The sequence below is a fragment of the Globicephala melas genome, chromosome 6 (assembly GCF_963455315.2).
Source record: "Globicephala melas chromosome 6, mGloMel1.2, whole genome shotgun sequence".
NCBI classification, from domain to species: Eukaryota; Metazoa; Chordata; class Mammalia; order Artiodactyla; family Delphinidae; genus Globicephala; species Globicephala melas.
In genome coordinates this window covers 51,838,287-51,982,465 of record NC_083319.1, presented here as the reverse complement: position 1 = coordinate 51,982,465, position 144,179 = coordinate 51,838,287, and the positions used below count along the sequence as shown (strand labels likewise).

At 45.5% G+C, this 144,179-nt stretch overlaps 2 protein-coding genes across 2 annotated transcripts; both read right to left on the bottom strand.

Moving 5' to 3' along the window:
• Window positions 1-16,141: 16,141 nt before the first annotated feature.
• On the bottom strand, window positions 16,142-29,895 carry DMRT3 (doublesex and mab-3 related transcription factor 3). The gene is made up of 2 exons (XM_030877194.3): window positions 29,448-29,895; window positions 16,142-17,255 (listed from the first exon to the last, which is right to left on the bottom strand). The coding sequence occupies exons 1-2, from the start codon at window positions 29,893-29,895 to the stop codon at window positions 16,291-16,293; spliced, it is 1,413 nt and encodes a 470-aa protein (XP_030733054.1). The 3' UTR covers window positions 16,142-16,290.
• Window positions 29,896-37,477: 7,582 nt separating this feature from the next.
• On the bottom strand, window positions 37,478-143,047 carry DMRT1 (doublesex and mab-3 related transcription factor 1). The gene is made up of 5 exons (XM_060299979.1): window positions 142,700-143,047; window positions 138,795-138,984; window positions 98,733-99,019; window positions 80,075-80,219; window positions 37,478-38,537 (listed from the first exon to the last, which is right to left on the bottom strand). Exons 1-5 carry the CDS (start codon window positions 143,045-143,047, stop codon window positions 38,383-38,385), a joined length of 1,125 nt encoding a protein of 374 aa, XP_060155962.1. The 3' UTR covers window positions 37,478-38,382.
• Window positions 143,048-144,179: the final 1,132 nt, after the last annotated feature.

Here is a 144,179-nt window from a genome sequence, read left to right as displayed (position 1 = left end):
TGCTATGTGGCTGCTTCCCACTAGCTAGCTATTTTACATTTGGTAGTGTATATATGTCCATGCCACTCTCTCACTTCCTCCCAGCTTACCCTTCCCTCTCCCTGTGTCCTCAAGTCCATTCTTTATGTCTGCGTCTTTATTCCTGTCCTGCCCCTAGGCTCATCAGAACCTTTTTTTTTAGACTCCAGATATATGTGTTAGCATACGGTATTTGTTTTTCTCTTTCTGACTTACTTCACTGTGTATGACAGACTCTAGGTCCATCCACCTCACTACAAATAACTTAATTTCATTTCTTTTTATGGCTGAGTAATATTCCATTGTATATATGTGCCACATCTTCTTTATCCATTCATCTGTTGGTGGACACTTAGGTTGCTTCCATGTCCTGGCTGTTGTAAACAGTGCTGCAGTGAACATTTTGGTACATGACTCTTTTTGAATTATGGTTTTCTCAGGGTATATGCCCAGTAGTGGGATTGCTGGGTCGTATGGTAGTTCTATTTTTAGTTTCTTAAGGAACCTCCATACTGTTCTCCATAGTGGCTGTATCAATTTACATTCCCACCAACAGTGCAAGAGGGTTCCCTTTTCTCCACACCCTCTCCAGCATTTATTGTGTGTAGATTTTTTGATGATGGCCATTCTGACTGGGGTGAGGTAATACATCATTGTAGTTTTGATTTGCATTTCTCTACTGATTAGAATGTTGACCATTCTTTCATGTGTTTGCTGCCAATCTGTATATCTGCTTTGAAGAAATGTCTATTTAGGTCTCCTGCCCATTTTTGGATTGGGTTGTTTTTTTGATATTGAGCTGCATGAGCTGCTTGTATATTTTGGAGATTAATCCTTTGTCAGTTGCTTCGCTTGCAAATATTTTCTCCCATTCTGAGGGTTGTCTTTTGGTCTTGTTTATGGTTTCCCCTGCTGTGCAAAAGCTTTTGTTTCATTAGGTCCCATTTGTTTATTTTTGTTTTGATTTCCATTTCTCTAGGAGGTGGGTCAAAAAGGATCTCGCTGTGATTCATGTCATAGAGTGTTCTGCCTACGTTTTCCTCTAAAAGTTTTATAGTGTCTGGCCTTACATTTACGTCTTTAATCCATTTTGAGTTTATTTTTCTGTATGGTGTTACAGAGTGTTCTAATTTCCTTCTTTTACATGTACCTGTCCAGTTTTCCCAGCGTTACTTATAGAAGAGGCAGTCTTTTCTCCATTGTATATTCTTGCCTCCTTTATCAAAGATAAGGTAATCAGGACTTCCCTGGTGGCGCAGTGGTTGAGAGTCTGCCTGCCGATGCAGGGGACACGGGTTCGTGCCCCGGTCCGGGAAGATCCCACATGTCACGGAGCGGCTGGGCCCGTGAGCCATGGCCACTGAGCCTGTGTGTCTGAAGCCTGTGCTCCACAACGGGAAAGGCCACAACAGTGAGAGGCCCACATACCGCAAAAAAAAAAAAGATAATCATATGTGTGTGGGTTTATCTCTGGGCTTTCTAACCTGTTCCATTGATCTATATTTCTGTTTTTGTGCCAGTACCATACTGTCTTGATTACTGTAGCTCTGTAATATAGTCTGAAGTCTGGGAGCCTGATTCCCCCAGCTCCGTCTTTCTTTCTCAAGATTGCTTTGGCTATTCGGGGTCTTTTGTGTTTCCATTCAAACTGTGACATGTTTTGTTCTAGTTCTGTGAAAAATGCCATTGGTAGTTTTGATTGGGATTGCATTGAATCTGTAGATTGCTTTGGGTAGTATAGTTATTTCACAATGTTAATTCTTCCAATCAAAGAACATGGTATATCTCTCCATCTGTTTGTATCATCTTTAATTTCTTTCATCAGTGTCTTATAGTTTTCTGCATACAGGTCTTTTCTCTCCGTACGTAGGTTTATTCCTAGGTATTTTATTCATTTTGTTGCAATGGTAAATGGGAGTGTTTCCTTAATTTCTCTTTCAGATTTTTCATCATTAGTGTATAGGAAAGCAAGAGATTTCTGTGCATTAATTTTGTATCCTGCTACTTTACCCAATTCATTGCTCTAGTAGTTTTCTGATAACATCTTTAGGATTCTCTATGTGTAGTATCATGTCATCTGCAAACAGTGACAGTTTTACTTCTTCTTTTCCAATTTGGATTCCTTTTACTTCTTTTTCTTCTCTGATTGCTGTAGCTAAAACTTCCAAAACTACGTTGAATACTAGTGATGAGAGTGGGCTACCTTGTCTTGTTCTTTATCTTAGGGAAATGGTTTCAGTTTTTCACCATTGAGAACGATGTTGGCTGTGAGTTTGTCATACATGGCCTTTACTATGTTGAGGTAAGTTCCCTCTATGTCTATTTTCTGGAGTGTTTTTATCAAAAATGGATGTTGAATTTTGTCAAAAGCTTTTTCTGCATCTATTGAGATGATCATATGGACTGTATCCTTCAATTTGTTAATATGGTGTATCACATTGGTTGACTTGCATATACTGAAAAATCCTTGCATGCCTGGGATAAATCCCACTTATCATGGTGTATAATCCTTTTAACGTGCTGTTGGATTCTGTTTGCTAGTATTTTGTTGAGGATTTTTGCATCTATGTTCATCAGTGATATTGGCCTGTAGTTTTCTTTTTTGTGACATCTTTGGTTTTCATATCAGGGGGATGGTGGCCTCGTAGAATGAGTTTGGGAATGTTCCTCCCTCTGGTATATTTTGGAAGAATTTGAGAAGAATAGGTGTTAGCTCTTCTCTAAATGTTTGATAGAATTCACCTGTGAAGCCAGCTGGTCCTTGGCTTTTGTTTGTTGGAAGATTTCTAATCACAGTTTCAATTTCAGTGCTTGTGATTGGTCTCTTTATATTTTCTATTTCTTCCTGGTTCAGTCTCAGAATGTTGTGCTTTTCTAAGAATTTGTCCATTTCTTCCAGGTTGTCCATTTTATTAGCATATAGTTGCTTGTAGTAATCTTTCACGATCCTTTGTATTTCTACAGTGTGTGGTGTTACTTCTCCTTTTTCATTTCTAATTCTGTTGATTTGAGTCCTCTTCTTTTTTTCTTGATAAGTTTGACTAATGGTTTATCAATTTTGTTTACCTTCTCAAAGAACCAGCTTTTAGTTTAATTGATCTTTGCTATTGTTTCCTTCATTTATTTCTGGTCTGATCTTTATGATTACTTTCCTTCTGCTAAATTTGGGGATTTTTTGTTCTTCTTTCTCTAATTGCTTTAGATGTAAGGTTAGGTTGTTTATTTGAGATGTTTCTTGTTTCTTGAGGTAGGATTGTATTGATATAAACTTCCCTCTTAGAACTGCTTTTGCTGCATCCCATAGGTTTTGGGTCGTCGTGTTTTCACTGTCATTTGTTTATAGGTATCTTTTGATTTCCTCTTTGATTTCTTCAGTGATCTCTCGCTTATTTAGTAGCGTATAGTTTGGCCTTCATGTGTTTGTATTTTTTACCGTTTTTTTTCCTGTAATTGGTATCTAGTCTCATAGCATTGTGGTCAGAAAAGATACTTGATACGATTTCAGTTTTGTTAAATTTACCAAGGCTTGATTTGTGACCCAAGATATGATCTATACTGGAGAATGTTCCATGAGCACTTGAGTAGAAAGTGTATTCTGTTGTTTTTGGATGGAATGTCCTATAAATATCATTTAACACCATCTTGTTTAATGTGTCATTTAAAGCTTGTGTTTCCTTATGTATTTTCATTTTGGATGATCTGTCCATTGGTGAAAGTGGGTTGTTAAAGTCCCCTACTATGATTGTGTTACTGTCGATTTCCCCTTTTATGGCTGTTAGCATTTGCCTTATGTATTGAGGTGCTCCTATGTTGGGTGCAAAAATATTTACAATTGTTTTATCTTCGTGGATTGATAATTTGATCATTCTGTAGTGTCCTTCTTTGCCTCTGTAATAATCTTTATTTTAAAGTCTATTTTCTCTGATATGAGAATTGCTACTCCAGCTTTCTTTTGATTTCCATTTCCACGGAATATCTTTTTCCGTACCCTCACTTTCAGTCTGTATGTGTCCCTAAGTCTGAAGTGGGTCTCTTGTAGACAGCATATATATGGGTCTTGTTTTTGAATCCATTCAGACAGTCTATGTCTTTTGGTTGGAGCAATTAATCCATCTACATTTAAGGTAATGATCAATATGTATGTTCCTAATACCATTTTCTTAATTGTTTTGGGCTTGTTATTGCAGGGATTTTCCTTCTCTTGTGTTTGCTGCCTAGAGAAGTTCCTTTAGCATTCATTGTAAAGCTGGTTTGGTGGTGCTGAATTCTCTTAGCTTTTGCCTGTCTGTAAAAGTTCTAATTTCTCGGGGCTTCCCTGGTGGTGCAGTGGTTGAGAGTCCGCCTGCCGATGCAAGGGACGCGGGTTTGTGCCCCAGTACGGGAAGATCCCACATGCCACGGAGTGGCTGGGCCCGTGAGCCATGGCCACTGAGCCTGCACGTCTGGAGCCTGTGCTCCACAACAGGAGAGGCCACAACAGTGAGAGGCCCGCATACCGCAAAAAAAAAAAAAAGTTCTAATTTCTCCATCAAATCTGAATGAGATCCTTGCTGGGTAATCTTGGTTGTAGGTTTTTCCCTTTCATCACTTTAAATATGTCCTGCCACTCCCTTCTGGCTTGCAGAGTTTCTGCTGAAAGATCAGCTGTTAACCTTATGGGGATTCCCTTGTATGTTATTTGTTGCTTTCCCTGCTGCTTTCAATATTTTTTCTTTGTATTTAATTTTTGATAGTTTGATTAATATGTGTCTTGGCATGTTTCTCCTTGGAATTATCCTGTATGGGACTCTCTGGACTTCCTGGACTTGATTGACTATTTCCTTTCTTATATTAGGGAAGTTTTCAACTATAATCTCTTCAAATATTTTCTCAGTCCCTTTCTTTTTCTCTTCTTCTTCTGGGACCCCTATAATTCGAATGTTGGTGTGTTTAATGTTGTCCCAGAGGTCTCTGAGACTGTCCTCAATTTTTTTATTCTTTTTTCTTTATTCTGCTCTGTGGGAGTTATTTCCACTATTTTATCTTCCAGGTCACTTATCCGTTCTTCTGCCTCAGTTATTCTGCTATTGATCCCTTCTAGAGAATTTTTAATTTCATTTATTGTGTTGTTCATCATTGTTTGCTCTTTAGTTCCTCTAGGTCTTTGTTAAACATTTCTTGTATTTTCTCCATTCTATTTCCAAGATTTTGGATCATCTTTACTATCATTATTCTGAATTCTTTTTCAGGTAGGCTGCCTATTTCCTCTCCATTTGTTTGGTCTGGTGGGTTTTTACCTCGCTCCATCATCTGCTGCGTGTTTCTGTGTCTTCTCATTTTGCTGAACTTACTGTGTTTGGGGTCTGGTTTTCACAGGCTGCAGATTTGTACTTCCTTTTGTTTTTGGTGTCTGCCCCCAGTGGTAAGGTTGGTTCAATGGGTTGTGTATGCTTCCTGGTGGAGGGGACTGGTGTCTGTGTTCTGGTGGATGAGGCTGGATCTTGTCTTTCTGGTGGGCAGGACTGCGTCCAGTGGTGTGGTTTTGGTTGTCTACAACCTTATGATTTTAGGCAGCCTCTCTGCTAATGGGTGGGGTTGTGTTCCTGTCTTGCTAGTTGTTTGGCATAGGGTGTCCAGCACTGTAGCTTGCTGGTCACTGAGTGGAGCTGGGTCTTAGCACTGAGATGGAGATCTCTGGGAGATTTTCGTCATTTGATCTTACGTGGAGCGGGGAGGTCTCTGGTGGACCAATATCCTGAACTTGGCTCTCCCATCTCAGAGGCACAGGCCTGACACCCAGCCAGAGCACCAAGACCCTGTCACCCACACGGCTCAGAAGAAAAGGGAGAAAAAAAAAGAAATTAAAATAAATATAGTTATTAAAATAAAAAATTTAAAGAATTATTAAATTAAAAAATTTTTTAAGTAATTAAAAAAAGAGAACAACAAAACCAATAAACAAATCCACCAATGATAACAAGTGTTAAAAACTAAGATAAACATAAAAATCAGAAACTGGTCAGTAGCATACAGCAAACCCCAAGTCTACAGTTGCTCCCAAAGTCCACCTCCTTAATTCGGGATGATTCGTTGTCTGTTCAGGTATTCCACAGATGCAGGGTACATCACGTTGATTGTGGAGATTTAATCCACTGCTCCTGAGGCTGCTGGGAGAGATTTCCCTTTCTCTTCTTTGTTCGCACAGCTCCTGGGGTTCAGCTTTGGATTTGGACCCGCCTCTGCGTGTAGGTCGCCTGAGGGCGTCTGTTCTTCGCTCAGACAGGACGGGGTTAAAGGAGCCGCTGATTCGGGAGCTCTGGCTCACTCAGGCCGGGGCGAGGGAGCGGCACGGATGCGGCTCGAGCCTGCGGCGGCAGAGGCTGGCATGTTACACCAGCCTGAGGCGCACCGTGCGTTCTCCCGGGGAAGTTGTCCCTGGAACCCGGCACCCTGGCAGTGGTGGGCTGCACAGGCTCCCGGGAGTGGAGGTGTGGACAGTGACCTGTGCTTGCACACAGGCTTCTTGTTGGCTGCAGCAGCGGCCTTAGCGTCTCATGCCCGTCTCTGGGGTCCGCGCTGATAGCCGCGGCTCGCGCCCGTCTCTGGAGCTCGTTTAGGCGGTCCTCTGAATCCCCTCTCCTCGAGCACCCCGAAACAATGGTCTCTTGCCTCAGGCAGTTCCAGACTTTTTCCCGGACTCCCTCCCGGGTAGCTGTGGCGCACTAGCCCCTTCAGGCAGTGTTCACGCCGCCAAGCCCAGTCCTCTCCCTGGGATCCAACCGAAGCCCGAGCCTCAGCTCCCAGCCCCGCCTGTCCCGGCGGGTGAGCAGACAAGCCTCTCGGGCTGGTGAGTGCCGGTCGGCCCTGATCCTCTGTGCGGGAATCTCCCTGCTTTGCTCTCCGCACCCCTGTTGCTGTGCTCTCCTCCGCGGCCCCGAAGCTTTCCCCCTCCGCCACCCGCAGTCTCCGCCCGTGAAGGGGCTTCCTAGTGTGTGGAAATCTTTCCTCCTTCACAGCTCCCTCCTAGAGGTGCAGGTCCTGTCCCTATTCTTTTGTCTCTGTTTATTCTTTTTTCTTTTGCCCTACCCAGGTACGTGGTGAGTTTCTTGCCTTTTGGGAGGTCTGAGGTCTTCTGCCAGCATTCAGTAGGTGTTCTGTAGGAGTTGTTCCACATCGCTGTATTTTTTTTTGTGTGTGTGTGCGGTACGTGGGCCTCTCACTGTTGTGGCCTCTCCCGTTGCGGAGCACAGGCTCTGGACGCACAGGCTCAGCGGCCATGGCTCACGGGCCCAGCGGCTCCGCGGCATGTGGGATCTTCCTGGACCGGGGCACGAACCCGCGTCCCCTGCATCGGCAGGCGGACTCCCAACCACTGCGCCACCAGGGAAGCCCACGTCGATGTATTTTTGATGTATTTGTAGGGAGGAAGGTGATCACGTCTTACTCCTCTGCCATCTTGAAGGTCCTCTCTCTATATCTTTTTAACAAAGCAAAGGGTTTGAGCTTCAAAAGGTGATAAATTGTGGGGAAGTGACTAGGAAATATATGGGGAGGAGCTAATGGAAGATAGGGCTATTTTAGTAAGGTCTGTTTATGCAAACTCGTCTTAGTGTTGACTCCCCATCTGCAATGATAAGAGTCGCTCTTCTCTCCCTGGTACAGGGCTGGTACCTTCTTCAAAGGGAAATTTATGCCCTGCTTTTAGGCAGATATGAGGAGGGCAGAGAACTCTCCCTGCATCTGCTGAGTCTCAGTTTCCTTCAACTCAAAATAGTCTTTGTGCCAAAGTGGCCTATTTTGGGGTAACATATTCTGATCCGCTTCCCCACGCTGCTTCAGGTGGGGCTGTGGTGGATATTCCTGTTGGCCAGGAAGCCATGCGGAGGCCCAGACACTACCACCACCATCCCCAAACTCATGCACAGCCTGTGGACCTCCCAAAATCGAGAAGGTGCTGAACTACACAACTAGGCCTGGCGGAAGCCCTGCTCTGCCCCCGAGGGAATCTCCATCTTCACTGCCTCTTTCTCCGCTCCTTCAGCCCACTCACAAGGAGCCCCTCCTGTAAGGCACTGGCTCCTTCACCTACATTTCAAAACCCTTACTGACTGCATCGAACCCTAAGTTTAGGGGGAAAAATTCTCCTTGAGTAATTTTTCTTGTAATTAATCAAACCAATCCATAACTGTGAAGGGTAAAGAATTGTCCTCTCACCCCCAGCCCTATGGGGGTGATTTACTTAATGTCACTAGTTACTTCTGAACACTGGTATTAACCACCTCCAACCTGGGAGCCTCCTTACAGTGATTTGGACCCTGAGAGAGTCTTTTATTCACCTGAGTGGGTAACGTAAAGATGAGCAATCTCGGGCTTCCCTGGTGGCTCAGTGGTTGAGAGTCCGCCTGCCGATGCAGGGGACACGGGTTCGTGCCCCGGTCCAGGAATATCCCACATGCCGCAGAGTGGCTGGGCCCGTGAGCCATGGCCGCTGAGCCTGCGCATCCGGAGCCTGTGCTCCGCAACGGGAGAGGCCACAACAGTGAGAGGCCCGCATACGGCAAAAAAAAAAAGATGAGCAATCCCTTCTCAAATATTATGACCAGTAGATTTGTCTTTTCCTCCCTTACTAGAGGGCTGGATTGGGCTCTAGAAGACTGTTCTCCAGACAGGAGTAGATTTTGGTGGTTCTTGTTGCCACTGTAGATTCTTGTGGAAGAGGCGGAATGTCTCCTCCCAGAGGTTTTGATTTAGACGGTTTGAGGGGAATCCAGGATCTAGATTGTTAACTGACATCTCAGGGCCTTCCAAATCCAGTGATTCACAGACAACACTTGGAGAAACTTTGGATTCAATGATCTTCCTAGTTTTCTATTTTTTGTCTAGTAGATTTAATAAAGTTGTGACTTAAAGTTATGTTTCCTTCCTGGTGGTTTTAGACAATTCATATTTGAGTTTAATCTGGGAGCCACAGTATTGTCCATTTACCCAAGACGCCTTCTTCGGGAATCTGTGGTCAACAGCACAGCCATCTGTGACACCGATACTTGCTCAGTGGGAATTCATTCCTCGGTAGGCTGGGGCTTCTCAGGAATCCCCTGCAGGTCCAGTGTCACAGGGCTGTTGGGTGTGAATGTCTTGGTCCATAGCAACAACTGTCCTGGAGGAGAGATCCTAGAACTTGAGTGAAACAGAACGTAGCAAATATGCCTTTGAAAGACTCACACCTTTCTTGTTTAGTCAAGGGATTAACTATGACCAAGGAGCCGAGGGAAAATGCTGAATTCATCCACTTTACCCCTACCGACCTCTAGGGGGCAGCAGAGCCAGGAGAAACATTCATTAACGCCAGTCCGTCTGTAGTGACTGGCTCGCTGATGGAAAGGGAAGACAGGGAGAGCTCTGAATGCTCAGGATTCTACAGCCATGGCCGCATTTCCCACTTCCGATGGAGGCATCTCCGGACCTCGGAGAAAACCAGGGGTCTGGGCAAAGAAAGGCACAGGACTTCTAAAACACCCTGTGAACTCTAAGCCCATACGATGGCCCAAACTGCTGAGATGGAAACCCACATCCACCACCTCCAGGGATTGCCTTTGGGTAGGTTACTTCTTTGCTTCCTTATCTATCAAAGGGGAAGAGTAATACTACCCACCTTAAGTGACTGAGGAGAGATGAAATGAGTTACTAGATGTAAATCGTGTAGAAGAATGGCTAGCACAGAGTAAGTGCTTTCTAAATGACTGCTCCTCGAGTCACAAATAACTCCAAACCATTTTTGGAAAATGCCAGATTCGGGATAGCGCTGATTTTTAATAATTTTCATTTGGGTTGGACCCAGACAGATCTTTTAAAATAATTAATAATATCTAACAGGTGCCTGGAATTGCTGATTTGAATAAGTCAGTGTTGGATTAACAAGATTTTGTCTAGGGTAGGTATAAACAGGAATATATAGAACATGTTTCTGACAGATACATACAGGGCCTTTGGCAAATCAAATACTCCATGTAATAGGGAGCTACGTGTGCATCATACCCAATTGCCAATTTTCAAAAATCTCTATAGAATAAAATATCTCTAACACTAAACCACATTAGATATAATGTTTCTTGAAGGTTCAGGGTCTGCGGTGAACCACAGCTATTACTGTAGTGGAGATGCTTTGGCAGGCTGGTTCCTAGTGCCTCAGTGTTTGCTGGTATTTTCATTCATTCATCAGCTTTGTTTTCCACAGACATTTGGAGTCTTTCATTCAAACCACAGTGCAAGTGTGAGGTCATATCTAAAACCACTAAGCAGTGACTCAAGTCCTCTGGAGGGACTTTTCTGAACAACTGCTGAGTTTACTTTCGGTTAAGTCCAGTAGCTTTGCCGGTGGGATATATGAAACTCTTGACACAGCCAAACAACCCCAGCAAACTCTCAGAATCCAGTTAGTAAATAAACTCCATTGTAATGTAAGAAAAAAACACTGCCCTTGCTATTTACCCTTCACACCTAAAGAGTAAATGATACTGTGGGAACAATGAAGGATATCACTGAAAAGAACATGAGCAAAAGGCAAAATTGCCTCTTCTAAGACTCCTCTTGCCCACTAAGAATGGGATTTGGGCAGGATGCCTTCAGAAATGATTTTTTTCCCCGGGAATGACAACATTCAGTACCACATAAGAAGTGAAATTGAAGCATTGATCTTATTCTTCAAATACAGGATAGCTTCAATATTAAAATTAACATATAAATGTAGCATCCATCTTATTTTGAACTCACTTCTGCTGAGTAAATGCACATATAAAGAATGAATCACTGAAACAGTATGCAATGAAATCAAGTTCATTTTTCAAATACGTCAGTTCAAATGCAGTCAGTACCTGTTTTCTGGGCACCCAACAAATGTTCCCAGGATGCCTCCCCTACCATCGTCTCCCACAGATCCAGCCACAGGGCAACCTGGAGACCCTGGAAGATGAGTCCCTGAAGAGCAAACCCCATAATATATGACTGCTACACTGCACTGAATAGGATCCCCTCCTCTGGTCCTATTCTTTTCATAAATTTTAAATGTTCTTAGGCTCTTAGAAGCTGGCCAATTAACTGTAAGAGCCTAGACCAGAGGTCTACAATCACTGCCCCTTTTCCCTGGTACCTGTCCCCTTTCCAGGTTGCTCTTCTATTAATTTCAACGACAGCCATACACCTGGCTAACAAATGCCTTGCTTCTCAAGACGTTTGTGAAACTACTTCTGGTTTTCCCATCATATCTGTTGAGATAATACAGATATAATAGAAATGCTTCTACTTTTCACTGTGTATTTCCTGCAATCTAGCCCAGATGCTATAGAGCAACTTTAAAACACATTTGGGAGCCAGCAACTGAAATTCACTTACAATTAACTCTTGTTTCTACATATTATTTCTGGAGATTCCACTATGGAATTATGGAAGTATACAGCAAATTACTATGTTAATTTTTTTCTTCTGCAGGACTGGCATGTTTGTAAGTCTATTTTAAACTCACTCTTATTCACTAAAATTCAGTTAAGAGCAACATCTCTTTTGAAAAACTTACTGCTTTATACTCAGATTATATTATCACCAAACAGCTAATGTTAAACATGGACAGCAGAATGAAATCAAGTGATCTAAAAAGGACAAAACAAAACCAAAAATAAAAACAAGAAACAGAAAAAGAAACTGTTGATATTTCACAGTGAGATATCGCCTCACACCTGTTAGAATGGCTATTACCAAAAAGACAAGAGGTAAGTGCTGGAGAGGGTGTGGAGAAAAGGGAACCCTCTTGCACTGTTGTTGGAAATGTAAATTGGGGTGGCCACTATGGAGAACAGTATGGAGGTTCCTCAAAAACCTAAAAATAGAACTACCATATGATCCAACAATTCCAATTCTGGGAATATATCCGAAGAAAATGAAAATACTATCTCAGAGAGATATCTGCACTCCATGCACTTTGCAGCATTATTCACAACATACGGAAACAACCTAAGTGTCCATCGACGCGTAAATAGATAAAGAAAATGTTACATCCTAAGTGAAATAAGCCAGCCACAAAAAGACAAGTACTATATGACCTCACTTATATGTGGAATCTAAAAAAGCCAAACTCACAGAAACAGGGAGTAGACTGGTGGTTGCCAGGGGCTAAAGGGTGGGGAAATGAGGAGATGTTGGTCAAAGTGTACAAACTTCCAATTACAAGATGAATAGGTCCTGGGGATCTAATGTATGGTGATTATGGTTAACAATACTGTATTGTATACTTGAAAGTTGCTGAGAGAACAGATTTAAACCACAAAAAGAAGTAATTATGTGAGGTGATAGATGTGTTAACTAACCTTATTATGGAAATCATTTTGCAACACATACACATATCAAATCATCACATTATACATCTTTAACAATGCTACATGTCAATTATATCTCAATAAAGCTGGAGAAAGGGGAAGGTTTGTTGATATTTCTTAGAACCCAAAGCTCCAGGGCAAAACCTATTTCCAGGTGTCACGAGTAAGCCAGGAATCACAGAACAACTGAAAAACTGGCAGCAGTCCCCTTAGGGGAAAGGATAGCATGCTTATGCTAATATCTGGTCCTTTACCAAACCCAAGTTTCCAGAAACAGGCATTTCTGATCCCAAACGTGTACTCGATCTAATCATTAACACTGACACTACCATTATTTGAACTGGCTCTAGGGCGTGAATTAAGACTGCGTACACAGTGAACTTTACTCTTGCCGTAGGAAAGTAGATGTGAGTGGAATGGGGATCTTGAAATCCCCAGCATCACAGTTTGTATCCCTCAGCTCTTTTACTTGGCATAGATCTAAGAAGGAAACCTAAGGATGTGATGCAGAGTGAGGCAGATCTCAAATCTTAGTGAGTTTAAGAATTACGTGGAGGGACTTCCCCGGTGGCGCAGTGGTTAAGAATCCACCTGCCAATGCAGGGGACACGGGTTCGAGCCCTGGTCCAGGAAGATCCCACATGCCGTGGAGCAACTAAGCCCGTGTGCCACAACTACTGAGCCCGTGTGCCACAACTACTGAAGCCCACGCGCCTAGAGCCCGTGCTCTGCAACAAGAGAAGCCACTGCAATGAGAAGCCCGCGCACCGCAATGAGAGTAGCCCCCGCTCGCCACAACTAGAGAAAGACCGCACGCAGCAACAAAGACCCAACGCAGCCAAAAATAAATAAATAAATAAATGAAAAAGAATTACCTGGAGAGGATGGTAAAAATGTAGGAGCTTAGGCTACAGGGATTCTGCACTCAACAAGTGGGGCCCAGGAATCTAAACTAGAGACTAAGTATCAGGTGCCTGGACCACACTTTGAGACAAACTGCTGCAGGACAACACGAGTAGCCCACCCGCCATCACATCAAAGATGAACAAAGCATCTACTGTAAGACTAGCAGGGGGAAAGGAGCACTGTGGGTTAATAGGAATTAACTCTCTATAAGCCTGGCCTGACTCGACCGCAAGTGTACAGCCGAGGACCCAGATATTCTGTGTGACAGATGGGATTTAACTAGGAACTGGTTGATGTTGTTTTCCTCTTTTCATCCAGGTGTTGAGTTTCCTGTGAAAGAGTGACTGAGTGCCCATGGGCAGAGCAGTGTTCATTTCCCTTGAATTCTTACATGCCAACCGTAGCAGGATGGTCTTTGAGAGCTGAGCTAGAATCTAAGAGGTTTTGCCACTTTAACCAGAGGGGCCTCAGTTGTCACGACTGCAGAGGAAGCAAAACTGAATGCAGGAAGCAGGACATAGGATCTTAACGAACAATTTTTCCCTCCGACCCCGTACCACACTTACCGCACCGAAACAAACACATCTTGCTTCAGAAGTACACTGAGGATCAAACATACCTGTAGTAGCCCAGAAATAAGCTGTCTTATAGGCAGTTCCATTTTGCTGGCCATTGGGAAAAGAGGGCAAGGACTTTGATGATCTGTGGGCAAAATCAAACTGTCAGGATACCATGTCTTAAGCCGTTTTGCTTAATCCAGGTCACTCAACCTCAAGATATGACAGATTTTATAGCACTGTCATCTCATATAGAATCTGTTATCATTGCTGCTTGTTAGATAAATATAGATAAACTTTTGAAGATACCTTTGAAAATACATTTTTGCTAGGTAGGCCCAGACATTAGCCCATCACTACCATATAAAATGTCCTGCACATGTATTTTTAGAATCAGGGGTCACATTCTTCTCCTCTCCAGCCCCTCACTAAAACATAACCTTAACAACAAATCGTATTTACTTTTAAACACTCTGGTATGTAACCATGTCAACTAAATACACATTAGTCCAACTAATATAAGGAATTTTTCCCCTCAATGATTTCTCATTCCAAAGGTGCCCAGTAGAAATAAAAATGAGATTTTGTTTGAAATATGTTTTCCTCCTGGGACCCATGCAAGGATGGTGGGCAGCTGACATCAGCTCCTGTTCCCACTGAGGGAGGAGCATCTCAGGCCGAGAGGATTTGCCCTTCTTCCTCCCAGGATGAAGGTCCCTTCAAGACCTATTCTTGTGCTGGGAGCTCTCTCTGCATCCTTGTCATGTAAAGGGTTTCACTTATTTTCTTTCCCTTCCACATTCATAAGTTTATTGTCTGACCTGGGCAGTCATCTTTCCTCTCCAGCATTCTGAAGAAAGGAGTAAGAAGTGGTTGGTGTGAGCACCACTGCACATGATTGTTCTAAAACTCACTTTTAAAAATACCTGAGCAAGAAGTTTGCCACATACAGTAGCCCCCCCAAAATGCTTTTTAAATGAAGGGGAAAAGCCCTGAAGTTTCGCTGTGGTCATCCCCCAAAGCCAGAATGGCATCTTCTCCAAGCGAAAATGAGGGAATCCACTTCTTCATCCTGAATGCAAATAGGAGGATATACTGAACTTAACAGGAGTAACTGCTCTCACGGATGGAGTACTTTCTCTGTGTCAGGTACCGTGCTATGCACTTTGCTTACTTTCCACACTGTAGATGTTTTCATTTTTACTTTGTTTTTAATGAGATTCTCCATCATATAATCCCTGCTGTCTTGGACTCAACGGGCAGGTAACTCGGACAATAACATACAAAGAGCATCCTCTTACACATAATAGGCACTCAATAATTATCTGTTGAAGAAACAAACGGATGGAGGGACTGAATTATGTCTATTCTTGAAAAATAAATTCTGTCTTTCTGAATGCAGCCCCCAAACTTTGCCATTCATATTTCTCAAGGGACATCGCCTTTAACTGAAGCCTTGATCCATGCACTGGTAAGTAGCTTTTATATCAAGTTTCTATTTTTAGAGATCCTCTTTCCACAAGTAGAAATGACATAAACCAAGATCATCTCCTTAGTTTATTTTTTTCTAGAGTCCTTAGCATGCTACATTAACCTGACAAAGCTTAATCTTGTGTTCATTTCACAATACGTTTCATGCAGTTCACAGCTGTGATTGGCTTTACACTGACATTGACATTACACGTTTCGATTCAGCCATGTGAAAAGGATAATTCTTAATGGAGTTTGTCTCTGAAAACTGTCCAAGCTTAAATAAGCATGTGAGCGGTTCACTCTATTAAGTGCAGTCTCTCTTTAAAATGCAAGGATTTTTAGCATAGGAGTATAAGGTCCCTGTTTATAGTCCGTTTGCAACCGAACCACTGCCTTTAGGTTTCACATATCCTAAGGAATCCTCTTTTACAAAATTTCATTCAAGGGGTTTCCCTGGTGGCGCAGTGGTTGAGAGTCCGCCTGCCGATGCAGGGGACGCGGGTTTGTGACCCGGTCCGGGAAGATCCCACATGCCGCGGAGCGGCTGGGCCCGTGAGCCATGGCCGCTGAGCCTGCGCGTCCACAGCCTGTGCTCCGCAACGGGAGAGGCCCGTGTACCGCAAAAAAAAAAAAAAAATTTCATTCAAGTATACTATTTTATTGAACATTCCAGGCTCAGTTTAGGGGCAAGGCTGACCTTCAGCTCTACATCCCCAAATAAATCTTCCATGGGCCCAAGGCTTTCCCAAGACTATTCTCTTTTACAACGAACATTCAGCACTAAAGCCACAGAGCAGAGCTATTTGGCATTTTCCAGTGAAGTGCAAGAAATTAAATAAGTTATGTTTTTATTGCTAAGGTATAGAATCAAGCACAGTCACTTTGTGAAACAGAAGGAAAAGGTATACACAGGATGTGGCCTCTCCTCAAGGGGGGCCCAGGGTTCAAATGCACAGACAATGTCACCTGGTCACCACCCATCGGGTAGCACTTTAAGATGAAGTGTTGAGTATTCTAGAGTCTGAGGAGTCAGACCTCTCGTCATAGTCGTCCTCGGCGTAAATGGACTGCTTTGACACGATGGGACACCCATCGTCAGGGATGGGTATCCGAGGGTCTTCGGGGACGCGGGCGGGGAGGACAGGTGAGCTTCTGAAGACGCTGGTAGAGTTAGTGGGGAAAGGGCTGACGTACTGGGACCTCAGCTGGTACTGTTGCTGCAACGTCATGGTGTTCCACAGGGTGACATCGTTGGGAAGAAAGGGGCTCGACTGGTTTCTCGCCAAAGTATTCCTCAGCATCAGAGGGTACCGGGGGGGCTGGGGGAACGGGTGCTGCAGGGGCACGGCCAGGGGGTTGGGGACCACGTTACTGGAGTCGGCGGAAAACCGCAACGTGTCTGGGACTCTGAAGGCCGAGCCCACGGACCATTTGGAAGAGGAGATGGGGTAGGAGCTCAAGGTGTGTTCAAAGATGTGCCCGCTGGAGGGCAGCACCAGGCCCTCGGGCTCTGCCGCAGTTCGGTCTGTGGCCAAGCTGGAGGTGCGGCTGGAGAGCAGGACCTCCACGGCGCTCACCAGGTCGCCCCCGCAGCCCTTCAGGATCAGCTCCAGCACCGTGGGCTTCTGATTGGGGAATATTTTTTTTAACACTTCCAGGGGCGGTCTGTTGGCTTTCAAGCTGAAGGGCAGAGACACGGTCCCCGAGGGGCCCTCGATCAGGAGGTGATTCTGCTCCCCGGGATACTTGGGGCTGTCGGGTCGGCTCTCAGAGCTGCCTCCGTTCTTCTGGACCGCATACCCCGCTTCGTCCACCGACACTATCTCGGGGCTCTCTGGCGTGAAGCAGCCCTTACTTTTGGCCACGTCCGGGGAGCTCCTCTGGTCCGTGTCTTTGTCACTGAAGGTCTCAGTGGTGTCCGCTGTGCTGCTGTCCCCGAGTCGTTCTTCAGTCAAATCTGAAAAGCAGAGAACAGCTGGGTTAATCCTTTCCTGGTGTGTGTAAAGGGGAACAGATGTGCTCAGGAGAGGGCCCTACATGGGCTTTCTGCAAGGGGAACTGCTTCCTTGTGGGTTATAACATACTGCAAGCCTTAAAAATATCCAGTGTGTCACTGGCAAATGGGAAAAAAATACCTGGAAATAAAGATCTAGAAATCGGAGTGATTTCTCAGAATGGTGTGTGCAGGGAAGCTTGCCTTCAACACAGAACGGAAACACGATACCTACAACCACAGATGTGGCTGTCTAGTGCTAACAATCTAAATAGGGGCCAGGCTGGGGATAAACACCATCCAGGGAAGAACAGGAAAATGAACCCAGGCTTGTCTTCCGGTCCCTCTTCTGCAAATGAGGTGGCCGGTGTCATTCAAAGACATTAACAGCCAGCGCACGACGCATATACCCATGGGAAATTTTAATATTTTAAATCCATTTTCCCATAGGCAGATTTTGTGTCAAATGTTCTGTGAACTAGTCGTCAGTATGTTTCATCAGGATACCATGTACAATAACTAGTCGATATGATTGCCAAAGTGATACAGGCAGCCTCTATACATTGAAATTTTTCTTAAAAGCCCACTCAAGGTCCTGGCAGACTTGGTTGCCTATAACCCACACTAGAGGGTAAGCAAAACCAGCTGTGAAATCTGGATGTGGGACAGGCTACAGAGAGAAAGAAGGAAATGGCTGGAGAAGGCTTCTGAAACTGCCAGGGAGCAAGATCCACCAGTGAAGCAGTGCGTCCATAACTCCAGGACCTGGGCTGCAAGAAGCAGACAGGTTTTCATGAACTGTTTCATTAGTAAAGTTCATGGAGAGAACTTCAAGATACCTTCCTGAACTATATTAAAAGAAGAGAGAAACAAAACAAAAAGCTTCCCAAATAAAGCAGAGATTTGCCGTGAAGTAAACCAGTTGCAAATTTAACATTTTGACTTAAGACATCACCCCCCCACAAGGGCTAGTATTACGGTGCTAAACAGACAGAAAGGAAGGAAGGAAGGAAGGAAGGAAGGAAGGAAGGAAGGAAGGAAGGAAGGAAGGTAGGAGTAAATAAGTAAGATTGGTCTGCTTGCAGAAGTAGGCTCTAAGAGATCTTAATAATAAAGAAACATATTCTTTATTAACAAGCTATATGCTAGTGGATTTTTATCCACTGCCCTGCCTGAATAGCCTCATTGTCGCCTTCTCAGTGGGCACACCTGATTATGTGTAGATAGCCAGCTGGTGAAATTTCATCAAAGCAGCTTCTAAAATCCATCTCCTCCTATTTGTTGTTGTTTATTTTAAAACGCTTAAACAGGGACTTCCCTGGTGGTGCAGTGGTTAAGAATCCACCTGCCAATACAGGGGACATGAGTTCGATCCCTGGTCCGGGAAGATCCCACGCGCTGTGGAACAACTAAGCCCATGCGCCACAACCATTGAGCCTGCGCTCTGGAGCCCGTGAACCACAACTACCGAAGCCTGCGTGCCTAGAGCCCGTGCTCCGCAACAAGAGAAGCCTCCGCAGTGAGAAGCCTGCGCACCGCAATGAAGAGTAGCCCCCGCTCGCCGCAACCAGAGAAAGCCCGCGTGCAGCAACAAAGACCCAACGCAGCCAGAAATAAAGAAAACTAATTTATTTTTAAAAGTAAATAAAAAGCCTGAAACAAAGGCCCATTTATGAGCATTGTTCTAATATGGGATGTACCTTAATTATAATTGAAAAACAAAACTTTGATTCTTCACAAAGCAATAAATATGTCTTAGGCATAAATAAATACTTTAAGAAACTCTTAAACTATATCCGTGAAACTTTCAATTATAAATCTGATACAAATTTAGTTGTCCCAAATTTGCATTTTATGTACACTGCTTCTTTTTCCAGTACAAAATATCAAGTGTCCATGTGGGGGTCAGTTGCAACCCACACACATGAAGCCATTTCTGCTTTCTGTAACAACTCTGGGATATGCACAAAACACCTATTTTTGCAAGAGAAATTTGACATATCCTCTCCTGCAACTTCCTAGGACTGGAATCCCAGTTTTCACCCCCTGGGTTAATGTGGTATTTGTCCTTGATCCCAACGAGAAAAACAGCAACAAAAAAGCTTCCATATCTTCATATTCTAATCAGCTAGACCTGCCTACATTTTCCTGACTCAGGACCCCACGCCTACCTCTTGGTGTTACGCTATCGTTAAACACTTGACAATAAGCGGACGGTTGCAGTATGCTAACTCAGCACTGAACTCAACACACAATTGGATCTTGGCCCCTGCTCAGCGGAGCTTGGGAAAACAAGTCAAATACTCTCCTGGGGAAAATATGGACATAAAATAATGTTTTCAATACTGTGCTCCTCTAAACAGTTTTCTTATTTCTTTAGCTTTCATTATCTATTATTGTCAGCATCAAGTACTTGTATTGCTGTAACCTGCAAGACACTGAGGAAAACAGAATAAAGGGTGGAAAATACCAGGATGTATAAGACTGGCCCCTAACTTGTGGCATTTATTACCAAGTTGGGGAAATAAGACGCATGTGCAAGGGGGAAAGCAAACACAACCAGGCAGAATTTGCTAAGCAGCAAATCTGCACACATGGAACACAAATGTTCACAGCAGCATTATCCACAAGAGCCAAAGAGTGGAAGCAACCAAGTGTCCATCAAAGATGGATGAAGGGGGCTTCCCTGGTGGCGCAGTGGTTGAGAGTCCGCCTGCCGATGCAGGGGATGCAGATTCGCGCCCCGGTCCAGGAGGATCCCACATGCCGCGGAGCGGCTGGGCCCATGAGCCATGGCCGCTGAGCCTGCGCGTCCGGAGCCTGTGCTCCGCAACGGGAGAGGCCACAACAGTGAGAGGCCCGCGTACCGCCAAAAAAAAAAAGATGGATGAATGGATAAACAACATGTGGTCCATTCATATAATGGAATATTATTCAGCCTCAAAAAGGAATGAAATTCTCACACATGCTACAATGTGGATGAATCACGCTAAGTGAAGTAAGGCAGACACAAAAGGACAAATATTCTATGATTCCACTTATATAACGTACCTAGAATAGGCAAACTCATAGTGACAGAAAGTCAAATGGTATTACCGGGGGCTAGGGCAGGGGGTAAGGGGGACTTACTGTCTAATGGGTACTGAGTTTCAGTTAGGGATGATGAAAAAGTTCTGAAAATGGAAAGTGGTGATGGCCACACAACATTGTGAAAATACTTAAAGCCACTATATTGTGTCCCTAAAAAAAGGTTAAAATAGTAAATTTTATGTTATGTATATTTTACCACAATGAAAAAGTGCAAGAAATATGATACACAGTGTCATAGCAATACAGGGGATGGTGGTTTGTTGGGTTTTTTTTTTTAAAGCAAGGAACAACTGGTTCTTCTAGGAAACAAAAAGGTATGTAAATACAGCTAAAAAGCTCTGATTGTGATATTTTTAAAAGAAATGTGTGAACCTAAAAATACCTTCCCACTTTAAAAGGTAACTTTTCCCCACTCTGGATGAGCTGCAAACACCGAAGACATTTGGGGAAAATGCTTCGAGCTCTATTACCAAGCTTAGTCTTCCACAGAATGCTTTAGACGCCAGAAGAAAGTGATTCAAAGGGCAGAAGTTTAGCCAAAAGGGAACTAAGAAATGATGTTCTGGCTAATCTGTCATATCTACCATTTTGAAAATGTAGTATTTTTTTCAAGATGGTAAAGGACATACTGTCCCAATCAACTGGATATTGGACGGCAGGACTCTAAATCAGACAATACAAAATTTAACTTTTGAAGCTATTTTCCGGATCTGCAGAACGGGCCACGGTAGAATCCTCTATGATTGGCAGCTTGTTTACCAATTGTGAACCCCTAGACTGCACGAGGCCTCTTTCATATTTTCTTGTGCTACCCTTTGCACCTGCCACGGTGACATCCCCAGCGCAGCAAGAGCTTCTGGTGACTTCTCAAAGAGTGTGGCGGGTTGTGCTGATTCAGCCACACTTTCTCTCTGAAGATTTCCGGGCTGATCAGCCTCTCCAAAGGGGTGGGCAGGCTATGGCCAAAAAGTGAGAAAGTCTAATCGGATGTCACAGGAATCAAATCTACAAATTCAGAACATTCCAACCAGCTGAGTTCAGCACTGTTTATACTGTACTCAAAGGGGAGACGGAAGCCATTGAAGGAAGCAGTGAGTGGGACACACCCGTGGTGCCCACACACCTGAGCAACGCATCACGTCCTGCTAAGGGGTGCCAGGTAAGCAGACACCAAGACAACATCCAAGGCTGCTGGGGATTCAGAACCGGGCAAGGGAAGGCCAGCCTCTCACCTTGTACCAAGAATAACTCCTTACCCAGCGATAATTTCTAAAGGTCGGAACATACGAGCCCAGCAAATTTGCGGTGTCAAGTACGGTTGTATTGTTGTGCCTGAACTAGAAGTATTGTAAATTACTGTCATAAATACAGACTTTCACAAGTAATTATAGAGGGTGAGTTTTGGGCCCAGTGATAAAGCGTAATTTAATAACGGGTGTTTCTTTACATCTGTAGATTTTTCCCTAAATGAACTTTACAAATTGTTCCGGTTGGTTTAAAACACAAAGGCCTTTCCAGATATAGAAATGTGAAACTGCCCAGTATCAAAATGAAAAAGGAAATACTCCCCAAATGCTTTAACCTCTTTCTCCTTGAAACGGACACCCTAATTCCTAGAACATTAAAGAGTAAGAATATATTTCAATTGAGAATATTTTTACTCCTAGTATATAGGTGCCAAAAACTACTAGACCAGAAGTAGAAAGAAATCACTCTCATCTGATATTACAAACCAGTTACTGAAAGTGATATAATCTTCTATTTTTAAAGCTAAACTTCTAGATATTTAAAAAAATCTTACCAAATGTTCACTCTTCAATTTCATATTTTTCACGATGTAGAAACACTCACAGCCATCCCTGAAATAAACTCTTCACAAGGGTAAAGGTATTTTTTTGAAAAAGTAGATACTCCGTTGAGAAGGACACTGTTGCTATGGAAACCAATGCTCCAACTTCACAATATATCTATGCCATGAGATAGCTACAAGACTTTAAGGAGAGAGAATGAACACCCACAGAAAAGTGACTTCCGATCTAAAAGTACAGTTTGCAAATTTTAACTTTCTTCAGTGGATTTTTTTCATATGAAAATGCAGTTTTAAAAAAAAAAAAGTGCTAAGTATTTATTTGAAAGATGTTGAGGAAGCCTGCCACATATGCAAAACATTCCGCTCCTGACATGAAGAAGAGCATCTTCCTCACTTAGGTGTGGGGGTCTTATCCATTCTTTCTATCTACGAAAATAAAATATAGCATACATCCAGAATAAAAACACGAAAGCACTGGCATAAAGAGCGCTGCTTCCTAGTGCAAAAGTCACTGGACTTTTTTGTTTCCTTTTGAAATCATGTCACGCATTTTCAAACATGGACTGTCACGCCCTCATCTGTTCACTTGAGCTCTGGGGAACATACCTCTCAATAACTGTTCCCTGATGGGTCGTTTTCAAAGTACACAAATCTTATAGCAATGGCCAGGAAGAGCCCCAGCTGGATGGGGCTTCCAGAAAAGACCCCTGCCCAGTCAGAATTCAAACAGGAGACACGATTTTTACATTTTCTGTTATCCTTATCTCCCACTAGAAATGCTGAATCATAAAAACGTGAATGGGTGAAAACCCAATATACAGCAGGGAATGAACGTCAGTCTAACATCTTTCCTTTTCTTCCGGGGGCTGGGGGGTGGGACCTTGTGAAAACTAAAAATACATAGTCATGTTTGCTTTTTTAAAATCATTAATGACACTGGCTTAATAACATAGGAAGAAATCAAGATGATTCCTGGGGACCAACACTTTGGCGGACATTGATATAGAAAGGGCTAGACTTAAGGAAGTGTGGACTGCAACTCTGGACTTTGTAAGTCCTGCAACAATTTAGTTTTGACCTCTTTCTTGACTCTGAAAGGAACACTTTTCAAGAAGCAGGAGGGCAATTACCTGTAAATCTACAAGTGTGTTTGGCAGTTATAAAAATGCAACTGGCTACTTATTCGTCCACCTATGTAACGAATATCATTAAATCCTTCACTCTGTGCCCAGGCACTGTGCTGGGTAAGATTACACAGAGATGATCAAAGCATTTGCCTCTTGGCCACTGAGAGGCTTACAGTTTACTAAAGAATATTTTGCAAAAATTCCAAGTTATCTGTGCAGTGAGTTGTATTTTATATTGAAACACAGCAAGTAACCCAAAGGCCAGCAGCTGGGCAGACTGCTGTATTCATGGGAGGGAATGTTGCTGTAAACATTCACACATAAAGCCTATGAGTGGAACATCTACTGAACGAAACAAGGGATACTTAGTGGGGGGAAACAAGCAGAACACTGACCCCACCTTTGTAAAATTTAAGTCTGCCCAGTCACTGCGATCAAAAGAGACCAGAGATTCGGTAGAAAACCGATGTTCTGAATGTTAAGTTTTCCATAATATTGTTACTCAGTAGTTGATTGTGCTTATTTTTTATAGCTGTTTAACTGTATAATAAAATGCAAAAAAAAAACCCACCTAGTTATGTTTTAGTTTCCCCTAGTTTCTTCAGAGAACAGTAGTTTGCAGTGACTCACTAAAGCCATTGGGCGACTCTTGGGAGGGATGTGACAGGATCCCAAGGTGATGGGCCCCGCGATGACCAATGTTCCACCACTCAGGCCGCAACCTCTGCCACGAGCGCCCATGTAAACCCCGGTGCAAGGCCCACTGTGCCACCAGAGTCACATCACACTAGACATGGGGGTCCAGGGACCCGATTGACTAATGGCTGAGGGGCCGCAACAGGTTAAAAAGCTGAAGAAAGGAGGGAAGCTGGAGAAACGAAAGAGGCAAAGAAAGGGAAAGGAGAGGCAGGCAGGCACGTAGGTGTTCACTGGGTTCTGCCTGCCTTCCCGTCAGGAAAACGTCCAACATTTCCAGAAAGGGGCTCCAAGTCTTCCGGGGACGTTGATGTATGAAGATTCACTCCCTTTCCCTCTGTAAAGCTGTTAGCTGAGAGTGCTGACTCGCTGCAGCAAAGAATTTCTCATCAATGCTCTTTGATTGTATTTTGCAAACAAAATGCCCGTTGCTCGGTAACATTTCACTTGAGCCTGACCTTCCCCGAAAGTTATTGCTATCAGATTAGCTTTACACTGTCCTCCTGTGATTACTGTAATCTTTTAAACCCGGGAGTTCATCCATCAGGGAAAAGACGAGTTGGTTGTGTAAGTCGAGAGCACGGCTATCCTGCCAGATTTATAACCCAGAGGGGTGTGTTAGGTGGGGGGAGGTTCTGTCCTGGATGGCAGTGGAACTCTGTGGTTCCCAGACGTGGAAAACGCTCCCGTTTTCCTGTCCACCCTGTGCTCAGATCCACAAGATGGACACCAGCGCCTCTCCGAGCCGGCGGGGGCGGGGGGCGGGGAGGGGGGTAGCTCGGGCTCCACAGGGAGAAAGAGGCTGGGAGACCCGCCAGAGCTACGCCCACCCCGAGGGGCGCCCTCGAGGACTTTAGGGCTGGGCCCGCCCCGGAGGCCTAGGGTTGCCAGATAAAATAGCAGGATGCCCAGTTAAACCTGCACTTAGCAAAAATCACAATGTTTCAGTACAAGTGTGCCCCATACAATATTTGATATCCCTTTTTTGTGTTTATTTGCAGGTTTTTTGCTAAATCGGGCAACCAACCGAACAGGCGGGGTCTAACCCAGCCCACGGGGCTGAGCGCGAGTGGAAGGTGCCGCCGCAGCGGCGGTGCCACGGGAATTGGGTGCAAGAGAACAGTGGTCCAGGGCGGCCGCAGGGGAGCCGCGAGCGCGCTGCTGCCACCGCACGGGCCTCTCCCGGCGTCCCATCCATCCCTGACCCGGCCCGGGGTCCCTGAGCCGCCGCCCCGCACTTCCACTCGCTGCGCTCTCGGCTGCGCCGGGGCCCAAGAAGCCGGTCCGTAACTCGGCAACTCGCTGGGCACCGGTGGGAAAGGCCCGGAGCTGTGAGCAGCCCGGCGTCCGCCCTCCAGAGCCAGCCGTGGGTAAGGTTTAGGAGAAGACCAGTGCGGTCTCGCTTCTTCCTTTTCGTTTGGTTGGTTTTTGCTTTTTAAAATGCAACTCTGAGTCAGGCCCCTCGGCCCAAATAAAAGCGTCTGAAATACCCAGACCCTGTTTTAAATTCGTAGCTACCCTTCATGAGTGACTCTGAGGTCTCTCCCACTTTTCCTTTGCTTCAGCCTCTAGCCGTGGAGAATTTCCCATCCTGGCCTGGACCGGTGTTCTGGCAACATTCATCCATGCAGGTGCGTGTCTCTTTTTTTAAAAAATTAAAGTAAAATTTAAAACTAGGAAGCTGACCAGACAGGACCTAATCAAGCTGGAGCTGAAAAGCCCAGAGCAAGCACAAAGATGCTAGGAGGTGCCGGCCAGGAGGTCAAATCAAATAAAGGCAGTTTTCCAAAATCTCCCCACTTCCCTTCCTGTAGGTCTCTTGTTCTCTCCATTTCAGGAGACATAAACAAGAAAGGAGACCCTACTTTCCCAGTTAATCCTGCTCTCTTACTCCTAATCAAATAGGATGTTTTAGATTTCTTTTCCTTTAAGAAATTTTTTAACAACTTCTTTACGTATTTATTTTGATGGCAGATGTAAACCTAGGAAGCATCTGTAGCCACAGCCCTTTCCTCTGGCAGCCTGAGGAGACCCCGGCCACTCTCCTGGAGCAAGGGTAGGGTGTGGGGGAGGAAGCCAAACAGAGGAATGTAACTTCAGCCTCTCACCTTGGTCGTGACCCCTAACTTTCCTCAGCTCTACAGCCCAGGCCCTGAAAGGCTGGCTTGGCTGGTTGAGGCTGCTGACTCAGATACTCTAAGAGCTGAAAGGTGTTCAAGCTTCCCAAGGTATTTTCCTGACGGGAAGGAGGGGGGAGTGAAGAGGAAATGAAAGAGAAACGCATCAATAGGATAGATTTAAAGGAGCTTAGACTAGAATTTGGGGCTCAATCAAAATCTAGTAATTCCAGGCCAGTCGTAGATGATAATCTAGGAGCAGGGGAAATGTACACCCAAAACGGAAAAAAAAAAAAAAAAAAAGCTTTAATCCATTGCTAGAAGTTACAACCTGAGAATATGAAAATTCTCCTTACAACCACCTCCACATTAAAAGGGATGTTAAACATGATACACCGTTAGATAAAACAATCCCTGTTCCTTTAAAGAATCGGAAGCAGAATTGGGGAAGGAAATTTATTCCACCTACAAAACTGAGTCTTGGTATTAATGTGGCTCCCTGAACTGGGTGTTTTTTTCTCCAGCGGTGCCCAGCAAACATTCCCTTCTCTAGGGCGTGTACTTTTCACAAGGATTTCTGGAGAGGGGGAAAGACTCTGTGTGTTTGTGCACTTGCATTTGGAGCCAACAAAAAAAGCAAATGTCTCCACAGCTATGTACTAAAGAGACCAACCATGTTTTTGACACTGAAATCACAAAGAAACAAATCTCCATAAACCACCAGGAGATATTTAGAGATTCCTAATGGTCTGTGAACTTACTGTACATGTAACTTACTACCATTCAAACAGAGCTTCACTTACTTCTCTACATAGTGAGCTACTTGCCAAGGACCGTATCTGACAAGCTTCTCAATACGCCTGGTATGTTACATACAAATGCATCATAAGAACAACTGCCAAAAAAGGAAAAATCCATACAGTCCCATTCAGGCCGTTTTCCCTAACTTAAAACCCAAATGGGCTTTCTCTGTACAAAGCATTGCATAGAACTGATCCACTTGTATACTTGCCTTCCTAATGGAAAACAATTATCTATTCCTTTCCTGCCCTCTCTCGCCATCATCGGATTGGTGACTGGCTTTTTGTTGGTGTTGAATGGAATTATGGGGCCCAAACCAATTGAAAGCAGAAAACAAAAGTTACATAATAAATGTGCAACGTATGCATTAGGACCTGAGCATTTGATCCCTGATAGTTTAGGCCCCCAAAGCCATCACTCTGACCTTTTCTAGTGGTAAATCCTATTCTCCTTTGCAATTACTTGTTTTCATTTTGAAAGGCTCAGGTCATCCCAGAACACTTAGTTCTGAGTAAAAGAGAGGGCACCAGGTCTGGTTTGTCCAGTTGCCGTCTCCGTCTCCTATTCTCCCCAAGCATGTATCCTTCTGCTACTGAGGCTGCTGCTTGGCCTTTCTGCCTGGCCCTCACTCCCCGCCTCCCAGGGTTATTTTTGGTTTTGTGACTCTATAGAAAGCATGAACTCTGGCTATCCCAAAGAATGGTTAGAACAGCACACAATGTGAAGAGAATCCCCTCTTGGACAGGGACCCCAGAACCCAAAGCACTATTACACGGGTGCTGCTTGGGCAGGTGGCCACTGCAAGATGCTACCACTGTCACAAACTCAAAACTCCCGACCTAGTGTTGGGGGAAATGGAGACAGAGAAACTGGAAATGGAAAGGTTAAGAAAAGTTACTGGCATGGAGAACTGAGACAAAACTCTCCTAGTTACCTGCTCTAACTTAAAGGAGAAAAACAAAAAGAATGTCCTTTCCCCGCCCCCCTCCTATTCCTCTGTGACAAACTTGTAAGTATGAAGAGATCACACTGACAAAAGAGAGTCAACTGGGAGTGGGCGGACATTACTCAGGGAAATGCTTATATTCTACCTTGGATTAAACATCCACAAAATCCATGTTCAGTAAACTCACTTCTGTCCTTAAAATACCCAGTTCTGCTCTTCCCATAAGATGTTCTCAGAGCTTCAGGTCTGGACAGCATAACGGAGCAACAGGGCAGCAGGACTGCACCTGCCAGGCTGCCTACCAACTCACCCCAAATGTTTCCCTGGCTCCGCACAGCAGTGCAGTGCTGCTGAAAGCCTCTCTCCAAGAGCCAGAGGTACAGTCTTTTTTGGGGTGGGGGGAGACTGGGGGTAGGCAGAAGCTCTACCATTAGTTCCGCCCACAGAAGAGCTTTGGGCCTTCCAGGGCCTTCCATCTCTGAATTCCAGCATACGCCTCAACCCCCTCCCTGAGAAGATGGGCTTTTTTCCTTTGTACATCTGCCCCAGTGAAAGGGAAAGACCAAACACCTGTCCACAGAATTCTACGAGCTTAAAATCAAAGGAGCCCTTGGGCTGGGCAGGATGGTAAACTAGACATTCTCCAGGAGGAAAGGCTCCACTGGGGTTTGCAAGGCTTTGGAGGCCTGAAGGAGGGAACCGGATGGAGAGGTGAGGGGAGGAATCTGCCCACCTCCAGGGTTCAGAGCAGACCCATGCTCTCTAAAGCACAGCAGAGGAGCAGAGGGGAGAGGAGAGGAGAGGACAGGAGGAGGCCCAGGCCCACCTAGAACTGGGGAAAGGACTCTCCAGGGCTGGCCTTCCTCACTGTAGGTCGTTTTGTTTCTGTTTCTTTAAGACCACGGTGACTGCTGAGGGCTGCCTGCGGAATGGTGTTAAAGGACCTGAGCAATTCTGCAAAAGGAGTTGGTTGACTCTGGGCGCACTAGATTCTGAGTCCCCGCTATCAGTGTGGGGGCCTTTCTGGCCCTTGTTTACTACTGCTTCTAAATAGGGCTTCTTTCAACAGACTGCAAGAGGCTGGAGGCCACAGTAGGCTACTTGAAAGGCTTCGGGTTCGCTCAAATTCCCCGGGGGCCGAGAAAAACACCCAGAGTCATCCAAGCCTTGGGCCTTGGCTCCTGCCTTGCACCTAAATGCGAGGCCCTCTAAAGCCTGCGGCAAGAAAGCCCGGCCGCACTGTGGTGTGTGCTCACGCGGATTTTAATGTGGTCCTGCCTCGACCTCTTTTATTTACCCGTCCCCCTTTAACCTGGGGAAGGCACTTGGCGAGCCCGAGGCGCCTTTCCCGTGGGCGCCTGGGTTCACCTCCTACCTCGCCGGGTCCAGACCGAAGATCGCTTCTGCCGAGAGAGTAAGGACCGGCTCGGCTGGAGTTGGGGCGGAAGGCCGGGCCGGGCCATCTTCCCAAAAATTCGCCTCCGAGCCTCCCAGCCAAAGCAGCAATAGCCACTTGGAAGTGTTTTCGCCCACGCGCGGGGCCCAGTGCGGCCCCGCAGCTGCTCTTACCTGGCTTGGCGAGCTGCGCCTGCAGCGCCCCAGGCTGGGGCTCCGCGGCCCAGCGCAGCGCGGCGGCAGCAGCCAACTCCACAGCGGGGCGCGGCGGCGGCGGCGGCTGAGACGGCTGCGAGGGCGGCGGGGCAGAGGTGGCGTCTCCCGGCGGCGGGGGTCCCGGCAGGGAGCGCAGCGAGTCGGGGATGAGGCTCTCGAGGCTCTCGTTGGCCTGCTGCCTGCGCAGCGCCACCTGCGCCGCCATGACCCGCTGCCGCTCGATGATAAGGATGCACTTCTCACAGGTGCAGTCTTTGAAGCGGCAGTAGCGTTTGTGGCCCTTGAGCCAGGACAGCACGCCGTGGTTGCGGCAGCGCGCGCACTTGGGCGTGCGCTGCAAGGGCGCCCGCGGCGGCTGCGACACGGGGCCGCCCATGTACAGGTAGGGAGAGCCGTAGCCGTTCATGCCCCGGGCTCCCGGAAGAGCTGGCGGGCTGGCGGCGGGAGCGAGTCAGGGCGCGCTGGACGACGGGTTGGGAGGCCCGCTCAGGGGCGGCCTCCGGGCGGCGCAGTCTTTGGTCCAGCAGTCCCCGCGGCCGCGTGTGCTCCGGGATGGCCGGAGGGGCTGCAGCCGTGTTTACGGCTCCCGCGGCGCTCACAGCCTCAGCCTCCCGACTGGCGCTCCACCAATCTCACGCCGGTTGCGTCTCCGCCTGCCGCTGCTTTGGCCGGCACGTCCTCCCTCGCCGAGGCGCTGCGGCGGCTGCCAGGAGCCGGCGAGAACTCTGATTATGGTCTGAGCCAGCTCGTCTGCAGCTCCCGCGCGCGCAGGCCGGGCCCGGCACTTCCTCCGCCGCCCTCCCCCTACTCCTCCTCCCTCCCACCGCCACCCCCACCCCCACCCTCGAGGTCCAGGTCTCCTTGCATTCCCCACCCCACTCCACGCCTGCCTCCTTCCTTTCCGCTCGGGCCCCTCGATTCCCTGCACTTCACCTTCCTTGCCATCCGCCGTCGGGCCACTCTCACGGGGGCGCTCAAGGCCCCCTCCTCCAAGCTCTCTGTGCTTCCCCTGCCCGCGGCGGGCGGGACTGCGGCGCTCCGGGACGCGGCGGTGCACGCGGGGCGGGGAAGGGAGGACCAGCGCGGGTGAGGGTGGAGGTGCCCTTCGCTCTCTTCCCTTCCCTCCAGGCCTGATTTGGCGGTACCGAGCCCAAGGCCGCTTTCATTTCCATCCTTGGCCACAGAAACACAGCTCCGCGAGAACCGGAGCCTACCAGAGCCCTGCGGGTGCACTTGGTTCCCGGAGTGAGCCGAGAGGGTTTTAAGTTGGGGGGAGCCAGGCCCCGCGGCCACTGGCGGGAGGAGTTGGGGGCAGGGCATTGGAATTGGTTCGAGAAATGTTGGCTTTATTTCCTTGTGCAACATTTTTTTCTTTTGCTGCTGTAGAAGAAAATGATTGATTTTGAAAACCTGCTGGCCCAAGGATGACGACCCATTTTGCAGGCTATTTCAAAGGAAAAAACTGTCCTCTCTCTCTGGTGCAGAGTTTCTCTACCCTCCTCCCCACGTTTTAATTTTAAAAAGTCTCTGTCCTGAAAAGCCGGGAAGCGCTCTTATGGGGGATTTGCTTAAGTATTGGGTCTATAAACTTACAGAGAGCGGACGCAGGAACCACGCTAGCGCCCCCAAAGTTACCGCATATGATCTCCTCCCTGCCCAATGGCATTTGATCGATAAACGGAGGTCTCGCGTGCCCCAATTCAAATGCCCACGGACTCAGCAATCTAGTTATGGAAAGGGATGGGGCCACACACACCCCCAGTGTCTTTGGGTAGGGGTGGGGGAGAGCCCTTGCACAAGATGACAGCATAAAACTTTGTTGAAATAGTTATTTGCGTGTTTCTAGTCCCCTAAGAGTGCCGATTTGGCCTAAGGCAGACTACCACCACAAATGCACGGAGTCTCTCCCGCAGTGCAAGAAAACAAAAATAAAAAGCAGGTGGTTACAGCGACGCAGGGTAGCACAATGGCTCAGTGCGAAGCGGGGTAGAATGCAGTCCCGGAGCCGTCTGCCGGCAAGCTCCGGACAGCGCACTCTGAACTCAGCTCTTGGCGGTCTGGGCGAATCGAATGCGAAACCGGGGCGTATACGAGTTTGCTGCAATGGCCAACCGTTTGGCGGCACAGCTGCCCTTGTCCTCTCAGCTTTTCTCTGCACTGCCCTGGAAGCAAACAAGCAACCCGAAAACGTCCCACTGTGTTTGCTGTGAATTCAAGTAGCACCAGGCGTTCTAGCAGCCAACCCTCCGTTTAGAAGGGTGATTCCAGGAGGGGAGCAGGTTAAAAAGGGAACCTGCTTGTGTGTGTTTCCCTTGAAGCACTTGACTGCCCCCACCTCCCCCGTTTCAGACCTGCGGACCTGGTAGGGCGCGATAAGGAAACCCTAGCCCGAGAGGGAGCTAACCCTGGGAGGCCTGCCTCCAAAGCTGCTTCGGGAACAGACCCCTTAGTCTTGCCCCTAACCCACCGCCTCATGGATCTCTCCTCCCAAGCTTCAAGAAGAAAACAAGCCTTAAAAACACTACAACTGTGAGGAACTTTATAAACTCTCCAAACTGGAGGCCTAGGTGACCTGCAGCCCCGAGGGCCAGAGGCCCTGAAGTGGGGAGTTGACAGCGACTCACTTCACTTAAGGAGAGACTTACAGGGCCTAGAAAGACACTGAATCTGGGAACTTTCGCGCTGAAATCTCCAGGTCTCTTGGGAATGCGGGGACCACAGACTGTTTCCAAAGCCAAATTTCTCCCGATTTTCTCCAAATGGTCAGGGAAACCAGGGAGTATAAGGAACTTGGGAGTAAAGAATTTTTTTAAAGGAAAGTAGCAGAGCTCTGCACCAGGTTTGGGGGATATTTCCACTACCAAGGCGACCCACTCTCCTCCCTCAGTCACCTAGCCACCCTATCCCTTTGCCACTCAAGCAGGACATCTTGCATTATTTGGTCCCAGGGCCCCGTTTCACTCCAGTGAACATTGGGGGCTGAGATCTAAATACTCATTTGATATAGCGCAATAATCCTTTTCTCATATTTGATGGGAATGTTTTCCATAACCCAGTATTTGACAACATCTCCCTATAGGGACAGGTTTGTATTTATGTTGGTAAAATGTCCCCTGCCTCAAAGTCTATTGTAACCCAACACCTGACAACCCAGAGTCCCATTTCTGTTTGCAGAAAGGGTTTATTCAAGCACATAATGGGATCCCAGCAGAAAGCCTTTCAGAACAAGGGGCTATGGTAAACTTCACCACATGAACTCCGTTTCCAGGGCTATTAAGCTTTTAATTGGAAAATAGCAGAGGAAATTTCAAGGTGACTATAACGTGTTAGCAGTTAGTGCGGAGAAGAAAAGCCGGAGCGGGGATGAATGTAGAAAGCATATGGTCCGAATCACATTTAGGAGGAACAGCCTGCTTCTACGAAGTCCCAGCGGCTTGTACACTTATGGGAAAAATCATCAAAGAAATTGGAAAGGGAGGGGGGAGGATTACAAGTAAGTGTAACCTCACTAGACCGGATCCACTCTCTCGTTCTGCGCTGGGTGGGGTGTGTGTGTCTGTATGTGCACGTGTGTGTTCAAACCACAATTAACTGGATAGAATTGTGATAGGTATTAACAGCGAAAGGGTGAAAGATAGTGTGCATGTGTGGTTCTCCTTCTCTTGACGCACACACAATCTATATATGTACGTACGTATAAGTCGGAGTGCAGGTGCCGGTGCTGAGAAACCGAAGATGTCCTGACTGGACGCTCATGACCGCAATCAACACTTAATCAAAAGGACAGTTTCATATTGTCCCGGATGTATAATACATCAGGAAATTTTCTGCTTTGCTGGATTCTCATGGAGGGGAGGTCAAGGTTCCTATTCTGCTGTTTAAAACGCGACCACGGTGACACTGGAGGCCGGGGCATGCAGAAAGCCCTTTTATTTTACTTATTTTTTAGAAAGCCCTTTTAAAGCAGGAAAACGAGCTCCCTCTCCCCACGCATGAATTTTTCAGCTCTTACCCTGTCCGTGCCTCTTCGGCATCACTCATTGGCCAGCTTCACATCGAAAGGGGGGAACAAATGTCTAGCGAGGCGCTGGGGCCACCAGGAATCGATTTTTGGGGGTGACAATAATGCCCTTCCACATTTGGAAGAGACTCATGTGCACCCCCATGGCATCCCCGAAGCCGCCCTCTGGGTCTCAGGACAGAGGGTAGAGACCTTGCGACCGGGGAGTCACTGAACCTGCGTCTGGCGGCCGGGGGACACAGCTGGTGTGAAGGAACATCCTGGACGGTCACGTCCCCACACCATTTTGGCATCGGGGCCGAGGCTTTTCGGAGCAAACGGGACCTAAAACGGCCTTCAACCCCGGCGGCCCCCTGCAGACGCGGCTGCGCGGTCGTTCATATTCTAGAACTCTCGAGACCAGCAACAGCTCACCCTGGAGGTAGGCACTCCCACGGGTGCAGATTACTCAGACCTAGACTAGACACAAGGTCGCGCCCGCCCCCATCCTTTGCTGTGGCTGCACGGGTGTCGCTCCCGCACTGCAACATCTGAGGGGGGCCCTGAACGGCGACCTCCGCCCCGCGCTGTCGAAGGGAGGGACTGGGAAAGGGCGCGCTCGGAGCGCTCCCACTGGGCCAGGGCCGCGGGGCCCGCAAGCGCCCGGGGCTTCCTGGGCCGAGTCGCGCACACCCCGCCGGGCATGGGGGACTGGAGGCGGCGGTCAAGTCCCTACACGGTTTTAAAGAGGGTCGCCTGGGCGGCCTGCAGACCCCGTCTACCTTCGGTGCCAACGGAAAAAGTAAAACATGTACCCTCCGAGATGAAATGAGAGCAGCGCTGCCTTTAAAATAGTTTTAACGTAATCTTTCTCCTGTGACTTTAAAAACCAAAAAAGGCCGAGGAAATAATTTCAGGTAATTTAGAGAAACATTCTAGAAACAAGACAGTTTCTGTTCCCCAAAGTGTTTGCTCTGGGGCGCTGGTGTTTGCTCTGGAGGCAAGCCCCCTTTCCGGAACTCTCTTCCGCCTCCCCGCTCCTCTGCAGTCCCGGAAAAAAGCTCTGCTGGGGAGAATGTGGGCGGAGGTGAGGACTTCCAAGGAAGAAGTCCCTTCTCGATTCGACGGGCCCGGGAATGAAGGGGGGAAACGGCCAGCGCTGCCCACACCCCAGGGAAAGTTGGGTGCGAACTCCTTGTACCGAGACCAGACCGGCAGGACAGTGACGCAGCAACGCCCAGGCGCTACGCGGGCACCCTAAAGCACCCCACCCCGGGGAGCCAGGCAAAGACTCAGGTCACTACGCCCAAGCCAGAGCCTCCCGGGGATGGGGGGCGACTTCCGGAGCAGTTAGGCCGCGCCCACTCTGCGCCCCCGCCCCCCAAGCCCTGCTCGCCCCGCCCCTTCGCCCACGACCCTCCCCAGCTGTCCGGGCCGCAGCTTAGAGCTGCTGAAAAGTTTGCAGGCTCTTTTGCGGAGGGTGGGGGAAGGTACTCAACGAACAACTGGCTGACTAAAGGCCGTTCGCGTTTTTTGAGGAGTAGGGGGGAAAGGCGTCTTCTGAAGGCGAGAATCAAGAGTGGCGACTGAGCTTACGGGCGTCCGGCGCGCAGCACAGGTCTCAGGCCTCCTCCGCGTGCGTATGCGCGGAGGGAGAAAGGAAAACGAGGCCCCGTGCAAGTTGCCGGAGCAAACCTCCCAAAGGGGCGGCGGCGGCGCGCAGGCAGGCAGTGGCGGCCCCAACCGGCGGGGCGGACGGGGCCAAGTCCGGGAGCCGAGGAAAATCCCCTGCCTTCCACGGGCTGCCCTCTGTATTTCTTTGTGACACGAAGCGCGTTCTGTAAAGCGCTTTTACCACACTTGGTGCCAAGTGTCAGATGCGGTGCAGTCTGTGTGCACGTGAAACCAGTTCAGCACTGCGGTTACCGTGAAGCGAGGGGCGGGAGCTCGATTTCTACACGTGGGCGAGAGTTTAATTTGCACGAGGTGCCCGGGAGACGGCAGTGCCGGCTCCCGCCCCTGCCCGGAATGGCGGTTCCCTGCGTGGGCTCTGGGGGGAAGCGAGTGTCACCAAGAGCGCCCTGGGCCCCGCAGGCGGCTTTCCCCGAGACCCTAGTTACGCAGCGCGGGGTCTGCAGCACATTAATGGGGTGAAGGGGACACCCGAGTGAGCGCAGGTCCCGGGAGCGGCGTCCGCTGGAAGGGGGGAAAACTCGCCCTCACCCCCAGCCACTACGGGAGTCGCAGGCGGTCTTGGGGAGCTTCGTCTGCCCACAGCTCCAAGTCGCGTGGCGGAAGCTTGCCTGGAGTCCGGGAGAAGACCCGGCGAGCCCGCCTCGGTCTCTCGGCGCCGGAACCACGGCGCCCGCAAGAGACGAGCACTGGGCGCCCGACACGCCCACACCTGCACACACTTGTGGTGCGCACTCCACACACACTGCGGGTGCTGCCCGCAGGGGGACGCGGCCTTGTTACAGGTGTCCGTTCAAAGGCGCAGAGCTGAGAAACTTATAGCCCCTCACACGCGGGTGTTAACATTCAGCAGACAAGACTTGCTGTCTGTGCTCTTCCTTCTGTTCAGAATTTTAAGTTCCTTACGCAGTCCGCTTGGGCCTGGCCTGACTGGCGCACTCCTCCCTAGCGGTCAAGAATAAGCCTCCTGTTAGAAACCTGAGCGTCGCAGGGCCACTCCACCCCACCAGGCGCGGGAGGAAGACCGCAGGTCCCTCTTTAACGGAGCCATTCGGCGGAGAAGAGAGAAGCAGCTGAAGCTTCCCTCAACTCCGCCTGGGCCCGTTGAGGTCCTGGGGTCTGTGTCCTTGCGCTGGGAGTAGCCCTTCTTGGGCAGAATCTTCGATAAGAGTCCCCGCGCGGCGGGCGCCCGAATTCAGAACCAAACTCGGCGTCAGGAGAAGCAGTGGACCCTCGGGGCGTAGGAGGCCCACTAAACAAGCCTGGTTCCCAGGGCTCCGACGGCCCAGAGTGGAGCTCCGGGCCGCAGTAGGAGGCCGGGAGGCGCAGGGCCTTCGAAACTGGAGCCCGGGCTCACCAGGGACCCAGGGGGTGCTCGGTCAGGGCTCTGAGAGCACACGCGCGCGCTTTTCCGGGCTCCGCCTGGCTTTCCAGAAACGCAGGGCCACTGAAGGGAGCTGTGCTGGGAGAGGGCACACACGCACACACACCCGTTGAAGGGGCGTGCCGAGCTTCTCCATCAAACACACCCGGCAAAATTAGTGTGTTGGGGTCATCTTGGAACAGTAGGAACTGGAAGATTCCTGGATCCGCAGAAGCCAGGATTATTCAAAGAAATAGAGGGGGCCTGGGCAGTGGGCAGCGAGTGCGCAGGTGAGCAAGGAATCTTCATCTCCAAAACGCCACCACTGACGCCTTGAAGGTGGCGTGGCGAGTCTGCGGCCCAGTCCTTCCTGGCGCGCCCGGCAGCCTCCGGAGTCGCCGTCACAATACCTACAGCTACAGCCGCCCCGAAGGGCACACGGCTGCAGTAGCAGCAGCCTGACAAGTGTGATAAAATGATCTTCCTTAACTAAACTCGTAAAGCACTGGGCAATAAAACTCAATCTTCTGTAAAATCCAATTAAGTCATTATCTGACTGATTGTATCTTTAATTGAAAACAGAAGTGACAGTAAATTTCTGTGATATATCAGGATCAATCGATACCGCTATACGATTCAGCCCCAAGAAGTGATTTATAATGTCAAACCTATATAGGTAACTCCACATTATTCTCTCTAAAACCACTGGTGGATGAAATTAAGAGTAAGTGCATTTAATAAAAAACAAGATGGTCAGGTTATTGATTACAACAGATGGGGGTGAAATCAAATAGATGTTTTCAAAGCACAGAGCGAAGAAAATACAAGTAATTTCTTTTTTCCTGTTTAATACCGCTCATCAAATATACACACAAGAAAATTCAGTCATCAATAACATTTTTATTTCAGGTACAGCCGCAACTACACAGAACAATGAATTTTTTTTAGACTAGTTTTATTTCAGGATGGCTTCTGTTACATAAGGAGTACACCACTAGCAATTTTTAACAAAAAATGAACTCAGAAATCTATAGTTACTTTTAAAGATGTACTTATCTTCAAATCAGATTACAACCTAAGGTTACAAAATAATCTAGATTGCATCCATTTTTTTTAATAGTAGAATGTGCATCATAAACTCTTATATTTTTCTAGAAACAACACTCAGGAACTCTGCATTACTAGGGTTACTTTAAATTGTATTGTTTTCAAACTACCCTTTAGAAAAGGTAGCAATTCTTAAAGTCATTAATTTTTTCTTCTATTTCAGTCACGTTTTGGATTTGAGGGGATGGGGTCGGGGCTAGGCTTTTCTAACAGCAACACAAACACACACACTATTTCTATTTAACCTTCTGCAGATTTCTAACATAATCACTAAGTCTATTCTTTTCTTCTCACCAGTCAGGAACGTGGCTAAATTTATGGTTTAGCACTTTTATTAAAATACTAAAATTCAAGAAAAGATCTGAGGCACCTAAGATTTCATTTTAAAACTGAAAGTAGTCGACACATTTAGGTGCAAATGTACTGCTTTACTTGAGTGAATTATTGTATTTCTTGAAAACTACATGTAAACCAGTGTCATAAAAAAATGAGGAACACTAATATTTAACTCCGTGAGCAAAGCACTTAATTGGTGCAGACGGCAGACACAGATAGTAAACTATTCCAAATGTCTTCTAGCCTCTGGGCTAAGCTCTAAGGAGTATAAACCAAACATCTTCTCAACAGTTAAGTTGGTGTGAGTCAAGACAAAATGTTAACAACAAACCCTGTGTATAAACGGAATAAACCTGCCACTCCAGGTGAATGGCCAAAGGCATCGGGGTGCCGGATTATTCGTCGTCCTCGATGACAGGAGTGACCGCAAAACTGCTGGGCTCCGAGGCAGACTCACATTCGAGCACTGCCTTTGAGCTGTCGTTACTAACAGAAGAGCTGGTGGAGAGGGAAACCAAGCCACAATCTTGACTGCTGGGTGGCGAGAATACTGGGAAGTGGGGAGAGACAGAGAGAGAAGAGTGCATTAAAAGTGGCTAGTCTTTCTACATTCACCGTGCAATTAGGTTCCAACAAAGAAAAAGGCGCTCTCTGCAATTTCTATTCGGAGTTGAAAGTGTTTTCATAGACACTCATTAAAATCCCCAGTGCTTCTTTAGAATAAAAAATAGTATTTCTGCACAGTATTATCTATTTAATTGAAGAGGCAAGTTAAGTAGCAGAGTTTCAATTTTATGTTCATTAAAAACAAAAAACAGTCTTCTCCCCCCTCTTTGGGGATACTATTTCCACCCTTCACTGAGCCCCACCCCTTTATGTAAACGATGCTAATCGTTTGACAAGTCTTGTCAAATGATCCATCTGACAAACTACCCCAAGCAAGACCCCACCCATGTATTTCCACCATTTGACAGGTAACCCTAGTTTCTCAGTAGCTAGCAAGTGAAAGCGATAGCTTATCAACTTTCCTGTTAGTTCTCTTGGACAGAGGGAAACAAACACTTGGGGGAAGGTGTACATACCTTTTTAAAAGCATACCTAACTTTTAAAAAGTCAAAAGCAGTAAATGGGAAGGAAACTTAAAAAAATCCAAAAATTAAAAGAAACTGAATTATACAACACTAAAACAGAAGTCAGGTAACGGTTTTAACAGCAAACCTATAAACATAAAACTCCACTAGGAATCTGACATTAAATATGAAGGATGCAAAAGTAATAATGTGTTGAACAATTTTTGCAACCTTACAAGCCACAGTAGATACAAAATTTAAGCAAAAGGGTCTCTGACCTTCTTAACCTTAGCTGAGTTTAGATCCACCCCCAGAACTCCCTTCCTGCCTAGTGTGAATGTAATTAAGGGGAAGCTGCAGTGGTAATTTCTCTCCTCATTAACTTCCTGATTGGTTTCAGCCTCAGGATTCCGCAGGGCAGTAGTTTGTCACCAATTCCAAATGGCCAATCGTTAATACTAATGTTTGTGTAACTAACTGCCAGCATCTGCCACGGCTTCTTGTACAACAATAATGGTGAAAGGGTACATTAGTGCCCCTGTGTTAATTCAGCTTGTGTTCATCAATAGGGAAATCTATGATGTAATTAGCAAAATGCATTGGGAGCTGAGTGCTGGTCATTTGTAGAGAACTAAATCATAGTAGAAGCTGTACTGGGTCCTGATGTGTTTGCCATCAATACTTATTATGTTTGGAATTTAATAAGGTATATTACCATGCTGAAAAGAGACCTTTTTACAACAGAACACTATTTACGCTTGTTATGGGTTTCGAGGTTTGCTGCAGCTAGTGGAACAACACAGAAATAAAAGAACAGAGCTGGGATTTAAGAAGCGGATCTTTAACCACTCCACTGGACCAAATTATCTGAGGAAGCCCCGTTCTTCTAATGTGACATATGGACAGACAGACAGACAGATGGACAGTTTGGGATAGCTACCTCAATATCCAGTTAGGAAAGGAATGTTCTGAAAACTTAGTAAGTTAAAAAATTTGAAAAACAGTGTGGGTAATTTCCTGACAAGCAATTTACTTTTTTTTTTTTTTTTTCCGGTACGCGGGCCTCTCACTGCTGTGGCCTCTCCCGTTGCGGAGCACAGGCTCCGGACGCGCAGGCCCAGCGGCCATGGCTCACGGGCCCAGCCGCTCCGCGGCACGTGGGATCTTCCCGGACCGGGGCACGAACCCGTGTCCCCTACATTGGCAGGCGGACTCCCAACCACTGCGCCACCAGGGAAACCCACAATTTACTTTTGATATTGGCAGTATGTGTTTAGATTTACTAAGTTAAACAAAAAGAGTACTAATTTGAACCTAGGAAACCTGAAGCTTTCATTTTCTCACTGTTCATTAAGGCTTCTTACTAAATTTGAGTTGTTATATGGATTTAAATTTCCCTGCAAATCCAAGATAATTTATGAATTGTGTTACATGCCCAAGGATGTTGTATCTACGCAGAGAGCAGACTTTGCTCTGACATCTTGTGACTATACAAGGATATGGAGAGCCAACTAAGGGCCAACCAGAGTCTGTGCGTTAATCTGCCCACCCTCATCCCCATCTCAAGCCAGTGACAGAAGGTTCTCTGTACAGAAGAGATGGAGAAGGGAGTGAACATTTACTACTTCTTGTATGTCACCTACTTTAATGAGTATGTAAATTTAACCCTCAAACCATTCACTGAGAGAATTGTTCTCCCGTTTTTACCAAGGAGGCGCTGTGGAAGCTGCCAAGGGCAGTGCAACGTTGGTCAGCCCCACCTCCTGGCTTGTTCTCACCCCTGCACCATCCCCACCCTTGGGTGTCACATTTAGTCACTGGCCACTGAACCGTCCTAATCTCTGTGTTAGTTTGAGGAGGTAAAATAACTGACCCTTGTCAACTTAATGCAGAGGCTGTAAAGGAATAGGCAAAGCGTTCTCCAGACGTGTTCTGAGCTTCTGCCTACAGTTAACAGCTGACCTAGGGATGCTCCCACCCCAGCCACAAACACCCTGCCTCCCCCATTCGGCCCAACTTGTGACTGAAAAAGGAAGGGGCGGGAATTCTGCAAAAGAAAGGACTTGGGGAGAGCCCCCCTTTTGCTCTCACTTGCCTTGTGGGTACTTTCTTGGAAAATATTCCTCTGACCTGAGGGTGTGAAGATGTGCGGAGGGTCACCTGCATAGACTAGGGAGGCTCCAAGCATACTTAATGCATGACTGCACTCCGGAGAAGATCCAAACAAATGAACTCAACCTGTTTTGCAAAATACCTGTATTTCTTTAAGCTTTTCTCCACTCAAAATTTAAATCCATGTTCATTTCACTTTTGTTAAAGGCTTCGCATCCTCTCTGAATGTTGAAGTTAGGGACAGTATCTGTTTAACTCATTTTGTGTAGCACCTCATAAAAGCAGTTCCAAGTGCATCAAAGATTTAGTGTTTATCTTAGTGACTAATGTCCAAAATTTATTTTACTATCATCCTTAAAGATGAAGGTACCCTCTTCATTTATATGCAGCTTCATTCAACTTTACTGGGGGGAAGAATAACCACCGATCATTTTAAATCATTTTATACCAATTAAAAATTAAAAAGCCAAAATTCTCTTTTTTTGCGTGTTGATTCTAATGAGCCCTGCAGAAGGGCTAATTTCAACTCAAAAGGTTCCTCTTCATTATTCTGTAAAAATGCGAATGCCTACTGTCCACGGGACTGTGGGCAAAGATACGCTGTTGGTAGCACTAGAAATTGGTTCAATCTTTCTGGACAGCAGCCTAGTGACATGTAATAAGAACTGTAAAACCGTTCATACCCTCTGACCTGGTAATTCCACTCTGGGGAATAAACCCAAAGAAAGAAAGAATAATTGGCCGGGCGATGCTCAACACACCACTATTTGCATGAGAGAGGACGTGAGTGCTTTGCTCCGGCGCTGGGGGGTGGGGTTTGGGGACGGGGGACAGGAAGCTTTCACAGGCAACAGACAATTCAGGATTATGCTACCCTGTAATCATCACTAGGCTCCCAGCATTTACAGAAATGGAAGAAATGACTTCTGGAGACCGAAGTAGAGATTTAAAAGCAAGAAAATGAAAAAAAAAAAAAAGGAAAAAGTGCCCATCTGATCTTTTTTCTTGTTACAACGAAAGGTGGGTAAACCTCTGAGGCTGACCCTGGTTTGAACCAGCAAACCCTGTATCTGTTTTCTCTCGACTAGCCTATTTGTCTACAGCAGCTAAATGGTCTTTCTTTTATTATTATTTTAAAACAAACAAAGAAACCTTACGTATAATCACTCTTACCAATGCTGAGGGGGAAAAAAAGATGATTTCAGTGATGCCATCTAACCACCAATATTCTTTTTGGAAAATATTATAGACTGCACCCCCCCCCCAAACCCACCTCTCTAAAAAACAAAACAAAACCCAATCTAACTGCTAAATCTTTTGACACTGCAAAGACCCCTGACTTTTAACTTGAATGATCTGTTAGGAGTCGGTGGACCGGAACGAACAATTCTCTTCCAGCGATGTGAGAAACAGGATATTCGTGCTTGAGAAAAAATTGTTCTTCCTCTAGATGTTAAACACTATTAAGCTCCCACTAAGAAACCATTTTAAAAATAAAAAATGCAAGTGGCATTCTTCAACTGTTAGCAACTCTTCACCTAGACACTGACAGGTCTCTTTGGTTTCCTCGAGTTTGCAAGCCTAAGAGTCTGATGAAAAGCTGATGAAAATGTCTTAAACAATGAATTCTTCCGCTTCATGATAACCATAGTGTTTGGAAATAAAATCATGTCCAATCAATACCACTTAGCAGATATTTGATGTTTCACAATAGGCTCTTTTCCAGAGTAGAACTGCTACCCTTCTCACTACCATTTAAAATAACTAGGATTATCTTAGCTGTCCGAAGCTTGGCAGGTTCAGCTTGTACTTTCAAACAGCATTAATTCTTGGCACTCAGAAGAAGGGATAAAAGGTAAAGATATGAATGGAGATCTTTATTCCACCTGATCTATCAAGGATTAGCTCATTCTTTTCCAGTCCATGCCTGCACGCTAGTGAAGAGGAAGGCTAAGCTGTAACTGATGTAATTAGAAACCACAAGCTGAGAATAAAATAGCCCTTTATTAATCGCCCCCATTTACTATAAATTTACCAAAAACATAATAATCTTTGAAACAATTAAATGTGTTTTTGTCCACCTGTGTGTAATCAAAAGCGTAGTGGCTAGAGAGAGAGTCTGGTTAGGATTACGCTTTCCCTGAAAACATTACCTTAATTGCCAGTCTAAAATCTAACAGCAGTTTTGAGAGGGGCCAGCCCAGCCCTGTGCACAGTGTAGGGAGAAGTGGCCAAGCCATCATAAAGGAGAGCTCCTGTGGATGGAAAGAGGCGCGTGATCAGTGCCTCCTCCTTGATCCTGCTGCCACAGCCTTGGCAAGCTCTAGGAAAAGCCACCTTACGGACAAGGTGAACCGATAACAGAAAGCACGTATTTAACCACTATCAACACTGCCTCTTTCTCTCTAAATTTCATGTGTAACACGGATACAACACAAGATAACACTAGAACTTCTTAATTCTCAAAACAAACAGCAGCCTATCAAGCTTCCTTTGGCAGCCCCTGGGAGACAGTGTGAGGACCGGGGCTCACAGGCTGGCCCTGCTGGAACTGCAGACTGCTACCCTGCTGCTCAAGGAACGAGGGGATAACGCACCCCACCTACCACCTTACCACCTACGGAGTTCAACGGACACACGAAGGGAAGAATGCACACAAAAAGGGAAAAGAGAAGGGACCCCGTTCAGCCTTCCACCTCACCTGGGACGCGGGCAGGATTACCTCGGGTGCAGGCATTCCTCCTCTTCCCCCCACCCCCACCCTCCACGACAGATTCTTCTGGACCACGGCAGGGCAGCTGCTGGGATCCCACACTCCCCGTTTATTCCATGGGGGGCGGGGGCGGGTCCCCAAAACTACTCGAGTCTCAAAGCAAGCACGTGAATAAGTGATGTGCCTGTGACAGCTGCCCTACCCTGGCAGGGACTCACACCCTGAGCATGTCGTCAATCCTCACCTCCCCAGAACCCTCTTGTCTACTGGCAGTGGTAATGCTCCTGGGTGCTCCCTCACGCCCAAAGTGGCACCGTGAGCTGTGGAGCCTTTTCTCACTGATATTTCTTCTTGCACTCCTTCTGAACTGAGCAAGTGCGTATGTGACGGGTAATTCCTTATGACTGGCTCAGCTGACATGTGTCATCCATGAAGGCAGCACTGGAAACACACAATCCCAGATTCAAAGATCCTCTAATTCACTGTGTTTTAACCAAAATATACTCAGTAACAAAACCTAAACATAGTGTGGCCTTTTCTTCACTTTCATGACAACATTCTGAGACAAATCGTCACACTGACTAATTCTGCTCTATTTTCCTCATCACTGAAATAACCACAACACCGACCTTGAAGAAATCCCCTAAACTACCTGGGCAATGAACTTAAACACCAGTTTCCTCATCTGTAAAATGAGGCCAACAACAGGTCACTGTGATCATCACTGAGTACATAGTAGTTTCTTTACTTCCTTTGTCTTCCATTTCAGTGTCTTCACGTTAGAAGATCCTTGTCTTTGAAGGTGCCAGCATCCAATCAGTATTTAGTACAAGATCTGTTCCCTCCAGGCCACACATAGTGTGCCTTGAGAGAGCCAGGAACCAGGGATATCCATTTTACTTCACTTGGGGCCTACATGACAGCCAGAGTGTCAAATCCAGGAGGCAAATGACCTGGTCCTCATTTGGACAACAGGTCCCTCGTTACATAAGCTCTGGCTTTTTCATTTTTTGAGAAGAGGTGTCCAATCAAAATGAAGCAGCAGAATACCTCTGGACATACCAGACCAAAAATAGTGTTGTTATCCAATGATCAAGCCAACCCTTCCTTCAGGCAGCAGTATTTGAAAGCAGGAAGAATCTTCCTTTTGAGCCTAAGTTTGTCCTAAAAGTTGAAAACTCTGGGAAGTACTAGGTACAGGCTTCAATGTCCCCAAAGAAGTAGGGGTCTCATTGTTCCTAATCTACAACTATTGGGTACCTGGAGCCCTGATGGGATGAGGCTTGCTGGGGTACCAGAAGCTGACCTTCAGTCACAAGGCGACAAAGCAGGGCTAGGGCAAGGTGTATGGGTGTTGCCAGAAGACCCTCTCTTACTATCCGAAGACCTTGGGCAAGTGCCTTACCCTCTCCATGCCTCTGTCTCCTCAGCTGTACAATGGGGACACAGTACAGCACTTAGGATGGTTCCACACCGAGCTTTGGGGCCCCATTAAGCCCGATGCATCTGAAAAGCCCACACTACCATTGTACACAGCTGTACCATTTGGTCACCCACATGTGTGTCCCACAGACGCAGCACCTCAGCACTGGATGTGGTCCAAACTGAGCTCTATTCCTAGCATCACTCCCCTCAGCTGCCCCCATCTATACCCATCCTGCCCTGCTTAGTCTTTCTTGAGCGCTTGTCATCTCTGGTCCAGCTTCTCCTCTCTGAAGAGGCAGACCATTTTCCCACCACATATGTGTACTGACAAGGGCAGGAAGGCTGAGGGGGTCCTGCTCCCGGGCCAAGCTCCCAACAGTGGCCACCTGAGAACACGTGTGGAAAGACCATGAGCTCTGCCGTCAGACGTGGCACCTCAGTAAACACCTCTGAGCATCAATTTCTCTCACTGTAAAAGGAGGTAATAATGACGCATTTCACAAAGTTGCTCCGAGGATAGAAGAGATGATAAATGACAAAATCATGTGTAAACGTGAAGACTCCTCTCCCCTGGCCTGAGTCTGTGCACTTCCCTAAGGAAGGAGTGTGATTTAGTCTCTGTCCTCCACTGCCTAAGACAGGACCAAGAAATTAGTAAGACTTTTATTAAACACTGGTTGGGAAAGAAAAAAAAAAGAGTTAGTGTCAACACAGCTCAAGCCTCCCTGAATGTTTTCAGATAAGTTTCAGTTTCAGTGTTCAGAGAAAGGTGACCTTTACTTTATTCGTCCTTCGTTACACAGCAGAAGGCTAAAAGTGAAGATGAATTCCGAACTGAAACCCAAGCCTGTTATATTGTGTTTTCTCCCGGGACTTCAGGTACACATGACATTACCTGAGGCCGGGCCAAAGGGGAAGGGACTTGGCTGAACCAGCAGAGCAAGGGGAACCTCCTCGAGAAAGAAACAGAAAGTCTATTGGATAAAACACTAACACCTGGTAAACTGAAATTCGGCCAAGAACATCTACTGTACACTACCTAGCACAGTGCAGTGTACCCAGCAGGTGCTTAATAATGGATAGGGGAGTGAGAAAGCCCATGGAATGTGGTCTTCACAAGACATGCTGCCACCACAAAACAGGGCTACCCCACACACTGGCAAAGAGAGTCTCAAGTCTAAAGCCAGTTTTGACGATTTTAAAGTGCAAAGGCTTTGTCTAATTTTGTCTGTATTTATTGGAAGGACTCTGGGCACCGACACAAGGAGAAAAGCCACATCAAACACACCCTGAGGCGTGACCTCAGCCAGAGAGCCTGGTTCTGGACGAGTCCGCAGGACCACGTGCCTTGGGGACTCTGCAACGCAAACCACATATGGTACCATGGCTGGGTGGTCACAGGTGCAACTGCATTTGAAAACAGAGTTTAAACAGGTGTGTGATCATCTCAGAAACCAAGGCAGACCAGGCTAACAAGAGGCTCCACGAGTCACCTCTGGTAGAGAGTTCTCATTTGATTCTGGGAAAGCGGTTTTCTCAGATACAAAAGAAATCAAACCCGCAAAGCAGGCCGTGGCATTCGCCAGCCTAGAAACTAGGTTGGCTCTGTCCAGATATTTTGCAACAAGAGACATTTTTAAAGTAGCTTTGCTGAGAGTTTCCTTCACACTGAGAAGAAAGAATCACAGATGCTTCAACCTTAAAGGGTAATGTGTGATGAAAATCTCCACCTTCATGGGACTCTTGTTAAGACTAAGAAAAAAGATTAACGTTTTGGAGTCAACACCACTGCCAGGAGAGCCAGGCATGAGGAGAGGGAATGCAGCTGCTTTCTCACCTGGGGCCCGAAATCAGCTCGGTTTCCAGCTAATCCACCAGCCTGCAGTCAGCCTTTCACTGTGGAATTACATCATCTCTGATAAAACATGCTGCTTAACAAAATATGTAAGCTGTGCAGCTTCAGCCGTATGGCTTTGAGGAACTCTTTCACGGAAGCAACCTAAGTGTCCATCGACAGATGAATGGATAAAGATGTGGCACATATATACAATGGAATATTACTCAGCCATAAAAAGAAACAAAACTGAGTTATGTGTAGTGAGGCGGATGGACCTAGAGCCTGTCATACAGAGTGAAGTAAGTCAGAAAGAGACAAACAAATACCGTATGCTAACACATATATATGGAATCTTAAAAAAAAAAAAAAAGGTTATGAAGAACCTAGAGGCAGGACGGGAATAAAGACACAGACCTACTAGAGCATGGACTTGAGGATATGGGGAGGGGGAAGGGTAAGCTGTGACAAAGTGAGAGAGTGGCTTGGACATATATACACTACCAAACGTAAAATAGATAGCTAGTGGGAAGCAGCCGCATAGCACAGGGAGATCAGCTCCTGCTTTGTGACCACCTAGAGGGGTGGGATAGGGAGGGTGGGAGGGAGGGAGACGCAAGAAGGAGGAGATATGGGAACATATGTATATGTATAACTGATTCACTTTGTTATAAAGCAGAAACTAACACACCATTGGAAAGCAATTATACTCCAATGAAGATGTTAAAAAAAATTCAGATACTTTGCAATGAAATGAATAAAAGAGAAAGTTCACAAGCCATTTCACAAGTAGAACTTGTGTAAAAGTTGCAGCTTATAATTTGAAAAGAAATACTGTGCCCCAAATGATATGCTAGTAGCAGGGTAGAAGACTGTGTCCAGTAAATTATTTTACTTTTACTATCAGGAGATGATGCCTTCTTCAAAAAAAAAAAAACAAACGCAAAACTCCACCAGTATTGGCTATTAATACTATGCCAACTTTTCCTTCTCTTTCTTTCTAACTAGGGTTACAGGAAATTTAAAATGAGTAATTATTAGTATTTTTCTCTGGTACAGAAGAAGGAAGCGAACACCAGGACACATTTAAATAACATATACCAGATGAAATCAATCAGGATAGAAAATTCCAGGCATTTCCAGACAGGAGAATACATGCTTACTCAGTCACACAGGTTGTTTTACCTCCTAATTACAACACAGCCATCATGGGTGGGTAAGATAGTTCAGATTACAGACTCAAGAATACGCTCTTTTGGAACGGTCCCTGTTAAGGGTGAAGAGAAACAAGAAAGTAGCACAAACTATGCTTTTCCTAAAGAGTATTTACACACTTTGCATAAGACCCCAACTGCTAAAAAAACAAATCATATATGTCTTTCTTAAAACATTTTTCTATTTGTTTAAAATGCCTTCTGTTCAACTAGATCCCAAGAAGGGACTTCGGTGCTAAAGAGGTTTAATCTGTGGGTGATATAAGGCATTCAGGGAATGTGATTGTGCCCTCCCCTCTCCAGGGGTTTATGGTATTTTTTAATTGTTTCAGGAGAGAAGACCTCACGTCTTGACAAGTATTTTAGTTTGCTTTCAAGAAAAGATTTTCCTTCTTCCCCCCAACTACATCCTGTCTGAAACTAAACTTAACTGTAGCCTTTTTTTAGGGACTTCTCAGAACAACCCATGTTCTCTTTGGGTGAGAAGCTTCTGGGCAGGACCTGCTGGTGCTGGTCAACCAAGCTCAGCTCTGAACTAAATGAAGGAAACCAACACTGGCAGGTATTTATCAAAGTATAAGACGACCTTCATTTAATTCTTCCTCCCAATGGTCAAAAAAATTGGTCTCCTTTCAGGATTTTGTTTTCTGCTTAAGGAAATTTTTTTTTATTGTGGTAAAATACACATAATGTAAAATTTACCATTTTAACCACTGTGAAGTGTACAGTTCAGCAGTATTAAATACATTCACGATGTTGTGCAACCGTAACTACCCAACCATCTCCGGAACTTTGTCACCTTTCCAAACTGAAACTCTGCACCTATTAAACAATAACTCCCCCCATTCCCTCTGCCCGGCCCCCGGTAACCACCCTTTTACTTTCTGGTTCTATGAATCTGACTACTCTAGGTACCTCATATAAGTGGAAGCATACAGTATTTGTCTTTCTGTGACTGGTTTATTACATTTAGCATAATGTCTCCAAGGTTCATCCATGTTGCAGCGTGTGGCAAAACTTCACTCCTTCTTCAGGCTGAATAACATTTCATTCTAAGTACAGCCCACATTTTGTTTACTCAGGCATTTATCAGTGGACATATGGGTTGTGTCTGCCTTTTGGCTCTTGGGGACAATGCTGGTTATGAACCCTGGTGTTCAAATATCTGTTCAAGTCCCTCTTGTCACTTTTTTTGTGTGTATACCCAGAAGTGGAATTGCTGGATCATATGTTAATTCTATTTTTAAGTTTTTGAGGAACCACCATACAGTTCTCCACAGCAGGGGCACCATTTTACATTCCCACCAGCAATGTACAAGGGTTCCGATTCTCCACATCTTCAGCAACACCGGTTATTTTCTGGGGTTTTTGTTTGTTTTTTAATAATAGCCATCCTAAGGGGTGTGAAGTGTGGGATTTTGTCTTTTGATCCTTTTACACTAATCCTTTCCTGCACCGCATCCTCTCTTCCCCAACCCTGACCTACCACCCAGTCTCTGTTTTATCATCACCAAACTTAAGTGAAGAACTGGCCCACTGCCCACTCCTCACTGGGTTATGCCTGGCAAACTGGTAGCTGTTTCACTCCCAGAAAAGCTTTCTCAAGGTCACCCATAGCCTGCTAGTCCCCAAAGCCAATGGCCTGTTGCAGTCTTTCCCTCTTTGCTCAAAACCACTGACACCTAACATGTCCTCTCCCCTTCATCCCCCTCAGCTGCCCTCCAGGCTTTCTGCCCCCCTGGACCATCCTTCCCCAACACCAACCCTAGACACAGACTCTCCAAACTACTCCACTTGGTCCTCTCATCCACATAAGCTTTAAACATCACCTCCTTGCAAATGACTTCACGATTCCTATCTCTTGCCCCGATTTCTCACTGAGAACTACTTCTATATATGAAATATTGGCTGAACATCTCCACCTGGGTGAGTTTCCTGCAATGGAACCTCACCTGTTTAGAACTGAACCCACCATCTTCTCCTCTCTTGGGTCCTGCGCATGCCCACATCACCTGCAGCTCAGGCTCTCTCAGACCCACCCCCCAACCTAAGCCACTGTTCTGTCCCCCTCTCTTGAACTGCACAGAGCCCTCCTGCATCTCCCTCCCTTCCGGTTACCTTCATCTGCTAGCATCTGGTTGCCCTGTCCAGTCTTTTCTACTTCATCTTAATTTATCCCAGTATGGCCAGTTAGTTATTCTTCCAGAAGCATATCTCTAACAAGATGTTTCTTTCTAAATAAACACCTATGGAGACTTCTGAAGAGCTGAGAGTACAAAAATAGATCTCTATGACAATGAACCTGAACCCTCAAGAAAGGTTCAGCATACTGAAGGCGAGAAAGAAGGGAATCCATTTTGTAAACGTCTGTCATCAGAGAGTGGGAGGCAGAGAACTTTGGCAATCACAGGAGGAATTATGAGTTGTTTGGAAAATTCATTTATGCAAAAGAGATCACTGTTCAGTGATGGCAAGTTAATGTGACCTCATGAATCTATCCTTAAACTCAGTCCTTGGATGGATGTAACTTCACTCTGGACACTGACAGAAATACCAGAAGGACAGAATCTGGAAGACTGAACAGTATACAGACATTTTTTTCTCCAGAACAAAAGAAGCTTATAAAACTGCGACCTTAAAAAAAAATAGGTAATATGGTGTCGTTGGACAGATTTTGCATAGATTGCTTTCATTATTGTTGATTGGTTGATGACTGACTGACTGACTAACTGAAGATGTGACAACACAATAAATAAAGTTGATTCTACAGATGGACATACAACTCTGGCCCCAACAATGAGCCAATCCACATTCTTCTCAAGCACACCTGAAACATTAATACAAAATGACCACGTACTGATCTACAAAGCCAAGTCTCCACAAATTTCAAAGACGCGTATCTTTCAAACCTTTGAAGTCTTGCAGATTTAAGTCTGTAGTCTATCAGAGTAACTACTAAGAAAAAAACCTTTCAGCTTTAAAAAAATGATAAAGAAGAATATAAATTTCACTGACTCTGACTAACCAACAGGCCAGCATTTGGCCACAACATAATTGATCGCACCCTTAGTGCTACTGTTGAAAGCAGTTAAGAGCCCAGGCACTGATTCCGACCCACACACTCCTCCTCGATCCCACATTCCAAGTAGATCAGGTATTTTCACACTTGGTTCATCTTCAGTGAAGACTGTAATTAAATCTTTAATTTGAAAACAAGAGCGAAAGTCCGGCACTCGCAGCATTACTGGCCGCCCTCAAAGCTTAGAGCAAAGGGCAACCAAGTACCAAATGGCGACCTCTGCTCCTTCAAGCTCAAGGAACCTGCTCATTGCAGAAGGCACCAGCTCATCTCAAAACTGGCAAATTTACATGTGGAAATGCTTTCCACAGTTATCTGCAAGCTTCCTGGGGATCAGAAACATTATTTAAATTACATCAACTGTCAAGTTTATGTGCTGCCTAGCCTTTTGATTACACCGTAATTTTGAAAGCGTAAGTTTCAGAACATGCTTTGTTTCATATTCAAGGTGTTGGAAGAGACCTCTTAGGGAGCTGAGTGCCCAGGAACACAATGACTACCGCTGGTCCTCTTTATGTCTTAACACTCTTCTCAAGCATTAAAGAAGGCAGTGTGGTGTCAACTGGTTACTTAATTCATGGAATATGTCCTGAGCATCTGCTCTGTGCCCAGCACCATCGTAGATGAAGCGAATACAGCCATGAATAAAACAAGTCTCTGTTCTCATAGGGAAAAAACCAGGGACACCTGTAATCAGAGACACCTGGGAGCAGATTCTTACTGGTGATGTGACTGTGGGCAATAACTGAACACTATACACCTCAGTTCTGGACATTCGTTCATGGAAAACAATAATGTTAAGGGCTGTCGTCATTACAACTAAAATGTATTCAGTCAACACTATTCCTTCCTCTGCTTTTCCCTTTCCATAATAAGGGAGCAGTAAGTACTTCACAGGTACACCGGGCACCATCTGAAGCAAAATCAGGAGGAAGGTGAATTGTTTCTCAGTTACCCTTTTACCTGACCCTTTGCGCCTCCCTCACCTCTGTGCACTTCTTTTCTGTTCTTAGGTATCCGGTGCTCCCTGATCCTCTCCCCTGGTCTCCTCTCTGCCAAATGACACCTTACCCCTCCCCCCAACCCCTCCAGACACAGTTCTATTCTCTCAGTTTACTGCTTACTCTCTCAAGAGTTTACTCTTGATGAAAGGCATCCAGTTAAACTACTTCACTCAAGAGGTGAACTCAGGCTTCGGGCTCTAACCTCCTGTTGGTATCCTCATTTCAAAGCGGTGGCTTCTGGACATTGCAGAGATGTCACCTTTTGGGGCAGAGCAAATTTCTAAAGTGTTGCCTATACCACTCAGTATACAGAAGGTACTGCTATTAAGTGGGTGGATCCTAGAGTTTTACTTTTACTATGTCAGGTTTCCATAATTTAGGGAAAAGACGCATCCTTGCTGAGTAAGGTTCTGGTCCCAGCCTGGTCTGCATCCCCACCCTAGAATGGTGTCACAGCCTTTCAAAGTATCTATCTACCAGTACGAGAATCTCAAGGTGATAATCAGCTTCCCCTCCGCTTGCTTTCCAGGAGCTTAATTAGAATGTAGTCCTGGGCTAACCAGAAAACGGCTGGTATTTAAAGAACTGACATTATAAGACTGTTATTTTCGGCTAACAGCAAGTCTCATGTTTTCTAGTGCTTCCATGAGGCTCCAGGATTGTACGTGTCAGAGCAGAGAATAAAATGAACTTCTAATTATTTCCGTTAGGAAATATTGCTATTTGTAACACTGAACCAGATAAAATTGTGAGAAAAACAAAAGACACCAACATTAGCATTAGCTAATGAATGTGGTTGGTGGTTATGGGGGAAATTTTTTATAGTGCTCAACCAAGGTCATCCATTTATTCAAAAAGTCCTTAGAACCTTTTGTGAAAAAACAGACTATCAGGTATCACAGGTTTTCATTTGCTTTAATAAACATGTACTGTTTTCATAGTAATAAAAAGTGATATAAAAGACAGAAAGCAAGGATAAAAGGAAATCAAAGAAAACAGGCCACCGCCGGGAGCACCGCTCTCTGCTCCTGCACTGTAGGAGTAAACTGCTTTCTTTATTGAGTGCAGGCTGGCAGACCCTAGGGCAATGAAACAGGACTCCTTAGGAAGGATGGACTACCAGCCCCAGCAGGAGCTGCTAAGTGCTGACTTAGGTAAGCAGGCCTGTGAAATGAGGTTCAGCCCACATTATTTATTAGCATAATAATTAATAATCATTGCTATCATTCACTGAGCCCCTATCATGTTCCAGGCATTGTACTTATCGTCTCCACAAAAACCCTTTGGGGAGGTGGGCATTAATATCCTCATTTGGCAAAGTTAAAAAAATTGAGGCTCAGAGAGGGTGATTCACATCCAAGGTCACACAAGTGCTGAGAGTCAGAGCCAGACTCTGTACTCAGGACTTGAACCTGGGACTGTCCGCCACAAGGCCGCGGTACATTACGATGGGTTTACCGGTTTGATTTCTCACGCGGGCTACTCTGCTGACACGACCCAGGGAGCCCTCTGCCATGAGCCCTCCGCTTCTTCATATTCACAAAGTTGCTGCCCAAGCTCCCCTCCAGAAAGCCATGATTTTGCTGAAGAAGACAGCTTTGAAGCCCAAGCATCACCTGAGCTGCAGGTTTGCCTTTTGAAAATGAATCCAGGAAAGTAGCTACCCAGGGGGTCCCAACTCCCACATCTTTTCAATCTACTTTCCGAGCAAAAGAGATTTCAGGGACCCAACATGTAATTCGGTGGAGTGAAGGGCTGGGGAAAGGTATCCATTTGCTGCCTATCAGGTGTTTCAGAAAGTAAAGTAGGAGACACTTGGGAGAACCCTGCAGCCTCTTCAAAGGCGACCCCCTGTTGCAGAGCCTTCTGAGCTCTGAAACAGCAGAGCACAGAGGAGGGAGGGTCTCTCCTGGGCCAGCAGGGAGGCTGCCAGGGGCCGTGGGGGGATGCTGACTTCTACCAAGACCCCCAGGCCTCTGCTAGGAGAGTAGGAAACAGAACCATAGGATCTGGGAATCTGAGAGCAACCAGACACCAAGATGTCAAAAAGAGTGATATCAAAAAAAGGGGTCTTAGGGACTTCCCTGGTGGTCCAGTGGCTAAGACTGCATGCTCCCAAGGCAGGGGGCCCAGGTTCGGTCCCTGGTCAGGGAACCAGATCCCGCATGCTGCAACTAAAGATCCCGCATGCCACAACTGAACGATCCCAATGCCGCAATGAAGAGCCCATGTGCCGCAACTAAGACCCGACGTGGCCAAATAAATAAACGTTTTTTTAAAAAGGGGGTCTTATTTTTCCCAAGTTACATTGGCCTGAGGAGAAGAAAGGGGCACAGAAGACCCCTACTCATATAAAAGTGTTACTTTTCCCTTCATCTGATTTAAGATAATGATGATGAGTTCAGCAAAGTGCACACCTGGAGGAAGGACAGCAGGGTGTAGGTGGGCTCCCAGGTGGATCCTTCCCATAGGCCTCACGTTCACTAAGCACAAAGGGGCACAAGAGGGCTGAATTCTGGGCCGATCCACACAGGAGAGTTTTCAGAGTAGATAAGTAATTACCCAATTCCACCTCCTATGACCTTCCATGAAGGCAGGATAGAGACAGTGAAAAATGAACCAGTCACCCCAGCAAGCTCCAGCACCTCCCGGTCAGCAGTATCAAGGGCTCCTGATACATCTAACAGAAACGCCACAGGGCCTGACCGGGGCCACCAGCGGGAAACCCTATCCATCAGCAAAGCTAACACAGTCCAGTTCAGGCTCAGATCTAAAACCAGAGCATCGGGACGGTTAGCAGTACAGTAACACACTCCTGGATTCTACGGAATTTGTAAAACTAGACAGTCCCTTGGGCGAGTCATGTTTGGAGCCTCAGTTTCCACATCTATAAAGTGAGGGGGTTGAGCTCAGTGGCTTCAAACTGCTCTCTCAGAACTAAAATTCTTTGTGTTAACGACTTCTGAAATTTCCATTTCTTTTAAGCTCTAAAGGCTTAAGTGCCTACTTAAAGTCAGAGTTAATCAAGTACAAAACAGAACTAATTCAGTATCAAGTGATTACTCCTGAAGATATGGAGACCTTTCTTCCCTAGTGGAGACATTAACATTCTCTCTGTCAATAATGTACTAAGCTTTTCCCAGTCACTGGGATTCAGCCACTGAACAGGAGGTTCACCTCCTCCGTCTCTGTGCTGATACAGAAGAGGACCTTCCGGTGACATGTGACAGCCTCTGCCTCACAATCAATCGCTGACTTTGTTGGGAGACTTGGCTGAAATCTGATCATTAGCTAACTTTTCACAATGAATTTCCTAACACTATAATTTATTTGATATCTCGATTGGCTCAGTCTATGAATCCAGTCCTTAGAAGAGTGTCAATCACTGCTTTTTTGTGTGAATCTGAACTATTGCCCAATACGACCTTGCAGACCTGGACACACGCCTATTACAGAGAGAGGACACATCTTCAACTTTTCTTACAAAGGAGACAGCAGTGGAAATATAACTGTCCCCCACGCTATGTCAACAAGAAAGCAGGCAGAATTGCCTTCTCCTGTTTTTTGGTCTGTTTTCTCCAAGACGAGATCCTCTAGTAAGGAGAACTCAGCTACAAGAGATGGAAACTGTTAGTCCTTCCAAGCACCTCTGCTTGTGCATATGAGCTGGTGTTTCTATAGGGAGACTGACTGGGATTCAGCACAAGTTGGCTGTTAGGGAGGATGGACTACACTGGAGGGGCTTGTCTTGCAACCCGTGTGACCTGCTCTTGTACTCAGTTTGTGGGGAGAGGAGGGAGAAGTGGTGGATGAAATGGTCCAGCCACTAGGCATCTCAGGCACTGTCCAGATGCTGGCTGAGGGTACCTCCCTTACTGCAAGGTCTCTCAAGAGGTACTCTGGCTTCCTGATGGAAATAAGACCCACTGGACTCCACTGTCCACCCACCAGATAGACAACAATGTATATATTCAAATACCACACTAGCAGAGGTTTGGGAGAAAGTGGTACTTTCATGCACTGCTGCCAGGAACGTAAACCAGTGCAGCCAGTCTTGGGGGGTAATTTGGCAGCATTTAACACAATCTAGAATGCAGGCTTCTTTGAAATGTCCCTTCCTAGCATCTCCCCAGAAAAACACCAGCACCTGTGTACAAGGAGACTGCAGCATTTAAAGCATGATTGTCAATAAAGAAGGAAATTAACCAATAAACTATGATCCTTCCAAACTTTGAAATAGTACGTGCCAGTTAAAAAGAACAAAGTAGATCTACATGCACCAACATGAAAGGTCTTTAAGACCAACTGCTGATTGAAAAAAGTAGATTTGAACAACCATCTGTTCACTATGATGACCCCCCTTACGTTAAAAAGCCAAGCAAACTATGTATTTCTACAAAAACACATATCCTCATAGCAAAAAGTCTGAAATGACATATTAAGAGTTTAGCTCTTGATGCAATTGTTAAAATAAGTGAGATAAGGGAAGAGTAGGCCATAGCACAGTTCACACACCAAGATTACAACTGGCGGAAGAATACGCATGTGTATTCAAAAAATAAACCTTGTCAGGAATTACAGAGAAAATCAAAACAGCAATGTTCTATCCAGTTAAGAAAAAAAAAAGTTATTTTAACTGTACATTCAGAATCATGTTCTTAAAAACCAGTTTTCCAAAGTTATTTTTGGAAATAACTTTTTTCTCTTTTAAATCTCTGACTTAAAGAGTGCTTTTTAGATGAACAAAGTACAAAAGACAGCTGTATAGCAAGTTTCATCTTGATGGGAGTATGAAATGGCTGACTGCAAACTAGAATGAAAGAAAAAACACACATTAACTACAGTAGTTATATTGTTCATATAAACTAATTAAACTATTTTGATTTTTGAAACTTTTACTTCGCAAAAGATCTAACTCACTGATAAAATGTGCAGTGGGTATCATTATTATTCCCAATTTGTTTTAATACAGCAGGTCTTTATCAGAGGACAGTTCCTTAGGTTAAGTTAGTCATTTTCGGGTGTGTACATTAGGCCACTAGTTTACTAAATTATCTTGTTAATAAGTAGTCATACACCTTCCAAAGCAAACAACTGACAACTAGAATAAAAATATACTATAATGTCTATGTTTGAAACATTATAAAATAGCAACGTTTTGTGACACATACCATGTTATTATAAGTATGTGATATTATGAGAGGGTCACAAATATGGTATTTGGAATAAAGCCAAATTTAAAGCACTTCAGTAACAACCAAGGTGCTTGAAGTAGACTTGGTTCCATGTATACAAAAGAGGTGGTTATTTACAAAAGAGTGATTTGAGAATCAGAGGAAAAGAGATCCTGTCCCTAAAATATGCCTGCCACCCAAGGACCAAAATATCTGAAATTCCACCATTAAAGATTCATTTCTTCAGAATAAAAACTGATGTTCTTTTAAAATGCAAATACTGAGGAGGACTAAGACAGAAAATCAGTATTATTTTACCATGTTATTTATCAAATTGGTTTTTCTCAAAAGGGGCACGGGCAGGGCCTCCCTGGTGGCGCAGTGGTTGAGAGTCCGCCTGCCGATGCGGGGGACGTGGGTTCGTGCCCCGGTCCGGGAAGATCCCACATGCCGCGGAGCGGCTGGGCCCGTGAGCCATGGCCGCTGAGCCTGCGCGTCCGGAGCCTGTGCTCCGCAACGGGAGAGGCCACAGCAGTAAGAGGCCCGCGTACCGCAAAAAAAAAAAAAAAAAAAAAAAGAGGCACGGGCAAGAGGGGAGTAGGCTACAGAAGTAAGAAAAAGTCCACATGTATGTGTGGACTTACTGCGAGGATACTGGAGGAGAAATGACAAAAGTGCAACACTACTAATCATTCCCTTTCACTCCTGGAATTGGTCCTGCCTGGAACACTTTCAACCGTAACCTTTCTAAGAATTCTGGCAGGCTCAAAACCAATCCGGGACATTCAGTTAAGAAGACCATGGAATTAATGAAAAACCGATACAAGTTACTACAATTTATTAAGCCCTAACCATGTGCCATATGCAGTGCTATGCCCATTATATACATTACTTATTCACACTAAAAAGAAACTTCATGAAATGCATACTATCACCTCCAACTTACAGATGGAAAAAGTAAGGTTTAGAGAGAGGAAGACACCTGCCCAAGGTCATGTGGCACTAAGTGACAACCCAGGTTTGGGAGACACCAAACTCAATGCTCTGAACCATTATGCAAATATACAAAGGAAAATGAAATAACCTGAACACAAATCAGGCTTAGGCCCCAAAGCAAACCACATTCTCTCATACCTTTAAATTCACCTTTTCTTTAAATAGATATATTTCAGTTAAGAAAGGTAAAAACAGCTTCTTTCTCATGGTGATTTTTCTGCCTTTCTTAACCAAAATAAATCTTCTCTAGAATGGGGAACTTCATCAGTAAATTGGAATCTGCTGGAAAATCTTCAACACATTAGTTTTAACTAATCCTCCCAGGCCCCCTTTTCCCCTGGTAGATGTTTCAGATGAAAAGGAAGTCCATTTGGAAATGGACCATATAATATCCCACTCTCCCAATGAATTTCAGACTTTAAGGAAATAAAAATAACTCATAGTACCCCAAATCCAAGGTATAAGTGGTAGGTGGCTATGTGTGTTAACGTTCATGGAAAACAGAGTTGGGGAAACACACTGTCACGGGTGAGTTCCAATGATATTCCTATAAATAGACTGTAAAAGATGCCTTTTGCGCCCAAGGAACATCCTATTGGCATCCTCCGTGTAAGTTTCAACTCACCTCCCTGTGGCGGCACCTTGTACAGAGTGGACCGTGGGCCACTTACTTCCTGCCCCCAGGCTTCTCTGATGCCACAGACACTATGCTCCTTCAAGCACATGCGCAAATCAGAAGTGAGGGGGCTTAATGCCTCAGCCAATGGCAGTGGGAGCCTGTGGATAAATACCTCTCCTGCTGTAGTATCCTCAGGTAGAGGACTCTGAGAGGCTCTCTAGGAGCTCCCCAGAAGGTCCCAGATCTAACAGCTGTTGCTGCCCGCCATGACTCCTGTAACACAGCTGGATGTTGGATTTTCCTCCTGCCCTCACTCTTCCTACTTGGAATTACCATTCAATACACTACAGCACACAAGTCCGTCCTGTCTTGTGTTCTGCTTCTAAGCAGACCCCAAGCTAATACACAGACATCCTTTATACCTCAAGAAGCAGCATAATATGGGGGGTGGGAGGAAGTGATAGATCTCAGTGTGAATCCCAGTTCTGCCATTTACTTACTACACTGGGGGAGTAACTTCTTTAAGCCAGTTGGCTCCACTACCACAAATATCCACTTTTTTCAGTGGGTATTGAAAGAAATATGTAGAAATAAAGAATTTCAAAAATCTCTTTAAGAACAGATTAAGTTATGCCAATCAAAATCTATACATGGGGCCTCCCTGGTGGCACAGTGGTTTAGAGTCCGCCTGCCGATGCAGGGGACACGGGTTTGTGCCCCGGTCCGGGAAGATCCCACATGCCGCGGAGCGGCTGGGCCCGTGAGCCATGGCCGCCGAGCCTGCGCGTCCGGAGCCTGTGCTCCGCAACGGGAGAGGCCACAACGGTGTGAGGCCCGCGTACCGCAGAAAGAAAAAAAAAAAAATCTATACATGAACAAACAAACTCATATGATGGTGATATGAAATGACCAATAAAACAAACCAACCTTTGGGAAAATCTAACAGAAAATAAGCATACAAAGAGAAAAGCATTAAACATGAGAAAGTGGATATAACCACAGGTATAGTGTTCCAACACAGTTATAGCAATTTTATATCACTGTTTGAAAATAAAAGTGAAATGTATAGTTCTCTCCAAAGAAAGAAAACTGCCAACATTAAGTGAGGAAAAGAGTTCATTAGATACCAATAGATTACCATAAAAGAGAAGAGTTAATCAAGACATTCCCCATTTTGAAAAAGACCCAGGCCTAGATGGTGTTATGAGTAATTTCATTCAAACACAAAGACATGATTATTCCTATGTCATTTAAACTTCTTCAGAGAATAAAGATGAACAACTTGTTTCATCCTTTGAGCTTATAACCATGAGACAAAAAACATGATAAAGATACCACAAAATAGGAAAAAAGGCCATTACTCACTTATGAGTAAATACAAAAGTCCTAAATAAATACAGGTAAACTGAATCCTGCAATGTATTAAAAAGATAATGCCTCATGACCAAGTAAGATTTATTCCAGGGATATAAGGATGGTTCGACATTAGGAAATCCATTAATGTGACTTACTACATTAAAAAGAGAAAAACCACGTGGTTATTTTGATAGATGCCAAAAGAGGCATTTGACAGAAATGTAATAACCATTCTTGTAGGTATTAATGTATATCAGCATAACATACACTGGGGAGGGAAGGAATACAAAAATGTGTAATATCTGTATGAAAGAAATTATAAAACTTTACTATGAAACTTCTGGTTTTAATATATTTCTATCTTATTTGATTTTTCCCCAATGAGCGTATATTGGTTTTTGTAAAAATAATAACAATAACCCTGTATGAAGCACTGAACTAGGAGTTACACAGAGCATACTGCAAAGCCCTCTTCAGGCACCATGATGTCTGCTGAGTGTCAATAAAGAAAAAGGTAAAGGTCAAAGAATAAATGAGGAGAAAGAATATGCAACCGAAAATACAAGTAATTATTCTCAGTATTTGTGGAGAAGATTCAAATTTCAAAATAACAGGACCAGGGAAAAATCACCCTGTTCTTGTCATTCATTTTGGAAAACATGGCGATAGAGGAGTTGAGAGCTGGCTGATTACAGAAGAGGACTTGATGAATGAGGGACAATGTGGGGACCAGGCAGGGAGTTAAGATTATTTCTGGAATACTGTTCCACTTGGGAGTAAGCTCAAGAGAACGGGCAGACAGTTCAAAAGAGGTCCTCAGTGGCCTGGTGAGTGGTCCCTGGAGCAGAGAGGGCTGGGCACCAGGGTCACTTTGGAAAGGAAGACGCTGAACTAGCCAGGTCACACAGAAGATGGGCAGGGGTGAGGTCAGGATCCAGGCATCATGTAAACAAAGAGGATTCTTTGGGGAAAAGATACGTAAGGGATGAACGGGGTGTCACTGGTACCTTGGAGGTAGCCCTAGAATGCTGCGGGTGAGGCAATGGTGAGTGAAGGGGTGGGCGGGTTAGAAGGGCACCCTGGGGTTGGCAACCCTGCCACCCCACCACCTCCTAGACCAGTGGCTGCCTTCAACCCTAGAGAAACCTCAGGTGGCTGCATGGCACTGTAAATGTCATTACTGACACTGAATCCTACACTTAGAAGTGGTTAAAATGGCAAGTTTTGCATGTGTTAAGCATAAAGTGAAAGTATAATAAAAATAAAAGATTATTAGTGCGTCACTGAGACATCATTAAGGTGCCCTGGCGAGCCCCGTGGGAAATTAAGTGAAAGAAGACTGTGGTCCAACCAAAGGAAAAAAAAAAGAAAATCATGAGATACTTCTTCCAACTAGCACTAAATGTGAAACAGATTTCACGATAATAGAGCCACCAGAGTCACACTGTGTAACGTCTGCCTACCAACCATGGAGGCTCAGACCTCTAGTCACTTTAACTCTCAAAAGGAATGAATACAGCCATGTCCACAGTGTCCTCGCAGCAGTCGAAGTACATAAGAGAGAAATACACGACCCCAAAGCTAGTTTCTTTGCTTAGAAACTTCTTGGGCAAGAAACCATGCTCTTCTCAGAGCTCAGTGCATTTCTGGCACATTTTAAGTAGCGGCTGGAGACAAGGTTGACGCCCAGAGTTGGTTTACTTCCTACAATAAAGTGTCTCCAGCCCTGAAAATGACTTTGGAATAACTTCACTTACTGTGTGGGGAGACATTTTTCCTAGCTAAGTATACACAGAGTTTCCTCTCTGGTTTAACAGAAGCAAAGTGTAATTCACAGGATTAAAAGACAAGCAAATCATTTGCCTCCATTTCTTGGAGACAAACATTCGGTTTGATAAGTAAACAGAAAGTCATTTACACTAAAAAGACCACTTGCATGGATATAAGCAATTCTGATTTACTCCAGCGGGTCTGGAGGGGGTGCAATTTATTACAGTCCACTTAGCGCTGTAACAACCGCTTTTCAAAAACCGACACTGATTCATGAAAATGAACATACGGACTCTCTGCAGCATAAACCCTAACAGCCTCAGGCAAGTGCCGAGAGAAACGTAGTACAAGGCATCACCGGACTGGTATGCGGAAGCAAGCAATTACGCCGGTATTTAACCCAATTCATTACTCATCAGAAAAGGGCTCAGCACAGGAGTCAGACCCAGATGAGCTGACAAGGAGCACAGCCACTTAACTGTCCCCTCCAGCGATTACACTCTCTCAACCCAAGAGTGTGTCAAATTAAAACAACTACACATTGACTTTTCGCTTCTGTAAACATTAAGGGGTGATTGACAACTTTGGGCTGCAGCCAGCCAGCCAGGCATCCTTATCCACCGTCTTTGCTTATCTGCTCTCAGCTCTAGACGTGTTGCGTTAGGAATATTCCTACAGGACACAAAAGTATTTCATGGCTCTGCCACTGGGGCTCACCCAAAGAGGTTCTGCCATCTCTCATGGATAAGCAGCTTCAGAGGACCCTTAAAAATGGAGTATTTTAGGGCTTCCCTGGTGGCGCAGTGGTTGAGAATCCGCCTGCCGGTGCAGGGGACACGGGTTCGTGCCCTGATCCGGGAATATCCCACATGCCGCGGAGCGGCTGGGCCCGTGAGCCGTGGACGCTGCCGTGGACGCTGAGCCTGCGCATCCGGAGCCTGTGCTCCGCAACGGGAGAGGCCACGACAGTGAGATGCCCGCGTACCGCAAAAAAAAAAAAAAAAAAAAAAAAGGAGTATTTTAAAAATTAACATTTGTCCCTTTCTATTAGAAAAACTCTAGTACTTCCAATCAGAAAAATGGAAAATCAGCCAGTCTTTTACATGCACTTCTGCCCTCACAGCTCTACCTACTATGATCTGGACTGTGGAAGGATTCCCTTCCCTTGTTATCCTATTCTCCTTTATCTCAGAACTGTAAGGAGTGGAAAAAGATACAGTTGAAGTAGGAGGGAGAGACAAGTAAACAAAGAAACAACGCTAGGAAATCTACTCACCACAGAGATCAACTGTGGTGAGGTGGATCAACTGCCAACGGTAGGCTTGTGCTACAGATTCAATATTCAATGTCTAGTGTTCTCTGATGATCACAGAAAAAAGCCACAGGCAAGTGTCAAACTTTGACTCTTCCGCCATTTTCCCCTTCTGGTACCAAGACTATTCAATGGGGAAAGGGCAGCCTTTTCAATAAATGGTGTTGGGAAAACTGGATATCCACATGCAAAAGAATGAAGTTGGACCCTTACCTTACACCACACATAAAAATTAACTCAAAGCAGATCAAAGCCTTCAATGTTAGAGGGAAAACTAGAAAACTCTTAGAAGAAAACACAGGGAAAAAGCTTCATGACACTGGATTTGGCAATGATTTCTTAGATATGACATCAAAAGCACAGATGACGGGAGAAAAAATATACTAACTGGACTTCATCACAATTAAAAATTTGTTCATCAGAGCACACGAGGCACAGAGCGAAAACACAACACAAAGAATGGGGAAAATATCTGCAAATCCTATCTCTGAAGAGGGATCAATGCCACTTTTCCCTCTTGGTTTTAATGCAAGCAATCGTTAGCAAGTGCCCAAGACTGACATGCTGCCCCATGACCATAAGACAAGGTTTCCACCCTGGGCAAGTACTATCATTCTTGGACTGAGACCAACCAGGTTCTAGTTTACTCACTTCCATCTGCTAGTTAAAAAAAAAAAAAAAAAAAAAAAGCGTGCACCACAGTTAGACCCAAAGATCGACTTAACACTTGCCAGTGTTCAATGAGTCCAAGTCAATGAGGCCTCCTCAACCTGACAGGTCATTTGAATAAGGGCTGCTGCACCCACAAAAGACTTTTCAAGTGGTGCCTATTGAGCTTGAGGTACTCCTATGTCTCAGGTTTAAACGCTGTGCTACCCACCCCATCACTTGAAAAGTCCACAACAAAATAGCCTTCATCTAACTGTCCAAGACAGTGCTGTCCAACAGAACTGCCTGAGAATGGAAACGTCCTATTTCTGTTCTACCCAGTACCGTAGTCACCAGCCCCATGTGGCTACTGAGTGCTTGAAATGTGGCCGGTTTAACAGAGGAACTGGATTTTTTATTTTAATTAAACATAAATAGCCCCATGTGCCCAGTCGCTCCTGTACTAGATGGTGCAGGTCTAAGACAGCAGGCTGAAGACAAGGGTTTCAATACCGTGTGACAGTCTGAGGTTGGAGAGTGTCCCAGAGAGACATCGAGTCGGAGAGAGAAGACCGTCCAGCTCCACTCCCAGCTGCCACCTGTTCTCTCTATTCAGCGATTTCCTTTTCCCTAAAATAGGGTCAGGGATTTCTGCTCTACCAACCTGTGGTATCACGGAAAGATATTTGGACTTTGTCCCTGTTCCTGGCACAGAGCTCCTAAAACCCTTGGAATTTCCTGAGTGGGATGATAGGAGCCTCTTTGTTCTAAGCAGGTGACTCTTGGCGGGCTAGATGGTTTCAGGATGGGGGCTAGTCACAGACGCAGGGTACAGGCTGAGCACCAGAAAGACCCAGCCCTGATTAGAAGCTTGGAACTTCCAGCCTTACCCCCAACCTCCAGGGAGAGGGAAGGGCTGGAGAGTGAGCTCATCACTGATGGCCAATGATTTAATCAATCATACCTGGTAATGAAACCTCCCTAAAAACCCATTAGCAATTGGGGTTCTCAGAGCTTCCAGGCTGGCGAGCACATCAAGGTGCCAGGAGGGCGGGGGCCCTGAAGAAGACTTGGAAGCTCTCCACCCTCTCACCATACCCTGCCTTATGCACCCCTTCCATTGGGCTATTCCTTTATAATAAACCCGTAATAGTAATAGTAAGTAAAGTGCTTTCCCGAGTTCTGTGAGTCATTCTAGTGAATTATCAAACCTGAGGAGAGGCTGTGGGAACTCCCAAATTTGTAATGGGCCAGGCAGAAATGTGGGTAACCCGACCACCCCATTTATGGCTGGCGTCTGAGATGGGGGCAGTCTTGTGAGACTGAGACCTTAACCCATGGGGTCTGGGCTAAGTTTGGACAGTCAGTATTAAAACTGAACTGAACTGTAGGACACCCAGTTGATGTCAGAATTGGTGTCAGGAGGAAAAAGGCTCGTTACCTAATAAGACTGTTGTTGGGATTAAATAAGATGATGTATGTCAAAGTGCTTCAAAGTAAGAGATTATTTTTCCTATTTGGTTGATCTGTAAGGGGCATTAGCTAATTCATGAAGGCTAACCATAAGTTTACCGTGAAGTAACCTTTGCATTAGTTCATAGTAACACTGGGAAACAACGCACTGCTTTCTCACTCATTTCCCTATGGGGGAAGGCCCTAATTCTTATCTGCTTTATTTGCCAGGAAAAGTGGCAAAGATTCTAATTAGTAGCAGTACATCAGGGTTTAATTGTTTATGGTTACATGGAGCACTTCGAGGGCAAAGATGGCGAGAAATCGGAAATTCTTCCCCAAAATTCAGGGAGAGAGAGAGAAAAAAAGAAGAATCCAAATTTGGGGGAGGTGAGGGGAGTGGGGATGAGAAAAAGAAAAGCAACAATCTGGAAAAGAAGTGGTCCGGGTGAGTGGTGTGCACCTGACTGTGGAGTTTTCCATCTCTAAAAACCTCCGTGCTTTGGGGATCCAGCCTGCAGATGAGGGCCTGCCACAGGCTGGGCTCGGCGTGTCGGAGAGCTTGGGAGGTGAGTGAACGGGCAGCAAACGCCAGACGGTTGGCAGTAAGACCAGGCAAGATACTCCATTCATTCTATACACACTGGCCCACCCGACCGACCTCAGCATCCTTCTCCTACTTCCCAAGAACCTCAGCAAGAAGAGGGGACATACAGAGACACTAAACTCTTCAACAGTGTTACCGAACTGAACTGTTATACCCCGCCCCACCCCTAATTAATAAGTTGAAGCCCTAGCCTCCAATGTGACTGTATGTAGAGACAGTGCCTTTAGGGAGATAAATGAGGTTACATGAGGTCTTAAGGGTAGGGTCCTAGCCTGGTAGGACTAGTGTTCTTACCATACAGAGGAAAGGCCAAAGAAAAGGGGTCTCACTGGAAACCAAACCTGGCAACACCCTGATCTCAGACTTCTAAACCCCAGAACTGTGAATTTCTGTTTCTTAAGCCTCCCAGCCTGTGCTATTTTGTTATGGAAGCCCTGGCAAACTAATGTAAATAGTATTAGCATAAAACAGGGAAATCACACACCCTGGCTTGCTGAATGTGGGGAGCCTCGGCACCACAATTATGGGTGTCATTTCATTTCATATAGTAGGTTCTGCTTGTTACAGACATTCATGTATGGAAGACTTAATAAAATGAGATAAATCCATATTTCCCCTGAGAATCTTAGGGTTCTAATCTTAATAGTTTTGCTAGCCCCGTGATAGTTTTTGAACTCAAAATAAACCAAGCCTGGGCTTCCCTGGTGGCGCAGTGGTTGAGAGTCCGCCTGCCGATGCAGCGGACACGGGTTCGTGCCCTGGTCTGGGAAGATCCCGCGTGCCGCGAAGCGGCTGGGCCCGTCCGCAACGGGAGAGGCCGCGGCAGTGAGAGGCCCGCGTACCGCAAAAAAAATAAAAATAAAAAATAAACCAAGCCTTTTCATATAATGAAATCTTATTTGGCCATAAAAAAGAATGAAGCCCTGTTAAAAGCCTCAGTTTGAATGAACCTCGAAAACATTATGCTCAGTGAAAGAAGTCACATGTAAAAAGGCTACATATCATATGATTCCATTCATATGAAATGTCCAGAAATAGGCAAAGCCATAGAGACAGCAAGTAGAATAGTAGTTTCCAGGGGCTGAGAGAGAGGCGGAAATGAGGAATAACTGCATATGGGGATTCTTTGGGGGATGATGGAAATATTCTGGAACTAGACAGTGATAATGGTTGCACAACTTAGTCAACACACTAAAGACAACTGCACTGCATACTTTAAAGTGGTGAACTTTATGGTATGTGAATTATATATCAATAAAATTGTTATGAACAAACAAACCAAGGCCATCCCACCTCTATAGCCATATAGTAACAGAGGGGAAACATGCCTGACAAGGGCTGCAAATTTGGAACACCTATTCACAGACTCTGGTGATCCTGACTTCTCTAACTGGAGATGGAAACTCTCCCTTAGGTTTATGGCGGAGACTTCAACCAAGTCTGGAATAAGAGCAAGACAGTGGGGCACGTGGCTCCTCCCTCACACACACGCTGCAGAGGCTTAGAGGCAAGGCTGTTCTTCTGTGGCAGGAAGGGAAGGTCCCTAAGACCTGCTAACATTCTGGGATCACTGCAGCATGTTCTCTGCCATGGTTCATCTCCTGGGCATAATGCTAGGGCCACAGACACAGAATTGGCACTCAATGAATTTATTACTTGTTTATTGACTGAGCCATCAGTTCCTATCCTGGTAGGGGGTGGGGAGGCTTCAGGAAAGAGACAGAGGAGCTGGTCTTGCCCAAGAGCTTCAGGAGTCACTGTAATGCCTGGTGAAACTACAAGGGAACAACTGAACCAAAAGCACGAAAACTGTAAGTTTCCATTTTTAGTCTGAGCAACAGTGGGTTAGCTTTTATATGCTGTTATATTAATGGAGCTAACCTATAATATATGATAAAAGAAATGTCTGCACCTACAAATTACCTAAACAGAGGAAGACACAGTACAGTTAACATGTGCAAGGAGAAATTATAAGCCAGAAAATTTTCACAGAGAAACCCATGAATAGCTTCAACCAGAACAGGAAACCATTCCAAGCATGATCAGCGCCGCCTCTTGTACCATGTTTGTAGAGATATAAATGAAGCAACTCTTAAACCGCCGAATATGCTTAGCGAAAGTATTGCTCTCCTCCACCCACTGTTCATTTCCGCCTTCTACCCCAGTGCCCGAAAATGGTGGTTCAGAGAGGACTTGGATGAAGCCCGAGGCTGCCAGATTTAGCAAATAAAAATACAAGGTGCTGGGGCTTCCCTGGTGGCGCAGTGGTTGAGAGTCCGCCTGCCGATGCAGGGGACACGGGTTTGTGCCCCGGTCCGGGAAGATCCCACATGCCGCGGAGCGGCTAGGCCCGTGAGCCATGGCCGCTGGGCCTGTGCGTCTGGAGCCTGTGCTCCGCAACGGGAGAGGTCACAACAGTGAGAGGTCCGCGCATCACAAAAAAAAAAAAAAAAACAAACAAAAAAATCAAGGTGCTAAATTAAATTTCAGAAACAAATAATTTTTAATATAATAAAATACTGTGAACATGTTTATTAAACATTAAAATAACGTTTGTGGTTTATGTGACATTTAACTTTAACTGGCCATCCTGTGTTGATCTTACAACACTAACGAAGTGATCGTGTTGGGCTGACTAATGGCTATTCTCCCTCCTCGGGCACCACGGCCAATGGGAGGCTTCTGGCCCCTGTCCCACCCCCCACCCCCGAGGCCAGCACCGCACAGCACACCTGCAATAGTGTCCTGTGCCGCTTCCAAAAGCTCAGACGTGGCACGGTTAGTCAACCTCCGGTAAGAAGACACTGTGACTAAGAGGAAACACAGCCAGGAAAAAGAGCAGAGGGCACTGGCGGGAAAGCTATATTCACCTCTGCATCTAAAGTGGGGGGAACCCCTACCCTAGACTTGGTGTAAACGGGGGACAGATCCTGGATTCTGTGCAGTGCCAGATGTGTGAAGACCACAAATAACCCTGCTACACTGAAAAGAGAATTTAAAAATACGTGTGTTAAGAAGATGATCATGGGATTGCAGGGCCTGCTGTTATCTCTGAATATTATTTTTTTATGGAGCTCATTTTTAATATCGGTACTTTTAGGGTGAATGTAAATAAACCTGATCGTGCAATAAACTCAGTGTGGTCTTTTTTTTTGCCGATTTAAGCTAAAACACCATCAATGTTCTCTTAGAAGCAGCATCTTTCAAGATAACAGAGGCAGCACTAGGCTTTTCATACCCACTAAAAAAATAATAAATAAGCAACTGACTTTTGAGCCCTCCCCCCAAGGGCATGTATTCAGCTCAACAGGCCAGGTGCTCAAGAGCAGGTGAGGCCAGTCCTGTGGGGTTTCTTCTCTTTGCCCTCCTGCCAAGGGATCATTCCAGTACCATAATAACCCCAGGAAAGAGGGGCCCTTTTTTTGTAAGAAAGAATGGCAAATATGACCATGTTACACACAGCAAAATCAAACCCACTTCTATGATGAAATAACCATCTACTCTAGTTCCCCCAAAAGATTCCGTTGACGCCAATTTTAGTGAACAACAGTTGGAAGGGACATAAAAGCTGGCCACCATTCTTTACACAGAAGCCAAACTGGAACCTAACCCCAGCGTATATTGTATACCCATGTATATGTGCAAGATGGGAAGTATATGCCTATATATAAATATAAATACATATAAAGCTAACTTTCAGTGCTCGGAAAACAAAAGCTATCCCCATATAACAGCCAAATTCTGACATAACTCAGTTTGGACACCTCATCTGGTGTGCACTGCACTCATGCTCAGTGTAAACCCCGCTGCGCCGGGCAATGATATACTGTAATGTCACATCGCAATCTGGATTTACTATAAAGGGCCGCTGACGAGCTTCAGAGCAGTAAACACTGCAGCGAGGTGTATTTCACACTGAGCTGGTTTTTATGAAGAACACTTCACCGCCCAGGCACGGCACCTGGATGATGGATGGTGACAGATGCATGACAAGCTTCATCCTTGTTTGTAAATCTTAACTGTTCCCGCTCACTAACTCTGAAGGCAATTTTCAAAGACAGCAGCAGACAGAAGGACAGCACAGCTTTCCTGAAGGTTATTCAAGTTGTACTTGGCCTGGGCCGGGCCTCTGAGGAACCAAGGAGGGAACATAAACTCCGGAGTTACTCCACACCGCGCCTGAGAAAAACCGCTGAGGCCCTGTGGGCTCAAGTCAGAATCAAGCGAGGAAATCTCACGCGTGATCACGTTGGACGCTCTGCCCAGAGCGGCCACTGTCCCTCCAAGTTCATGCCCATGTGAGGGCTGCCTCTTTAGGATTTTTAAAGACAAGGGGTCACGGAATGAGTAACAGAATAAGCAGACTTGATGGTGTGTCATGTGTCCACAATAGATGGGGTTCTCTCCACTGAGCAGGCGGGTAGGGGCCTAACGTCACACCTGCATCCCATCAAGATAAAATTAGCCCCGAAAACACAGGCCAGCAGTGTCTAGTCATTGTGTTCAATCTGGTTCTGTCAGGACATTCGGGAGTTCCTAAAAGTGTGCTTTCCAGAGCTCTGACCTTTCCCTGTCCCCTCCTGACTGCAATCTTTAGCCCAAAGGAAAACCCCGGCAAAGGTGCCCTGTTTTTCAAGAACAAGTTAAAGATGGAAAAGCAACCTCATGATAAGCCACTGACAGACTAAGTAGAATGTAAAACACTGTCTCTCTCAAAAATTATCTGGGGAAATTCAACAGGCCTTTTATTCACACTAATTTTAAAATAACAACCATGTCTATGGAGGGAAAAAAAAAAACTTTTAAAAAGCAGTTTCATTTCATTTTGCACTTTTAATTTCAAAGCTAATAACTAGTCATTTAATTTTGCAATGTCTGCCTTTGTCAAATATTACACTTGCACTTTACTCCCTCCTGTTAAATAAAAAGAAAATTCAAATATCGCAAAATTAAACAGTGACTTTACCATGTCAATCAAGTCAAAAAGGTGTTTTAAAGTTTACATTTAGCTTGGGGAATAGTAATGTAAATACCACACCTGATACCCTGTGGATTTTTTTTCTTTTTTCTTTTTTTTTTTTTTTGGCGGTACGCGAGCCTCTCACCGTTGTGGCCCCTCCCGCCGCGGAGCACAGGCTCCGGACGCGCAGGCTCGGTGGCCATGGCTCACGGGCCCAGCCGCTCCGCGTCATGTGGGATCTTCCCAGACCGGGGCACGACCCCGCATCCCCTGCATTGGCAGGTGGACTCTCAACCACTGCGCCACCAGGGAAGCCCCCTGTGGATTTTTTAAGGCTCCTTTCAGGGGGTTTTGACCAGCTAAGTCATCACTGTGTTCTCAGCTTTTCCACCTGCCACGAGGAAACAAGGACCCCCTTCTCTTCCCTACTTCACAGGCATTGTCTCCATACCTCAGTGTCCTCGTGTGCAAAATGCGGATGATACTATGATGACAAGACTCAAATGAGCTATCCCCACAATGTGCACAGGGCATTGTCTTACAGACAGTGTGAGAAGTACATGTTTGTGAGAAAAGGAAAAGGAAAGGGAGGGAAGAAGAAACCACAGGATTTACCAGCAGAAAGAACACCAGGGAAGCAGTTCAGAGACCTGAGCTCCTACACCGGCCCCTCTTCCTCAACTCTAGAAACAGGCTCAGAGATGGCACAGCATCCTGCCTGCAACTCCACCCGGTCTCTCTTAGCGTGAACGGTGATCAAGCTTCTCCTGACTTCTCATGCAGGGCTGTGTTATCAATCAAAAACCCGTCACAGGCAAAGATTTAAGTCTTTAAAATTCGAGCTTTTCAAAGGGAAGATTCTACATGATATAAATCCAGGATACGTTGCAGCCTGGGGGTTGCACCCCACGTTTTTCCATGACCGATTTATTTCATCAAGTGCTTTATCGGAATGCCTAACTCTGGGCCAGGGAGGCACCAGCAGAAAGAATCCAGAGGCCAGTTTCTTATTCATACAAGAAACCATGAAACATCCCAGGAGTCCCCTGAGAACATGGTGTCATGCTAGGCACCTGGAAGACTACAGAGATGAATGAATGAGATCCCTGCCCTTCATGTGTGAGAATACACCCTGGAAATTCTTGCTGAAGTGCTGCAGTGAGTGAACTTCTTCCTTCCATGAGTGAGTCTGACATCCTTCAGGTAGGCTCTGGGAAGTCCCTGCTATTTCTAGACTGATGGTGGCCTTGTCAAAAGGCAGTATGTTGCACAGAGGACATGTTAGAGTCCCATCAGCTCTCTCTCTTTTCGTGGAGGGAGAAAAAAAGTTTGAAAAGAAGACAGAAGCCTGTGTGTCCTCATGCAACAGCATTTCAGCTTGCCTTCTATACTATCCTTTAGGTATAAAGGGACCTGCTGGTGTCCTTATATATTCCTCTTCCCTGGTTGTTTCTTTGGAAACATATTGTATATGTGATATATTAAAAATAAGTCTTCAAAGCTGCCATTTCTCCATGTTTATCATATGCTTAAGATTAGTTGTGTACTTCATGTTCCTCACTCAGCAGGCCATCACGTCTAGCCAGTTTCAAGAATCACAATACACATATGGTTCATTTCAAGCAGGGTCCCTGTAGGGCTAAAAACACAGCCTCTTTGATGACTGTGATCACCCTCATTTGTACGGCCCAGTGCCAGGCACTTGCTGAAATCAAAAGATATATAAGACATGGTGATGGGTCTTCACGTGAGATTAAGGGAATTGACAGCTGCTGCCATGCTTTCACATAAGGTTTTTGTGATTCATATATAAAAATAGATAAAGCTCTTATTACCCTTTTCAACCTTCCAGATGAGGGATCTAAAGCTCTAAGAGATGAAACAAGCATCTTACAATCCAGCCCAGAGCTGGGGATCTGAGCCAGATCTTCCCTCCCGGGGGGTCCATTCCTTTGCACGCATCGGCCTCCACAGTCACTGCCAATGAATGGTGCACTTACCTCTCTGTTCAAAGCTAAAGCTGAGAATAAGAAGGTCACGTAAGGAAAACAGGTTTACCAGCCAAGTGCCCTTTTCTTTGAAATTCAGCAAAAGATAAGTCATTTCCTAAAGCGCCAAAGCTTAAACTCAACACTTTCTAAGTGTTGCATAAAACCCATTCAGCTTTCTTTAAAAAGCAGGGAAAGCAAGGGGTCAATGTTCTTCTCTCCTACAGGCTTGCCATACAATTCAAAGCAGAACATACACACCAGAAGCAGTCCTCAGATTCCTTGGCCTGCTCTCCCGCCTGTCTGAGGAAGACTAAAACATTTCCAGAAGAGCTTTCTCCCTGACAAGAAGAACTGCCTGAAACATCAACACAACCCTTGCAGAAAGGAACGGTGGAAGGAAGATCACCCTGCCCCTCTTGTTGCATGTGTGATTTAAAGAGCTTGTCTACACCCGGGACTCGAGCTCATCCTCACAACAGCTGTGTGGGCTCGACAGGGCCCAGCTCCTCCCGCTTCTTTAACAGGTGAGAAGACTCAGGCTCCCAGAGAAGAGCCTGAAACCCCCAGGGCTACAGCTGCTCAGTCGTGGTTCCCATTCAGGTGCTGAGCACAGAGCCACCCCTTTCCTACCCCCACCCCCCGCAGCTGCTCAGGACAGCTATCACATCACCTCACATTAAAGGCAGCTTTGGGGTCCTGGATCATGAGTGAGGAGACCTCAGGGTGCTTCCGACAGGCAGCACAACCTCACTGTTCTCACCTGCAAAACTGGGAGGTTCGACCTCATCATCTTTTGCTAAAATCCAACTCTAATGCCCAGCATTAAGCAAGTCCATTCCGTGGGCGAAAGCTCAACCACTTTGCATTCAGTTATGACAACCGTGGGGAAGGTAGCGTATGCCATCAGTGAGATCAGGCACTTCTAGACTCATCGGCCTACAAAATTGCCAATGCTGAATGCATTCATAAAATCCTATTTGGGAACACAGAGGCCTCTACAAGCTGCCCAGACATTACAGGGAACCATGAGGGCTTCAACTCAGGGAGACCCTTCTGCTGACCTTGCCATCTGACCTTTGGGTAAAATGTAAACGCTCTGCACCTGGCCTCAGAGCTGCTCACATCCTACGTGTGTCAGATGACTAATACGTAAATAGCTCGTGATAGGTAATAAGCATCCAGATGTGTGTTTCTGTCTCCTAAAAAGAGCAGTTAGAATGTAAAGGAAGGGTGAGTGTGCACAGCAGCCTGCCACTTATCTGAGCTGGAAGCGGCCAAAGATCCAGAAGAAACAGGAGGCACCATTTCTAACTTTCACACTGAGATCACAAAACGTTATAAAGAGACAAAAAGATCGAAGCATGTTCACCTTTACCATTTCAAATCTAAACCTCTTTGCAAGTGTTGTCCAGCTACATACACTCCGAGAACTTATTCAAGAATTCACCTGTAGAGAAAATGCCTACTTACAGGTATGAAATGCCACCTCCCTGTAGACATGTGTGCATCTACTGACACAGAGGTGTTGCTGTGCAACCTGCCTGCTTATGCCAAGTTGAGGAAGCATCATTTCCAGAATGCTCCTACCACCACTTCCTGAAACGCCTGCACCTGTTACTATGACCTGGCCACACTCACACATAAACCAGCCTTCCACTTGGGCACTAGGCCAGTGTTTCTCAAACTATCTGCAAGGAAGGGCCTGTTTTGTTTAAATTTTTTTTCAGTTTCCGGTCCACCACAGTCTGATGCTTTTATAAAATACAATAAAAAGGAATTACTAGAATCATAATCCAAAAAATGGAAAATAACAGGTGTTGGCTAGAGAAATTGGAACCCTCATACACTGTAGTGGAATGTAAAATGGTACAGCCCCTGTGGGTAACAGTTTGGAGGCTCTTCAAAAAGTTAAACACAGAATTACCACATGATCCAGCAATTCCACTCCTAAGTATACCCCAGAAGAACTAAAAACAGGTATTCAAACAAAGACTAGTACGTTAATATTCATAGTAGTACAACGAACAATGTCAAAAAAGGATGGAAAGAACCCAAATGTCCATCGACTAATGAACAGATAAACAAAATGTATATCCATACAGGCAATCGTGTTAGGCTATAATAAGGAATGAAGCACTGATTACATGCTACAACTTGTATGAACCTTGAAAATATTATGCTAACTGAAAGAAGACAGTCCAAAAGGCCCCATATTATATGATCCCATCTACACAAGACATCTACAATAGGCAAAGCCATCGAAACAAGAAAGCAGATTAGTGGTTACCAGGGGCTGGTGGAAGGGAGAACAGAAAGTACTGCTTCACGGGTATGGGGTTTCCTTGTGGGGCGATGGAAATGACTTGGAACTAGATAGAGGGGATGGCTGCCCAACACTGTGACCTACTAAATGCCGCTGAATTGTACACTTTAAAGTAGTTAATGGTTAATCTTATGTCAGGTGGATTTTACTTCAATATAAAAATGAATTGCTAGGAAAGTGAAAGACAAAAACTACGAGCCCCAAGTTTTCATTGATTCAACAGAGAATTGCTCTGTCAGACGGCTGTTTACTCTGAATTCCTCTGCTTATCTCCTCTTAGACCAGTAACAAAGCATGCACAGCCCCACTCTGGGGACCACTGCCCTACAAGGGGTGCCCTAGGGGATCCCACCCCACCTCGCTCACTCAGAGACATGCTATCGTCCCTGACAATTATGCTCCCACACATACCTCCCATTAGCTAATCTTTATAATAACCTACTATGATAACCCCCTTCTTTAAAGAAGAGAAAAGGAGCTTCCTGGAACTCACCCCCTCCTCCAGGTACTGCCCCATTTCATTACTCCCCTTACAGCAAGACCCCTTCAAGAGCTGTCTACACTCACTGCCCCCATGCTTCTCTCCCACATGCTCCTGGACGCACAGTCAGGGTATGGCCCCCACCTCCCCACCACAGGGGCCGCTCATCAAGCCGCTGATCATTTCTACCTTTCAACAGCCCACGGTCAATTCCAGTCCTCAGCTCACCTGACCTCTCAGCATTATTTGCCTTCGTTCACTGAAATGCTTTCTGTACTTCCCTTCCTAGTTTTCTTCCTACCTCACGGGTAGGAGAAGGTACCTACCTGACTCTCCCCTGCTGGTCTTCCTCATCTACCAAACTTCTAAACGTTAGAAGGCCTCAGAGCTCAATCCTTGGTCCTTTATTCTTCTCCGTCTACACTCACCTCTCCAGGTGATCCCACCACATTAACTTCAAATGACATCTACGCACTGAACGCTCAAGTTTCTATTTCCAGCAGGGAAATCGCCCCTCAACTTCAGACTTCGTACATCCAACTCCTACTTGATGATCCACTTGGATGGCTCACGTACCTCTCACACTTAACACATGCAAAATTAAACTCCCAATTCCTGCAAACCTGTTTTTCTCATGGTCTTCTTTACCTGAATAAGTGGAAACTCCATGTTTCTACTTGATCAGTCAAAAATGATGGAGTCATCCTTCACTCCTCCCTTTCCATCCCATCCCAAATTCATCACCAAACCTTGTTGGTTCTATCTTCAAAATGTATCTAGAATTCAACCCTCCCACACTGCCATCACTCCCACACTCCCACCCCGACTAAGCCACTGCCATTTTTGCAAGCATTATGGCCACAGCCTTCTAACTGGTCTCCCTGCCTCCGCCTTGCACCCCTACAGTCTGTTCCTAAACAGCAGCCAGAGTGATCTTTAAAAATCACAAGCAGACGTGTCACCCCTTTGCTGGAAACCCTCCAGTGGCTTCCCACCTACTTGAGATAAGAGCCAAAGTGCTTGCAGTGGCTCACAAAGTCTTACACAACCAGGCCCCACCATCTCTGATCTATGTCCTAACACTTTTCAAGACATAAAAAAAAGTGAGAGAATGGCTCCCAGCCTTTTTACAAAGAAAAACATTAAACAGTAGCAACACAGCAAAAGGAAAACTTTCCCTGTAATTCTTTTTCCCCCTACATTCTATTTTCATGTTGTAATCTCCAGCAAAACCAGAGGAAAACCTTGAACTTGGACTCATTTCTTTGGATGGTAAAGAACGGTTGATCTTTAAAGAAAGTGAAGAAAAATGAATTTAATAGACAAATTTATACTTAAGTAAGACTTTAACGAAAACATTAAACCTACTGAAAAAACTGGTTTCAACTTACTTACAAATCCCCACCTAAAATAACTGATATACTACTTACAAATTGTAATTTATTTATTAATGCAACCAACCAAAGGACCTCAACTCAAACTTGATAGAACTGATAAATGTAACTGGTTATCAGCCAGCCTCTACCACCTTCTCACAAATGACTATACTGATGCCCCCATCCCCATCGCCGCATCCTGCCACTAGCCTCAGCCCCATTTACCAGAGGGCCTAAATGGCCCCCACTTGTGTCGATGCTGATGATAAAAATGAGGATCCAATGTCCCAGGAGGTGATCCTGAGGCGTTCCTATTGACCCCCAACTTTCTCTTTCCCCACCCCTTCCCACCTGCTCCGTAAAAATGTCATGCAATGTAGGAGCCCAAGACACCATATATTTGGAAGCCGTAAAGCCGCATTTCTTTAAAAAATAAGCTAAGGTTTGGATTTCCTATGAATCCATATTCTCCTTCTCCATGGCAATTCCAAAGTAGATACTACTGAGATTCCACTATATTTCTTCCTAGCTCACTCCCTCATGTCTGAAGTGAGCTAGAGAAGGATCAGAAGGTTAAGCCTGAGGTCTCCTCACACCACACTTTCAAACACACTCTTTCAAACATACACATCACCAGAAAAGTGTTAGGAAATCCTAGGTGTTATTCACCCCGTCTCTCACCACGGACACTGGGGTGGCTGGTCTTTCTTTTCCTGGACTGTAACGTCTCTCCTTCTGAGCCTTTTCCTTTTCTGCCATAAATTCAAATGCCTATTGGTCCTCTCCAAATTCCTTCCTCTCTGCTCTAGTAAATTTCCTCTTACCTTTTTGTCGCACTGCCTTGCTCTGAATTTACACCTCTGTCTCAAGAATGCCAATGCTTGTAAAAACATTCCACTATTCCTAGAGCAAGGAGCTCAGGCAATTTCTTCCTGAAAGTAAGTTTCAGTCCTAATTTTCTGTATGAGCAAATGTTTTTTTAACTGCTCCATCCCTAAACTCTGGCTCCATGAGATGATGAGTTAGGAGTGTGACCTTTCGGGATTGTGTTTTCTTATAGAGCAAGTTTACTTAAAAATCATACCTGACTCATTTATTCCTTTGTTCATTCACTCCTTCATTCATCCACTCAGCTGATGAAAAACAAATAGGCATCATAGCAGCTAAAAAGGTACATAAAATGTGTTCTCTGTCCTTAAGGAGCTTATAATTCACATAAATATATAGAATCAAAGGCAGCATGAAAGAAGGACCACGTGGGCAAACATTATACGGTATGAATATTTACATAAAGAATTGTGTTTGTCCGTTCCTGGCAAAAAGTGATTATGAATGGGTCAAAGTGCAATCAATAATGTGTACTTCAGTCTCTCTATAGTTCAAACTGGTCAGGTTCCCTCGACCTATGTATTCCATATTAACAAAATCCTTTAGTTTATTTTAGTATGGTAAATAAAGCTTTTTTAGACTTCACTGTTCCGAATTTGGAAATCAAAGCATGGTTCTGATTCTCACTCTCCAAGCACTCGTTTTACCAAGAGGCCAGTTCTTTATAGAGAATCACGTTATTGAGAAAACCAGCTTCTTTTGTCTAGTGGAGTCAGTTCTACTAGTCGATTTCTCTACCAACTCACTCACTATTGCCCTGATTTCCACTCAATTGTGTATGCTTCTCACTTTCCTAGATCAAAAGATGATGCTTAAATACAAAGAACTTAAAAACAGGGCCTGGAAACACAGCAGCCGTAAAAGACCAGCCTATCATCGCAGTGTAAACACTGGGGAGAAAGTTAAAATTGAAGTTGAGGAACTGTGTATTTCAAAGGGCTCTGGTTCATTAAACAGTCATTTTTTATTTTAAAACCATTATATCAGAGTTATTTGCATTGCTACTGCATAAACTCTGAGATCTATTATACTCAAAAATGTTTTATTACGTTATTCTATTTCCTCCTGCAAAAGATGAATACACCTTCAATTTTAAACTGGAAAAGTTTTGGAAAACGATTCTTCAATAGACAGAGATTCATTTCACCAAAAATATCAGGACTTGAACCACATTTAAAGTGCCCCTGGGGGCTTCCCTGGTGGCGCAGTGGTTGAGAGTCCGCCTGCCAATGCAGGGTACATGGGTTCGTGCCCCAGTCCGGGAAGATCCCACATGCCGCAGAGCGGCTGGGCCCGTGAGCCACGGCCACTGGGCCTGCGCGTCCGGAGCCTGTGCTCCGCAGCGGGAGAGGCCACAGCAGTGAGAGGCCCGCGTACCGCAAAAAAAAAAAAAAACCACATAAAGTGCCCCTGATATTACATATTGATCCTCCAGAAAATACATCTTTGGCTTCTGATGGTAGTCTCTATCTTATTCTTATCACTCCGGGTGTCCAGAAAAGAGAAACATGATATTAAGAATCTAGCAAAGCAAAATCGTTCCATAACTGAATACTTTAAAGGATACTATACAACTTTTCCAACAGCTGCTGTCTGGTAAGCTATTAGAGAGGACCAGAGATCCAGTGCTGGGCAGGCAGCCTCTCTCCACCTCAAATCCAGGCTGCGTAACCAGGAACCTACCGCTCGCTTTGGCTTCCGAGTAAGAGAGGCCGTCCTCAAAGGTGAAGATCTGGGACATGCTCTGGCCCAGGTAGGAGGTAGGCGGGTAGTAAGAATGCATCCTGTACTGGGAACTCACTGCGTGGAGGCTCTCCGAGGTTTTCATCTGCTTAAGAAAAAAGAAGGAATATGTTGAAACCAAAGTTGCCTGTTATAAGAATTACCTAATTCTTTAAATTAAGGGAATAGCTTATTAAAGTTGGAAGTATCCTCACCCATGAATATGCCCCTCCAGTGCACAGACCCTGGAAATACTAGAACTGTGCAGTCTGAGGTGCCTTTCGATGCTGGAGGCCCCTCTAAAGTACCCCTCTAATTCCATCTGGTCACAGGATGCTTGACTAGCAAGTACAAAAGAGAACAGGGCAGTAAAGACCAAAGAGCGCTGCTTAGGAGCCAACACAATCCCCTGAAACACTGACCAGCACATCTGACCAGGAGCAAGTTATTTAACTTCCTCACGTTTCCTCCTGGGTAAAACGAGCATCTCACACCTTGGTTACCTTACAGTGTTCACATCGAGAGAATATTTTTTTAAAAAACACGCAAGCCTCGTGTGAGGGTCGTTGCTGTCGTCAGCATGAGGCCGTGCTGGATACTGTCACTCAGAGCCCATTCCCACCCCCTCCTATGCTTTTCCCTGTAGCAAGGAACGGATGTCTGGGATCTGCTTCTTCCAGATGCTCCTGTCACCAGGCTTCTGGAGGTGATTTGGATTCCGCTAATAGGACATAAAATGAGATCTGGTAGGCAGAAGGGAGGCACATGCTGCTTCTTCAGCAGTAGTGGCAGCTGACACTTGGCAGTCATGCCTTTTTCTGGCAATCAGACCGTGCCTTTGGGACCATCAGGCAGCTTTTAGGTAAGGAGCAGTTCCCATAGCTTCCTGACCTCTCATTCAAGGCTAAGGAGATGGAAACTCCAGGCTTGAAAGGGGTCCCCACTCTTGCTTTCCTGGCTCTTCCTGGCCACTTCCACGAACATTAGAATTGTTCTGAGTCCTGCACGGACCCTGGTACAACAGTGAGCACTAAACACATGATCAGATAGATCTCCACAGCAAGAACAGCTCAACTAACAGCTAGACTTCAAGTACGTATACTGCCTTTTAAAAACTACATTCAGGTGGCATTAACTTTATTTAAAAAGTCAACATAAGGGAATGTTCAAGGATAAACCAACTCTGTTTAAGAATTAAGGCATAATTTCAAAATCACGTTTTTCAATCAAATCTTTAGAATACTACTTGATAAAGAAAATAGTAGCAACTTGACAGATCCTGGCAGGATAAAAGTAGGTACTGGGCTTCCTCGAGATTTACTATGAACATCTAAATTCTAGACAATTTCCCAAGTGATATAGGCCTAAGTAATATGGCTTTGCTCGGTGGAAAGGCCTAACTCCCTGATTTCTCTGTGCTAATCTGAGAAGCTCAAGGGATTCCTTTTTGACCCTCCCAACTGCTCCCCAGCACAGATGTCTGTTCTAATGGGTGGATTATTGCTTCCTGCAGAAGCAAAGAAGACTCCATTCCACTTATTTCCTTACAAGTTAAGTTTATCTGGCAAGTTCCCTTTATCCTTTCTAGTTTGTTTTTCTGACGCATGTAAAATGTTATCCCTTCTAACTCAATCACCCCGCTTTCATTTTCTACCATTATATAAATCTTTACTAAATAACAGGGCAGGCAAGCTGTACTTGGAAATAGCCAAAGGGGAAAAACCGTCTGCCTTTAATGAGTGAGCCCAAGTCAGAAGCCATTAAGGAGCCGTGAAATCATTTAAAGTGAGGATCAATGGTCAGTTTACCGCACAGACCCAGTTATCAATTAGCCCAGTGCTTCCCAGGGCTCTCTTAATGTGTATTCAAATAGCCAGGGGATCCTGTTAAAAAGTAGACTCTGATTCAGCAAGTCTGGGGTGGGGACCTCACAGTGTGACATGCTCTCAATCAGCATCTCAATCAGGAGATGCTGATTCTGCTCAAGGGACTAGAATAAATGATCCTTTCTCCCATACTTGGAGCCTTTAAGGGCCATGACCAAAGGAGGAACTTCTAAAAAAAACTCTTTTGAACAACTGTTTTACAACCATCAACTTTCCACCGGAACTGAGGGAAGGTGGAAATGATGTAAAAAACATTTAAATTTTTTTCATTCTTTTTCTTTCTATATATGAGATTCCCCTGAGCTAAAGGATTTCCTTCAGGGGTCTGCTGCCATCTAACATGGCTGCAGCAGGACTAACAAACTCAGACACACTTTGCATTAAAGAGCCACTTCTGCCTCTATAGACCTCTGTCAAGTCAATCACACAGTCTAAGTAATGAACGCTGAACTAGAGGCTAAGTGTCGACTTTTAAGTACAAAGCGCCGTGATGTAACCCAAGGAGCCTCCCCGCTCTAGGTGGTGAGTTGGGCCCTTCTCCTTTCAGTTTGACAGTATCTTCCAGTAAGTTCTTTAGGAAAAATCCTTTTCCGTTTTGCCCACGTACGAGAAAACTGACAGGACTGACCCTGCAAGCCTCTGCAAAATACTGGATTTTTTTCTTTTACTATGAATTTTATGTAAAACCTCTTTTTAAAAGTTTTCACTGTGAGTTTAGAGTAGGAATTGGCAAACATGTTTTGGTAAATGGCCAAAGAATAATTATCTTAGGCTTTACAAGCCGCAGGGTCTCTAGACAAATCAGAAAATGAATGGACATAGCTATGTTCCAATAAAACTTTATTTATAAAAATGCACCCTGGTCCTCAACCTTCACTCTCACTAGAATACAGGGAGGTGGGGACCCAGCACTGATGCCTGGGCTCCACCCCTAGAGCATCAGACTTCACTGCTCAGGGATGTGGCCTGGGCCCTGGGTTTTTTCAAAGCTCCCCAGGTAATTCCAGTGTCACACCAAGATTAAGAACCAGTGTTCTAGGATTACCTACATGTTTCCCATACCTGGAGAAGTATGAAATCCCCAGTATCAGCTAAAAAGTGCAAAAGGTTAAGTCTGAGAAACAGACTAGTCACTGCTGCCAATCCCAATATGTATAAATACTTAAAAAGAGATTCAGCTAAACTATAGAGTTCTTTTTTGTCTTTCAACTAAAGCTTACCGGAAAATAAACACAATTTCAAATCCATGTATATGTTTGTTTTTCCTTAATTCCTTTTCTGTTTTCAGAAAGCATCAAATAACAAGGATTATTTGGAAACAGATATTGAGTTAACTGAACTCAGACTTTCGATTTCTCTAATGAATCCCTAGATGACTGAGCTATAGCAAAAGAAGACCTCCAGCAAAAGAAGAAAAAGAAATAAAAGGTCAGACTCCACCTGAGATCATTAAAATGTGAATTTACTGAGGCCCCCAATCGCTTCAGTGGCTCCCAACTAGAAGAATAATCTACAAATAACCATCCGCACAACGACTTGGAAATAAGAAAGAAGGTCGGTTTGATGCATTTCAAAGTGCACATGTAAACCTCTGAAACATGAAGTTAAAACTGAATCGTGGGCTTCCCTGGTGGCGCAGTGGTTGAGAGTCCGCCTGCCGACGCAGGGGACGCGGGTTTGTGCCCTTGTCCGGGAAGATCCCACATGCCGCGGAACAGCTGGGCCCGTAAGCCATGGCCGCTGGGCCTGCGCGTCCGGAGCCTGTGCTCCGCGATGGGAAAGGCCGCAGCAGTGAGAGGCCCGCGTACCGCAAAAAAAAAAAAAACAACTCAATCGTGATTCACCCAGAAAGTCCAGAAAGAGGTGTGGAAAAATGCGATTTAAAACTCTAGATCACTTCTTACTCCCTTCTAACTTAAAAAAAAATCACAGCCTGCGACATTGGGCTGAGACAAAAACGGGTAAATAAGGAAACCTTTGAAATGTCCTGTTGTATGATATTTTAAACCAGTAGTACTCAGCTTGGGGTAATTTGTCCCCTGGGGACATTTAGCAAAGTCTGAAGACACTTTTAGTTGTCACAACTAGGTGTGTATGGGGGGCGCTACTGGCATCTGGTGAGCAGAGACCAGGGACGGTGCTACGCATCCTCCAATGCGCAGGGCGGCCCCACACACTGTCCAGCCCAACATTCTGGTGGCGCCAAGCTTGAGAAAACCTGCTTTAAACCAACCGAACACAAACCACCCCCTTGTGCTCAGCTCCTCACCTCCAGCTAAAACAGCAAAGCTCTACTGAAGGATAAAAGATGCTCCCAAATGGAAGGGACTGTTCAGTTCTGCTGAAAGGATATCACTCCTCTTTCCTTTATGCAATGCTGCCTTGCTTCTTCTCAAGATTTTATTTTTTATTCCTTTAAATTAAACAAACCAAGTAAAACCTAAAAGCCCAGGATTCCAGTGCATTACGGCTACTATTATTATTAGCATGTGGTAGCTGGCAAGCAAGAGGCATGTTTTATACCTTATTACCCACCCCAAGTCTCTGAACCAGAGTATGACCTACGCGGGAGCCGGGCTGGCGGAGAACGTGCGCGGTGTCAGTATTAACCCTGGAGGAAAACCTAAGAGCTTTGGGTTTTATTTTATTAAACTGTTGAGAACATACAGCGCAACGAATCTGAACCACAGGTTTCCCTCTTATATACCACAGTCACCCTTTTTTATAATAACGATAAAATCCCAACAGAATGTAAAAATGTTAGACCCCACTTCCTTTAAAGAAAAATTCCTAAACACTACTCACTGGTGGTCTATTAACAGTTCAGATAGGAAGAGTCTGGTCTCACACTGAATCAAACACTCCATCCGGGGAATAGCTAAAAGAGATTCCTGAAAACCAAGTCCTGGTCTCGTTTATATCAAGCAGAGCTCAGCTGCACAGAATTAGAGTCGGCGAAGAAAGGGGATGGTCTTCATAAGAAGACTGACTGTATAGGCTAAAATTCCTAATTGCAAACTCTGATGTTTAAACAAACAGCGTGAAGATCCCGCTGGCACTGACATGTGACTTACGGGCTTTTAACTGCAAAAGCCACATGTGGGATAAAACTTTGGTTTTAAGAGCAGAAACCTTTTTTTTTTTTTTTTTGCGGTACGCGGGCCTCTCACTGTTGTGGCCTCTGCCGTTGCAGAGCACAAGGCTCCAGACGCGCAGGCTCAGCGGCCATGGCTCACGGGCCCAGCCGCTCTGCGGCATGCGTGATCCTCCCGGACCGGGGCACAAACCCGCGTCCCCCGCATCGGCAGGCGGACTCCCAACCACTGCGCCACCAGGGAAGCCCAGAAACCTTTTTATAAAACAAAGCAGGGCTCTTCGCATGCTGTGGAATTCTAGATCTTCTGGTGAGCTTAAGAGTGGAGGTTAGGGCTGACTTTTTTAAACTCCTTATTAAAGAATTTCTTTAGCTTTAAAAGAAGCTTCTTTTCAAACTATTTGAATGGGATGCCTGTTCCCACGCTCACCTGATCGCACACTGAGAATGCTCCTAGCCCAGGGACCTTAGACCTGGGCAAGGTGCTTTCCCTAAAAGGCAAGTGCCCATCCCCCCTCCTTAAATAGGCACCTCATTCGTCCTCTGGGATTCCACACATCACAGCTGGAAGGAGTTATTTTTAATGACTGCTGTTATACACACATTTCAGAGATTACTGAAACATCAACAGACCCAATGCTGAGTCATGTGCCACAAGCAGGTTCCCGACAGCTACAATCCATCCCTCCCTTCTTCCTTCCCTCTCCCTCTGTTCCCCTGGAGGTTATTTTTTTCTCCCCTAACTTCGTTAGGAGTTAACTTCCTCCACTGGGCCCACCTTACTTTCTCTTAGGTGCTATATTATGGAATGTCTTCCACTCCCCTCCCTAGAGCCAAGAAAAGGAAACAGAGGGAGACTGGCCTGTGAGGACTCAGGCCCTTGGAAGGGATTCCTGAAGAGCCAGGGGGACTCCTTCAATGGGGGAAAGAACTGTGTTTGAGGGTCAGCACTTAGAGGCTGGAGAGCACAGGAGCTGTTTGTCCAGAAATGCAAGAGGTGCTCTTCCTCCTGAGAGGAAGTGGGAGGGGGGAAAAGGAGACAGAAAGACGATGTGCATGCAGTATGGCAGAGAGGACAAACAATTTAAGAAATGATACATCGAAGACGTTTAAAATTACAAGCCCCATGTTTCCCAGAGCTTCAGAGCCTGTGACACAAGTGAAAGCAAAACAAAACTTGTGTGGGTGAGCTTTTCCAAAAGGATAGAAGAAAAGCAGCTCAATTCCAGGCTGGACTAATACCAGAGTAGATTTTTAAAACATAAAATACACCGTAAGATTAACTATGGGAAAAAACATAGACCCTGGAGAAGGCATAATATAGGAATTCACATCACTTTATAAACTTTAAAATATGGAAACGGCATATGATACCAGGATTGCACTTGCATTTATTAGTGGTCCATTTCGCTTGTCCTTAGTAAAAAAACAATTAAGATGCAAATAGGGACTTCCCTGGTGGTCCAGTGGTTAAGAATCTGCCTTCCAGGGCAGAGGACGCAGGTTCCATCCCTGGTCGGGGAACTAAGATCCTACATGCCACTGGGCAACCAAGCCCATGCACCACAACTAAGACCCAACGCAGCCAAAAATAAACAAATAAAATGTTAAAAAAAAAAGATGCGAATAGCCCCACATTTTAAAAAACCCAAACTAACTTCCTAAAACTTCTGTCACTTGGTTGTTCTCACCATCGGCATCACTGGCACAGACAGAACAGCTTACTCCTCTAGCCAGTGTTTTACAATATGCAGCACTGTGACCCTTTAGTGGGCCCCAAAGTAATTCAGCGGCTGCAATCAGCAAATATATATACCTTTAAGAACAGTATGGAAATGAATGAAATGAAACTGAATAGAGTTCAACAGAAATATGAGAATTCACTGTATACAATATGGTAAGAGCTGTTTTATGAAACTTTTATTTTGTGTTTATGTGTAGGTATAAAATATACTGGATCACAATATAAAATATTTCTCATTGTGGGTCTTGGTCTAAGATGTCTGAAAGACACTGGTGTAAGGATCAGGTGAGGGGAAGTAAGGACCTTCAAAACTAGGTACACAGGGGGCTTCCCTGGTGGCGCAGTTGTTGAGGGTCCGCCTGCTGATGCAGGGGACGCGGGTTCGTGCCCCGGTCCGGGAAGATCCCACATGCTGCGGAGTGGCTGGGCCCGTGAGCCATGGCCGCTGAGCCTGCGCGTCCCGAGCCTGTGCTCCGCGACGGGAGAGGCCACAGCAGTGAGGCCCGCGTACCGCAAAAAAAAAAAAAAAAAAAAAAAAAAAAGGTACACAGTAAGAAAAAGCCAAACTCTGAAAATGGTTCCTTTTCCCGGAACCTGGGAGTGTTTTATGCATTTTCGGGGTTCACAAAAGAGAGGGGAGCAGTTCATGTGGAAACAGCCTCTGGGACTAGCCCATTGTCTCATTCACAAATCTGAAACACAAACCCAACTGTGTGACTGACTTCCCACCTGAAGTCACACAGAGCCAGGCAGAAATGCAAGCATGATTCACATAAAAGCCAACAGGAAACAGCTTTGGTGAAAGAGCTAGTTTGTATTGTTAAAATTGGGTTAATAACTATCGAGATATAGTACTCTCCACTCTAGCGTGCAAGTCTCTAAGAGCATGACATTACACCTCTGCAGAAAGGTGGAGGGAGCTTTGGAAATGGTGACATCCTTAATGTTACTTTCCAGAGAAGATGTGCCTTGCACATCTCACATCTAAGGGGGGTCGGGAGGTGGACAGGAAACTGTAGATACTTGAGTCCTCATAATGTAATCGTCATGAACATAGGAAAAACCTGTCCAAGACATCAAAACCTTGGTTCAGCTCACAAGGGATTAAGCAGAGAAGGCAGGATGCCCAGGCACGTCAGCCTCAGAAGCTTCTCTCTCCTAAACCAGGCCACCTTTCCCATTTTAAATTAAGGCACCTGCCTACTATAAAGACCTAGGCATTGCTTTTGGATTTTAACAACTCTTCACGTTTTCACTGTTCCAAGATCAAATTGGGAGTCTGAAAAGGAGAAGAAAAGATGCCTGCAACCACACATTCAGGAACTTTGATTTTAGAACCAGAAGTATCAGAGGCATCCACTTTTGTTCCCATCTTGATGGACAAATTTAATTAACCTTTGCTACGCTGTTCCAACCTACTGTTTTAGACAAAACCAGTGACCCACAAACAATATGTTACCATCAGAATCTCGATGGCGGAGACACCAAGAGATATAGCTCTATCAGCAGTATCAGGAAATAAGCCACTTGGGTCAGCCGCTCGAAGAAATATGGGTTATATTCATGTCACACATGAGCTGTCAGAAACATTAGGATACTTTGAGCATAAATCAGCAGCGTGAAGGGTATCTTATGAGTACTGAACATGACAGACTGCTTGGAGGGCAAGGGGAGCCTGTCTGGGGCCACCTGCTAAGTGTGAGCACATGCGCACATGTACTTTACCCAAACTGGCATCAGAAACTGGAATGCAGCCTGGTGACCGTGGATGGGCACATCGCACTCAATTCACGGTGTGTTAGTAGCATGGAAAGGTGCTTCCCACTCCAAAACCATGATGGAGAGCCCACCTCAAAGTAACCAAATGACACAGAATGACCAAAAATCTGTTGCCTTAAAGCACACAGAAGTGCATGGGTGTGTGACTTAAACGTGGTTACTGCTATCAGGACTAGGGCTCTCCTCCTATCTAATATGTCAAGTCTCTGAAAACATTTTGTAAGATGTCATATCTTACAATATCATAAGATGTAAGAAAACATTATATAACACCTCTCAGGGCTTCATACCAGGAAAACCAAGAAATGTGCACTGCCCCACGAGGAGGGCAGAGAGACGGGCACAAACGTGCCCCCTCTGTACTCAGCCAGGCAAACCCGGGTCCCAGCTCCAGCCCCCACTTGCCAGCCTGTGATATGGCAGTTACTTCACCTCCCTGAGCCTCAGTTTCCTCACCCGCAGAAGTGGATACCAATCCCCGACACGGCCGTGTTTCAGGGCTGAGTGGAGCAGCTGGTATGAAAGGCCCAGCACCAGGCTGTCCAGTAACTGTCCTGACGCACCTCTCCCTCCCCTACGGGTTTCCCACTGTGTGGCCTCAATGCAGGGCGGTGGTCACACCCAAGGACCCCTCTTTTGGGTTTGTTACCACATGACTCTGAGCCCTTTTACCGGTATGTCAGGGACCTAATAATAGAGAGGGAGACAGAAAAATCTGTCCGTTATATACTTCAAAAATTATTTTAAGTATATAAATGTTTGATATTTGAAAGAAAAATCCATTGTCTGAATTGTTTCTACTTTTCACATTTAATAAAGTTTAAAAACCAACTCAAGAAACTACACTGACACCATCAAACAGAGACAGACAGAGACAGAGAAAACGCTCCTCCCCCTTTTTGGTTGCATACCACTAGAATACATAGAATTTTTATGTCTGCCCTCCTCTCAGTATTGGCTAAGAATTGCCAAATACATAGAATTTTTATGTCTGCCCTCCTCTCAGTATTGGCTAAGAATTGCCAAAAAGAGTGTTTGTGAAAAGGAATGAAAAATGAAATGAGGAAATAATCCCCTTTTCCCTGTTCCTCAATCTTCTTACGAACTCCCCCCACCCAGGAGGTTGTGCATCTCAAGGAGATGCCCTCGGGATCAGGGGTCTCCCAAGAAGGGGGCGCTGACAGCAACCTGTCCTGGGTGCAGGCTGTAAGGGAGTAGAGAGAGCACTTTTTAAAATAATAAAACTCACTAAGGCAACCTGCTTCTAATTATCACCAAGCAGTGGCAATTCTAAACGACAGTAATGATAAAATACTTGTCCTCACCCCGCCTCGCCTCGTCCCCGGGCACAGCACTGCACAGGTCTCACCTTCCACAAGCACCACAGCTCCCTGGAAACCTCCAGACTCTGACCACAGGAGCGATCCGAGAATTATATGTGTCCTTTCTCTCATCCACCCACTGTGAGCTGGCACTGGAGGGGACAGTCTAGCGCAGGGCTAGGCACAGAGCTGGCACTCGAGGTATGAATGATAAATACACGAAGGAGTTTCTTATGCACACTCTGTAATATGGAAATTTTTCATAACCCCATTCTTTTTGTTTTTCTACTACAATATTCCTAATATATCTCCAAATATAGGGCAAATCCGCCTCTATTATGCATTCCTTTGATTTTGGTCTTTATCCAACTAATGAGGGCCACTTACCAGGCCACACAAATATGGACTCCCAAGAAATCTGAGACTCACTCGTGCGCACATATAAGCATTCTGAAAGGCAACGAATTTTATATCATAGTCACATCTACTTAGGAAAAAAAGTAAACTAAAAAGGCAAATGGAAATAGATCAGATTTTGGCCAGCAGCCTAACTAAATCAAATCTGAAAGCTTTTAAAAACTGTGACCTAATTATCTAATTTTCAAGCAGATTACAGAATCCCCAAATGACTGTATCATTTACTAACCTGATGCTACTGTGTCAGAGATCGGATTGTGTAACGACCTCACAGGAGACTGATAATGTCCTTCCTTCTGCCTTCAGCTGAATCATGGAGTAGTCCCTGGAGTAGACCAACCCTTTCCAGGGTTTCCCAACTCAGTCCAGATTAAACTGAACTCATGCAAGAATAGAAATGACCCCGCAGGACGGCCCAGGAATCACTGGAGTCTCCCAAAGGGTCCTAAGACCCGAGGTTATCCTCCATCTGGATTTCCTGGGATGCTACTGGACTGCTTCAGTTGGGCTGAGAATCCCTTAGGAGGGCCAGGGCCCGACCCCTCCCCAAGATCCTCTCTGAGTCAGAGCTGCCTCCGCCAGTGCCCAGGTTTCCAGAGGCCAGTTCCATTTTCTTCTGTAATCCACACATTTTTAACCAAAATCCTCTGCAAAAATGACTCTCGTGTGCACTGCTGCAGTGAAGGAGCATTCCTCAGCCCCACCTCTTACCATCTGTGTTCAGCTTCTAAAATACCCACCACTTCCCTTAGTTTTGGTTCCAGACCAAGAGTCACCAAGAATATTGTTATCGCTGGCACCAGTTCTTGCAAACAACAGCCCTCTTGCAGGATCAAAGCATGCAAATCGTTCAACTTTCATAATCTGTGCAAGAAAACCACCATTCCTTCCAGGAAAGGTGTAATAAAAACCACATGATGCCTGTGGTGCCCATGGCTTGTACTCATCTAGAACGTGACAAAATAGCAATTCCTCTGTGACAGTGCGTGTCAACAAGGAGGTCGTTTAGAAACAGAAAGAGGACTGCATTCCTGTGCTGCACAGCTCCGGGGGCTTCCCAGGATGCCCAGGCCCACTGGTGCCCTGGCCAACAAAGCTTGTCTCCTGCAGGTGTAGGAATATGATGTAAAGGCCCAAGAGAACTGGGTTTATTATTTCTTCTTAAACGAGAAGAACCTAATGAGGAATTATGTTTCAGAAGAGAAAACTGCAGATGTGGCTAAGACTTGACAGGCCGTTTAAGGGAAAGTTTATAGTAGAGGCAACGCAATCCCAAACTTTGGGAAGCCTGACACCTTCACTTCACTGTCTTTAAACTTCCCGTGGTCTGTAATGACTTTTACATTTAAATGGAAGATTCTCCAAGACTGGTCTTCTGAGCTGGGAAGTCCAATCCCTGTATCCTCACTGTCCCAGAAAGCAGGATCTACTTGGGGTGCATGTGAGGGAGCTCCACAAAATGCTGAACTAGCATAAAGGCGTTAACAGGGCTGAGATTAAAAGATAGGAAAAGATCACAACACCCTGTCTGCAAAGAGTGAGGTTGAGAGAGCTGCTAAAGACAGCACACTGAAGACCCCAGAGAATTCCGCTGTTGTCATGGTGACACAATGCCAGTGCCTTGGTTTGCAGACTCTCTCTGGTCTTCGGACTAGTACAACTTTTTTTTTTTTTTTTTTTTTGCGGTACGCGGGCCTCTCACTGTTGTGGCCTCTCCCGTTGCGGAGCACAGGCTCCGGACGCGCAGGCTCAGCGGCCATGGCTCACGGGCCCAGCCGCTCCGCGGCATGTGGGATCTTCCCGGACCGGGGCACAAACCCGTGTCCCCTGCATCTGCATCGGCAGGCGGACTCTCAACCACTGCGCCACCAGGGAAGCCCACTAGTACAACTTTTTAAAAAGGAGGCAGGGAAGACAGGAACAGAGTCGCCAACTTTTTATATTGCCAAGTAAGGGCATTTATGAAAAAAAAATCCTCGTTTCATTAAAAAAGTGTTGGAAAGGGACGGGCCCGATAAAAACAATTTTTTGAATTGAATAATTTAGCTGTAAGAAAAAAACCCTTGTCCTTTTTTTCCTCATTTCTCTGTAAACCAGCATAGGTAACAGCCTGCATTCAGGACAGTGAAGTGCAAAACACATTCCCAGTAAAATAAGGAACAAGATGACACCAGCTGTCCACCACTGGTATCTAAACTGAATAATTCACTAAGAACATAAATTAGAACTTGGAGGTATTTAGGGGGAAGAAAAATGTCAGTATCAATATTTTTCTATGAAATGACTATCTAATCTAGAAACCCTAAAATAAGCATCTATAAAATTATTAGAATTAACAGAGTTCACAAAAGTAGACGGATACAAAATAAGTACACCACATTATAGCAACATCAACAGAAATGTATGTCTCTGTAATTCTCTTTTAAAAAACAAACTGGGGGCTTCCCTGGTGGCACAGTGGTTGAGAGTCCGCCTGCAGATGCAGGGGACATGGGTTCGTGCCCCGGTCCGGGAGGATCCCACATGCCGCAGAGCTGCTGGGCCTGTGAGCCATGGCCGCTGAGCCTGCGTGTCCAGAGCCTGTGCTCCGCAACGGGAGAGGCCACAACAGTGAGAGGCCCGCGTACCGCAAAAAACCCCCCCAAAAAAACCCCAAAAAAAACCAAATACGGGGGAGGGTTAGCCTTAATAGCCCAAGGTAAATACCACATCTAATTTAATTTCCTTTTCTTGAGGAAAGAGATTCCTTTACATGCTTTAAACTGAATGCAGCCTTACAAATTCCTCTTCTACATGCTTGAAAACTTTTTCTTTCCAGAGGAAAAAGCCTGTCAGTGTCTGCTCACCAACAAATAGTGGCCAATAACCAGTTTGCTCTAAGAAGGGAAGCCAGGGCTAGTTCATTCAGCCGACAAAGAGGGCGATGGGATTGGAGGGGCAGCCTAGTGGATCACCTGAGTGTTTGTAGAGAGAGCACCTCACCCAGAGAAGAAAGGCCCCAGGTCCTCAGGGAGTCACTTGCTCTTTCTCAGCCAGCATCACCCAGTAGTCTGAGGTGACCAGAGGCACATTACCCCGGGGGCCTGGTGGTGCAGCTTACGGGCCTGAGGTGAGCACAAGATTTATCTGAAGTCCCCTACTTTGTCATCAAAATTGATGTGGATTTTGCATTCTACTACCTTCTCTCTGACGTACCGTTTTTTAAAATTTAGAAATATTAAAAATTAATGGACGAACTAATTAATAGTTGGCTATTATAATTGTGTCCCTGGGAGTGGGAGCCCGGTTTAAGCCTTGGCTTCCTATCCCCCCACCCCACCTCTGGACCCTCCTGGGAGACCCTAGGGCACAGACATGGAGGCGCTGCAGCTGTGCCCACACTGCACACACGCCAGAAGTCACTTCTCAGCTCTTCGAGCTAACAGGCTCGACCGAATCACGCTCATAAAAAGAGGAGGCAGTGTGAAAACCAGGGCTCCCACAGGCTGCTCGTACAGGATGGAGAACAACAGTGGGCAGGCAGCACAGTCAACAGGGGCGGCGTTTCCAAGTGCCCTGACGGTCCGCATCCCAGTAATGCCCACAAGGGGCGCCGTTCTCTGGGCTCCAAGGTCTAGGTCAGATTCTGACTTCCTGCCTGCCTGTGTCTCAGTTTCAAAGCCAGGGCACTTAGATGATCCCCAACCTCCTTCTCATGTACCAGGTGATAACAGCCTTCCCCCAAGACCTACTTTTTGCATTTCTGTCCATTTGGTTCAGTGGTAGATCCCTAGCACATGGTGGGACCTGGATGCATGTTTATCTAATAATCGAATGCATTCCAGTGAGGTGCATAATCATAAACGGGCCACCGTATCTTGAGACACTTCAGACTGAGCCCCAAAGAATGACCAGAAGGAAGGAATCACCTCTGCTGCCATGTGACCACACCCCAACTGTGGCTGGAACGGCTGTCTCCACCTTTGGTGGCACAAGCTTCAGAAAAGCCAATCAAGGGGGTGCCCACCAGGGGGATCCCAGATACAGCTCGGAGTCCTCCCATATTTATTTCTGCTCACTTGATATGTACCTCTCCCTTGTCAACCTGGTACAACATGTTTATTTAAGAGGTAATGTTGCCTTGAAGGAGTGCACCAGGCAATAAACAGCTTTTGCAGGCAATTAAATGCAGAAGTGAAATTGAGCTGCTGGTCAGTGGAACCAGCCATTCATCGTGAGTTTGTTCCAGTGTCACAAACGTTATTCCTGTTTCACAACATGACAGGAATCTGTGATTGGGCCACAAATCTCCAGAGGCTGGAGACAGACCCAAAGCAATTAAAGCAGTTCTCAGCATGCACGCAGGGCATCAACACTTGGGAAAGAGCCTTGGGATTCTGGGATGCTGGCCCAGTTGACTGCTCTAGCTTTTTCTTTTTCTTTAACTAGGTTTTGTACTTAGTAGGTGCTCAATAATCATCTGTGGCTTGCATGACTTTATAGGGAGACTTATAGGAAATCTCAACTCTACAATAAAAAGTCAATGATTTCTTTTTGTAAATAATTCAGTACCCTCCCCACTAATCTCTAAGAATTCTGGCTTTAAAAAATTATAACAATCTCCACTAGAGTCGATTTTTTTGTTTGTTTGTTTGTTTGCGGTACGCGGGCCTCTCACTGTTGTGGCCTCTCCCCTTGCGGAGCACAGGCTCCGGACGCGCAGGCTCAGCGGCCATGGCTCACGGGCCCAGCCGCTCCACGGCATGTGGGATCTTCCCGGACCGGGGCACGAACCCGTGTCCCCTGCATTGGCAGGCGGACTCTCAACCACTGCGCCACCAGGGAAGCCCCAAGAGTCGATTTTTTCTAGGAATCACAAAGGAGCTCTTTGTTCTGAAAACTTTTCACGCTGCTCCCCCCAAACACACTGTTACCCAGAGCACCAAGGGAAGGAGGATAACATGAAAGTTATCGCTCTGGTGAAGAGTTAGAAGGGAAGTCGGGTGCTAGCAACAGAGTCAAGACAGTAGATGGAGGAGATGTTGCCTAAGATTCAGACCCTTCAGGTAGAGCTGGGGTCAGACCGGGTTGGGGGGAAGGTCCAGTGAGAGAGACCAGCTCAGTGCCCTCCAGGCACAGCTATGGGGCACCTTCCAAAAGGAGGCAGGAAAGCATGGCTACAACCAAGAGGGGATCCCTCCCCTGCCCTCCCCAGGAGGCTTCCACCAGAAGGAGGCAAGGCACTGTCTGAAGAGCAGAGCCAGGGCGCCCTCCTGAAACAATAGGAATAGCAAGGTCACGAGGAGGCCCTGCCCCAGATCACTGTTCCCTATACCTCTGCCATAGTGACTTGGTGAAAAAGTGAGCTGTACAGTTCCTATCCCTTAAACATTGGTTATAAGTACTATTTGTAGGTGTTTTCTATTTAATACTTCTTTATAACACATACACCTTAATAAACATATTTTACGCCATAATCTTTGTCCATGCTTCCAGTTTTCAATTTCCTAAGTAGATCAAATTCTTCCCCATCCCTGATAAAAATTATTCCGTATACATTCATACTTGGTCCATATTCACATGTCATGGTCTTCCGACAATAACAAACGTGCATTATGTATACCCCATCTCATTACAAAGGGGATCGGAGGTAGCTAACTAAAATACATATGAACAAAAGGCTGAAAATTAAACAGATTTCAGAAAAGAGCAGGGCCAAGAGAAAATGATGGTTAATGAAATAAATTCACAAGAAGTTAATATCAGCATAGCATTTGCTGGTACACACAGAAACTTCCACATACACGTCAGTCATTATGCTGCCTTATGTATTCATGCAACAGTTCTGTGAAGGTGGTACTATGCCCACTTGACAGACAAAACAACTGAGTTTCAGAGGGTTAAGTATTTTCCTCAAGGCTACACAACAGTTAAATCACAAGTTAGAATTGAATATAGAACTCCAAGCGCCAGACTCCATGTGTCTCAAAACACACAGTACTGTTTCCCTCAATCTACAGGCCTGGTTTCTGGACCAGGCTCTGTCATCAACTAGCTGTGGGTGCTGAGCAGATACCCCAGCTCCAGATCTCAGCGAAAGGGACCTCTGTAAGATCCATTTCGGCTCTGACCATCACGGGACTGACTGACCATCCCTGGACTGACTTTCACCTGTCCTTTTGCAAAATGATGGCTTATATGCATGTCGGCTCTTATATTTTTCACGTTAGAGTTTATTTCCAAGAGAAATAATTTTTGTGGCTGTGACTATAAGGTTGTAAGTCAAGCTCGGGATCAGGTCTGGTTACAAGATTAATCCACAGACTTGTAAAATGTCTGCAAAATAATCTGTTAAGATGGGAATATATTACCAATGGTGAAAACTGACTAGGAAATAGATTGAGCCCAGACCTCCTTGAAAACAAGCTCTTATGTTAAATGAGGCCTTGGCTTCTCTCCTGGGCCTCTAACCAGGGGCCCCTCTCTCCAGTCTAGTAAGCGGTGGTTCTAGAGAAGGCGCCAACAGCATCAAAACTGCAGGCCCCCCACATGACTAAGAAAGTCTGGGTAACGTTTTTCCTCTCACCCTTGGCAGCAGGGGTACAAGAACTTGCCCTTAGGGGGATCTCTCCTCGCACACAGCGGCTGAGGCAGCGCTCCAATACCAGGCAACGCTACTGCCCAAGAGAATGTCTCCTCTTGGCTGTCCCGGGTCCCCCAGAGGGTGGACCTTGACAAGAGACCTCCAAGCAAATCCAAGTCTTCTGCTACCCCCTCCCCAGGCCTTCCAGGTGGAGTTAAGAACAAACGTTAGTGTGTCAGCCATCTCACACCATTGGAAAGGTCTTGACAGAGTGGGGGGTCAATTAACTTAGAAGATTTCTGATGCTGCTGAGTGTGAGCTCTCTTTCTTTCAGAAGACACTTAAGAATTTTCTTTCTCATCCTTTTCCTCATAAGCCAACAGGTTCAGAGACCTTCCCTAATTTCTCCTTAAAGCCTGGAAGTAGCCAGAAAACCAGGATACTCCAGCAGTCGTCCCTGGCTCATGGGAATCTGTAGGATGAGCTGGTTTTTAAGAACTATAAGCTACTTCTTTCTCCTTTCTTAGAGGACAGTCTCTAACAGAAATCAACCTAAAACCTGCCCCAAATCATAAAATCCAACTGGCACTCTGAAAGGCCTGTAGGGGTCCAGCCGGAAGATCCATAAATCATCGCATTTCCTTTATACTCATATCACCTCTCAGTTCCAACGCCTTTTTTAAAAGTCTGATTCTAAAATTAAAATGTATAGAAAACTTATGAAGATGATTAGCCCAGGGAATTAAAGCTGACACGTTAACACGCCGAGGAAGTCAGATCCCTAAGGCTAGTGTGAGAGTCCAAAAAATGGGGCGATGTGAGTATCCACAACTTCCCCACATCTACAAATGCAAAATGGAATAGAATTGCTCTGAGGAAAACGTCAATGCACATTTTTTAAAAGTGAGTATAAGAAGGTCAATTACCCTAAACTCCCACATACATACGCTGCATTGTGCTGGAATCAAAGCCTAGCTGGGAAAGCCCAAGCACAGTAAAGGCATCCAAAATGAGAACAGTTCTCTCAGAATTGGTATCTTACAGCTGGAGGGGTGCTTGGAGGAGCAGAGTCTAAGTGCTCATGCATATGCACATTCCCACAACACGGTAATCCAGCCTGTGAATGCTTTCCAGGCCTTGAATCTGCTGCTGATACACTGGCATGATAGAAATGGTGAAAACTGAGGAAGCGGAACAGTGCTGAATAAACACTCCCTGATAACGCAAAATGCTTTGTTTTATCCCCAATATTAAAAGCTCTCGATGGCACACTATTTCAGAAGCACATACTTAGCATATGAAAGACTGACCTCCATTCCCAGCTGAAAATGCTCTCAAGTGGGCCCAGCACAGCAGTGACCTAGTTCTTCTCTCACCTTCCTTCCATGCAAACATACAGATCAGAACACATCTCCCGTCCAGGGTCGAAATTCATCACTGGGATTACTGCCACCCAGAAGACCACAGCCAGCATTTTCTAAGCGGCTCTAAAGCGTGGGGATAAGCCTAGAGGAGATGTGGCCTCTTACATAAGCCACTTGTGAAGCTGATTCTGGCCAACTGGGTATTTATGCAAAATGACATCGAAGGAATGAGAAAGGTAAAATTTGAAAACAGAAACAAATATATCCAGATTTCTTTACAATTCCTTGCAGTCAACCTCTGGGGTTAAATGATGTTATGGGTAGAGTGAAAACTTTCTACGCGTTTTGCATAATGGCACACATGTGTGCTGAGTTGGGCGTGCGCGTCTGTGAGTGTGTGCTTACGTGCGTGGTTTTCACATACCCAGTTCACGCTCTGCTAACATCTTACCTGCCACTGGTTTCCTGTCGCTTGACCGGGCATATAAGGCGCTGGGAGGCTCCGAAGGCTGTTCTTCACAGGGGAGCCCCCGAGAGGGCTTCCCATGTCCCCGGAGGGGGAGTCAGCGGCTAAGGCCATGGAGTACTGCGGGTAGTTGTACAGGTTGTTGTAGTAAGGGAACAGAGACGGCTGGTAGAAGCTGCTGTAGTAGGTGGAGTCGGAAACGAGGTCAGGTGTGTTCTCCACGTGCCCTCTGCTGGTGGCAGCAGGAATATCCTGGATGGCCACCCGGCCCTCTACTAAGAAAAAACAGAAAGAAAGAAAAAGACAACATGGTATTAATATGGGGGCCTACAGAACTTTACCTCTAAACCTTGCCAGCGTAGGGCCTTCCTCCTCAAGATCTGCAGAGCGTTAGACCAAGGCACCTGGGCATGCTACTGCTCCTGCGGTCGGAATACAGCAGGGTTCCTGAGGCTGGCGTAACTCTGGCGGCACAGCTGGCAGGTCCTTGGTGATTATTTTTACTGAGAACACCAAAAACATTTTCGGCAGGGGTCATTTTAATCACATAAAGCCTGACCAGGTGTAACTTCTACCTAGACATTCCTACCCTAATGTCAAGAAATTAGAGATCAAATATAGTTAACTTGGCTGTCTACAACAGTCTTACAACAAAATCAACTGTATTTCACTTTAAATAAAGTAATAAAAAATCCTAGTGCCCTTTCTATGTGTATGTCCACACAGATATATCCGAGAGCCAAAGCAAGAGGCTAAGAGTTTAAGAAAACATCGTTTCCTTCACTTCCTTCTAACCGCTGATACCGAATCCTGAAGTCTGGACAATGGTATAGACCCTGGGAGACAAACTTCTGTAAAAGGTCAGTTAGTAACTCTTTTAGGCTTGGTGGCCATTCCTCTGCAGAATGTACAGGCTGCTGCATGGTTGTGTTGCAATAAAACTTTATTCACAAACACAGGCAGTGGGCCAAAGTGATCCGCAGGCTGAAGTTTGCCGACCCAGGGTCTAGATGTTAAGCTGTCAATTCCAATAAACAATTGAATGGACTCCTAAGTCATCTCTCCAATAGACATTTATTAAACAATGTTCTAAGAGTTGGCCAAGTGCCTAAAATGGCTGCAAGGTATAAGGTTGCCCCTGCCCACTGGGAGTCTACAGTATAGGATGGACGACGGGATTACAAATTATAACAAGGACTCTCATACAGGAACACCCATAAACTTTTATGGAAACTCAAAGGCTGGAAAGATGACATGCAACCTAGAAAGGAATTACAGAGACCGTCACAGAAAAAAACTGTACCTGCATTGTACTTTAAAAGAGGAGCAGGAAATAGGTGAAAATGAGAAAAAGAGAGTACTGAGAACAGGGCAGCAAAGACAAAGGGATGGAAGCAGGAAAGTGGGAGGGGACCTTGAGAGTGATGGACAGGGCTGTCGGGTTAAGAATTGCGAAAAGGGCAAAAGAGGGCCAGTCATCTGATAGGCCGACTGCAGCCAGGCAAGGGGAAGCCTCAGACCAGCTCTCTGAACTCTTTCCAGGCTGTGGTGGGAACCACTGAGGATATCTGAGCAAGGAGCACAGAGGATCAGAGCTGTGCTTTGGAGTGATTCAACTGATGGCAAATCTTAAGACAAGCAAAGGGAAGAGAGCCCAGAGGCAGGGAGAGCCACCAGGCAGCCACTGAAGCCGTCAGGGAGAGACTCAGCAGACTGCAAATACCAGAGACACGGGGGAGATGAGCTCAAGAGAACTGCAGGACTGAGGGGTATCAGGACGCAGAGACGCAGGAAAAGCCAAAGAGGAAGAGCAGGAGGCCTGGGGGGGCAGCAGAGATGCAGGTGGTAAGTCGGCTTCATCACGCAAGGGGCCAGAGGGGCATGGACAAGGGGGGAGAGGAGCCAGGCCGAGAAAGTCGACACCTGCACTCATGGGAGAGGCTGAGGTTGGAAGCTGAGATTCAGAAGTCACCGCAGGGAGACACTGTCTGCATCCGGGAAGAGGAGGGAGCTGTTACGGAAGAGTATGTTCTGAAAGGAGAAAAGAGCGCCAAGGCCAGAACCCTGGAGGATGGAGGAGAGAACGCAAGGCCACAGAGGACAAATTTGACAGGGATGGCAGAGGGGCAGGCTGCAGTGTCGACCCCGCTAAGAGATCAAGCAAAATTCGTTCTGGAAAAGACCCATAGAGGGCTGGGTCTTTAGGGCCCTGTGCTTTTAGCACAGTGTTGGAGAAGCAGAAGCCTTCGAGAGAGAAAGGAGCAAGTGAGCGATGAGGAAACAGATGAATACGGTGAAGAGCCTTCTCTCTGGTCAGAAGGGACAACCCAGCGAGCAGCGCCACCGCGCAGCCCCCCCCCGCCACCCCCACCCCCCCACCCCCACCCCCCCCCCCCGTGCTGAGCACACTGCCGGACACCTGGGGGTAAATATTTGCAGAAGGGATCAATGAACAGTGTTTTTTCAAGTACCCTGTCATCAAAATAAATACGAGGAAAAACTAGAAGCTCCAGGGAGTAATAAGATATTGTTATTTCATTTTTAAAACACAGAGAAGGGCTGAACACACGTAGGCAGGGAGAAGCCTGTGGAGAGAAATTCCCAGGACTAGCAACACGTGGCCCAGAGCAGGTGCTCAGAAAGTGTCCTCTGACTGAATGCGGGGAAGGCATGACTAAACGTGCATGCTCTGGAAGGTCTGGGAGAGATCTACAACAAAATGTGTTTCTACAGCCTCATTTTACAGTCAGCACTGAAGTCTCTTTTCTCTGACAGGATAGCAAGTCCGTCCACCTCAGGCTCCTGGCGATGCATTGTCAGGGCCACTCTCTTATTATACATCTCTTTCCTTTCTTCTCTCCTCCTCTTCCCAGCTAACGAGATGAGAAGTTCCAACTCCATCACTCTACCTGTGTCTGGAGAAGGCACCTGCAATTCTTTCCTCCTGAACTTTCTCACTGGTCTATCTCTTATTTTAAACACCAATGTAGTGGCAAAATAGATGGTTTTCTGTATCTAACTCTTTTGTTTTCAATGTCATGTCTTTATGTTAACCTGATTACAAAAGCAATACAAGTTTCACAAAAAATGATAAATTATATAGTTATTTAAATCAGAAAAGGAATGAATGACATACTCTTACCACCCAGTCATAAGCATTAGTGGGACATCCGTATACAATCTCATAGGCATTTAGGAAGGCATTTTAGACGTTCGTTCCCATCCCTGCTGTTGAAAAACACTGGATACCCCTAGGGCCTGCCCTTCAAAAGCAAGCTTCTTGATAAAGAAAACAAAATACAGTAGGAGGCAAAGAATTAAACAGAAACCCGAAGACAGGAGCATTCTCAGATCAGGGCACAGGTTCATGAATTTCTACATCATAACTTTAGTTAGGACCATTAATCAGGCCTCAGTTTACCCAGAAACAAAATGTTGTCAGTAATAATCCTCAAAGTACCAAGAGCATGGCTTCAATAAATTTCGGAGTAAACCTCAAATAAAATGCTACATCAGGTCAAAGCAAGGATTTGTTTTGCTACAGATGACTGTAATTAATTAAAATGCGATCACTTTTCTACTTGCCCATATTTTACTCCCTCTTTCAAATTATAATGACCTTTAAGAATAAATTAAGATATATGCTGGAAAAGTTTCGATTCATACTAGCATTTAAATAAACAATAAAAATCATGTGAGCTTTATGAGAGTAAATGCCTAAATATTTTAGACTCTTAAAATGTTTAAGCACTCTCCAACAGTGACATTTTAAAAAGCACTAGGAGAGGGCATCCATCTCAGGGACATGTGGAACGACCAAATTCTTATTTTATAAACCACTAAACCGTATTTTAAAGTTCCAAATTAAAATGCCTAGTCAATGTTCAAAACATCTTTATGCCTCCCAGACTTTATGTGTGTGCTACCAGTAAGTGGAAGTTTCCCAAGGCTGAGATGAACATGCGTCCAATTATGTGTCTAATCCAGCGGTGCTCAGAGTGTGGGCCTTGAATCAGCAGCACTGCCATCACCTGGGAATTTGTAGCAATGGGCATCCTCGGCCCCACCCCAGACCCACTGAATCAGAAACTCTGAGGGCTGGCCCAGCAACCTGAGTTACAACAAAGCCTTCGGTAGGTTCTGAAGTGCTCAAAAGACGGAGAACCACTAGTTTCATGATTCAAAGCAGCTGCTCTATAAATTATCCCTAAAAATATGTGACTCCTGGCTGCATTATTGTAAACAGCCCTGACTGGCTACCAAGTGAGAGCGCACAAATGAATTCCACTGAATAAAGACGTCGGGCTTCTACAGAAATCACTGCAGAGCTTGGATCACAAGCTGTGGGTACTGTGTGTATACTGCTGCCAGATGGTTCTGATTTTCAGGGCTCACACCCAGGCTTTCTTCATTGATTCTAACCACAAAAGCTTAAGTCACCCTTTCAAGTGCTAGTATAGTGACAAACTATACTATTCCTCATAAGGCTTCTGGACTATCAAGAGAAGCAAGTAATGCACAAATCATTTACTCTTGATCTTAGGGTGTTTTTTTGTTTGGTGTGGCCGATTTTTAAAAAAATTTTTTGTTAATGCGGACCATTTTTTTTAAGTCTTTATTGAATTTGTTACAGTATTGCTCCTGTTTTAAATATGTTTTGTTTTTTTTTGGCCTCGAGGCATGTGAGATCTTAGCTCCCCAACCAGGGATCGAGCCCGCACCCCCTGCACTGGAAGGCCTGGACGGCCAGGGAAATTCCCTTAAGGTGTACTTTGGTACTTATATTTGATTAATTCATTAGTTATCATGTAACAACTGTCCAAAGCTTTGCTCTAGACATTGTAAAAGGCACAAAGAAATATTCAAAATGTTTCATTTCTTCTTAAGAGGGTCCCATCTATTCGGGAAAATTAGGTGTAGACCGAGAATCCTACAAGTAATGATCCAATGGCCACGATGACAGTATAGGCAGATGTCACCATCAGCAAAGGCAGTGGAGACGTGAGTCAGGATGGAGGTGATTCAGAGATGGTGAGGGTGGCAAGGCAATCAAGAGAGGAGAATAATATCAACAGGATAATGCAGGAGGAAAAGGACAAGACGTGTTCCAGGGACAGTGACCAGATGAGCCTGGCTGGAGTGTAGAGGTCACGTCAGGGGACAGCGGATGCTGAGACTGGAAACTTACTTTTGGGACAAACTGTGGAATGCCTTGCATGTGAATCCCAGCCAAGGGCTTCTGGTTGCCCCTCAAGCTCTAGGGGGTCAATGAGTTTTCAGGGCAAGGGAGTAACATAAAAATGTTTTAGGAAAATCAGTCTGATGCAAGCACAAAAGAAGGATCTAGAATAAGGAGGCAGAAGAACAGACTAGGCTAGAACAGTCTCTTCTAGATATGTACGTGTTCTATAGACTACAATGGAGAGGCTCTTTAAATTCTCCAGGCCAGATGAGGTAACTATAAGCTCGCACAGGGAGGCTGCAGTAAAGAGAAAAAAGGACCTACATGAAAATTACTGGCATGTCTGGTTTTCCGGGAATTCCCTTCAAACAACCACATTACACTACTAACACCTGTCATCCAGGGACCAGGGATGCCGCCCAGCTCCCCTTCCAGGTCCTTGCTCCACTGCTGAGTGATCATGCTTTACTCACTCCAGTTTGAGAAGGAACATGTAGCTCTCACCCAGAGTAAGAATACAAGCAGGATGTGCCACCTCTCCAACCTCTGCTACAGCAGAATTCCCCAAAGAGTAACTGGAGACAGTCTCTTCACCGCTGAGCTGGTAAGTCACGCTAAGTGTCACTATTAACTGACTGTAAACCTGAAAGATTTCCAACTCACAAGCCACAAAATATATAAAGCATACAAAATTTGAAATAGGATGTGTGTGTGTGTGCTTTAAACCACAAGGCCAGTATGACTAACTACAAAGACCAGAGCAGTACACTGAAAAGCAAACACCTTAATGAGTCTGCTGAAAATTCTTAAGTTGGATCTCACTCTTTATTTTTTTTAGAATAAAAACTGGTCTGGGCTTCCCTGGTGGCGCAGTGGTTGAGAGTCCGCCTGCCGATACAGGGGACGCGGGTTCGTGCCTCGGTCTGGGAAGATCCCACATGCCGCGGAGCGGCTGGGCCCGTGAGCCATGGCTGCTGAGCCTGCGCGTCCAGAGCCTGTGCTCCGCAAGGGGAGAGGCCTGCATGCCGAAAAAAAAAAAAACTGGTCAAGGTGACTTGACGATATTCATAATAAGAGAAAGTACAGTGGCACTGTTCCAAGAAAATGGGGTTGCTCCTTAATAGGAATTATCAACCCCTAAGTCCTCTGCCAAGATGCAAATGAAAGCACGAAGCCAGGTGTTTTAAGTGTTGTTACTTATGACTGGAATAGTCCTAATGTCTGCTGTAAGGAAGAAAGATCAGCAGGTCTGGATTCAACAGCTAAGAAAGGAAGCAGTGCCCAGAGAAGTATGTTATCTGGAAAAATGACCAGCAGCAATCATCCAACAGAGACGTTTGCAGAGACGTTGCCTATAGAATCGATGTCTTCTTATTGCAATGGTCTGATTTGTGGCTCTCTACATTTATTTACCTTCAACACGTCCCATTCTTTGATAAGGCTTCCCAATCCCTCTGCTACTTTTTTTTTGCACTAACATATGCAGCGTGAAATATGATTCACTCCTTCCTGAGAGATCAATACCCACACATGATAAATACCCTTATTGATCCTGCAGTGTTATATGCTGGTCTCCGGGCCCATGGCATATTAATAGTAGTTAACCAGTAATTCATTTTAAGGCACGTGAAGGTTTTTTCTCCCACTCTTGTCTGGTGTCAAGATTCCCAGAGTTGTTGCACTTTGTGTCCTTTATGTGCAAACCTGAAGCCATACTCCCTTTTCAACGACAAAACCAAACCCCCCAGTTTTCTATATGAAAGATCACATAGGAAACCAAAATTTATGATTCACAGCCATCTCAAGTAAGTGGTAGATTTATGTGTACCGGGTTTTATTTTTCTTCATAACCCCATCGCTTGCGTGGTGCCTGTCCTACTTAGCTTCTAGTTTTAAGTGTTAACCAGGCAGAATGTTAACCAAGATCTCAAAATTACCCACCATCTACTAACATGTTGTGCTGAGTGGTAGGAAGGTACAGCAAAAGTACAAGTCACTGTCTCCATTCTTTCTTTTTTTTTTTTTAAGGAAAATTAAGGTCTTAAGAAAAGACAATGTTGTTTGATGACATGTCATGGAATCTGGAGGAGACAGTGGGGTGCCGCTCGCTGGAACAAGTTGGAACAAGGTGGCTTCCTCAGCTCCCTGTTTTTAAGCAGTCTTCACCGCAGGGCAACCCTATGTCCAGACTAATCAGCCCCTGACATTTCCTAGGTTTAGGGAAAACTGAGAAATCAGCCTCAGGACTCTTCCCCTACAAGGAAAAGAACCCAAAGGGAGACATTGATACACGGGGAGAAAAGTCGGTCTGTGAGCTGATGCCTGGCCCCTCGGAGCATTCGTCCAACTCCAAGAAGAAAAGCTCACCATCCTGACCAAGGGATTGGGTGGGGTTTCCGAGCTAAAACAGAGCTAGCGCAGGAGAGGCCTGATGACTGAGGCGACAGCGTGCCTACTGTTCACACCACTAAGTGTCGACCGTGATGGTGGACGAGGGGCATCATCACAGCTGCCACCTTCCCCTGATTCCGGAGAAACAACTCACGCTCAGAGCACTAAACTTACTGAGCACCTGTGTGTGCGAGGCAACCTGCCGCACTTTGGGGGACAAAGACGTACTCCTTGATGCTGCAAGGCCCAGCAGTAAGGGGGGATTCTGAAACACACACACAGAAGGAGAGACTGACTAAGGCTATGGGAAAACAAAAATTGTGTGGCCAGGAGGGCGAAATTAAGTCCAGCCTTCAAAGTACAAGTTCTGCAGATGCTGGCTCATTAACATCACTCTCCACTCTCAACCACAAGGCGGGAATATGTTACAGCCCATTTCTCTTCTTTCCCAAGGAATATTTTTTTTAATGTAATTTGGTCCTGGAGGAATGCGTCAATGTCACTTTTCTTTGTAGGGCGAAGGCTTTGCATAACAAAGTGAACCTGAAGTTGGTCTTTAAAACTCAGAGAGGCTTGTTTCAAAGGTGTGTGAAAGTCAGTGTGGGATACAAAGGGATCTGGGGGAGACCAAAAGTGGGGGGGGAGGGAGAGAGACAGAAAGAGAGATGAGCATGACCAGATCAAAGAAAACAAGCAAGAGATATGGAGGACGATGGAGAAAATGAAACAATTCAGGCCTCCCAAGGGAGCTGCCGAGATTTGAAACATGCTGCCCTGCGGCCACTGAGAAGCCCAGTGAGTAACAAGCACATCTACTGTGTGCAGCAGCTCCCAAAGTGCTGGGCAGGGAATGCCCAGAATATAAGCAAAAGCCTAACTTACCTGCCCTCAGGGAGCTTCCTCTCTGTGTTGATGAGCAAGGGAGAATTTAAGGGATCAGAGAAGGTTTTCCTGGTAGAAGGCTTTTAAACAAAGGAGGAGAGAGCGAAGGAGAGAGAAAGGAATTCCAAGCAACGAAAGGAGACACAGCACCAAAAAAGTTTCTGGGAAGTCAGAGCAGCCTGCAGAGCAGAGAAGGAGCTCAGGGTCCCAACGGGATGAGAATGAGGGTGCTGCTGGCATAGTACTTATGGAGTTTAGACTCTCCTCCAAGGAAAGATCTTAACTGGATCTGAAGATTGCCACGTAAAGCGCAGGCTTCGCTGTGCGGTCCCTGGGAGCAGCTGATGGCATCCCAGCAGCCCCCACCTCACACACGTGGCACCTGCCATTGTTCCTGGTCACAGTTTCTGCTCCCAGTTCCCTGCCTCCCCCACTGTGTGCCGCAGGATTCCCCCGACACCCGGGAGGGAAAGGGTTTGCCAGATATGGAGAAAATGCCACATCTCTGACTTTACCAGAAAATGTCTCATGGCCATGAAGGCTGATCTCGTGGCCAAGAAAGAGGTTTTCTCTCTGCAGGCCAGTTCAGAATTTCCTGTCATTGGCAAGATGCCAGAGTCACTCTGAGGCTCTGTCCACACTGCCTGGCACACCAGAGGGATGGGCGGGGCCACACAGGCCAGCGGCAGAGCTCCTGCTGGGAGTGGATGAGGGAAGAAGAGACGAGATGCCCAATGAGTTTCCTCTCCACCCAGTGTTCTATTCTAAGAGATATTACGGGGAATCCCTTCTCCAATCTTCTTAGTATTTTTCACACTGAGAAAATTTTACTTTAGGTGCATTTTTGATAGACTGTGTCCACATACTTAGGTCTCCACAGAAAAGCTCTCCTCTGTTCACTGTGCTGTACAGCAGAAAGTAACACAACTTTGTAAATCAACTATACTCCAATAAAACATAAAAAAAAAGAAGTCTGGTCTGAACTGTATTCCAACAACTTAAAAGGTAGGGGCTTCCTTTATCACGGTCTTTTTCTTGGCAGGAAGGGTGCTGAACAGAGGGGTGTCAGTTTTTAAGTTTGCTCAAGGCCAGCCCCCTTTAGATTTGGGACTTAGATTCTGCTTTTATAACTTTCTTTTAAAAGTAAGATTGTAGAAGATACGTCTTCAAGATGGCAGAAGAGTAAGACGTGGAGATCACCTTCCTCCCAAGAAATACATCAGAAATACATCTACATGTGGAACAACTCCTACAGAACACCTACTGAACGCTGGCAGAAGACCTCAGACCTCTCAAAAGGCAGGAAACTCCCCACGTACCTGGGTAGGGCAAAAGAAAAAACAGAGACAAAAGAATAGGGACGGGACCTGCACCAGTGGGAGGGAGCTGTGAAGGAGGAAAAGTTTCCACACACTAGGAAGCCCCTTCGCGGGCGGAGACTGCGGGGGGCGGAGGGGGGAGGCTTCGGAGCCGCGGAGGAGTGCACAGCAACACGGGTGCGGAGGACAAAGCAGGGAGATTCCCGCACAGAGGATCAGGGCCGACCGGCACTCACCAGCCTGAGAGGCTTGTCTGCTCACCCGCTGGGGCGGGCGGGGCTGGAAGCTGAGGCTCGGGCTTCGGAGGTCGGATCCCAGGGAGAAGACTGGGGTTGGCTGCGTGAACACAGCCTGCAGGGGGTTAGTGAGCCACAGCTAGCCGGGAGGGAGTCCCGGAAAAAGTCTGGACCTGCCGAAGAGGCAAGAGACTTTTTCTTCCCTCTTTGTTTCCTGGTGCGCGAGGAGAGAGGATTAAGAGCGCTGCTGAAAGGAGCTCCAGAAACGGGCGCAGGCCGCAGCTATCAGCGCGGACCCCAGAGACGGGCATGAGACGCTAAGGCTGCTGCTGCCTTCACCAAGAAGCCTGTGTGCGAGCACAGGTCACTATCCACACCCCCCTTCCAGGGAGCCTGTGCAGCCCGCCACTGCCAGGGTCCCGGGATCCAGGGACAACTTCCCCGGGAGAAAGCATGGCGCGCCTCAGGCTGGTGCAACGTCCCGCTGGCCTCTGCCACCACAGGCTCGCCCTGCATCCATATCCCTCCCTCCCCCTGGCCTGAGTGAGCCAGAGCCCCCGAATCAGCGGCTCCTTTAACCCTGTCCTGTCTGAGCAAAGAACAGATGCCGTCCCGCGACCTACACACAGAGGCAGGGCCAAATCCAAAGCTGAACCCCAGGAGCTGTGCAAACAAAAAAGAAAAATTCTCCGGGCGGCCTCAGGAGCAGCGGATTAAACCTCCACAGTCAACTTGATGTACCCTGCATCTGTGGAATACATGAATAGACAACCAATCATCCCAAATTGAGGAGATGGACTTTGGGAGCAACGATATATAGATATTTTTCCCTTTTTCTCTTTTTGTGAGTGTGTATGTGTATGATTCTGTGTGTGATTTTGTCTGTATTGCTTTGCATTTACCATTTGTCCTAGGGTTCTGTCTGTTTTTGTTTTAGTACAGTTCTTAGCACTTGTTATCATTGGTGGATTTGTTTTTTGGTTTGGTTGCTCTCTTCTTTCTTTTTTAATTACTTTACAAAAAAAATTTTTAATAATTATTTTTTATTTTAATTATTTTATTTTATCTTCTTTCTTTCTTTCCTTCTCTTCTCCCTTTTATTCTGAGCCGTGTGGATGACAGGCTCTTGGTTCTCCAGCCAGGCGTCAGGGCTATGCCTCTGAGGTAGGAGAGCCAAGTTCAAGACACTGGTCCACAAGAGACCTCCCAGCTCCACATAATATTAAACAGTGATAATCTCCCAGAGATCCCCAGCTCAATGCCAAGACCCAGCTCCACTCAGCGACCAGCAAGCTACAGTGCTGGACACCCCACGCCAAACAACTAGCAAGACAGGAACACAAACCCACCCATTAGCAAAGAGGCTGCATAAAATCATAATAAGGCCATAGACACCCCAAAACACACCACCGGATGCAGTCCTGTCCACCAGAAAAACAAGATCCACCCTCATCCACCAGAACACAGGCACAAGTCCCCTCCACCAGAAAGCCTACACAACCCACTGAACCAAACTTACCCACTGGAGGCAGACACCAAAAACAATGGGAACTACGAACTTGCAGCCTGCAAAAAGGAGACCCCAAACACAGCAAGTTAAGCAAAATTAGAAGACAGAACAACACACAGCAGATGAAGGAGCAAGATAAAAACCCACCAGACCTAACAAATAAAGAGGAAATAGGCAGTCTACCTGAAAAAGAATTCAGAATAATGATAGTAAAGATGATCCAAAATCTTGGAAATAGAATGGAGAAAATACAAGAAACGTTTAACAAGGACCTAGAAGAACTAAAGAGCAAACAAACACTGATGTACAACACAATAAATGAAACTAAAAACTCTCTGGAAGGGATCAATAGCACAATAACTGAAGCAGAAGAACATATAAGTGCCCTGGAAGAAAAAATAGTGGAAATAACTACTGCAGAGCAGAATAAAGAAAAAAGAATGAAAAAGAATTGAGGACAATCTCAGAGACCTCTGGGACAACATTAAATGCACCAACATTCGAATTATAGGGGTCCCAGAAGAAGAAGAGAAAAAGAAAGGGACTGATAAAATATTTGAAGAGATTATAGTTGAAAACTTCCCTAATATGTGAAAGGAAATAGTTATTCAAGTCCAGCAAGCACAGAGAGTCCCATACAGGATAAATCCAAGGAGAAACATGCCAAGACACATACTAATCGAACTATCAAAAATTAAATACAAAGAAAAACTATTAAAAGCAGCAAGGGAAAACAACAAATAACACACAAGGGAATGCCCATATGGTTAACAGCTGATCTTTCAGCAGAAACTCTGCAAGCCAGAAGGGAGTGGCAGGACATATTTAAAGTGATGATGGAGCAAAACCTGCAACCAAGATTACTCTACTCAGAAAGGATCTCATTCAGATTTGACGGAGAAATTAAAACCTTTACAGACAAGCAAAAGCTGAGAGAGTTCAGCACAACCAAACCAGCTTTATAACAAATGCTAAAGGAACTTCTCTAGGCAGGAAACACAAGAGAAGGAAAAGACCTACAATAACAAACCCAAAACAATTAATAAAATGGTAATAGGAACATACATATCAATAACTACCTTAAATGGAAATGGATTAAATGCTCCAACCAAAAGACACAGACTGGGTGAATGGATACAAAAAGAAGACCCATATATATGCTGTCTACAAGAGACCCACTTCAGACCTAGGGACACATACAAACTGAAAGTGAGAGGATGGAAAAAGATAGTCCATGCAAATGGAAATCAAAACAAAGCTGGGGGCTTCCCTGGTGGCGCAGTGGTTGAGAGTCCACCTGCCGATGCAGGGCACATGGGTTTGTGCCCCGGTCCGGGAAGATCCCACATGCCGCGGAGCAGCTGGGCCCGTGAGCTATGGCCGCTGAGCCTGCGCGTCCGGAGCCTGTGCTCCACAATGGGAGAGGCCACAGCAGTGAGAGGCCCACATACTGCAAAAAAACAAAGCTGGAGTGGCAATTCTCATATCAGACAAAATAGACTTTAAAACAAAGACTATTACAAGAGACAAAGAAGGACACTACTTAATGATCAAGGGATCAATCCAAGAAGAAGATACAACAATTGTACATATTTACACACCCAACATAGGAGCACCTCAATACATAAGGCAAATACCAACAGCCATAAAAGGGGAAATCGACAGTAACACAATCACAGTAGGGGACTTTAACACCCCACTTTCACCAATGGACAGATCATCCAAAATGAAAATAAATAAGGAAACATAAGCTTTAAATGATACATTAAACAAGATGGACTTAATTGATATATACAGGACATTCCATCCAAAAACAACAGAATACACATTCTTCTCAAGTGCTCACGGAATATTCTCCAGGATAGATCATATGTGGGTCACAAATCAAGCCTTGGTAAATTTAAGAAAACTGAAATCGTATCAAATATCTTTTCCGACCACAACGCTATGAGACTAGATATCAATTACAGGAAAAATTCTGTAAAAAATACAAACACATGGAGGCTAAACAATACAATACTAAATAACCAAGAGATCACCGAAGAAATCTAAGAGGAAATCAAAAAATACCTAGAAACAAATGACAATGAAAACATTGTCATTTGTTTCATTGACAATTGTTTGTTTGACAATGAAAACAACCCAAAACCTATGGGATGCAGCAAAAGCAGTTCTAAGAGGGAAGTAAATAGCAATATAATCCTACCTCAAGAAACAAGAAACATCTCAAATAAACAACCTAACCTTATACCTAAAGCAATTAGAGAAAGAAGAACAAAAAAACCCCCCAAAGTTAGCAGAAGGAAAGAAATCATAAAGATCAGATCAGAAATAAATGAAAAAGAAATGAAGGAAACAATAGCTAAGATCAATAAAACTAAAAGCTGGTTCTTTGAGAAGATAAACAAAATTGATAAACCATTAGCCAGACTCATCAAGAAAAAACGGGAGAAGACTCAAATCAATAGAATTAGAAACGAAAAAGGAGAAGTAACAACTGACACTGCAGAAATACAAAGGATCATGAGAGATTACTACAACCAACTATATGCCAATAAAATGGACAACCTGGAAGAAATGGACAAATCCTTGAAAATGCACAACCTTCTGAGACTGAACCAGGAAGAAATAGAAAATATGAACGGACCAATCACAAGCACTGAAATTGAAACTGTGATTAAAAATCTTCCAACAAACAAAAGCCCAGGACCAGATGGCTTCACAGGCAAATTCTATCGAACATTTAGAGAAGTGCTAACATGTATCCTTCTCAAACTCTTTCAAAATATAGCAGAGGGAGGAACACTCCCAAACTCATTCTATGAGGCCACCATCACCCTGATACCAAAACCAGACAAAGATGTCACAAAAAAACTACAGGCCAATATCACTGATGAACATAGATGCAAAAATCCTTCACAAAATACTAGCAAACAGAATCCTATAGTACATTAAAAGGATCATACACCATGATCAAGTAGGCTTTGGCCCAGGAATGCAAGGATTCTTCAATATACGCAAATCAATGTGATAAATCATATTAACAAATTGAAGGAGAAAAACCATATGATCATCTCAATAGATGCAGAGAAAGCTTTTGAAAAAATTCAACACCCATTTATGATAAAAACCCTCCAGAAAGTAGGCATAGAGGGAACGTTCCTCAACATAATACAGGTCATATATGACAAACCCACAGTGAACATCGTCCTCAATGGTGAAAAACTGAAACCATTTCCACTAAGATCAGGAACAAGACAAGGTTGCCCACTCTCACCACTATTATTCAACATACTTTTGGAAGTTTTAGCCACAGCAATCAGAGAAGAAAAAGAAATAAAAGGAATCCAAATCGGAAGAGAAGAAGTAAAGCTGTCACTCTTGGCAGATGATATGATACTATACCTAGAGAATCCTAAAGATGCTACAGAAAACTACTAAAGCTAATCAACGAATTTGGTAAAGTAGCAGGATACAAAATTAATGCACAGAAATCTCTTGCATTCCTATACACTAATGATGAAAAATCTGAAAGTGAAATTAAGATAACATTCCCATTTACCATTGTAACAAAAAGAATAAAATATCTAGGAATAAACCTACCTAAGGAGACAAAAGACCTGTATGCAGAAAATTATAAGACACTGATGAAAGAAATTAAAGATGATACAAATAGATGGAGAGATAATACCATATTCTTGGATTGGAAGAATCAACATTGTGAAAATGACTATACTACCCAAAGCAATCTACAGATTCAATGTAATCCCTATCAAACTACCAATGGCATTTTTCACAGAACTAGAACAAAAAATTTCACAGTTTGTATGGAAACACAAAAGACCCCGAATAGCCAAAGCAATATTGAAAAAGAAAAACGGAGGTGGAGGAATCAGGCTCCCTGACTTCAGACTATACTACAAAGCTACAGTAATCAAAGACAGTATGGTACTGGCACAAAAACAGAAAGATAGATCAATGGAACAGGATAGGAAGCCCAGAATAAACCCACGCACATATGGTCACCTTATCTTTGATAAAGGTGGCAGGAATATACAGTGGAGAAAAGACAGCCTCTTCAATAAGTGGTGCTGGGAAAACTGGACAGCTACATGTAAAAGAATGAAATTAAAACACTCCCTAACACCATACACAAAAATAAATCCAAATGGATTAAAGAGACCCAAATGTAAGGCCAGACACTAACAAACTCTTAGAAGAAAACATAGAACACTCTATGACATAAATCACAGCAAGATCCTTTTTGACCCATCTCCTAGAAAAATGGAAATAAAAACAAAAATAAACAAATGAGACCTAATGAAACTTAACAGCTTTAGCACAGCAAAGGAAACCATAAGCAAGACGAAAAGACAACCCTCAGAATGGGAGAAAATGTTTGCAAATGAAGCAACTGACAAAGGATTAATCTCCAAAAGTTACAAGCAGCTCATTCAGCTCAATATCAAAAAAACAACCCAATCCAAAAATGGGCAGAAGACCTAAATAGACATTTCTGCAAAGAAGCTATACAGATTGCCAACAAACACATGAAAGAATGCTCAACATCACTAATCATTAGAGAAATGCAAATCAAAACTACAATGAGATATCATCTCACAGCAGTTCGAATGGCCATCATCAAAACATCTACAAACACATTGTAAAGAAATTATACTCCAATAAACCTGTTAAAAAATTTTTTTAAAAAATCTACAAACAATAAATGCTGGAGAGGGTGTGGAGAAAAAGGAACCCTCTTGCACTGTTGGTGGGAATGTAAATTGATACAGCCACTATGGAGAACAGTATGGAGGTTCCTTAAAAAACTACAAATAGAACTACCATACGACCCAGCAATTCCACTACTGGGCATATACCCTGAGAAAACCATAATTCAAAAAGAGTCATGTACCACAATGTTCACTGCAGCTCTATTTCCAATAGCCAGGACATGGAAGCAACCTAAGTGCCCATCGACAGATGAATGGATAAAGAAGATGTGGCACATATATACAATGTATTACTCAGCCATAAAAAGAAATGAAATTGAGTTATGTGTAGTGAGGTGGATGGACCTAGAGCCTGTCATACAGAGTGAAGTAAGTGCTAACACATATATATGGAATCTAAAAAAAAAAAAAAAAAAAATTGTTGTGAAGAACCTAGGGACAGGACAGGAATAAAGATGCAGACACGTAGAGAATGGACTTGAGGACACGGGGAGGGGGAAGAGTAAGCTGGGACGAAGTGAGAGAGTGGCGTGGACATATATACACTACCAAATGTAAAACAGATAGCTAGTGGGAAGCAGCCGCATAGCACAGGGAGATCAGCTTGTTGCTTTGTGACCACCTAGGGGGGTGGGATAGGAAGGGTGGGAGGGAGGGAAACGCAAGAGGGAGGCGATACGGGTATATATGTGTATATATACAACTGATTCACTGTGTTATAAAGCAGAAACTAACACACCATTGTAAAGCAATTATACTCCAATAAAGATGTTAAAAATAAATAAATAAATAAATAAATAAAATAAAAATAAGATTGTTGATGTTTGTCTCTGCTTCTGCAGGTCCCCAGTGGTGATCTGAAGAGAAGGACTAGACCCTTAATTAAATGTGAAGAGATAAAAAGCCACATTATGTCTGGTATTATTTCACATGGCTTTTGTTCAAGCCAAGATTATATACCCCAATCAATTTAATACCCCTGGTTTTCAGTTGGGTATTTGTCCTATAAAATGTTTCAAGTCATCAAGAACAGTACCTTAACCAACTGCTGAGAAGGACTGGGTCCCCCAGGAACAGAACCTGCCTCCAAAACAGCAGCTCTCACCCTGGGCTGCACGGGGTAGCATGGAGGGTAAAATCCCTCAGGACCAGGCCACCCCCCAGACCCTTTACATTAGAGCCTCTGGCTGTGGGGACCCAGGCATCAGAAAGCTTCAGAGCCTCCAGGGTGACTCCACCAGCAGGGTGACAACTGCTTTAAACCCACCAGAGGTTGTGTTTCAGCACCAGGAACTCCCACTCTCATACCCTACGGCAGCAGCTCCGAAAATGTGATTGAGGCCCCCTGCCCACGCCGCCTTTTCGAGGGTCCATGTGGTCAAAAGTATTTCCACAATAACGTAAAGCTGCTATTGGCCTTTCTCTCTGTGTTGACGGTTGCACTGATGATGCAGAAGCAATGGTGGGGAAAACGTGGTTTCTTAGCAGGAATCAAGGCAGTCCCAGCAAACTGTACTGAGAGTCACTGTATTCCCTACTGCTATGAAGTGAAACAGTTTTAAATTTTTACGTCAATTTTGCTTAAGATGCCCTTGATGAAGCAGGAAAAAAAATGGATTAAATCTCTACCTTTGACTGCATCTTATTATCATGGTGACCAAGTGGGAAGGACTCACAAAGCACTTCTGCTGCTTTGTGCTGAGGTTTTCCTTGGAGGAGGCGCTTGTGTAAATGTTTGAATGAAGAGCCAGGCTCACTGCTTTTTTTTTTTTGTTTAAATGGAACACCATTTACTTGAAAGAATGATAACAAACTACAGTCACTGAGGCTTGGGTATTTGGCAGACATTTTCTTTAAAATGAAAAAAGTGAGCCTATCACTTCAAGGAAAACAACTGGAAGTATTTACTGCCAAAACGTTCAGCTTTAGAGTAAAAACCAGAATTTTGGAAAATCATGTGCTTGACAGCTTTCCAAACTTAAAGAACATTCTGACAAAATCATCAGTGATATTAATGAGTGGGATTCTCTGGTATTTCCTAATGAAATGTCAACATTTGGAAGATCTGCACAATTCAGTGAACGAATATTTTCCAAATGACCAATGCATGACATTACAAAATAATGAATGGTTGACAGATCCACTTAAAGTGCAAGATGGATTTTAATTTAACTGAGTACAAAAACCTCATTAGCATGGCTTCAGATCCACACTGCAACTAATCTTTAAGAAATTATCACTTGTCAAGTTTTGGTCTAGTATCAAAGAATAGTCACAGTGATCTCAAAAGACTCTTCAAGCATTTATCTTCCTTTTCCAACTATTTATCTATGTGAAGCTGAAGTGTCTTCATGTATTTCAGTCAAAACAACAGATTGGGGACTTCCCTGGTGGTCCAGTGGTTGAGAGTCTGCCTGCCGATGCAAGGAACGCGGGTTCGTGCCCCGGTCCGGGAAGATCCCACATGCCGCGGAGCGGCTGGGCCCGTGAGCCATGGCCGCTGAGCCTGCGCGTCCGGAGCCTGTGCTCCGCAACGGGAGAGGCCACAACAGTGAGAGGCCCGCGTACCGCAAAAAAAAAAAAAAAAAAAAAGACTGAATGAAGTACACATGGGAACTCAGCTGTGTTCTATTAATAAGGCAGACCTATAAAAGATATTTGTAAAAATGTGAAACAATTCCACCCTCCCTCACTAATTTGTTTTGGAAAATGTAGTTATTTTTCATTAAAATATGTTACTTAGGTTAACAAATAATAGATTTATTATTTTCAAGGAATTAACAAATGCATTCTTAATTTCTCAGTTTTAGTTTCTAATTCAATAAATACTGATAGATGTAATTCACGTAAACAAAAGCTCTTTGAGGTCCTCAAGAATTTTTTTAAGAGTGTAAGAAATTTGAGAACCTCCGTATCGCAGGCTCTTCTCTTTCCAGGAGGACGGATCTCAGAGCAATTGGTGTCAGTGTCTCATCCTGAGCTGGCACACTGAGCTGCTTAGTTAGCAGTCAGCAGGAAAGGCCCAAATGGACGCCTCTTGCTTCACCCCTAAGCCAGGGACATTTCTTTCAGTAAAACAGGCATTCACCACTACACAATGCAGCCAGGCAGCAGAGCCTTGGGTTGAGAGCACCAACCCAGGCTCCCAGGTCAAATTCTTGATCAGATCTGGAATCCACAGCCCTGGGACCTTGGATCCGTTAATACTTAAGTCTCCGTTGTCCGAGAGTCTATATATAACATGGGGTTAATACTGCTACTTACACCACAGAGGGCGAAAAAGGCTCTGACAGGGTCAGTGTTCGATAAAGGTTAGCCGTTGTTGTTATCACAGTCACAACACAGTGAGAGCATTCTCTGCCATCGAGCAAGAGAGCCACCAAATTATCTGCCCAAAAAAGGTATCCTTGCTCTCAATGCTCATCTTTGAGGGACCGCAGGAGGCCTGGGCTGCACCTGGCAGGGCTTCCTGAGTACAACTGAACTTGGAAAGGAGCGGAATCCTCCACTCCTGGCCTTCTCTGAGGTCAGACAGTAGCCTTGAATGCAGTCCGTGTGATATCACTCCCCAAAGTCATAATCAGGAAATGCGGGAACAATCTGTTTCTCCCACAAGGCAATCATGACAGGCTATTTTAAACGTCAAACACAAACCTGGCGCCAGGAAAGCAAACAACCCCTTCACTCGCGTACCTGCCTTGAGCCCCGAGCCATCTCTACTTGTGAGACAAAGCCAGCAGGTGGAGAAGAACTGACCTTCCTTTCCGACTGCAAATCCCCGCCTCCTCGTGTATTCAATTCTGCTGTTGATAAGTGTAGCTGCTACAGTGCTTCCCTTAAGTGAGACGGGGATTTTATTTATTTGGGGAGGGGGGCGGCGGGAGTGCTGCAGTTCCAGGGCTGAACTTTTAGCTCGCTATAAAGTTAATGTGCTCTTCAGTGTTCATTCCAGGCAAGACTGTGGGGCTACGTATTTTCTGCCACCCCCAAAAGGCCATTATCTGTAATTGCCCATTACCATGCATAATTATTTCTCCTAGCTTGGTCTATGACCTCCAGGGCTGCACACTGTTACAGCCAACTGCTCCCTCTTACTAAATTTGTGAAGGAAGCTTTACTGACCTTTAGTACTTTGCATGGTATATTCCAAAGCCGACATGAGAACGGTTTACAGGCAAACTTATCTCGAATCGGGAGTATTTCAGATCTCCTCCAGATGTACCTTTCCCATCTCTATGGAGTTTTCCCTCCCCTCAAATAACAAGAAAATAAAGCACAATCAACTCTCCATTGTGCGAGGGCTGATAACCCAAACTGGGAATTATCTGGAGCCCTTTATCCTCCCTTTTCTTGGATTTGGCCGTTTAACTATATCATGCTTTTTAAAGACTGCTACTGGGAGAAGGTGGAGATAGGAGAGGGAAGAGAGAGAAAGGGTAAAACTTACAAAAATTTAATACTTTTAAATTCAATATATATGCTCCCACTTTTAGTGTTTTTTGAGTGGGAAGAGGAACTGTGTTCAAATCAGTTATTAAGATGAGATTTCGGGATTCCAGGTGCATTGGAAATACTAATTCTAGAACTGACATTTGGTGACATAGCCCAAAGTGTCCCCCTATATTTACCTCACTTTTCAACATTAGCAGGGAAAGAGGAGAGGGGCCGGGGGTTGCTAGCTATACACGCAGATCGCTGAAATGCTTAGCCATCCGTTGGCATTTCTGTGTCTTCTCTGCTGTGCCACTCAGGTGTGAGGGTGGGAGATGTGCCTCTAAGCCGTTATAATGTCCACACACAAAGAGCTGGGAATGAAACCAACCCACTTTTGTGTAGTCACTAACTACCACTGCACCCAAGACCGCCCACCAGAATCTCCTCGATGGGTGACGCCCTTCACGTGTGCCATCTTGATTTCCCTTCTGCCTTCCTTCCTTTTGAGTAAAGCTCCTCTGAAATGAAAAGAAGTCGATTCTAAAAATAATCACTTGTCCAACCTTTCAATCATCATTTTTACCAAAGTCAGGTAGGGGAAACGACAGAGAATCAAACCTAGCAGTTTTCACCCAATCCGACAACAGGGAAGGCCTAGGAAGTAATGTTATCCCTTGTTTTGATACCTGGAGAAGTTCAGGTGGTAAATCTAAGGATGCGCGTGCAACTGGCAGCAGAACCCCGTCAGAGACCTCACACTTCACCACCAAGCTGTGTCATTAAGGGTAAAGGAAGCTGCTTAAATGTGGCCAATGAACAGCTTAAGTTAAAAGACATCTGTTCCTGGGCTTCCCTGGTGGCGCAGTGGTTGAGAGTCCGCCTGCCGATGCAGGGGACACGGGTTCGTGCCCCGATCCGGGAAGATCCCACATGCCGCGGAGCAGCTGGGCCCGTGAGCCATGGCCGCTGAGGCTGTGCATCCGGAGCCTGTGCTCCGCAATGGGAGAGGCCACAACAGTGAGAGGCCCGTGTACCACAAAAAAAAAAAAAAAAAAAAGACATCTGTTCCTACTGATGATTTCCTGGAGAAGAATATAAATGACTACTAACTATGCATATGCTGGCGTGGAGGTGAATCAAACACCAAGGTCAAGACAGTTCTCAGACTCCAACGACAGAGACCAGGACGGGAGGTGACATTTCCACTGGGAGATGTCAGGCAGGGCAGGGGCTGTGAGTTGTGATTTGGTCCAAAGGCACACCATACTGTCCCAAAGCCCCTAACTTGTGGCTCTTCTGACTCATCCTTGAAGCAGCTCGCTCCAACCCTGGGTCCTGGTTTAGCTCTGCAACTGTGGCCTCGTTGCCAGCTGCTGCCGTGCTGTTCTCAAAGTGTGTACACAAGTCACTACATACCACGTGAGGTGATCGCCTCCAAGCTTTGTCTTCTCTTCACAGCTAACTGCTCCACCAAACATGTCACTAACCACAGGGACAGGAAGTCATAGCAAAATATGTCACACTTGCGATGATTCCTGCCTCCCAATGTAGGGCCAGAACCCGAATTCCCAGCCTCTGTGCAGTCAAGGCCTAGGCATGTGAAAAAAGTGCTGCCAATGAGGTCTCCCAAGTGAGACTCCAACTGCAACAATGCCCTTTCCTTTTGGCGGGGGCTAGAGCCAGAAACCTGTGGCTTTTTTTAAAAAAGTTGGATTGACTGATTGATTATTTATTTATTTTGGCTGCGCTGGGTCTTAGTTGCAGCACACAGGATCTTCGTTGCAGCATATGGGATCTTTTAGTTGCAGCATGCAGACTTCTTCTTAGTTGTGGCATGCTTGCGGCATCTAGTTCCCTGACCAGGGATCGAACCCAGGCCCCCTGCACTGGGAGTGCAGAGTCTTACCCACTGGACCACCAGGGAAGTCCCAAGAAACCTGTGGTTTTTGAGAGTGGCAGAAGCAACAGGTGCAAGGCGCTGAAGGCTCTGACAACTTGGGATACACACATGTACATGTAGACACACATGCATATACATACATACACATACACACACACAGATATATCTGTATCTATATATCAATCAACACCCTAACCACAAAGAAAGTTGTACCTTAACTGAAAGAAATGATTACCAAGAGCCAATCTGGGCCTGTCAACCAAAATGTTATCATGGTGACTAAGAAACAGCATGACAGAAGCTATATGAGTCGCCAGCTTCTTACAACTACAATCACAGCTGCTTCATGTGCATCTTTATTTTCCTCATCCAGTGGCCTGTGTCATGAAGATATTGTCCATCGGGTCTCTGGAAATCTAACATGCTCTCGGAAACTCCATTTCACAGAAAGGTCACCAGTATTAAGAACTGTTTGGCAATTCTCCAAGTAAACACAGAACCTAGGAACATCTCTGCGTGGGTACAGCCTGTGGCACAGAGGGGGGACTACATAAACTCTAAAACACGGGGCCTCTATCTGTGACAAAGAAGCCGGCCAACTCTGTGGGAAACACTGCGTATCATCTGTGGCTGCATCAACCACCAGCCTCACCCGTGCTTCTCAAGGTTTCTTCCATCACAGAAACAATACTGGATTGACAAGTCAGAGAATAAAGATTTTTTTTTAATCAACAATAAAGCAAGAGTAATTATCTGAACACCACCAACAAAAAAGCATATACTCCCATGAACGCACAAGTTTTAAGATGAAGTTGTCTGTCCCCACTCCGCACACCCAGAAAGGAAACAGTAACATAGGCAGAGCCTGGAGACTCACCTGGGGGTTCTCTTCCATCTCTGGACTAGACCCAGCCCAAAAGTGGTAGTAAAGTTGACCTTCTGAGCAGAGACTACAGTGCTGTGACTAAAAGGATTTCAGAGCTGAAGAACTGAGCTTACTGAAAAGATAACTGCAGATGCTGTCACAGGAAGGACTCACCAAAGAGTCAGCCACGGAGCAGGTGACAGAGCTGTTCTTTCATACATGTTGAGGAGTCACAGCCATTTGTCCTAGGAGGCCAACTTGTGAGGGAAAGCTCTCAAACACTCGACAAATTCATTCATTCATTCATTCATTCATTCTATATTAACTGGGTGCTCAACTGTTTAATTCCAAGGTAGGAAGAGTCATTTTTTCATGACATTACCATACAGAGGTGCCTTCAGGTTTAGCTGAGTCTGAAACCAGGAAGCCAACCAACGCCCCAGAATGTGTAGGACTTTATTTATTGCAAGTCAACATACAGACAGCCTGCAGACTTGCGTTACTAGCTAAAATCAAACAAATATGTAGACACGGGGAAAAGACAATTAAACGGTACAACTGGAAATATGACACCCTAAGAAAAACTAAGAAAATAATAAGCAACAGATTATTAAATTCTCAGGGACTGAAAACACCAAAATAGGGAGGAGAAACAAAGTCACCGCAGATTAAATATGGAGAGTTTTAAGCCAATTATAAAAGATCAAAGGGAACAAGAGAGGGGAGGAGTAGCCTTACAAGTAACCGAGATAGGAGACCTTGGGAGAAATATGACCAGGGTAAAATCATTACAGTTTACAGTGAAAGTAATCTAGGGATGACTCCAGAGAGAAATTCACTAGGGACCACTCCTGGGAGAACAGCACGGGCACAGAGAGCAAAAAGCTCTTTATTTTCAGAAGGCACACAACTCCGGAGGGAAGGTGCTTGCTGCAGAGAACAAGGGCTAGGATGGGCGAGGCGAAGAGTGCAAACGAAAAATGCTAGTGGCTCGAGCCACATTTTGGATCCCATACTGTCCACCTCTGGCTAGGAACCTCGGTGTGGTCTCCATTCCATGGCACCGTGGGCAAAAGGGAGAGGCAACATTTGTGGAATTAGCAGAAACTCACTTGACACTTTCTGTTTCACCCTCCAAAAAAATCTGAGATGGCCCCCTTTGAATAAGGTCAACCTCCTGAAAAGTCCTACCTGTTACCAACTGTCCTAGATTTTAACCAAGAGAAGCAGAGCCAAGAAAAGAGCTGCGAATGCAAATGATGTTCACTTTTCACTGTAATATCTCATGTATTCCGCAGTTTACATAGACTTTTCAGTGGCTACCGATAATAACTCTACAAGGCTGAGACCCAGAAAGAGGAGCCGGCTGTGGCTTAGAAAGGTGCCCTGCACACAGAGGAACATGGTAGGAGCTGGAGTCCCGAGTAAACCCAGGTCTTCTCAGTCCAAGTCTGGTGTCTTCTTGCAATGACAGGAAGGACCCAGACACCTAGCTCTTCACCTAGATTCCGAGTAGCTAATTCTGTGTATTTTGTTTTGTTTTTTAGTAATCATCAATACACTGGACGCTATAAAGTATGAGAGTCAGAAAGCCAAGGGAAGTGCACCACACTGCCAAGGAAACCCCGCTACAACCAGCATTTAAGATCAAGCGTAATGCCTGACTTACCAAATTTTCTTTCTTACAAGAGATTCAACAGATCACTCTATAACTGTGAGGCTGGTTAAAGCCTACGGTATAACTGAAAATACAGAATGACCAAATGTAGTATATTAATAACCTAGCACTTACTGATACTGAGAAAATATATCTGAAGGAAAGAAAAAAAAGAGGAACTCTGGACATCAACTATTTTACTTACCTCTGTAACTGGATACAAACTGCTCACCTAGCTTAGTAACCCGGCTACCTAGTGGGTCCCAACTTACTATCATGACCAGAGTAATGGAGCCCAATACAGGACATGAGCATGGGCTGTGAGTCACAGACTCGGGTTGGAATCCCAACTCCACCACTTAAAATACGTGTGATCTTAAGCATGTTATTAAACCTGCTTCCTTATAAGTGGAAAAGTAGTTCCTATTTTACAGAGTTGTTGTAGAGATTAAATGAGAACATAAATAACAAAGCAGCGAAGGCAGTACCTGGCATGAGGCAGACACTCAGTAAATGAGAGCTAGCGGTACTGCAATCATTACCTCCTCTGAAAACACAATGCCAAAGAATTGGGAATTAAACAAACTATACACACACATGGCAAAGGGTAAAGCGCTGCCCGCTCTCTCCCTTCACACACAGGAATTAGAGAATATTATTCACAATCGTGCGTGGATCCTCAGTTTGAGAAACATCCCTTACTCCTGCCACACTAGCTCCTGGCAACGCAAACTAATGCGAGAATTACATTTCTTTGCTTAATCATCCTTACCATATGCTCTGTTTCTTCAGTTCTACCCAATTCTCCCCTGCTCCTAGATGCAAGCTTTTGCTCCCTGTCAAACTCCTCTCCGTTGCTATAAATAATCTCTCTCCCTCTTTGTATATTACCTTTCAAATATTTATAGACTGTTATTCTCCTTCTCTCCAAGCCATACATCATTTTTGTTGCCCTTCCCCTAGATTCTCTCTAGTTTATCTACGTCTTTTAGAGAAAAACAAACCCCAGGTGCTTCATGATGAAAACAGCACACCCAAAGCTAACAGCCCTAGGCCAATAAGGCCCCTTATTCAAAAGCCACCAGAAAATTCTTTGATGTGCTTCTTCCTCCTCTTCCCCTCTAACTCAGTAATTCCATCTCTCAGATAAAAACAAGGGAGAGAGGGATAAGGGAGGTGACCACCAGCCTCTCCCAGCGGAGGCCGGGGCTCCACGAGGCAGCAGCTCCTGGGGTAGGATGCCATGGGACAGCCACTGACACGCTCCAACTCACTAATGAGGAATTCTGCACCATGCACATTGCTCCCGCTTGTTAATTCCTTCCCCATCCACTGCATTCGATATGAAGGTATTAGAACTGTGTCCTTGGGACTCCCCTCCCCTCCCCCACCAGGTCTGGGCTGACGCACCTGCTTCTTCATCCGACACGCAGGGCCCAAGGTCTCTAAATCGTGTGCCTTCTGTCCAAACTGTGAGGGGCAACAAGATACAGACAGTGTGTTACCTGTTTTGCTGAAGGTAACTTCCTCATCTCGCAGTCCTGGGTATCTGTGTGGTTATCCAACACTCCCTACTCCCTTTAGAAAGGATAAGAGATGGCTAACACTAAAGACACATGTCAGTACAATTAATAAAACAAAAAGAAAAGCAAGGCCGAGAAAAGAAGGGGAAAGCTTACTCATACTCTGATGTGTGAGTGTTAAGATGTGTCTTGGAGATTCCTGGCTGCTGGAGTGTGGCCTGGGGTAGGGGAGCTGTGATGGGTTATGTACTCCTTACCCGGAGACACAATTCTTACGTCAGGTAGCTTGATTTTTGAGGTGAAAAAAAAAAAAGGAAAGAAACAAAAAAAAAAAACCTAGTTTATGGCTGTAGGGTAGATCATATCCAGACTCATTCCTCTGTTCCTCATTTTAGTATCTGAAACTTGAGTTTGATGGCATGTTTCTGTCCTTCGTCATGGTTTACAAAGAATTTTCACGTTAAAATCTTAGTTGAGGGCTTCCCTGTTGGCGCAGTGATTGAGAGTCCGCCTGCCAATGCAGGGGACACGGGTTCGTGCCCCGGTCTGGGAGGATCCCACATGCCACGGAGCGGCTGGGCCCGTGAGCCATGGCCGCTGAGCCTGTGCATCCGGAGCCTGTGTTCCGCAACGGGAGAGGCCACAACAGTGAGAGGCCCGCGTACCGAAAAAAAAAAAAATCTTAGTTGAGCACCACACTGATTCTGCAAGATAAACTGAGCAGGCAATATTATTTTATCCATTTCACAAATGAGGAAACAGACACTCACAGAAATTAAGTGAACTGCTCAAAATTGGAGAGGTGATGAGTAACAGGCAGGTATTTGGACTCTAGACCTTAGGTTCTTTCAGTGACATGGAACTTCCTTCCCAGGCATAAAGTTAACCAGATCAAAGCAAAACTGTTTCCAGGTGTCTTCGATCTTCAAGACCTTTGATTAAGCTTCTATTATCACACACCATTCTCTCGGGGGGAATTTTGGCACTAATAAGACTGGTTGATCTGTTAACTAATCTGGCCCCAATCTGGAAATCCGTACTAACAACTAACCCTCACCCTGGCGGAAGCACAACCCTGAACGTGTTCAACATCAACCAAAGAATCAGTAAAATCATTTTGAAAGAGTTGATGGGTAACGTGCATTCTATCGATAATTTCATGTAACACTGGTAAGAATAAGATTAGTCTCTAGTAACCAGAATATCTGAATGGAGAGTGTATCCCATTCCTCACCTGGCTTATCATATACCCAACAGTAATACTGGAATCTCTAGACCACAGCACCAGACATGAGTGTGAAATGGTTCAATCATTGAGGCCATTAGCTTAACCTGAGCTCTGCCCACGGTTATACTGGAATGAGGACAGAGGTTGGAAGAGTGTGAAGAACACATCAGGTCCACTTGGCTCTGGTCTGCTGATGGGGGACCAGACAAGCCACAGGCTCCTCCGCCTGTCCACAGAGGACAGTGACCAGGGCCAGTCCTCGGGCTCCTGGCCTCTACAGCTTGTCCCCAGCTAGTCTCAGCTAGTCTCCTGGCTTGAAATACCAAATAGTGGGGGGGGGGGGGGAACTGCAGCTCATATCACCAAGGGCCAACCTCCACAGTAAATAAGGAACTTCAAGATAGGGGGAGGGGATTCAATAAAAAAAATGAGCAAAGGACATACACAGAAGGCTCACAGAAAAAACATAAATGGTCCTTTAACGTATGAAAAGATTTCAGTCTCACTAACAAAGGAAAAGGGAATTATAAGCTATAGCAACCATATTTGTTTTCTATTGCTGTATGCAAATTTATTATCTTACAGTTTCGTTGGCCCATCGTCTGACCCAGGTCTCTCCAGGCTAAAGTCAACGTGCTTAACTGGGCAGAGGGCTGTTCCAAGCTTCTAGAGAACTCCTGAAGTCTTTGCCTCAGCGCCCCCTTCCTCCATCCTCGAAGCCAGCAACAGTGGTCAGGTATTTCCAGCTTTGAAACTTCCCAGCATCTTCTGTTGTGACATCTCTGGGGCAGCTGGGAAAGGCTCTCCACGTCCAAGGATTCAGGCCATTAGAATGGGCCCACGTGGAATCCAGGATCACCTCCCCACCTCCAGATCCCTGACTTCACCACATCTGCAAAGTCCCTTTTGCCACGAAGGTAACACCTTCACAGGCCCCAGGAGCCAGGATGTAGCCCTCTCTGGGGGCCATTGTTCTGCCGACCGCACCCACGTACAGCGCTTTACCTTTCAGACTGGTAAAGCCCCCATGGCAACCCCCATAGCACTGGCAATGCCGTGGCAGCAGCTCTCTGGAGGAAGTGCCGTGGACACCATCTACCCAAATTACCTTAAGATAGACCTCCTGTCCTAGCAGTTCTTTCCATCTCTACTGTCACCACCCCAGTGCAAGCAGCACCCCTCTGCCTGGGCAACTGCATGGGCTTTGCTTTGCTCCCCCTTGAAACTACACTCCACACAGCAGCAGAGACATTTGAAGAGAGTAAATCAGATCACAGCATTCACTGCTTCAACACTCCAATGACTTCCCGTCGCACTCACCATAAAATTCCAACTCCTTCCCTGGCCTGCGAGGCAGCAAGTCGAAGCCCCCAGTGATGTCACCCTTGCTCACAGCACCGATCACACTGGTCTGCTTCCTGCTCTAAGCACTGTCTCACCTTGGGGCGCCTCCTGCCTGGAAGGCTCTTCCCCCAGACCTTGACTGCAATGGCTCACTGTCCCTTGGGATTTAATCTCCTTAGAGAGGCCCTCTTTCCCTAACCTCCATGTCAACAGCCGCGACCCCTCCAGAACATGTATCGTATCACTCTGTCTCCACGGTGCTCATCACTTTCCGAAAGCATCTTACTCACTGGTGGACCTGATTATCCACTGTCTCCCCTGTTGGACATGTAAGACCCACGAGACAGACGTTTTAGGCACTGCTGTATACCTCATGCCTGGAAAAGGGTCTGACCCAATGCAGTCACACAACGAATATTTGTTGAATAAACGAAAAATAAAATAGAAACACAGATGGAAGAAAGGGAAAAAGGGAGGGAGCGACTCTGGCCCAGACAGCAGACTCACCAGCAAAGATGAATTCAACTCAGTTCAGCAAACAGTTACTAGTGTTTGATGAACCCAATCTGCTTCCCTGAATTAATGTATATCCTGTATTTCAGATAAACTCCCCAACCTCAGGATCAGAGTTAAAGGGTGATGTAAAAACAGGGAGTAGTTTTATAAGTGCTGAGATCAATACCGAAGAGTCAGCTGTTAGTATACACTGGACTGAGCTGACATTGGGTGGCTGAAGCAATACCTGAGAACTCTCACTGCCAATAAACATCAGAAAATGTGCTATTACTAGAACACTGAATCAGCATCTTCTTCTGACTACAAACCAGCTGTCTATAGTCTACGTTAAGAGTTTCTTGTGCATTTTTTCTGAAATGCATGCTCAGTGGTACCGTACACTAAGACTGGGTTAGTGATCGTGAAGTCTACTCACAGACATAAGAGACTAGAGGAAACTGGGTGTGCAATGTAATCTGGTTCAGCAACAGGGAGCAATATTTATGTGACTTTTCTTAGGGGAATTTTTTTATCAGTTGAAAAGTAAGACACCTTGAGGCTGAAACAGAAATTCAGACCTGCACTTACAGAGTTGCTTGTGACCAAGGCGAAAGGAACCCTGACAAGTCAAGAACCAGTGAGACAGCAGTCAGAGCCCCAGGGGGCCCAGAGGTACCCTCACTCCACTCCCTTGGCTTCATGGCACAACACAGAGCACTCCTAGGCCCAGAGTCCAGATCACCTGGCAGAGGTACAGAATTCACAGTATCCCACATCAGGTGGCAGCTGGCCTTACCCTGGGCCCCCTTCCCTACTAACCTCAGCCCTTTAAGCAACTTCAGAGTCCTCAGGGGCACAAATTAGACCAGCCTATAGAACAAAGAGAGAAGTCAGCAGTGAAGCAAAAACTGTGGGCCTGGGGGAAGAAGTAAGAGGAAAAAAACAAGACGTTGACGAGATAAAAGGAATCATCTCACGTGAGTCTACAGGTGATTCCGAAGGCCAAGAAAGGCGGGTTAGCAGAAGAGGCTGTCCTTAGCCAAAAGTTAATGAGAGGGAGAGAATGGGGAGTTATCACTCAGTGGGTTTAGTGTTTCAGTTTGGGAAGATGAAACAAGTCCCGGAGATGGAAGGTGGTGACGGCTGCACACCACTGTGAAGGTACTTAATGCCACTGAGCTGTACACTTAAAAACCGTTACAATGGTCCATGTGATGTTAGGCATATTTTACCACAATAAAATCTTTTAAAAATAAGATAGCTAATACAACAACAGATAGGACAGAAGGGCATCCACGAGATCCAAAGAGTAGTGGGTTGGGCGGCTGAGGGGGTCGTCAATGGACAGGATCCCTGAACCAGCAGATAACCAGGAACCCAAGGGTCAAGGACTCCAGGGGGACACAGTGCAGCAGGCAGGAGAAACTGGTGACACAGATGAGCCTTCTGACCTTCCAAAAGTCTCCTATGGCAGCAAATAAGGCCATACAGCACTACAATGATACCTAGTGTCACCCACCACCTATAAAAGTTTTCCAACGCTATGAATAACTATGGCAGTAAATTCTGAGACCGTCTATGAACTACCCTCTTCCGACTGGCAACGTGAAGAACAGCTGTCTATTCTCATCAGCTCGCGGGTGTTCTCTTCTGCTTTCCACAGGAGTGACGGCGGTTTTCCATTTTCAGAAATCCAAAGATAAAAACTATTCTTGCCAAGTTTCTAGGGCAAGAGAATTCCTTCTCCCTTGTTCTGAGGAAATGCTTGTCACCCAAGGTCTAAAAAGTTGCTTAAGCCCTTGAGAAACAAACCAACGTTTCTACGGGCCAAAAACACAACAAAGAAAATCTGTCACCGGTTCCCTCTATGGTTTAATTCCTCAAACACTATTCCTTTCATTACAAAGTGTATGTGATAATGAGGGAAAAGAGAAAATTTTTAAAAGACTGAATATTAACATATTTCTAGTGATAATAAAATGCAAACCTAGAAAACCCTCCATGATCTAAACTTCTGATCATCAAAGAGACACTGACTGGGTTTTATATCTTTAGCGTTTGCCAGCATGAAGTATCTTATTGTTCAATTTTTAAAAACTTCACAGGATGAAGGCATCTTACCTTTTTTTTTTTTTTTAATGTATTTATTTATTTATGGCTGTGTTGGGTCTTCGTTTCTGTGCATGCGCTTTCTCTAGTTGTGGCAAGCGGGGGCCACTCTTCATCGCTGTGCGTGGGCGTCTCACTATCGCGGCCTCTGTTGTTGTGGAGCACAGGCTTCAGACGCGCAGGCTCAGTAATTGTGGCTCACGGGCCCAGTTGCTCCGCGGCATGTGGGATCTTCCCAGACCAGGGCTCAAACCCGTGTCCCTTGCACTGGCAGGCAGACTCTGAACCACTGCGCCACCAGGGAAGCCCGCATCTTACCTTTTAATTCTAAAAAATTTCAGTACGAATCTTCTGGAGCCCTCACACACTGCTGGTGGGAATGTAGTAAAATAGTGCAGCCTCTTTGGAAAATACTGTGACAGTTCCTCAAAAGGTTAAACATAGTATTACTGTATGACTCAGCAATTCCACTCTTTAATATATACCCAAGAGAATAAAACATATATCCATATAAAAACTGGTATAAAAATGTGATGGAAGCATTACTCATAATAGCAAAAAAGCATAAGCAACCCCAAACTCCATCATCTGAAAAAAACCAAAATACGATTTATCCGTATAGTGGAATATTATTTAGTTTTTAAAAAGGACTAATAAATACATACTACAATGGGGGTACACCTTGCAAACCTGAGGCTAAGTTAAAGAGGTCGCCTATGACCCCAGTGTGGGAGCAGATGGAGAGTGACTACTAATGGTACAGAGTTTCTTTCAGGAGGAGATAAAAATGCTCCACAACTAGATTCCAGGGACGGTGGCACAGCTCTGTGAACTTACCAGAAAACACTGAACTGTACACTTTAAGTAGATGAAGTGTATAGCATGTGAATTTCACCTTAGGCTGTTAAACTACATTTGAAATTTTAGTCATTTAAAAAAATTCAGATACATTTAAAAAATATCACAAAAAATGCAGATTGAACATCAATGATTTTACTCTGATACCTGCAAGTGGGTTCATGATCACTAACACAGTGTTTTAAAACACAACTTCAAATTTAACCATCACTATTCATTTATTCAGCAAAGGTTTACTGACCACATGCTACAAAGCCAGGTACTATACTATGCACATGAGTACATGATGAATAAAAAATGCAATCCCTGCCCTTAAGATTACATGTTCACAAAGCAGACAGCGGTGTAAACCAATCAAATGTTTCTTTGTCTTTTACATATGCTGTTATAAAACTAACTTGTTATTGTACAGCACAGGAAAATATAGCCATTATTTTGTAATGACTTTAAATGGAGTATAATCTATAAAAATATGTTGTACACCTGAAATTAATAATATTATAAGTCAAGGGCTTCCCTGATGGTGCAGTGGTTAGGAAACCGCCTGCCAATGCAGGGGACACAGGTTCAAGCCCTGGTCCGGGAAGATCCCACATGCCGCGGAGCAACTGGGCCCGTGCACCACAACTACTGAGCCTGCGCTCTGGAGCCTGCGAGCCACAACTACTGAGCCCGCGTGCTGCAACTACTGAAGCCCGTGCACCTAGAGCCCGTGCTCCGCAACAAGAGAAGCCACTGCAATGAAAAGCCTGTGCACTGCAACGAAGAGTAGCCCCCACTTGCCGCAACTAGAGAAAGCCCACGCACAGCAACGAAGACCCAAAGCAGCCAAAAATAAATAAATACATACATACATACATACACATATACATATATTGTAAGTCAACTATACTTCAATTAAAAAAAAACTAATTTGTGACTTTAAACCCTGTATTTACCTTTTTCGGTGGGTCTAGATGTTTTCCAAATCTCCTTTCTAGCCAAAGTAGACCAGTAGGCTACTTCCTATGTACTTTGTCATTTTAACTTCTTTACAGAAATACTGTCTACAGAGAATTTCTATCAGGTCGGTTAACTGCTACATTTGACACATAAGCAGAGACTTCCCTTGGAATAAATAAAATTGACTGAGACGCTATTTAAAACACTAGGCTATCAAAATGGTCAGTACTATTCATCTTAAGTGTTTCCTTTCATTTAAGCCTCCAACTCTTGCTTCAGTTTAAGGAGATTTGTTTTGTTAAACATCCTGGAAATTTCTTTGACTCTGAATGTAAAATTGGGGAATGCTTTTACCTGAAGGCCTTTTTAAACCTAATCTCCACATCCTCTATTCTACTTGAAATTGAGAGCTCTGTCTAAAATCAAATGGAGCTCATCTCATGTAAGTAGCCAGGACCCTCCAAATATCAACTCTCAAACTAACCTGGATAAAGTGTTTTGGTGTTTCATTTGAAATGCTTCTTTCTGTATAACATGGAAAACTGCAAAGATAAAAATTGAAATATTTCAAATTTAAATAACTCCACAGAAGATTCTAGGGCAGCAAAACTACTCTGTATGCTACTATAATGATGGACACACGTCATCATTAATTTCTCTAAGCTCACAGAATGTACAACGCCAACAGTGAACCCTAATGTAAACTATGGACTCTGGGTGATTACGCTGTGTCCATGTGGGTCATCAATTGTAACAAATGTACCTCTGGCGGGGGATGCTGATAATGGGGGAGGTGTGCATGTGTACGAGCAGGGGTGTATGGGAAATCTCCGTACCTTCCTCTCAATTTTGCTGTAAATCTGTAACTTCTCCAATGAATAAAGTTTATTTATTTACTTATTTATTTATTTATTATGTGGTATGCAGGCCTCTCACTGTTGTGGCCTCTGCCGTTGCGGAGCACAGGCTCCGGACGCGCAGGCTCAGCGGCCATGGCTCACGGGCACAGCCGCTCCGCGGCATGTGGGATCCTCCCGGACCGGGGCATGAACCCGTGTCCCCTGCATCGGCAGGCAGACTCTCAACCACTGTGCCACCAGGGAAGCCCTAAAGTTTATTTTTAAGAAACTTAAGTCAACATGTTCAATTGTTAGCTCCTCAGTCACATTTCTTACTGGTAAAAACTGCATAGGGACATTATTCCATTTTCAAATTACCACACTGCATGTTTGTAAAGCACTTAAGCCCTTCGAAGGCACATAACCAGGACGGCGTGCGTGCCCTACCGGCATGAGCTCTCTCTCTGTGCTGAAGTGGAATTACTGCTAAAGAAGAGAAGTGAAGGAGGGGGTCCCGCCATTATCAGATGCAGACCTGGCTGACCCTTCCAACGGGGGAAAGGTGAGTGAAAGCAGGCCGTGGGCACTGGGGAGTCGGCCTGAGATGGCAGGAAGCGGCTTGATGTGGAGGAGTGCGAACGTGCGTGTGTGTGGAAGCCCAGGGTGCTCCAGAAGGGAGGCCCCAGGAGATAACATTCAGGTCCTTACTTACAAAGGACACGTATGCAGAACCGAATTCTCTACAATGCAGCCCTTCATCTGACAGCCCTGCACAGAAAAGGAGAGGCAGAGAACTATGCGGACCTCGGCGTGAGCTCTGGATAAAATGGCATTCTACTTGCTGCATAGGCGGTTGGAGGAAAAGCAGAATATAAAATAAAACGAGGAGCCCACATTTCAAAGACGAGGAATGCCTATGAGATTTTTTAAGTCAGTTGATCACTTTCAAAATAAAAAATATATATCTAGGAAGCTAAAATTTAAAAAGTAAAACCACGGAAATAATGCTGAAGTTGCTATTAATTCACCGGCATTTATAACCGGAAGTGCTCACCCTTTTTTCGAGGTGACCCAAAATGGCTGGGAAGAAACCATTTGGTAATCGATAGAGCACCTGTTAGCATATCTGATCCTGCCAGTGTAAGAGACAGCAATGAATAGGGCATTTCTTCAAAAGGGTGTTCCTTCACAGTAACACCCGCGATCACAGATGAAAATAACAACAAAAATATTTTATACCCACGGTGGGAGGAATTGTCAGGCAGTGTTTTGATCCACCTTGGCCAATCTTTGGCTAAGGATCGTAGAGACTTTCTTCTAAGGTGTTATCCTACTCAGAGGGATCAGCTCTCCAAGAGATCAAACAACAGCTTGGTGAACCCAATTTCCTTCACAGAGGCCTTAGAACTCAGCCAGTAATCTCAGCAATAATTCTCGGGCATTTCTCACTCTCACTTTTGGCACTTTCAGGAGCCAAAAGGAGATAACGAAGAAGCCTCAAGGACATAAACATCTGCTGGATTTCACTAAACCACTGCCCTTGCAGACGCTCAACACCAGGTATGGGAAAGAGAAGGTGAGCAACCCGCCCCCGGGGAAGCCAGGTTGGTGGGCTGCTCTATCCCATGACAACTGCTATAACTTTCACCTCTCACGAGGTAACTGCAAATCCAAGCCTTCCACGTCGATATCATGGAATACTAGGCCGTTAAAAAATTCCAGTTTTAAATGAAAAAAATAAAAACTACACACGGGTGGGAACAATACACTCCCATTATGTTAAATATATAAATTATATATACACATACACACGTATGAAAACGATAAACAGACACGCAAGCTTGCACGTGCAGCTTGTAATCAATGCTGGGATGACAAAAAGAAGACCCTACAGGTTGGGATGGGAATATATTCGTTGAATATGTTTTGTACTCTATAAATGTTTACCTGCATAAAGGTAAATGTTATTTTAAAGGGATCCTTATCTCTGGAAATTGAATACAAGCTACGTATTTGTTAGCAGCACACTACGCAGGAAGCTGGGCCCACTGTGCTGCATAAAACATGAGGAACACTCTTTAGTCCATCTGTCTTGTCACTGCTTCTCTTTCTCTCCCCCTCTCTTCCCCCCTCCCTCCCTCCCCTTCACTGCCCTTTCTGTCTTTCTCCCTCTTTACATTACACAGTTTAATTCTACTGGCATTTCTGTTTTTCTCCTGTGCAAGTCCCAGCCCAGTCTGGAAGTTAATGATCCCAACTCAAGAGCTTTGGTGGAAGTCCTGAGTAATGATGATGGATGGGGCTCCTGCCCCACCACGATGAGCTGGCCCATCTTTCTTGGGCAGGCATAGCCTCCCCGCCCATACGTGAGCACAGGAGCGACACATTCTGCTGGCTTCCACACTCCGCTCCCTTGGACTGCTGGTTCAAGACTCCAAAAGGACCCCAAGGTCTATCAGCTCCAGAAGCAAAGAAGGGAATCTGGTCACATCCTCCTTGACCCTGAACTTTCTATCATGCTTCCCTGCTGCTTCTACTTGTAACTTTCCCTATCACCACTCTGAAATGCCCTGCGAGAACTTCTTTGTCATTCTGAACTCCATCTAGCCTGAAATCCTTCTCTAAGGCTTCGCTATCTTGGGGTATGCTATCCAACTCTGACACCCCTTCCACTGAGGTGCAATGCGGGACAGCAGGCTACACCAAGTTCACCTGTGGTTCCCTACCAAATGCCCAGCATTGACATTTATCCATCACGGCCCTGTCCCTGTATTTCTCCCCGTGAAGACTAGTGGCTGCAACCTTCCATGCCAGCCGAGAATGGCGCTGCCCCTAACAGTGTTCCTATTTGCCCATCAGCCCTAAATCCCTTCTGAGGATTAAACCATAACCTCTAATTGTAACTGTCCATTTTCCAAGGAAACACGGCAACTATTCCCACAGCCTCACTTCACAGGCAGGTGAAGAAATTCATGGGCTTTGGGACCAGACAGACCTAGGCTGAATCCCAGCTTAATTCAGCTTTATTCTGGGGCAGTTTCCTTACCACTGGCTTCCTTATCTGTAAATAGGAATAATAATTCCTACTTTATAAGATGTGTGTGAACATCAAATGAGTTACTCCCCTCTTTACTCCTCTGGAACGTCCCCTATCAGTCCCTCCAGCTGAATCCACCAGGTCTGCCCTGACCCGGTAGTATTTGGTAATTAACCTTACACACAGCTTAAAATCCCAAAGTGCAGGAATCATATTTCTGACAGATATACTCCTTCCTTCTTAAGAAAAGGAAAGTTTAGAAACTGCTGTAAATATATATTATGAGCAACTGAGCTAAAATAAAAGAAAAGAAAATAATACCATTCCCTTTGTTAGCTACAGAACCTGTCTGTAGCCCCAGTAACACACACAGGGACAGATACACAGACACAACGACCTGCAGCAGAGATTACAAGTCTATCTCTCACCTGCCTTCTTTGGTGCCCGCTAACCTTCTTCTTTATAATGGTCAAGGCTCCTAGAATCTGCAAAAGCCTCAAAGACCTCATCCCTCATTTTTGAGAAGAGGAAACAATAGGACCAGAGAGCTAAAGTGACTTGTCTAAAGTTGCACAGCTAGTTAAATGACAGCTAGGCAGCTGACAACTTTACCCTGGTGGTTAAGCGCAGCAAACTGAGTAACTCATGAAAAGCTTACTTAAGAGGAACCGCACTGCAAGGCTCCATTTCATGGAGGCTTAGAAGGCTCAAAAGATTCTGTGAACCTCGGCACATGTGTTTAATATGAAATATATGCCTGCATTTGCCAACAGGATGTCACAGATCTTTGTCTGGTGGGTTTCTTAGAGCCCCTGCGTTCTAGACCAGTGCCATTAAATAGAGCTTTGTGAGAAAGGGACATGCGCACTTGCCAGCATGGCAGGCCTCCGCTATATATGTGCCTGTTGAGCATCTGAAATATGGTTAGTGCAACTGAGGAATTAAATGTTTAATTTTTTTAATTTTATGTTTTATTGTGGTTAAACTACACGCACCATGAAATTTACCATCTTAACCATCTTTAAGTGCACAGCTCAGTGGCATTAACTACATTCATAATGCTGTGCAACCACCACCACCATCCACCTCCATAGCTCTTTCCCTCTTGGAAAACTGAAACCCTATACTCATTAAACAATAACTCTCTATTCCCCCCTGCCCCCAGCCCCTGACAACCACCATTCTACCTTCTGTCTCTCTGATTCTGACTACTCTAAGTATGAGTAGAATCATACAGTATTTGTGTTTCTGGGACTGACTTGTTTCACTTAACATAATGTCCTCAAGGTTCATCCACATTGTAGCATGTGTCAAAATTTCCGTCCTTTTCAAGGCTAAGTAATTTTTTGACCACATTTTGCTTACCATTCATCTGTCAGTGGACACTTGAGTTGCTTCCACATTTTAGTTATTGTGAATAATGCTGCTATGAACATGGATATACAAATATCTCTTTAAGACACTGTTTGCAATTCTTTTGGGTATGTACTCAGAAGTGGAATGGCTGGATCACGTGATAATTCTATTTTCAATTTTTGAGAAACCACCATACTGTTTTCCACAGCAGCTGCACCATTTTACATTCCTACCAACTGTGCACAAAAGTTCCAATTTCTCTACATCCCCACCAATCTTGTTATTTTCTGTTTTTTGATAGTAGTCATCCTCATGGGTGTGAGGTGATATCTCATTATAGTTTTGATTTGCACTTCTCTAATGACTAATGATATCAAGCATCTTTCCTTGGGCCTTTGACCACTTGCATATCTTCCTTCGATGAATATTTTAATTTTATTTCACTGTAATCAACTTAAATAGCAAAATGTGGCTAAGGGTTTCCATACTGGACAGTGCAGCTCTAGAACACCATAATTCTTGAGGTAATTTGGAGACCCAGTGCAGTAAGCATAGTGAGCTCTGAAGACAGATGGACCAATTCAGATACTTTCTAGTTCTTCAGATGTAGCCAGTCACTTAAAATTTTTATACCTAAATTTTCCCACGGTATAAAATAGGATTAATACTTCCTTCTTCTAAGAATGAAATGAAATGAATCGGCATACATGCAGCCACTGGTATAATCTTAGTACCTGGGAGAGAATTGAAGCCAATGGACACGCCTTGCCTCAACTTCAGTATCCACTGGTAGCTGACACGTAGGATTTGGCTTTTTTAGACGGTCTCCCCAGATGGACTTCAGTCCTTTCCAGAGAAATGGACTTTCATTCTAGGAAACAAGGATCTTTAGCTCCCGCCAAGAGGACCCACAAATGGAAGGGGCTGACTGAGATGAAATCTGGACTCCCACTTCTCTGGGATTCTGTGATGCTGACCCTGCCCAGATTCAGCCTTGACAAATAACCAACAGAAGAGTGAAGCCGTCAAACTTCTGGTTTTTTATTTAGGCCCACCTCCTTTGTGAGGCCGTCAAAAACAGACCTTCAGAAGGGAGGATCTTCTAAGAACCCTCTAAGCTCTGAATGTGCTCTGGGGCTCAGGACCTTCCCAAGACTCTGTTTCTGTGGCCACGCCTTTCATCCCTCCATCCCAGCCACAGGCTTACCTGCCGCTGCCGCGGGCGGGGTCGGGGTGCTGGCCGGCGGGGTCTGCGAGGGGCTGCTGCCCTCAGTCATCAGGCATGGGGTGCTGCTGTCGTTCTCCCTCTTGACGAGCAGCTCGGCCGCGCTGGGCAGCGGGATGGGGTGGCTGATGCCCAATTCCTCCTCCTGGGCCTGCTGCCGTCTCAGGGCCACCTGGAAGCACAGGGCAGTGGGTCACCCTCCAGCACCCCAGAGTCACTCAGTACCGCTTTGCCAAAGCCATGGAAGCCCCACCCACCCCAGGGTGAGGCCTGAGAATCCCTCCTTGCTTTTTTTTTTTTTTTTTTTTTGCGGTACGTGGGCCTCTCACTGTTGTGGCCTCTCCCGTTGCGGAGCACAGGCTCCGGACGCGCAGGCTCAGCGGCCATGGCTCACGGGCCTAGCTGCTCCGCGGCATGTGGGATCTTCCTGGACCGGGGCACGAACCCGCGTCCCCTGCATCGACAGGCGGACTCTCAACCACTGTGCCACCAGGGAAGCCCCCTCCTTGCTTTTTAAAGCTACCCAGGTAACTCTGAGATGCAGCCAAAGCTGAGAAATGGTTTCCAGCCAGAGTCCCTGGCCCACAGTAAAAGCACTCCTAAAATGTCCCTTAAACAAGTGAGTATGTAGAGCAGCGGGAAAGGCTGGATGAGAAGCTGCGGAGTCAGCAGAGGCATTCAGCGTGAGGAGAAGCCAGCACGGAGACACTAGGAAGGAAGGAGAATGGGGTCACTCACTCTTTCCTTCCACAGATGTGTCAAAGGCTGCTGTACCGGGAACAGCGACCAGCAAGATACAGCAAGGTTAGATTAGTTCCCAAGGTACTCACTGTTTAAAAGGAGAAGCAGGAAACAGGCAAACATGCAACTGCAACTCAAGACAAAACGTGGTAAACACCACAGGACAGGCATACACAGATCCTCCCAAAGAAACCGGGGCAAAAACGGCTTTAAGTGTAAGTATAAGCTGCAGGTGGTACTGGAACGGGGCCTTGAAGAATAGGATGAGTGGGGCTTGACGGGCAAGGATGAAGGGGCAGAACGACCCGGAATAAGGGAGCAGGGTAGGCAGGGAAGGCAGGGGCTGCTCAGGAAACCTTGCAGAGCCCTGTTCTCTGTGGCGGAGGGAGCACATACAGAAGTAAAGGGGAAAAGGGGGCTGGAATACAGCGCTGAAGTCTCAGGAGAGAGAGGCTGGAGGTGGAGAGAAAGGGAGAGGACACGTGCCGTATTCCAGGCAGGAGGGAAGGAGATTCAAGTGGGGGCTAGAAAGGACGCAGCGTACCTAATACACTCCTCATCGTCCCTCTTCTTTTAAATAACATTGTTTAAGGTTTAAAAAAGAGGTGTCAAGAAAATAAATTGTATTGTGGCTTACTACAAATAACAAAAATGGAGACTTTCTGTTGAAACTGACCATTGGTAATAATGAAATGAGAAAGGGAAGCACCTGTACCTCAGAGGCCCAAATACAAGCCGAAAGTTGAAATCAAAACGGTAAACCAGAAACACAACTACAATGTACACATTGTCTTAGGAATACCGTAGTCCAAATTTAGAAAAATGATTAATTTGTAAGTAATTTTACTCATAACAAGAGGAGTCTTCAACTTTAAAAATATCCTTGAATAATCCATTAAGATTAAATAATTAAGCTTAATTCTTGAATTTTCTCTTATTAACCAAGAAGTTTAGGAACAGAACATTAAAGATTTGACCACAAATTTTTTAAAAGAATACCCATGAACTTGTGAAGTATGTCAATGCAAACTTAGACCCTGGTTTACACGGATCCCATGCATGCACAAAACATACAGGGTATTACATAGTCCATAAACTTAAAACACTTTTACAAAGACCTCTCAAGCGTTCTTAGGAAATGTTATTCAAATAGGGAAGGCGGGGCAATTGATTTAAAATGCAATTGTTTTAGAGTCAGATCTAAGATCAATTTCAAACTATTTTAGAATGACTAAAAATGCCTGTTACATGAATGTTAAAGGATTTCATTCAGCACAGCACAAGCCTTCTGGTGTGGAAAATAGTGAAGTTTCATACTATAAAAGTAATCTTGGGGCTTCCCTGGTGGCGCAGTGGTTGAGAATCCGCCTGCTGACGCAGGGGACGCGGGTTCGTGCCCTGGTCCGGGAAGATCCCACATGCCGCGGAGCGGCTGGGTCCGTGAGCCATGGCCGCTGAGCCTGTGCTCCGCAACGGGAGAGGCCACAGCAGTGAGAGGCCCGCATACCACAAAAAAAAAAAAAAAAAAAAGTAATCTTGAGTTGCTTTTGTTTTTAACAAAGCAAACATCCTCCTTCCAAGTTACTACGCCTATTAATACAGCTTATTCAAAATTAATGGCCCTACTTGGATATATATTTTTATTATTTTGAGGACAATTCCTCTCCCAAGCATACTCTCCATATTAAATATTAAAGCCAACAGGTAAATGTTCAGAAAACTTTTCTACCTACACATACAATTTAAATGTTCATAAGGGTTTTTTTTCAGTAAACTCATTATGATGCATTTTAATGCTACACTCAGTGTATTCTTTTCATCCATTACAGATTAAGATAAAAGTCTATAAAGAAACTCAGTAAAACAACCTATATTTCCATGAGTGCACTCGCAGTCTGTGAAGCCAAAATATATCTAGTTTAAAACATTTCAAAATTGGATGTACATAAAAAGTATAATCTCTAAGCATTTGTGCACTCCTGTTCAAGGATCCTAAATCATTTTCAATGGGGGCTATTTACCCATTCCTAACCGAAAGTAGCACATAGTAAGCATTTCTTTGGTATCTTTTCATTTTAAATAACCTGTTTTAAAAGGATGAAACAGCTTTTAGCGGGAAAGAATGTATATTATTCTCTTCTAAAAATCATTTTAGGATACCAACGACGTTAACCATTTCCGTGAAGGTGCTAAATTACTGCCCAGCTTAGGATGCTTTAAAAAACTAACACACTCCATGAACGGTAGACAAAACCTCAAACTCTTGCATCTACTCCTCTGCGTAGATTTTAAAACATTCTTAGGTGTGTTTTAAAACACACTCAAAGTAATTTGTACTTTAATAACTTCGGTGGAGACAGCAAATTTTAAAAGGCTAATGAAATTTCCGTAGTGCTCAAAATGGCTTAGACACTCAACCTGGATCCACCCGGGCGAATACGAAAAATGCGCCAAGAGCACAACGAGGACCACGCCACCCTGGCGTCCGTTACAGCGCCTTTTCCAGAAAAACAAAGCCTCTCGACGCGTTTTGCGGATAAGCAGCAGCCAGCCGGGTCTCCGCTTCGCCCTAACCAGTAGCCAGAGCGGGCACCCTCCTTAATATAAGCGCACCTCTCTGCTCGAGGCGGAGTCAGGGATCCCACTGAACCACGAGGGGGCAAACCCCCCAACTCTGCTCAGAGAGCGAGGTCAGAGATCCCGGGGGGCCCCGAAGGCGCAAACCGCGAAACTCTCTGCCAGAAGCGGGGTCGAAGATCCCGGGGAGCCTTCCCCAGCAGTGCGAACCCCGCAACTCTCAGCTCTGAAAGGGAAATCAGACATCCTGGGGATCCTCGGGACCCCCGGGACCGCCGAGACCCACGAGGGGGCGAACCCCACAACTCCTATTGGAGGGAGGGGTCAAGGATCTGGAGCCGCCGGAGCAGAGTAAACCCCGCACCTCCCTGCTCCATCGGAGAGTCCAGGCCCTCCGAGAGCGGCGTCGGCGCGTGGCTGGGAGCCCGGGCCCCGAGCGCGCCGCGGCTGTCGCGAAGCACCGCCGCCTTCTTCCCGAACCCGCGCCCCCCCATGGCGCCCGCCTGGTCCGAGGGGCTTTACCCAAAAAGTTAAGGGCTGAACCCCCTTTCCGGGGCGCCCGCACTCACTTGCGCGGCCATCACGCGCTGTCTCTCTGCGATCAGGTTGCATTTCTTGCACTGGCATTCCCGCCACATGCAGAAGCGTTTGTGGCCCTTGAGCGCCGACGCGTAGCCGTGGTTCCTGCACCGCGCGCACTTGGGCAGCCGCGGGGACTTCTTGCTCGCGGCGGCGTCCATGCCCGACGCCCCCGAGCCTGAGCCGCCGCTGCCCCCGGCGCCCGCGCCGCCCGTGGTCCCGAGGAGCGCCCCGGCCGCTTTGCCGAAGCCCCCGGCCTTGCCCTGCGGTGGTGACCCAGGGGCGTGCGGGGCCTCCGACGGTGGCGAAGCCTTGCTGTATGCGTCGTCGTTGGGCATGGTGCCCCAAGGAGATGCGCAGGGACTCTCCGGTGGCTGCAAGGGGAGCACCCAGCCGACGGCAAGGCTCCCGAGAAGGAGGCGCAGGAGGCGTACGCGCTGCAGCCGGAGGTGCAGCTGGAATGGCGAGGTCGGGACTCGCAACGCCCAGAGTGGTGGGGGGTTGTGCCCGTTTGTTTTTTTTTTTCCTTTTTGCGCGCGCGCGGCGCAGAACTTTTGGATACTTTTCAGAACGTTCCCGGGATTGCCTGCGCGGGAGAAGGCGCGAGGAAGCGCGGCCACGCCCACCGCCCCCCAATTCTAGGCACCGAGCTCCCGCTGCGTGCAAGCTTGCACAGGCTGCAAACACCGAGGGCATTGCTGCAGAGCCACTGCAAACGCACACCCGGAGCAGAGGTGCTCGGGGATTGTGTGATCCCTGGACGCTCAGCGTGCCCAGGCCGGGCTGCCCTAGCACGCTGCACGGAGGAAGCTGGGCTTCCCAGCTCAAGAAGGTTGCTGTGCATCTTAGTCGTGAAGGCTGCTTGGAGGAGGGGCAGACCACCCTGTGGGATCCTCCAGCTCCCTTCCCCCCAGTGACGCCATTTTCCAAGCTCGATAGGGCAGACTTTGAAAGAAGCCAGCCAGAAAGTGGTTTCTTTCTCATTTAAGAGAATTAAGTATGAGGTGGAAGGCCTGAGAAGAGTCTCTGCGCTTATAACAGCAAATAAGCTCCTCAGTGTGCGGGGGTTAAGCGCGCCCCACATTGGGCCTTTCTGTTCTCCAGTTACCTCTTCCTGCACCTGTGCTCGTTTGCTCACAAAATCGCCACCCGCTGGCTCCAGATAACTTTCAAATCTGGAGTTCCAGTCCTTCTTGCTTCTTACTTCAGGGGCATGCAGCTTCTTGCCTTTGAGGCAACTTCGCTTAGGACCTGCAGGCACTGGAAACTCGGTCTTCTAAAAACCTCTGTTGGGGTGGGGGTGGGGTGGGATGTAGACATTTATCAGAATTCATTCCATACTTACGATCTGTGCTTTTTTTTTTTTTTTGTGGTACGCGGGCCTCTCACTGTTGTGGTCTCTCCCCTTGCGGAGCACAGGCTCCGGACGCGCAGGCTCAGCGGCCACGGCTCACGGGCCCAGCCGCTCCG

Coding starts and splice junctions, on each gene's coding strand:
- DMRT3 (XM_030877194.3), bottom strand. CDS start 29,895: ATGAACGGCTACGGCTCTCCCTACCTGTACATGGGCGGCCCCGTGTCG. Junction 17,256..29,447: donor GGCGCAGCTCGCCAAGCCAG/GTAAGAGCAGCT, acceptor TCTGCTTTTCAG/ATTTGACTGAAGAACGACTC.
- DMRT1 (XM_060299979.1), bottom strand. CDS start 143,047: ATGCCCAACGACGACGCATACAGCAAGGCTTCGCCACCGTCGGAGGCC. Junction 138,985..142,699: donor AGCGCGTGATGGCCGCGCAA/GTGAGTGCGGGC, acceptor CTGTGCTTCCAG/GTGGCCCTGAGACGGCAGCA. Junction 99,020..138,794: donor CCCGCCCGCGGCAGCGGCAG/GTAAGCCTGTGG, acceptor TTTTCTTAGTAG/AGGGCCGGGTGGCCATCCAG.